Source organism: Lycorma delicatula, chromosome 2, assembly GCF_047948215.1.
Source record: "Lycorma delicatula isolate Av1 chromosome 2, ASM4794821v1, whole genome shotgun sequence".
NCBI classification, from domain to species: domain Eukaryota; kingdom Metazoa; phylum Arthropoda; class Insecta; order Hemiptera; family Fulgoridae; genus Lycorma; species Lycorma delicatula.
In genome coordinates this window covers 198883570-199027748 of record NC_134456.1, presented here as the reverse complement: position 1 = coordinate 199027748, position 144179 = coordinate 198883570, and the positions used below count along the sequence as shown (strand labels likewise).

General features: G+C 27.0%; 1 protein-coding gene across 1 annotated transcript; it reads left to right on the top strand.

Moving 5' to 3' along the window:
• Positions 1-82106: 82106 nt before the first annotated feature.
• Positions 82107-129626, top strand: LOC142320347 (irregular chiasm C-roughest protein-like). Its single transcript, XM_075358053.1, has 11 exons — positions 82107-82210; positions 98719-98993; positions 104016-104248; positions 110245-110463; positions 111140-111392; positions 112646-112773; positions 115097-115372; positions 118763-118904; positions 120704-120814; positions 123582-123865; positions 128673-129626. The coding sequence occupies exons 2-11, from the start codon at positions 98726-98728 to the stop codon at positions 129015-129017; spliced, it is 2259 nt and encodes a 752-aa protein (XP_075214168.1). The 5' UTR covers positions 82107-82210; positions 98719-98725; the 3' UTR covers positions 129018-129626.
• The last annotated feature ends 14553 nt before the right edge of the window (positions 129627-144179 follow it).

Here is a 144179-nt window from a genome sequence, read left to right as displayed (position 1 = left end):
AATCAGTTTTTAAATACAATAAAAAGTGCAGTTATCTATCTAAAACAACCGTAGTATCGAAATGATTTTTCTTACAACTGGTCAACGATTGCGAACGCATATGAAATGTAAGTTATAGTGATTTTTCTTTACAACAGTATACGATAAAATTATTTCTAAAAAAAAAAAATGGTGAATAATATTTTCCCTCATTTTCAACATTTTTTACTATGAGGTAACCAGTAAAAATGCAATGAAGATTATTCACAAAAGTCTTTAGTTAAGGGGGTCACTTTACTAGAAAGAGATTATAATATTTTGATATAAATAGTATTTAATAAATAATTTTTAATGTTAAAATTTTAGATTGTATTTTAAGCAACATGTTACAGCAATATATTTGGTTACAAACTCGCTAGTCATTAAATTATATAAATTAGACATCGTTGTTAATTATATCCTGTGAGAGACAGTTATTCTGCTCTTTAAATACCCCCTCGATATATTTCTTACTTATTATCTGATAATTAGTAAATCGGTTTAGTTTGCAGATATTATCCTCAACAGTCGACAGATCCATTTCCATTTTATCTGTGTATAGTCAAGTGTCTCTCCGCTCCCTTCTCGAGCTCTCTTCCTCTGGAATTAGCTCTCTCACTCGACTCTCTATCACTTCGTCCCATCCTGTACCCTATCTCTAATCCCTTTCTCTGTAACTTGATCATGTAAATAGTGCTTCTAAAGTTCTGTCTTTCTGTCTATTTGTCTGTTTGATAAATGGCTAGATTATGCGTCTGACTAGTAAAAGCAACAGTGTACCCGTTAACATTTTTGTTCTACTGTGCTATATTGTACGCGTTCATTTAGTGACCATTCTTTGTTTAAAGTATTGTGTTGTTTGGATTAATTGTCACTGATGCAATGTAAGTAGGTTTAATATAAAATTATTAAAAATAGTGAATTTTTTTTAATAATAATTTTTGGGGGATCAGGCTGTGCTCGCACAGCGTTTTAATTACGCTATAAGCTCATGTTCACAACGTGTGACCGGTGATTGGTATTCGCCAATATCAGGCCGATATTTCGGAAACAGTTCCAACGATTTAATTCCAGCGATCAATATAAAGCAAAAAAAAAAATATTGAAATGTAATCATAAATGTTATTAGATTTAAAACAAGTTTATTCTGCATTACAAAATAGTTCTCATAACACATCATCGGTGATTATGCTCAAGTTAACTGTTCACTTTTATAAATAAAGGTTTATTTGGATTTTTTAAAGCATAATGTTATAGGTGTTATGATTACATTATATTCGTGTAAATATTACTGATAGCTTTACGTGAATTTCTCATTAACTACAATGTTATATATTGTTTTAACTGACTGAAGAAGAGCATAATTAATATTCAAGATGCACACACTTCACTAAATGGACCAATTTGTTTTTTTTTCTCTGAAGGAAGTTCCTTTGTTGGTTCGGTTGTAAAAATTTTTTAAGTGTTTCCATACTAATTTAATAAAATATTCTTTAAATGAAAAATGACAATGCTTACATTAAAGATCTGTAGGTAATTTTAATTATTTTTGTCGTCATTGTTGTGCATTAATTATATATAATTTAATATCATTCTGATTTAAAATATTTTCGGTGAAAATTCAAGAAAATTATTTGAAAAGACTTAAAAAATTAATTTGTATTCTCTCATTCCGAAGAATCTTCATTCTGTAGCGAGTCTCATGTCCATCCCCTGCTTTCGTTTTATTATTTTTATAAAGACTAAGGTTTGCTTTTCCATTTCTTGCCGACAATTTTTTTATAAATACAAGCCAGGTAGTTAAATTTATTAGTTAAGGATTTTATATGACCAGTACATTACTGTTCATTATATAAACAGTACGTTTTTAACATTTAAAAACCAATAAACTGTAAAAAAAATAATATTTTATTCTTCTTTAAATTTCAACTTTTTGAAAGTCGAAGTCATGGTTTATAATTATTCAGAATGTTTTTATCTCCGTACTTTTCAGTTTTTTCCAGACTTAAAAACGTTTTTAGAATTTTTACTACTGGAGGTTCATAAAATAATATAATACCATAAAAATGTAATAAAAGTAATATGTAATAAAAATCTAATAAAAAATAAAATGTAAAATGTGATTACACAACGTGAATCAAATTGCAATTAATAGTAACTTATTCTTTTTCTTGGCTTTTATTAAGATAAATATTTTAAGTAAATAAATAAATCCGTCTTACGATTATTCCAGTTTATAATACATTATTGTTTGAATTACAAAATCAAATGAACAACGCATATGTAGGCAGCTAGTGGCACATATTTATAAAACAAAAGATATTTTAGATATTATAAGTAGGTCGGCCTCCGTTGCGCGAGTGGTAGCATCTCGGCTTTTCATCTGGAGGTCTCAGGTTCGAACCCCGGTTAGGCTTGGCATTTTCACACACGCTACAAATCATTCATCTCATCCTTTGAAGCAATGGCTAACGGTGGTCCCGGAGGTTAAACAAAAAAAAAAGAAAAGATATTACAAGTAGAATATTTAAACTTATTCACTGATTTACTGGGGTTTTTAGCACTTTTCTTTAGATATTTTTCATTAATATTTTTTAAAAAATTATGCATATATTTTTTCTCATAATTCTTACGCTTGATATTGTTCGAAACTCTGTAATATATATTGAAACCGCATTTCAAGCTCTTTTATACGTTCCCCAAATGTCACGTTACCTTTGGTTGAGTCTCAAGATTTTTATTTTTTGCTTTTGAAAAATTAATTTCCAAAGCAAATTAATACTAATGCTTGGGCAATGGGCATTTATTACTTGTTGCATAAAAATAACAGTACAGCAGTTCTGTAGTTGCGGGCGCATAGTTGCAGGGACACAAATAAATATACCAAACGTATTATTTTTCTACTGATATAGTCAATTAAAGACTTATTTTTCTGTAGTTTATGAATAATTACATAATATGTAAATACTTAATTAAATAATTACATAAAGTATGTATAACAAAAAAATTTAATTTTTTTTTTAAATTCAAAAAAAAGTAATTAGATTAAAAATCACGCTGAGAAAATGTAGTTTTTTATGTATGGTTGTGTAAAACTTTGCGTTATCCTGTTGATTATATAAATCAATAAACTTCTCATTCCGCAATTCTTGCATATAAGCAAAATTAGTCTTGCATATATTAGTTTGCTCTTTGCATGCATATGTATATGAAAGAAAGAGAGAGTGAGAAAAAAGAGAGCAATTTTTATAATATTATCGTGTCATATTTATATTCTACCTTTTCATTTTCTCTTCAGTAATCATCTGTGAAAATCGGTAATTAAAATATTTTGATTCGCGTTAGGTATTTCAAATTAGTATTTTTTCTCATTTTTTTATGTTAGTTTCTTTAATTGGTTTCTTTATATTTTTAAAAAGATTTTATGTTGTGTATATATACAAACTATACACACTATTACGTTCTAGTTAATTGTTCCTATTATCCGTCACATTTGCTTATAATTTTTTTTAAATTGATTTGTTTATATAATGTTACCGTTGAAAGTATTCAACGTAGCTGTTTCATGTGGTTTACAAATGTAAAATTTAATGAAATAACTTTAAAAGACATCTATTGAAAGTGCCAAGGAAAATACCGCATCAAAGCCTACATTGTGAAAGTTCCTTGAAGTTAACATCATCTCTACTCCCGAACTACAGCACTCTCCTTATAAATTTGTGCGTTGTATAAAATTATTTACATTAGCAATGGTAATTCTAAAGTTTCTCACAGCATACGATGTGAGAAACTTTAGAATTTTTCGAAAGAATTCTTTCGAAAAACTCTTAAAATTTCATATAATTTATAGAATCTATTTGCTAGTTTTATCTTTCTTACCTTTTGTAGCCCAGTTAATATATCCCAATCTCCGAACCGAAATTAAACAATTCTTTATTGATAATTTAATGAATTTAACAATTTATTATAAAGTTTTAAAGGACGCTGACCTCGTTCTATTTGACACTCGACCACTTGCCACATGTTGGGACACATGGCTTTGATATATGATCGGTCTGTTGATAAATCAGACCTTACTTTTTCAAAATTATTTTTATCACTTATGCATAATAATTATTATTAATTTATGATAATTCTGTAATTTTTAATAACATGCGTTATGATTAATTTTTTTATAGTACCTCGATGAGACTTATAATCCGCAAAGAAAGAGTTGAAAGAACTGATCGGTAACATGCATTTAAACAAACCTTAGCTACATATTAAAATTTCGTTTTCAAAGATTCCTATATTAAATGAACTCAATCATTTACTACATATGAATTAACATCTATTATCTCCTCGGTATGGGATTACTTTGTGTAGTACAAAAAAATATTTTACTGTACTATAAGAATGTTGTTCTTAATCTTTGTTATTATAGACGTTCATATTTATTTTTCAGCCTAAAATCTTAATGTACCAATTTATAAAGTTAATGTGGATAGTATTACATTACAAATCTCTGAATAGGACTAAATTGAATTCCCTTAGATGATTTCATGTTATCTGGGAAGTTTCAAGGCGAAACATTTAAAAATTATAAATGAAAAGTTAAAATTAAATTCGAAGTTGTTACTTTGGGAACTTTTTTACACACTTTTCGGTCGTTTCTTTAATTTCTGGAAATAATCAGTTTTTATTGTAGTATATATTTAAGCTGCTCATTGTTAAAAACTTCGATCAGTAATGTGCTGTTCCCATTTTCCCGGTAAAAATGCATCGAAAATAGTACAGAAAATTGGTGTCTTCTTCACGAAAGCGACCTTGAGCTTTACTCTGTATGGAGCTATTTGTCTCGCATTGCAATTCTTCCGAGAGCAGATCGTCCTTTTTCACCACCCTTTCCTTTTCCTTACCCAAAAATCTTATTCCCCATTTTCGGTTCTGTGGATGAAAGTCTGACCGAAATAGGTTCATCCGAAGTTGTGGGGAATTATAGAACTAGTTAATTTTTAGTGAGATCTGAAAGGGGACAGTCGTTGGACCGATCCGGGGACTTTGTTTCCTATCGAGGATTATTATATAGCACACAAGAATCATGATGGCTGAATTCCTTTTTGGGTAAAAAAACCAAAACTTTTAAAATTCAGATAAAGATTGAAATTTTATATTTATTTAGCCAGTTTACGTAGACCACCGAAGCTATCCGACATTGGGTACAGTTTTTCTGCCGTTTTCATTTATTAGTTGATGATTAAATTGAAAACAAAAAGAATGTAATAAGGAAAAAGCAATCCTTGCTGTGGATCGCCTATCTGAATAGTTGTAGATCGCAGACTACTTGTTCATTAATTTATCGATAGCGTGAAACTGGTATCTGGTTGTAAAAGATCGGTTTTCACTTTTTTTTTAATAAAAAAATCGAAGTATTTTTAAACTGTAATGTACGCAGTTACCGTAACAGTAATATTGTAATTGTATTTTTTTTTTTAATGTGCCCTTATTTTATTCTTTAATGCAGAAGAATGACTTTTTTCTTCTCATGAGACTTCTTGAATACCGACATTAATTTTGGTGTTTTATATTTGTGGGTGCATGAATACGTGTTTCGTGCAGTGCTTTTGGTCCCAGCCGTTATACGGGTTTCACTTTGTTCTGTCGTTCACCCCAGTACAAATGATTTCTCATGATACTGTTTTTCTCTCTGATATTCATTAATACAAGGCACTCTTTGTTACACCATGTTTTATATAAATTGAACTACTAGTTCTATTATATATAAACACTTCTACATGGGATTTCTTTTCTCTATCTTTCATTTATAAAAGTTATTTATGTACAAATAGAAATACTGTTGTTTTTTTTATTCTCATATTTTTCTGGTGGTAGTAACACCACGTTTTTTTATTTTTGCAAAAAAATATTGTATTGTTGCTGTTTCCATACATGCAACCGCAGTTTGGTTATTACTAATTTATTATTTTATTACACTTTTCATTCTAATATGAGTTTTCAGTGCTCAATTTTTGTAGTTTAGATTAAGATATTTTTTTTTTTTTGCAATGTAAGAAATACTGTCATAATTTTTCAGTTAAACTACTATCTATATTAATTGAATTTATGAATTCCAGGTGTATTATAACAAAGAAATAAGCCTAAAGAGAAAAAATTCAAATAACATTTGGCATTGTAGTTGACAGGGCGGTTGTAATAAATTACTTAATAACATTTCTTTTGAATAAGTAATATTTATTTCATAATATTCTACCAATTAGGAAATTCGAATCATTTTTTATTTATTATTTACATGGTTTCCTATTGCAATAGAAAAAGGATTTTTAATGGATTGTTTCATTATATAAAAGAGTTAACTCCTTTTACTATACTTTATAATATCTGTTCCCGTCTTTCTTGTAACTTTGACATATCTAAAGCACCTAATTTATAATCACTAGTTGTCATCAGATTTATTTTCTCTGAGAGTGATGATATTCACTCTAAAAACTAATCTCTTTAGTTAAAAAGACGAATGCGGTTGATTATCAACGCTTCGTATTGCCTGCTGATATGCAACAGTATATTCAGTTTACAAAAGAAAGAAACAAGAAATGATTTCATATAAGCCGGGAATGGGATGACTGATATTCTTAGGATTGGCATTTTTTGGTCATATCAAATCATCTGCTAGCTTTTTATAAAATATTTTTATTGTTGGATTTGTAATTTCATATAAGAATTTTTAATGATTTTAATTTTGTTAGAAATTTTTTTTCCTGTTTTATATCGTTAAAGAAACATATGTAGAATGTTCATTCGTGTGAATACTTTGATGTCAGTTTCATCGACACATATTGCTTCGTTCGTGTTTTTTATTTTTTAATATTTCTTTGTTTTGCTGTCAGTAACGTGAATGGAACACAATGACAGATAAGTTTTCTTGACAGTGGAAAAGTAAAGAATAAAGAAGTAATTTTACTATTAACAAATTTAGTTTATATCGGTCGATTAATTAATGTAAATCGAAACGCTACTGAAGTGTTAAATTGTAGAATTAAAATGCCTACCAGAATAAATAAATAAATAATAAAAGTCGGTTTTAATATAAAAATGGCTTTCATGCCAAAAAATAATAAAAATATATTACAGCAAAACAATTTAAATATAAGCTTTACATGTTACTCGGTTTTATTTCTTCAGTTCCCGAATCGTTTTTATGTCAACAATATCACTTCTTTTAACAGAAATATATGAAATGTCATCAACCGTTCACACTGCATGACATCACAGTGAACCTTCTGTATTCATTATTTCTATAATATTATTGTACATTTTTCTGGTTTTTACTCTTAATCTTATTCTGTGATATACCGACTTAACTGAAGAAAGTTAAACGACTCAAACCGTTTATTTTTCTCGCTTGCAATTTCCATCTCAATTTTTCAACTCTTAGCTTCTTTAATTTCCCTAGGGGGAATTATAAAGAATTTTTACTTTTTTCCGTCTCGTTATTCTAGTCTTTTCATAGTTGGTTTATTTTTTTAAATGTAAGTTGCAATTCTCATTTCAACGCCTAAGATGTGCTTTCCGTACAGTGTAAGTATTATGTGCTGTCATTTGGTAGCATGATGGTAACAACCATCTTGTCTCTCTGGGACAGCTAGCATGATTTTCACTTCAAAATGTAATACTACTCCTCTCCCAATTTAAATTAAAAAAAATATATATATATTATTAAAAAGTAAATTAAATTGTTATCTGTATATCTTTTTTCTTCTGAATCCCTTTATAATAACTGGAAATGTATAAAGAATATAGTATGGAAAAAACGAGCGAGTAAACTCATTGTATTGCCCGAATAGTCACTACCAGTAAAAAAAGAAATTAAAAGTCATATGAAATTCTGAATAATCGTTAATTTAAAAAAAAAACGTAAAGAAAAAACTGATTTTAAATTTCATACTTCGTACGGAAATTAGCAAATGGAGTTTTAAAGAATTGTTTTTTGAGTGATCTGTTATATTATAAATTTTAAAGGTTTAAGTGGTTCTAGAGGCTAACTTTCTAGTTAATAAATAAATACAGAATAATATCCGAATATATATTATTTTCTAATAATTAAATTTAATAAAATATTAACACTGTGGTTAATTTAATAAATATTACTTTTTCTTTTAGCTGTTAATTTCTGTATCGCATGAATAATTCATTACCGCTCAAACCTAACTCATACTGATTGAATAAAAGGAAATTTAAATGCATTAAACGTTTGAGACGATTCTTCAATAAAAATTAACCAGTCCCTCTAATTTAATCATTTATAATTTAATAAAGATTCGTTTACTAATGATGTAAATACTGTTATACGATTTTTAATAATTACCGTACTACATTGCTGAAGACGTTTTTATTAAAGAATAATTTTTAATTTAAAATTTCAGATAAAGATTCTTGTGCATTATAAATTAAAATTTAAATTAATATGTAACTGTAAATACGTAAGTTTATTGTTTATGGTATTAGATAGTTTTTCAACTTTATTCTTTAATCTTTTTAATTATTTCTATTTTGGAAACATTTATTGCTATCTAGGAGGTTTCTATATTAAAATCTTTTATATAGTTTTATATAGCATTTATTTATCTTTAATTCTTTTCGCCTTTATTATAGTTCTGTTTAGAAAACTTTTCATTTTTTCCATTACTGCAATTATTTATATCCATTACTCTTCTGAAAAATTAGGAATTCCTTTATATTGCAAAAGCAAGTATCAAAAAAAATGGCGTTCACAACAATTCTAGAGCCGGTGAACGTTTTCATTACTAACTTACATCAGCCTGAAAATTTGTTGAATGTTTAGATTAGTAAACGGCAGACAAAAAAGGTTGGTAGGAAAATGCTGTTTTGTGGTTGCTATTATTGATAATAAGATGGCATGTTTGAAACTTTTCATGTGACTTTTTATTCATTTTTAACAAGCTATTTTCTTTCTTTTTCTATACAGTTTATTGATCCATAACTAACACAAGAACCAATCACCAGATATCAGTCACCAATCAGTAGAACCAATCACGGACAAATATCCTAATCCTGTAAATTTTTGTTCGCTTTTATACTTATAGCAAGCTTATACTTTTTTGTCTCTTAATTCGCTTTATTCAACAGGCATTTCTTCCATATTATTCAGTCATCGGAAACCGTCACTGAACCTTAGGAATTCAGTGAAATCAGATCCCATCAAGGATGCGCAGGTTTCAAAACCTCCGATATCCTCAGTAAGAACCTAACGGAGAACCGATATACACTTACAGAAACCAGATGTATCGGACCGGTTACGTTTAATGTTAACGGCTTCATATGGTCTTCCTACCACCATTCTGTTGCTGGATTTTAATTAATGACGTTTCCTATTTTGGAGATCTAATGATTTAACAAACTACAGGTATACTCCATTATACGAACATCGGATAAGCTAGCTGTAGCCGCTAAATCATCAAACTTGAACTAGTTATGTGGAGACTTCCAATAATTCTCGAGAATCATCGATAATAGAACCCAAAGCGACGGTAGATGGGATACATTAGAGAAGTAGATACATGAAAGAGAGAGAGACAGATGTTGAAGATGAAAAATCTATCTATAAATATGCCGCGGCAAGAAACAAACAATTTCACCCAAATTTTGTATTTATGTATACTTTTAGATTTAAGGAACAGCAGACTCCTATTCCGTATTAGAATTTAAGTAGTTGAACTTCTTTTATCCATAACGTGACAAAATATTACTAATCAACCATTTTCTTGACCTATTCAAATATGGATTGCAAATATTTGACACTTACTTCGTTTTTACGTTCCCGTAATTTTATCATGTGAGGATATACAAAGTCGTTCAGCCAGACATTAGTTGAATAATACAAATTACTCAATGAAAATTTTAAAATGATCCTTTTTAACACGTCAGTGTTTTACGATTTTAGAAACTCGTAACTTTTGAAATAAAACTTGATTTTTTAATGAATGTCTTTCAATAAAATAAGTCGCATTCTTTGATGTTGTTGAATATTTTATGCATTTAATATTGAAATATTGATACAAAATAAAACAATACAATAGAAGGATTAGAAGTCACGGCGTGAAATAACTTTCAGGTAAGACCTCTTCTTCTGTTACTTCTTACTAACGTAACGTTTTGAGTAGTCTTGTAATACAATATAATGGTAATTCTTGTTCAGAACACTTAACCTCTTCTTGTCTTTTTGTTCATGAAAATCTTAACAACAACTAACAATGAATATAGTGGTACGAGTATGTAAATACATTGTAAAACAGGATACCTTCCTTCTTGGCGTTTGTTCGTAGTTAAGTCTCTTCAGACAAAGAGATGTTAATACCTACCACCATGTTCACCATTACATCACGCCTACGAACACCCTTACCGCTATTACCACATCCCTTTCTTACTCTCGTCAATAAGAGAACTTAACTGATTTCAAATTTCAAACGATACATCAACGTTTACACCATCTTAACGTTGTTTTCGACTTCTCTGGGTGTTAACAGCCCGCATGTCTGATTTCAGTTGTAATACGTAATTTTAGGTACACGTATAGTACATGCGATAAAGATCAAATTCTATTGTTGATAAGGTTGATTCGGCCTGACCTTACAAATAAATTTAATTAAATTTAACTGTTTTGTATATAATATACATGTATATAATATATAAAATTAATTAATTATGAATTTAATCTTAAATTTGTATTATTGTTATTATTAATTTTTGGTATGTTTTAATTGAACTTAAATGAAACGATAAATTTTATTTGTTATTTAACAGTACATCTAAAACTTATTTAATAAAATTATATAGTTTGATAAATTGTATATAAATTAGCGTAATTATACTTTATTATAACGATATTTTTGTGATTAAAATAAAAAGTAATCATATACTCTTTATGAAACAAATTTATTTGAAAAGAGAAAATTCCGGAAAGTGAATTTACTTGTTTTCTAGTGTTCATAACTGCTGTAAAAAAAAATGACCAATCACTAAACGTACGCACGAGGATGCCATTCTTATCTATTCCTATACATTATTACTGGTTACTTTTCCGTTCCAAAAACATATAATTCCACCTAATAATTGATTCATTACAATTGTGATACTTGATTAGTATCTTCATTAGAAATGAAATACTTCATTAGAAATATGGTATACTTGAGATATGGACTAATATAGTTTTACAAAATTCTGATTAACAAATACTACTTAAATAGATTCAGGCTCTGAAGACAGTCTACCGTATTAACTTTCATCTTCCTATCAACTCATTTAAAATAAAAGATGTTCTTTTATAGGAAAAATGGTACACTGTTGACGACTTCTTAAAAATCAGTAATTATTAGATTTACCTGATTTTTCTATTTTTTTTTCTAACATGTACTTAAATATATTTAGCAATTAATGTTTTTATATTTTAGCAATGTTTTATTGTTTTATTTTATATTTAGCAATTAATGATCGTTATTTTATTCTGTACCGTTTCATTAATTTGTTATCTTCGCATTGTGATAACAGGAATTTTCCTATAAAATTATTATTGTTATATATTAATAACGAATATATCAAATTTTCTTTTTATTTATCATTTTACTTGATAATACTGCTCTGATCAAGATTTTTTCATGATTCTTTTAATCATATTCTGGAGCATTTATTTGTGTTCCAAATAGATGTTAAAAAGTTATCTTCGTTTCCCCTGTTTGCGACTGAAAGGACATATATAGATTTTACAAAGAGTTAATTTTGAAAAATTAAGCCTTTGATAAAAATAACTCGTCACTGGCGAAAAAAAGAAGGTTTTTTTTTATAGGATTGAAACAAAGAAGTAATCAGAATCCTAGATTTTTTTTTAAATCGAATTTTATTTAATACCGAATGATTGAGCTATTGATTAATGGTATGTAACTCTTTAACGGTCACTATCATCCACTTTAATTTACGCTGATTATTCATATACAGTGTAATACCTTTGAAAAGCGTATGTTTTCAACCAATGTTATGGATGTGTTTGTGTGTAAGAGAGCGAGTGGAAACTCACTGTGCACGTCAGCTTTTATGTTAAATTGTCACACCATTTTTATTCTAATTTAATAATTTAAAAATCCACTTTAAAATTTAATTTAACACGAGTTTATTTCGTTTTTTATTTTTAAAGTATTTATCATTACTGCACGTATAAAACGTGTATGTCAGATATTTCATATTAAGACTTAAGCGTCATATGTCCTATGATTGCTGAGTGTTGTGCAACATTTTGATTTGTTACAGGAATGAGTGGGCTTGAGATATGATCGATTTAGATATATGCTTGCTGTTGCATACTTTCACTTTGTTATATACAGTACGCAGTTTTTACATTGTACGATTTAATTAATAACTTTAAGTTTTTTAACAGATTTAAAAATTTATTGAAAACATAATAATATAAAGTTGATAAATTATTTTTATCTGTCATGTAATCAAATGAAACATTATTGTATTTTATAACCGACTTCAAAAAAAAAATTAGGTTCTCAATTCAACTTGCTGTACTTCAACATTGAAGTTCCAAATATACTCTTCAACATGTAGAATGATTTCGATGATTATTAGTATTAATATTGATTATTTATACTTACTTTTTTGGTAAAACATTTTCTCTGCAGTCCCTTTGTCAGTTTTTCTAAATTTTCAAGTGAGAAATTTACTTTGTGTACGTGAATATATTTTTGATTTGATTATAACCTTCACTGCTTAATACTGGATTGTTATATAGGCTACCGCAATGAGTTCAATCTGTTATTAAAAGCATTTGTAATTCAATTTTTTTTAAACTGTTGGAACACTAAGGATAAAAAAAAATAATATTCCTGCATTCCAGAGAACCTTAGCTCCCACTCAGTACCGATTTCTTTAAATGGTTTATCAGCAGCTCTTTCTTTTCTTACTTTTTAACAGAATATATAATGAAGTTACTCTCCTTTACGTTTCTCTCTCGAACGGCTGTTATTTAATACGTGCAGTGTGGGTGATTTTTTTTTTTTTTTTATTAAAAATAGAAGAAATGATCTGATGTGGACACCACATGACTTCCTTGTATGCCTATTAAATTACACATACACATTTTTTTTTAAATGAAAAGTACATAAAATTTTATTTCATTAATAACTTCTGATTTTTTTTCATTTTTCTTTTTTTATTGTTACGATTGAATTTTATTTATTGTAAAAAAAAGTTTTACAATCAGAGGTTAATAATTATTAATAAATTAATATATTTAAATTTACATTAAAATAATTATTTTTAGAAGAAAAATTAAGTAAATAAATCAAAAGTCTTTGCTTTTAAAGTTGGCACTAAATTAAAGGCGTTATAAATTTTAGATAATTGTTTCTAATTTAGCTCTCAATTCTAAAAATAGAAAGAAGAATTTAAAAAGTTTGTTTTGGAATAAGTTGAATTTATTTATTTTTAAAAAAATTATATCGGTATATTTATAATTAAAATTTTGTAAAATTTATTTATGATAAACGTCTAATCTGAAATCTATGTTTGTGATAAAGCAAATAGTTATTTCTTTACAAAGAAAAAAGAAAGGAGAATGATTGGACAATCGATCCAATCGATATTCCACTTTTCAAATTAAAATCGATATTCCAATCGATCCAACTCAGATTTTCCTCAGCCACTGAATACTTGCGCATGTTTAATTGAAGTCATCAAACATTTTAATTCGATTTATAAACAATAGCTTCTTCTTCTTACGATTTTCAATCGGCTAAATTTATGTAGGATTTTATATTTTAAAAGAACGTGCCTTATTGCCACGCAATTTCTCTGGAATTAATCTAACCGTCGGTGAATTTTTTTTTAAATCAGAAAGATAAATTGACACCTGATAATGTTTTAAATATGAGTTATGCATTTGTAGTGCTATAAGTACACTAAGTATTCATACGTTTATGTATTATAAATCATTTTGAACTACAACTATAATTTAGTGACGATGTTACAAAGCAGTAGGCGTGTATTGTTTTGTTATTTTGAAATATTTTTTGAGTACTTTCTTCTATGAATTATGGATTGATTTAGTGATCTTCTTCTAAACTGTTAGATTTTATAGTATATATTTGACGGGTAAGAGAAATTTAAATCGATCTGATATAGCGAGAGGGTCAATACAGACATTTTGAAGTCTCTCGGGTGTGTTTACTCAGTGCGCCCTACGTCAACACTTTGAGATTGTTCGGGGAGGGTGTGAATTATGTATGTATTGAGAGCTGTAATGGAACTGCGATATCAGTTTTATGTCAGTTTCCACTCTTTATCACACTCTCTCCCTTTCTATTTTACCGCCTTTCTCGCTGTTTTTTATTCTTCCTCTCTTTTCTTTTAGTTTGTTCTCTTTTTAAACAATTATACATTAGGTACTGGTATACCACATTTTTCAATCAATATTTTAGAGACATCATTTACGTATTGTTTCGTAGCTAATATCAAATGGTTAATTCACAGTAATTATAGTCGTAACATGCAGGTCACATTTACGTTGATATAGAATAAAGTTAAACAGAAATTACTGTGATCTAATTTAAAGACATTTAGAATATTCTTGACGTGATATTAACTTAGTTGTTTATATAATCCGTTTCTACTCTTACATTATTATTTACAATCAGTTCTAGTATTTGTAACTAAATTGCTACTTAAAAAGACGATACTAATCCAATTCGATATCCCAACCCCGTAGGGGAAAGACACCACCTTGTGACGTTACCGGTCGCCACACCACCCCCTCCGTTACAATCCCGGAGGGGCTTTACCGGAAGTCGTCTTTAGACCCTCTAACTGATTACACCTTACAGTCATCAGCCAGGCCTCGTTCGGGATGCCACCGATGTAAACGCCTCGGCAGACATTTGCATCAGTAAAATACAAATCAAATTTCGCCTTCACGTAGGCCTCAAACGGACATCTTCACATTCAGTTCGACAGCTAGTTTTATGCAAACACAGTTTTTATGGTTTTCATAATTAATTTGAATTAGTAGGATAAAGAGATTAGTAGATTTAAATTATGGCGGAAGAGATTAGTAGGTCACTTGTTATCTGCTTCTTCAGATAACAACTACATACATAATCAAAATAACAATTGAAAGGAAGAAAATATTTATTAAAATTGTTTGCTAAAGTTATTTCTTTGATGTTTTTTAAAGGTAAAATAGACAACAAAGAAAAGTAAGGTAAAAAATGTGGCCAATTGAACTCGACTGACGATTGATTAGAATCGTTTATCTTAAACAGAAAAGCGATTGATAGGAATTCTTTTCAATATTATTCATTAACTGCATTTTTATTGATTTTATATATATATATTTTTACAAATTATATTCTGAACCTGATCTTTACTAATACAGAAAAATAATGATTATTTGAAATTGTAGATGCAACTAAGTGAAGATAAATAAAATTATTACAGAGTAAAATAAAAATATTGAATTTTTAACTGAAAATTATTTTTCTTCATGTTTAATTAAATGTGATAAAAAAAACCAGTATCTAAAAATTAAGATTATTGTTATTATTATTATTAAAAAATCATAAGTAGAGTGATATTTTTCTCTAAAAGGAAATATTTTAATGTAATTTTGAATTACATGATCGGATGATCTTTCCAGCGGTTAAGTAATTCATTAAAATCTGCATGGAAGTTATTCCTCGTTAATCGATTTATTTTGCATAACACGAAGATAATTTTTTTTTCTACAAAAAAAAATTGATAAACTACTTATTTGTAAGCAAAATATATATTCAGAAATTCTTTGAAAATTTATTATTTTCTGATTCATAATTAATCAACGCTAAACAGTACACCCATTTTTGTATCATGAAAATGCGTTTTTTATTTTTTCATTTTTTGAAAGTGACCCAAAATAAAGTAATTAAACAAAATTATAATATTTTATGATGTTAAAAAACTTTAGGTGCCATCTACAAACCGTTTTGTGAATTGTAAAATTGTACACTTTTACAATTTTTGAACTGTACAATTTTTACAAATTTTAAATCGTTCTATCTCGTCATAAACCGTGATGTTTTTCAGGACTTTTACCCCTAAAATTAAAAGTTTTTAATGAAAAAAGGACATCACAGTAAAAAAAAAAAATAAAATTTACAGGTTATTACAGTTACTACGATTACGATATACTACGGTTATGATTACAGATTACTATATAAAACAAAAATTAGAAATTATCAGTTTTCTCTTAAAACAAAAAAAATAAATAACCTTAGTATTTTGATAAAATTATTGTGTCTACAAGTATAGATTAATATTTGGTGAAGTGCACAAATAAATTTAGAAATAATTTATCATTATTTCCTAAAAGAAATAAAGCATACTTTATTTATAACTATTTTTCATTAAAAAAAAAATATATATATATATATATATTTCTATCTGTATCTATAACGCAACTTGTCCTGACTGAGTGACTGATTCATCAACGCCCAGCAAAAACTACTGAATATAAATGGATGAAAATTTGTGTACATGTTCTTACAATGTAAGCGTGCACTAAGAAAGGTTTTTTTTCAAATTCGAGTATTAAGGCTTAAAATGGAGTATCAATGAAATTTACTATTGTTTTTATTTCTCGTTACAAAATGAAGATATCGCCTTCATTTTTGGTGTGTGTAATTTCCATGTGAATATCTAAAAAATAATTTCTAGATTTTCTGAAATTGTGAGTTTAAAAAGATTAAATAATGGATTCTGAATGGTTTTTTAAACCCAGTTATTTTTTTTTTTTTTAATTTGTCCGTAACAACTGAAGATATAAACTTGATTTTTGAATGTGTCATTTTCATGTAAATATCTAAAAACCAATTTTCAGATTTTTTTTTAAATTCGATCTTGAAAGGGGTATAAAAAATTTGAACAATGATTGCAAATTTTTCCCATTTCCGACTATATTAAACGAGATATTCACTAGATTAGGGTTTACAAATATTCTTTGATAAATATTTTCGGTTTTTTTTCATTTCGAATTTTAAGGTGTGCGTCGGTGACTGCGCGGCGACTCAACTAACACAGTCACTACCATTGCTGCTGTATGTGCAACGCGACTGGCTACATCTGCCTCCGGTTACTTGTATAAAAAACATAAAATTAAAAAAAATTGACTGCAATGAAAAACGCAAATAACCATATAGTGCGAAGCCGCGACGGGGATGCTGGTATATATATATATATATATATATATATATATATATATATATATATCCATTTTCGAAATATATCGATTTATTTACATAACGGTTTAGTAATACGCTGTAATGTAAATTTATAACATAGAAGTATAGTAACATGGGGTTACATCTTTGTATACTATTCATAAATTCCCAAACGTTTTATCATAGATGCTTAAATATTAATATATTTATTTAATTTTTAATTAACTTATTGTATGTATCTACTGTTTAGAAATCGACATTACACGTAAATAAAATAATGCATAATTGTTTTGTGTAGATTGTAATTTTGTTTTAGTCGTTATGTAATGAGCTTTCCGAACCACTCCGTATCCATCGCGTGATATTTTGTCATACCCCATCCCCTACTCAACGCATCACGAAAATTATGCAAGGCACCTTAGCGTATAATTGAGACACTTCAAAACGAAATAATATCGTTCGATATTGTTGTAAACGAAATCAATTTTACAATTTACGTGAACTTAACTCTTAACAATAACCGTATAAACCATTTATATTTATTAAGTTCAAATCGATTATCTTATAAGACTACAACTGAAGGTATGTCGGTGAATGACAGATGTATGACGCATTTAAAATTTCTATTAATAAAAAATTGTTTATCTAGGAAAGGGTTAAATAAAATTTGTTAACTATAGCACAGATCCCCAGAAGAATCTCATTCTGGTTGATCTTTATGTGAAAATCGAAAACCTAATTTCTTACTTATAGAAGGCACAATTTTGCAGACCAGCGTAAAAAAACTACTTCACTAGTCAATTTTAAGAAAAAAAAAGTTTAATCTTTCTCCTCTTGTAGAAGTGGATGTAGTTATTTTTGCAATATCATGGGTGAATGAACCTGTGGGGATGTCGTATAAAAAAGACAGCTGACTTCATACGGTACCGTAGTAGTAATTCGTTTAAATATCTATCTTTTTTTTTATAAATGATTCTTTTTTTACAGCTAAAACTGGCATTTCATTGATAAAGAGCTTCATATGAAAGTTTTTTTTTAATAAATAATGAACTTACGATAAATTATAATACAGGTTTTCCACTACACACAAAACTGGCATTAAAGGTTTTTAAATTAATTTGTTGGCCTATTTTTATTCTTATTGCTTGACTACATCTAAAAACTTTTATTATTATAAAGCTTATTTAAAATCGTATGTTGTAAGTTTTGATATGTTTTAACCTCAGATTAATCATTTTAATAATAATTAAAAGGTGAATAAAAAAATGTTCTCCGTTTAATGACATAATTCTATATTAAAAAAAAAAAAGAAAAAAGTTGAGTTGAACAGTGAATTCTGTTCTTAAAACAAAAAAGGCACAAAACATGGTCTGTTAGTCTTTTATAAATATTAAGGAAGGTCTCACGGTCCACAACTGAGGTTATAAATCTTCAATCGGACAGGTTGCACAACCCTATTCCTAAAGAAGAGGGAAGCTTTTTCTTTCCTGTCTTATAACTTCTCTTTTCCTGTTTCGTTTTTTCTCTTCTTTTATTTGTTTATTTATTGAAAAACGTTTCTATGGTAAATCTGATGCGGTAAGAAAATTCATTTCAGTTTATATCGATGCCGTATTGTAAAGAAATATTAAACATTTTCTGTTTTTTTTATTCCAGTTTAGCTTCCTATCTTTTTTTTTATCTTACTAATGATTGTTTTCATTTCTCTGGCTAGGTTTTACATTAAATCTCCAAACAGTGGTTTCTTTCTTTGCGTATATACTATTGAAATTTATTGCGCAATGAAATAAAAACAAATTTTTCTATAAAAAAAAATGTTTTTATTTCAAAGAATATTTTTAAATAATTAAAAATAATGGTAATAATAATTTGTAAGATTTAACTTGTCTGATAATTGGTAAACAGGCTATAAATGCGTCCCTTTTATAGATAGTTTTTTCTAAATAGCAATTTCAGTAATTATTTAACATTATCCTGTTGGATGTTAGGTTCGTGTAACATATATCATACACCACTATGCTTTACTTAATAATCCTATTTTATCTATTCAACTACATTAATGTTACGTGCAACTAAATACAGTACTTCATGTTCGTTTTATGTTAAAGTGCATGGAACAAATTACATTATATGATTTATTTTATCTTCAATAAAAGATGTAACAGAAAAACATAACCGTTGTGTTTTAAAATAATATACCGTTAAAAGTTGTTTTTTTGGTCAAATTATTTTTTTCCTGAATTACCCGTAACGTGGTTGTTTCTTGAGAATTTTTTTTTCTAATACAGTAGTATCATCTGTAATGAGCTATAATATGTATGTATTATAATGAGCTATGTTCTTTACTTTGAGTTTTTGTTGAGTTAAAATAGAAACACATTTCTTATCTTTTCTTTTGCGTGAAAAAATAAGTGAAGCTCGTAAGAGCACTGCTTACTGCTGGATTACTGGATTAATCAAATTATACATTTTTATTAAGTTCACTTTAAGCATATATATATATATATATATAACCTAGAAGTTGTAGATGCCCATCTTAGGCAAAAGCTTCAGCCATTTTTATCGTATATAGCCTGCTGTCCATAAAGAATAAAGATATTCGTCCTTCATCTTTGGAACATCTTTTTCTCTTATAATATAATCTATGTAGGTCGAATACAGTTAGACTTTTTCGATCTGTAATTAGATCACATCTAAAATTTATTTCGAGAAGACAGAAAAGAAACGGAAGAGATCAATAATGTCACGGGATTTCCAGTCGCTAGGCTCCTTGTAACAGTAGTTTCAAAATTATAAACACATCTCTTTTTGATAAATTATAAGTTCCTTCTTTTTTCCAGGAGTTAAACAATTTATCTGATTGCAGACAAAAATAATCCTGCATTAAACATCGGTATGTTTTTATAATGCCCGCTGGCTAGAAGTATGAAATCACAATATACTTTGAATATTCCGACATACACACAGACATTTATATATATACAGGCAATATTTTAAGTAGTGATCTTACCAAAAAAATAACGATGCTGCTTTTTAACTGCTTCGACAAAAAATCCAGGACAGTACGTGCACTACATTTTTCTTTGCTCCGATTGAACGTTGCGATTGCATCAACTTCTGTAATATTACGTACTCGAACGAATTTGAAATGCGAGCAGTGAGCTGTACAACTTTATTTGATCTTTTCCTGTAGCCTCCGGGAATTACCGTTCAGATATTACTTTAGAGGATGAATGAGGATGATATGTATGATTGCAAATGAAGTTTAATCTTGTACAGTCTCAGTTCAACCATTCCTGAGATGTGTGGTAACCACCAAAGAACACCGGTATCCACGATCTAGTATTCAAATCTGTATAAAAGTAATTACTTTTATACGGATTTCCTCGTAAAAGCAAAATTCCTAGTAAAGTTGCCTTTACTAGGACTTGAACGCTAGAACTCTCGACTTCCAAATCGGCTGATGTGGGAAGACGCGTTCACCATTAGACCAACCCGATCTGGTTTGTACAACCAGATTTACTGTTCGAAGTAGCAACGCATAACACAAGTACAGCAAATTGACGCCTTAGAATTTAACATTAATCACGCGCCAGGCGCCATTTAAATCTTATATTGCTGAAAGCTACCTACGAATGAACGATAATTACAATGTTGATGTCTTTGTAAAATAAAGTAAATTCCTAATCGTTAATACTCGTTCCATTTTTTTTCATTTTTTTTTTCACCTGCGGCTGCAGTGCTAGTAGTACAGGAGGAGAATATTCAAATTTGTAAGGGAGCAGTATAAAATCACTACTGCTTTTCAATTTTTGTTCCAGGCAATACTGCTCACGAAATGAGCAACCGGCATACCACTAATTGTAATACACTAGATACATTTAAAATGGCCGTCATCTCTTCTATCGATCAGTTCAATAACTCTCTTACTCCCCTTAATTTTTTTTTTTATTAGTACTACGAAAATTAACTCTGTTCAGTTTTAATAACCTTATCCTATTATTTATATTTTACTTCTTACCTCTTTTGTTTATTTTTTATTTTAATCACTTCCACCTTTTGCTTCTTAGATGCCTTTAATTGTTGGTTATGCAATATTTGAAATAAAATATATGATTTTTCTATTCATTAAATTTATACTCAAGCGGGTAGTAATGTTGAAATCAAATTCTAAATTGTTATTTCTTTTAGATTATTTTATCCAATTTTTAAAATAACCTAATAAAGTAAAATAATTCAATTATTCTTTAGTGAAAAATAATCGCATATAATGATAACAGTGGTATTTTTTTCTTAATTTTATATATATATTTGTATGTATTTTGACAACGGAATAAAGATTATTATTGTTACTACTAATTACTCCACATTTATTTGTATATTATTGGTACAATCTATCTATATGACAACTTAGTTTTCGTTCTCTATTACACGTATATAAGCATCTTTTTTTTTAATAGACTTATTTCTTTCTTGTTATCTTTTCATTCAATTTATTTTATTTTTTGATGTTATAAAGTTTTATCTACATTTCGATAATTACGACTCGTTATCTCAGTATATTATTTTTTAAAGAATTTATATAGTGAAAACAGATATTTAACATTTTTAAAACTTGGTTCAGCAATTTATCAAATTTCATTACTAATTACTTAAAATAGTTCTATTATTCTTTATAAAATGAGAAGTCATACTGGAATTTTTGTACGCTTCCATATTGTGTACAACTTGTTAGCTCCTGTTTTTTATCTGAGTTAAACCGACTGGTTGACGTCCCTTTTTCTTTCCCCTCATAACGTTCTAACGTCACATTATGATTGAGCACCGCGTTATAATTTAGTACTTTTTACTTCATTAGCTGTATAAATTTATTTTATCCTCAATTTTTAGTATCAGTTTAAAACTTAGACGAGCGGTTATAACTTTTTAATTGCCTTATGAATGGTAAACATTACAAGATGAAAATAATATTTCAATTTAATTTAACGACTTGATTTAGTTGAAAAAGTTAATAAGTATTCACCCGTCCACTTGCCCTTATGCAATTCAGTTTTCAATAAACTGCTGTATATTATTAGTTTGAATTTTTTTTCATTATTTACAGGTTTTTTAAGCCCACCGGGCTGGTCTAGTGGTTCTTTCTCGTCCTCGTAAATCAATCGTTTAACAGCTGATTTTCGAAGGTTCTGAGGTTCAAAGTGTAGTAAAAACTAATTGATTTTATACGTATTTGAATACTAGACAGTGGATACCCGTGTACTTTGGTGATTGAGATTCAATTAAACACATGTCTCACGAATAGTCGGCCTGAATCTTTACAGGACTATACCATATCTACAAGTCATATATATCATCCTCATCTCAGTTTGGTCGTGGGAGGGGGTGCTTATTGTCACTAGTTGAACAGATTGCAACTTACACATTAGGAAAATTAATGATAATAATTTACAGGTTGGTGTAAAAAAAGAAGAAATTGTTAAATTGTTAAAAGGACATAGTTTTAAGAATATAAAAACATATTTCTGTAATTAATATTAAATTATAATATAAGCGGTACTAACGTTTAAATTAACTTAAAATATACTTAACTTAAAAATAACATTAAGTTTTTAAATAAAAAGAAAAAACAATTCGTATTTATTAATTAGTTGGCCGTTCGATCTGATATCAACATTTCAATTCTGTTTTTATAGTCGCTAGCATTTCAGTTTGGTTCATTTATACCGTTGTAACTTTAGTAAATGTAATCAATACAAATGACATTTGAAAGAGGATGTTCAATCAATGTTGGAAAACTACATGTTTATGATTGCCTTTATAGTAACGGTCTAAATTAGCATTTCCGAGGACGGAGAGACCATAACATTAATTTGAAGTTATACCTTTAAAACGTTCTTTTTTAAATTTGTTTCATGTGTGTGTGTGTGTGTGTGTGTGTGTGTGTGTGTGAGAGAGAGAGAGAGAGAGAAAAAAAAAATACACGCATTTTTTTAAGTAAACTGACATGAACCAAGTCACACCCAGAAATCACATCTATGATAATGAGTTTCTCAAGCCTTACTAACAACAAAGAGGAGCGAAGTGGTTACACATTTGGCTTCTGCATTGACCAAAATGTATGTTTTCATATCAGTATGCCAAGCCCATCAAACTGCAGGTGTATTCAGCCTTAAAAGTGACATTTTATTTCCTTTTTTTGTACTGGCTGTATAATGAACAGTGTATTTTTATCTCGGGTGCTTTACGTACGACAAATTGTGTACACTAATTCCTTCTCGGTAACTACTGACGATGATTATACGAGGGTAAGTCTATTATTATCCGCAATATAGTTGCAAAATTTTATTGCAATACAAATAGAAAACTTACATGTACATTATTTTTCAACATAGTCCTCTTGAATTTCAACGCACTTGGTCCATCGTTGCACAAGCTTCCTGATGCCCTCATAAAAGAAGGTTTTCGGTTGAGCTGCGAGCCAGGAATGCACCGCTTCTTTCACCGTTTCGTGAGAGGTATATCGACGAACCCTTAATGCCTCTTTGAGTGGACCAAAAAAGTGGTAGCCAGAAGGGGGCAAGATCAGGACTATACGGAGGATGAGCCGGTACTTCAAAGTTGAGTTTCTGGAGCGTTTCAGCAGTGTGGGCAGCAGTAGGTGGATGGACATTATCGTGCAACAATACAACACCTTTCGACAGTAGTCCTTCGCGTTTGCTTCGAATTACAGGCTTCAGCTTGGCAGTAAGCATCTCACTATAACGCGCACTGTTTATTGCCGTCCCCCTTTCCTCATAATGTTCCAGTATTGGGCCTTGTGAGTCCGAAAAACCCGTAAGCATCAGTTTTCCTGCGGACGGTTGGGTCTTGAATTTTTTTTTTGCAGGGCGAATTTGGATGTTTCCATTCCATACTCTGCCGTTTACTCTCTGGCTCGTAATGATGGATTCATGTTTCGTCACCAGTGATGATTCTGTCTAAGGTGTCTCGTCCGTTACCATAGCGATCCAAATGTTTTTGGTAGATGTCCAAGCGCGTTTGTTTATGCAACTGTGTGAGTTGTTTTGGGGCCTATCTTGCACAGACTTTATGAAACCCAAGTCTGTTATGGATGATTTCGTAGGCAGAACCGTGACTAATTTGCAGACGATGTGCCACTTCATCGATAGTTAATCGTCTGTCTAAGAAAACCATGTCACGTTCAAGCTCAATGTTTTCGTCATTTGTGGCGGTAAACGGTCGTCCAGCTCCTTCGTCGTGCGTAACACTTGTGCGACCGTTTTTGAATTTTTCAATCCATTAGTAGACACTCCGTTGCGGCAACATACTGTTCCCGTACTGTACCGAAAGTCTTCCATGAATTTTGGTCCCTGATACATCTTCCGACCACAAAGTACGGATCACTGACCGTTACTCTTGTTTGGTGCAAACAGAAAGCGAAGCAGCCATGGTTAACGGCAGGGCAGCGATAATGGAACTAACCTAGCAGCATCAAACCTGCACAGACATAACAAAAATTAAACCACGCATGCGTCATCTACGCAACACGACAGTACTACCAACATAAACAAAAATATGACTAAATTGCGGTTAATAATTGACTTACCCTCGTATAACAATCAATATTAGTCGTAGATTTTAGCATATTCTGAGCGTGACATTTTCATTTTGTTCTGTACTGGCTGTATAATGAACATCATTATTCTCAAAGAAATAAAACATAACAAGTGTCCTTTTATCTCAGGTGCTTTACATACGACAAATTATGTACACTAATTCCTCCTCGGTAAGTACCGATGATGATTATATTGAAATCGAAATTAGTTGTAGAGATTTTAACATTTTACCATTTTCTGAGCTTTTTCTAATTTTCGATTGTATTTATAAAATTAAAATAACAAATAAAAAATAATGTTATCTGGTGATGTGCAATCCAATTTGAAAGAAGAACCAAATTATTTGCCTTCTGTTTACTCACGACTGTTTAATAAAAGAAAGAAATAAACATAGTTTATATTATCAATTTATCACTGTTAGAAAAAGACTTCTCCTACACAGCAATATGTATTTGAGTACATTCTCTATATATCCAACTGCAAGGGAGCGCGTTTGTATGAATATATATGTTATGTTTTGTATTTGTTTCATATTCTGTGTAATTTTAGAAATTCAGTGTAGTCGACATATATAATCATTGGTATATTATCATGCTGATCGCTATCAAAAACATATGGTTGTAACTATGAGTATATTTATTAAATATTAATTAATCTGGGTTAGTAAAGGAAAACAATACCGTACTCATACTTTACAAATTTATTTTGGTAATTTAAACTCTATTATTTTAATATTATATATATAATCATATATACATGTTATATATATATATATATATAAGTTTGGGTACATTTATGAATTATTCACATGTTGTAAAAAAATAGAATTTTCTATTAAGTCAGTATATTTAAGTCCAGTTTTAAAAAGTAATATATTGATTAATTTATGATTCTTTTTTTATCTTTATTAAATCCACTTAATGAAATATGTACATTATTTAATAGTAAAAGAAAAGATGAAACTTTGTATATGCTACTCGAAAAAGTATAAATGCATAATAAAATAACATACGCTACTTAACACTGAGTTTCACGATCGTGTTTTTAAAAATAATTTTATTTTTAATTTCTTTGATATACAGGAAAATACTAATTATATAATATAGATGATTACAACATATTCATTGTAATAATTAATGTAAGTTTTGCGTACATGCCAGCTTGAACAGGAGATATAAATCGAACGAATACTGTACAGAATAACATATAGATAAGTATATATGTTAACAAATTGAGTTCCTAACAGAGACTAAAGAAATAAATTATTAATTAAAAAGACAAAGGCTGCAACTGCAATACATTCCTAATTGTAATGATTTCCTGGAATAAACTGATATCCAGGCGCTTGTGGCAATTATCTACGATTATTCACTATTTACTATATTATAACTTGTATAAATGCAGAATACAATATTTTTATTTTATAAATGCTTATTAGACTATTCTAAAACTATTTTATTTGATTGACTATGAACCACTAGTAAAAGAAAAACCATCGAAAAAAGAAAAATCATTTTTAAGGAAAGATTACTATCCTAAATTAGTCTTAAATTAAGCATTAAAATAATTTCTCATTGTGGTCTTTAGTTATATAACGAGATCTAAAAGTAAAATAGAACAAATATTCTTCGGAAAATGATAAAAGATGCAAGGACAACTCAAAATGACTTGATTTGAGATTGGTTTGATAAAAATGTCTGAAGTATTCTTGGGCAGATACATTATAAAAGTACAGAGGAAATGTAAAAATGAGTATAGAATAAGGATACAAAATGCGAGTTAGATGAATTCCTACTAAAGATGGAAACAAAACAAACGGTCATGGAAAAATATTTTTTAGAGCCAGTAAATTTTAACGTATCATTCGTCCAAGTTTAAACTAAGTATATATCTGATATTTCTTGGTAATAATGGTATTATAAACTTACTGTAGTAGCTGATTAAACTGATTAACCACTAAAAAAAGGTTCTACTAAATGTTTTTACTTTCATTCACATTTTTCTATACCTAGATTCTTTTATGCTGTCCTGATTTTACAAAAACTATTCCACGGGACTTACATTATAAATATTCCTTTAGTGTGATTTCTCGTTTCACGAGATAAAACAAAACTATTTTATTCAAGCAGTACATCTAAGTAAATAAATAAGAAGCAATTTCCCACTTCAAAACTACCTACCTAGATGGTAATTAAAAAAAAAAATAATAATTTTATCGGAGAATTTTAATTAATTAAAAATTATTAAAATTACATTTTTTCTTATGCATGTTAATAATTAAAGATTTCTTCTTTTTTCTTATTTCATTAAAATACATGATATATATATATATATATATATATATATATATATATAATTTTTATGTTACTCCCATACAGCTTGTTTTATTATTAAAGCTATTTCTATAGCAAACACACACTTTTTAAATATTTTTAATTGAAACTGTTATAAAAAGGGATACGTTCCAGCATCTATGAAACTTTTTTCAGCCTTTAAAATGTCTAATAAAATTTATTTTTTATATTTTAGTACGGTACTTTTTATTTTTATGTCATGGAATAAATATATTTTGACATTGACATTTACAAAAGACCTACCATGTAGAAAAAAAATAAATCTGGACTATTTTAGAGATTGTTGGTTTTAAGAATTTTATATGATATTTTTATTCCTTTTTTGACAGTTTATTTATTTTTTAATGTTTTTCTTTATAATTTTTTCTATTAGTTTAGCTATTAATGTTTTCTACTGGTGATGTTTCGCACCCCTTATATAAGCTATCAATCAACTTGTATAGTTAACTCCTCGTCTAAGCTTACTTTGTAACAGTTAGTCTAGTAAACTTTTTCATCGTATAGTTATCACATCAAATATGACTGACATTTTTATTTCTTTGACTCAACAACTTAAAAAGTATTAAAAAGTCTTGTTTTTTACACTCTGTTTATAATATTGTTTATTTTTTCTTCTTTAAATAAGAAAACATTGGAATAATACGAAAGATACAACTCAAATATTGAAGATTTAGAATGTTAATATTATAAATAAATAAATATATATATATATATATATATATATATATATATATATATATATATATATATAAATATATATATATATATGTATATAAATTTGTCGTTACAAGATCCATAAATGTCTGTGTTTAACATATTAGATTTTTTATATTTTATGTTCAATTTTTTGTTTCAGGTAAGATCAAACGTCATGCTTTAACAAAAATTGCAGCAGTTCTACACTAGAAGAGAATATACGTTCATGAGTGAGTGATTGACATAAAAAGTATTAAATAATTTATATTTGCTTTGTGGTTTTTATTATTGATAGACTTATATATACTATACAAGTTATTATATATATATATATATATATACTATATATGTATATAATAGTGTATATAACAGTATAATATACTCTATATGTATTTAAAGATTAAATTACCATTAGTTTTTATTGTACTTGGAACGTATAAAAACTTGTTTAATCTTTATAAAGTACATTAATTCTATTCTTTTTACTTAAATGTCACATTAATGGAGTTTGTTTTAGTAGATATTTTAATGTTTCTCTACGTTTTATGTTTATTAAATTAAGAAATGTATAACATACTTTCTTATATTTTGCTTGTGCTTGATTAGGTTTATCAACATTATACGTCTATTTATGACGTACTTTTAATATTTATATTTAACGAAACATTTCATTTCTTACTTTTATGGTTTCATGATTATTTTTGTTAAGTTTTCGTAATATTCACCAGACTTCTAATTAAGATGGTTGAAATAATTACCGAATGAGCTACTTTGTTAGGATATACTCTGAAGGTTTTGAATAATTGGTATAATAATAATAACATTTTTTTAACTTGTTGCTATGGAAACCAATCAAGAACAAACTTTATGCACTAAGACATTCCAGCAAGGTATAAAAACACTATTCTACTAATTTTAAATTAAATTCTGGAATCTACGAGAGAAAATATAAATCTCTGATCACTATTCAAGTAAATTTAGTCATTTCTTTTGTAGGAAGCTATTATTCATTATCATAATTAATAAGTTACTGTATTGGGCCTTCCAAAAGGAAGATTAAACACAAAATAGAAGATACAAGGAAAGCTTCCGATAAAATTACACTGACGAATATATTAACAACAGAAATATTACGAAAAAATTAATGATCACACTCTTTTCTTGTTCCGTTACGAGTAGTTTTAAAAGTAATTCCTTACACGTCATCATTGTACAAAAAATATATTTGCACCAATAGGCCTAAATTATATTAAGACACTCAATTTTGTTTCAACGAATATTATAATTATAGTTGTATTTTTTTTTTTTTTTAAATAGAAAGAAGGGACTTCCATATTGTTGACAATTAATTTTAATTGACAAGGTTCATTTTTTACATTACCTTAACATTGATATAAAATTTATTAATTTTATAAAAACATTATCATTTCCTATAAGGAATATTACAATGTTGTAAATAAATGCACAATATTGCCCGTTTTTTTATATAGTAAATTTTTAACATAATTATTATTATTTTTTTTTTCAGAAAATCTTATTACCGAAATTACTACTGAACCAGCCAAAAGAAATTGCTGGTATTTTTTATCCACAAGTATAATACATTTTTTTATATCTTTGATGTAATAAAGGCATATTTTACCAATATTCTGATTAACATACAGGCTAAAATGAAAAAGCAATTAGAATTTGAAATTGATGATCCAGATACAGATGACAAAATTGCAAATATCTGTACTGAAAAATTCATAATAATTTTGTTGTCTTGATTTTGTATTTTGAAATTAGTAGTTTAATTATGTTTTTCACGCATTATTTTAAATCAGAAAAATATCCCATACGACATTGAACCCTTTAAGAGAAGAGATGCTAAAATTATAATGTTCTTTTTTATGCAACGAAAAAATTCTGATGTGGGCACAACATAACTTCCTTGTACACCTATTAAATTACATATACACATTTTTTTTTAATGAAAAGTACATAAAACTTTATTTCATTAATAACTTCTGATTTTTCTTATTGTTATTGAATTTTTTATTGTTATTTATCGTAAAAATTGTTTTACAATCAGAGGTTAATAATTATTAATAGATCAATATATTTAAACAAAAAAAAGTTAAAAAGAAAGAAAGAAAATGAAGTCAAATTCGAACCGATCAGCCTTCACCTTATAAGATGCAAATATTAAATTAATTAAAATTCCATTTGGCTACAGCTCTGAAACCAGTGAAAATAAGTGCCACTTATGATATATTGTTGAAACGCTCTCAATTAGATCTTATTACTGAGTTAAGATAAAGTCCAAAATCCAAATTGTTTGAATTTTTGGCTTTTTTGGACACTTTTGGTCCAGTCGATTGCAATCAAAAAGGAAGGTGCACAACTAGATATTACAACAGTCCTAAATCCAAAATTTCAACATCCTACGACTAATAGTTTTTGAATTATGCGAGACGTACGCCGAAACTAGTCAAAATGGATTCAGGGATGGTCAGAATGGATAATTCTGTTGAAATCTGAAAACCGAAATTTTTCGCGATTACAATACTTCCTTTACTTCGTACAAAGAAGTAATAAGGAACTTCGCGAATGACTTGCCTTTTCTTGGGAGAAATGTTAGATTCTTTAATCTTAGCAATTTTCCCGAATCTCATTTTCTTCTACTTTTTTTTTAATAGATATACAAATAATTATGTCGTGAATTTTTAAGAAATTAAAAAATAATATGTGTTAGTGATCTAGGCGTGATTTTAGAGGTGTCGTTCCTCGAAATTCCTTTTTCCACAGACAAGCAATACTTACTACTCACACCTTTCCTACTTCTGCTATGGCTATTGCTGAATTTGAACGTTTGATACCAGCCTCTCAACCTCGTCATTCCTTTATCGTTTCTCTTACATGCAAACGATAAACTATTTTACTTCTCTTTCCTACTTATTTAAGAAAATTAAACTTTTATTTAATTAATTCTTCATGTTGATAACATTGTGTTAACTTATTATTATTTAATTACATTGCTTAAAGAATTGTGAAATTAATCAGGCAAAAACAAAAATCTTACCTTTAAAAGTTAGTTTAAGCTTAATTTATTTGCTTTTTATTATATCGTGGAAATAATGCTTATTTGACAATTTTGAATTCACCGTAATAATTTTCCGTATACTGCTCGGTTCTGTATTTCTCGCCTAGAATCATTCTATCTTACGGGTTCACATTTTGATTTTTTTTTAATATTTCACTTAAACTGGATAATAATTGTTTTACTAGTTGTTTAAAATATATATATATATATATATTTTACTACGACACTTTCTCTTATGAATAAGGGCTCTTAAAATATTTTTTTTTATTACATGTTCCAACTGCAAGTTCACATTAAAAGTCGTCCATTGCTTTTTTGTACTCCGCATTTCAAAGTAAAATTCGAACATGTTAGTGACTTGTATGATATAAATTAAAAGAGTTTGTCGTTTAAAATGACAAATTTGATGCTTATTCGTCACACAAGTCAAAGGATAGGTATGATAAAGGGGGTAGGTACGGTTGACGGGATGAAAGGGTGGGGTTTAACCAATTTGTCACGTCAAAAGAGTCGAAAGAAATCCATAAAAGGGGTGTGTCAGGTTTTCCGTAAACAATATTAGAGCTCATTGTACTCGGCCTCAGGGCCGGTTAGGGGTGGATGTAGAAACCGACTCTGATTTATCCACATGTCACCCCAGCCGAACAGAGCGTCGACATATACTCCTAACTCTTCCCCACCCGACCAGTGACACCTCTACGAACCCCACTTCAAACTTATTGTGTACTCTCTACATCATCTTTATACTCTTTTCTATACCTAAACCTCTAATAAAAAAAAAATTATTCAGCACTTTTCATAAATTCACCTGTCTTCTTGTAGATTATACCCTACGTACTTTAATATAAACACCTTTTATCTACTGTATCCACACATTTATCAAACATATTTTACTTTGATTTATTTTTTAAAAAGTACTTTAATGTTTTATTTAATCTGCTTTACAATTTTATGGCTTTCATAAAAATGCGATACGTATAAATTCATAATGCTGTGAACACTGAATTATGTCCTGCACTTACCTTATTTTTTATTGATAATATTAGTTTTTTCTTGGAAATGTCGGAGAAAATTAACGTTTGCTTACGTAAGTATAAAGACTACGAGAAACATTATATACTGCATTTTTATTAGTGTTAAGTAAGCTCTCAACCTAGTTACAGGTAACTAAAAAGAAGAAATTAATGTAATTTAAATAGTAATATTTAACAACAAAATTCTTTAACTCAGTTTACATCAATTATTTTAAAACGACTGTTTTTTGTTTTACTCTGATTTTTCACTAACTCTGGATTCATCTAGCTCTTTATCATCAGAACTTTAAATAAATTAACATAGTTAGGATCTTCTTTTATTTTTAAAACTTATTTTTGCCACTTTCTTTGACCATATTGCTTACTCGGTTAAAATAACTTAATTTTCTGAACTTAAAAAAAGTTATGATTTTGTACAAAAGACGACAAAACATGTCCTTGCAATAACAATTATGTAAAATTATTAAAAAGAATATATTTTCACAATAAATATTTGAAAAACCTGGTAAGTAATTATTGTTAGTCTTACCAGAAAAATAATTTGCGAGGAATACGCTGTTTATTTGTCATTATGAAATTTACGTCGACTGCCAAGCCCATATGCGTATGAGATGATAATTGTAGTCACATCCGTTACGTGATTAGTTGTTTTTATTTCCACTCATCGGAAGTCACATCACTGTAATGACTTCTTCATTTATAATCATTATCATCTGATCTTTTTTATAACATCATTTCTGTATAAACATTATAAATATGACGTTAAATAATTCTCTTCCAATTCTTTAAATAATATTTTTCAACGATTATTTTCCTAAAAATTCAAGCTCATACGCGAATAAATACTTCTCTCTCTCTCTCTCTCTCTTTCTCTCTCTCTCTCTCTCTCTCTCTCTCTCTCTATCTATCTATCTCTCTCTCTCTCTCTTTCTCATATATATATATATAAACTCTCGCTTAAACATTGTTTATTATCTATTATTGTATAACTATTGTCTATTACATATATTTAACATGAATTTTTTTGTAAATAAAATATATATATATATATATATATATATATATATATTTTAATTTTAATTTTTTTTTTTTTAATTTTTTTTTTTTTTATATATATATCAAAAAAAATTAAAATGAAATTGTAAACCGTACGGTAACAGTCTCGCAGATGATCATTTTTTTCCGCTCAAAAAATAAAAATTTCTGTAATATAAATAAAACTGTTTTTAACAAAACTATACTTATATCAAAAAAGGTAAGACACTACGTTCCTATTATCAAAATCTGCTATTAATTTAGAATTATTTTTTTTAAAAATGCATGTAATAGATAATAACAAACAATGTTTAAGCGTTCCATGTAATAAAAAAAATAAAAGTTTTTTACAAAACTCTTACCGGTCCGATTTCATTTATTAAACAACGAATAATCATAAGAATTGTATTATTTCCGTAAATGTAATATGTATTATATAAATTAAATTGAGCCAGTAAGAGTTTTATAACAAATTTTTATTTTTTCTTTGCTTATTATATGGAACGCTTAAACATTGTTTATTATCTATTATTGTATAACTATTGTCTATTACATATATTTAACATGAATTTTTTTGTAAATAAAATTCTAAATTAATAATAGATTTTGATAATAGAAATCGGTATGGTTTTTTTTAAGAACAGTTTTATTTATATTAAAAAAATGTTGTTTTTTTTTTTTAGCAGAAGAAATGATATCTGAGAGACTATTACCGTACGGTTTACAATTTCATTGTAATTTTTTTGAATATCAGTACGTTTTGTTAGATTATTCTTGTATTTATTTTGTTTATTTTTTTTATGAATTATTGGTTGTTTTCTTATAGATTTATTATTAAAATTTATTGCCTTTGTAGAACAAGCCAATTGAATTTCACGGCCAAATTTTTATTGATAGTCATATCATTCACTTCATGCCATATTTTTCCTTTTTTAATAAAACTAGTATAATCTCTTGTAAACTAATACTTTTATTTTTTTTAAAGAAGAGATGGGAATTAAAAAAATTGTTTCATCTTCAGTACTTTCATTTACATATCAGCATTTACTATTAAAACAAATAGTATATTTTCTTTTAAATTTTATTATTTCAAGTACATTATCAAGGTTTTGTACGCTATTTAGTACTATCAAGTACTGCTACCTAGCGGAGCGATTCGTAAAGTCACCGTAAAAAATGAGTAAAATGAAATATTCGAGTCCCGCGGTTCATCAGATAGAGAAAAAAAAACATTGGCTAACAAAATTCGAAGTATTTTTTGAAAGTATTCTTTATTACTAATCCAATGTTTTCACGCTTAATTTTCATTTCACTGTTAGTTTAGGTCATGTTTAGAACTGTAAACGTAGTTCGTTGACCGACGAAGTTCTAACGAACTCCGTGATATAATATATATATATATATATATATATATATATATATATATATATATATATATATATATATATATATATATATATATATATATATCTTTATTCCACAAAATATAAACAGATTACAAGTGAAAATAAAATGATTTACCACTATAAATTCTTAAAACATATGCTTAATAGACATATAACCAAACAAAATAGAAATAGAAATAAAATAATAAAAGTAAGTATTTATTAATCTTGTGGAGCTAGGTACCCCCTAAAGTAATAACTGTATTGGAGGTTACCATCCATTACTTTTTGGTGAGTAAAATAATCAACTAATCATTTATTGAAAAATGGTCAAGTATGGATTCCGTTATCTTTCATTTTCCTCATTATTTCTTTTATTTCCACTTCATCCATTTAATTTTCTCCAGTCTCCTTCATGCTCATTTCAAATGACTTCAGCCTTTTTCTTAGAATTCGTTTAGCAGTTATCTTCAAACATTACGTTTTCTAAGACACTTCTTCAACTTTATCTTATTACATAATAACGTTTTTCTTTCTATTTAATAGATATCCTTAGCCTTAACACGGTACTTAAACATCTGTACTGTTTTACTCGTCCAAAACATTCATATTTTCTGAAGACATTCATCAGCTTATATACATTTATTTATTATATGTATACATAATATTAATTTATATTGTAAATAATTTTGACTTTTTGTTATTATTAAATATTAATTATATTGAAACAAAAACTAAAATTACGGAAAATTAACATAAAAAGATGTAGTACATTATTTTTTGAAAATTTTTCTGTTCGGGTGAGTAATAAAATATTATTTGACAATTTATTTGAATATATGACAGAAGCAGGTTGCAAATATGCAGGCAAACACCTTGAAATATAACATTTATTACTCACAATTTAAACCCTAACATAATGCACTGCATCAGTTAGAAATTATATGCATTTATCAAAAGATTATTGTATAAATGCCGAGTCTACGTATTTCTTTATTTTTGATACCTTGTACTCAATATACTTATTTACTTTTCCTTTACAAAGAAATATTATAAACTAAATATATGATAGTACTTTAAGTTTGTCAGAACAGCTTGCCCGTTCGAAAAGTCTTGAATTAGGTCAAATATCACTGCAAGGAATATTTCAAGATTATTTTCGTTTTTCATGTAAGGTAAAAACTTTTTTTACTTCTGTTACCTCAACAATAACATCTGCTGAGATCATTTTCTTCGTAAACCCAGGCCTTGTTAGAATAATGCGCTTATTTATAATATTTGTTACATTTTATAGCCTTAACGACTGTACCGATTTTTATTGATTAAGGGACAAAGTTTCATCACCATCATCACATCTGCTCACACGAACATTAACTTAAATACCACTCTTGTACACTTAGGCACAAACACTTCTTTTTTTCTTTTTTTTGTAAAAACACAGAACGGGTGATTAATTATCATCGCGCTAAAATTTACAGTTATAGAGTTATTGACTTGGATATTCGATACGGGTGGCCGACGAGGAAGCTCATTAGTTGATAATTTATTTTATACCTCTTTATTACCACCTCTAATCTTTTTCTGTACGCGATGAAACAGTTAAGTATAAAAGTTGTCTTAGATTAGTATTATTTTCTGTAATTTGGTTTTATTTTTATAGTAAATATTTAACAATCGGCTCTAAATATTTAAATAGTTAATAATCGGCTCTTTTTTCTTATTCTGGTTAGACATAGCTGATGATATCCATGATAATCTTTAATTTATCATTCAGTTCAACGTTAAATATCATTCATAGTTTAATAATATTACGCCCAGAAAATTAAAACTGGTTCGTAACTCTTTACCACACAGTAAAAGCTTTTTAAAATTGTTTTAACTTAGGCTATAAAGAGAGCTGTAATGGTTTCAAATTTTGGACTGCTGTATCATATATACCAACTGCAAATAGTGAGCTATTAACATATTGCGAGTTAATATTAACATATTAAATAGTGAGCAATATAACATATTGTTATATTGCGTGCACATAGTAAATATTTTGTATGGAAAATACAATCATAAAACAAATTAATGTGTTACTTTTGCTTTATATTTTGAACTACTCCAAAATATTTTGGTACGGTCGTTCGTAAACAAAATATTTATTTTGAGCTAGTAAACGTTCTAATGGTTTTTTAAATACTCGAAATATTAGGGAAAGCAATTATAAAATTTTCCTTAGATGTAAGTTTTTTGTTTAATATTTTACAGATTAATTTTTACGAATTATGTCCTATAAATTAAAATAATAAATGATTCAATAAAAAAAAATATATATATACATATATATATTTATAATTTGAAGGTGTATTTGTAACAAAAGCAGCGTGCAGATTTAGCCAGGACGTATGTTTATTAAACAGTAAACAGTAAAACAGACGTTATATTAAAAAAAAAGTTTTTTGTTATACCTTACAGAATAAATGATTTTGTTTTGGTAGAAAAATAAGCCTTCCTTTCCTTTGCTACGATTTTCAAACCATCCTTTTTACGAAAAAAGTATTCAGCTTTAATATATGTTAATTTTGTTCTCATTTACCTAATTACATATCTAATTTTATAAAGAATTTAAAGTATTTTCGTTCCAGTAAAAATCAGTTTACCTTATTAAGTAGATATTACATCATTTATTAGTTTAAAGAATCTGACCAAATTATTTTTAACCCTAAAAATACCCAGATACTATGATAAATGTCCGAAAAAAGAAAAATGTATTTTCTTTAAAGTTTTTTCTCGAGATTTATAAAATAATTGCGTAATATTTTATTGAAACTCATTTTAAGTTTGAAAATTATCGTCAAGCAAGCAGATTCTGACATACGAAAAACCGAATTAACATTTTAAACAGACATAGACACTTTATTACGTCAAATCTTTGTATACGTTGTACGTATGCAAAGTCGAGTACTCAAATTATTTTAGGAATATTTTGTGTTATAGCTCAAATTGTTGTTTGTAACATATAAAAATTGATTTTTCTTTGGAATTCCTAATAACATACATTTATTTTTATTCTTTAATTGTTTGTTGAACATTTAGTTACATAAAAATGATCAACCAGATTTATTTCATTGTGTCATATATTTTTTTAAAGAAATGTATCACTTAATGGTAGTAAGATACAGACAACACGAAACCTTGAAGATCATTCATTAAATAATAATATCTAATAAAGTCAGCTGTTTAATGAAAGATTTAAAGTAGGGTTACTGAAATATAAAACGGAAGAAGTTTTAAGACGAATTACAGGAGATAAAATTTCGTTCTAGAATCTTATTAAAAAAATGGAAAAAACAACTTAAATTAATGATTTTCGTTGGAAAGAAGTTAAAAGTTAAAAAAAGCAGTAGAAGAATACAAGATTAAGAAATATGGAAGAGTAATTGTTGATGTTGGATGCGACATGAATTTTGAACGTAGGAGACTGGTGTAAAATAGAAAGGACTGAAATCAATCGAATCAGTTAAATAAATTGCATTCCTTTGTATTAATTAATTTTTCTCATGATTTAGTATCTTACATTATACATATATGTATACATATTATATATATGTATATTACATATATATATATATTACACACGCATAGGATTGACCAAGCATTGGTGAATCATGAAAATTTGTGACATTATTAGACGAATGTCTAATGTTACAAACTTTCAGCAATTTCAATTATTTTCGTATATCTAGTTAATATCTTCCACATTTTGAGATTTGTTTTTAATTAACTTCAAAACTCTTACGTTTTTATTTAATTTTTCTGTATTTTATTCATGCCAAATTTCTCAGAATTAAATTCTCTACAATTTTTGCTTATAGTTTTTATGCATTTATTGTCCATTTAACAAAGTTATTTTACGCCAAACATAAAATAGTTTGTTAATCTTAATTTTTTTCTTTTAACTCAAATTCTAGAACACTACTAAGAATACAATATGGGACCTATTTTTTTTTTCAAATTTTATGTAAAACCACTAAATTTGCCACTAAATATCTTAATATTGCTCTTAAAAATTGCAGCTTGAGTTTATTTTTTGGCAGAAATCAGAGCAAAGTCTTGCACCAACCGAATCTCGCTAAAGAAGCCTTTCAGAACCTACATTTACATGAACAATAAGAAGCGTACTAAACAATGCTATCTGAGAAAAGTCGTTTTTCCCTGTTTTCTTATGAGCCAAATATTCTGAGCATATTAGCATGTCAAGACTGTCGAAATACAGTCCATATTCAAACCTCCATGTTAGATATTTTGTTTGTTCACTAAAGGGCTGGATGAATAGTGAAAGTCATTAATCTTAGATGAAGACTAAATTCTTAGAAAAGCCTAAATGATGATTATTGTACTTCAGCTGCTTTATGTGTGCCACAATCATAATAAATTCGGATCCAGATAATATAAAACAAATTAAAGGATCCTTTCTGTTATGGAACAATGCAAATACTATGCGCCTCAACTGGGTACATGAAAGTAAATATATTATCTTTTTTTAACGACTTTTCGAAGAAAAATACGATGAGATTTGGGAGGTGAAATTGAATTTTCTTTACGTTCTGAAGTATGAGGAGTATGAAAATACCATTCATTTAAAATGTAATTTCCTTATATATGCATATATATATATATATATATATATATATATATATATATATATATATATATATATATAGTGTTCTGACTATAATGCAGTGTCAAAGACTATATATATATATATATATATGTCGTTGTATAAAGTTTTTGGCTTGAAAATCTCCAAAACTATTAGATTAATTGCATTTAAGTTTAGATATGCTGTATCTAAATATACGCTGTATATATATTATAACCTGTGGTAGTGTATCTAAGTGGTGCTTGTTAAAATTTGATGAATATTGGTAGAGTAGTTCTTGAGTTACGCTCAATTTAAGGTCAACAACAGATAACATAACTTCAACTTGAGGTTACATTGATTTTGTGATGATATATTTTTTATTCGCGCTTATTCTACTGTATAAGCATGCAAATTTACTGTGCGTAAATCACTGACAGTGATAAGTGAATATAACTTGATGCTTTCTTGTAGAGTCTACTCGTTAATCGAACGTATGTAGTGCGTTGTACTCTGAAAATCAGTGAGTTTCTGATTGTGAAATAGTTAGGGCGTCGGGAACAAAAATTCGGTAATCTTGCGCAGAAATATTCGCAACAGATTTTTTTTATCGTAAATAAATTTATTAAATGTATTTATTAAATTTTTTTTAATAAAATTTATTTTACTTTCTTGTACAAAGTATAGTGATCGTGAAAATGTCAACGGAAATATCCATTTTGACCATCCCTGAATCTATTTTGACTAGTTTCAGCGTGACGTCTGTACGTACCTAAAATCGTGCTTTTCAACGAAATATCATAAGTGGTACTTATTTTCACTGGTTCCAGAGTTATAGCCAAATGAAATTTTAATTAATAAAATATTTGGATCTACAAAGAGAAGGCATATCGGTTCGAATCAGACTTCTATCCTTTTTTCTAATTTCTAACTTTTTTTTTTTTTTTTTTAAGTTAAATATATTGATTTATTAATCCATGATTGTAAAAAAAAATTACAATAAATAATTAATCAATAATAACAATTAAAAAAAAAAATATGAAAAAATATCAGAAGTTATTAGTGAAATAAAATGTTACGTACTTTTAAAAATGTGTATGTGTAATTTAAAAGGCATTACATATGTGTATACGTAATAGATTTTGTGAAACATCTGATTATTTAGTATTATTTGAAAATTATAATTTAGAATCGTATTATTTCTGTATTTTCTAATTTAATTTCTGTTTAATTTTATTTAATTATTCTGAAATTTTTGTTTAATTTTTTCTACATTAAGGTTAACTACAGAGTGACTGAAAAATATACCCTCACAAGAACAACATATACAGTGAGGCATACATGCCCGATCTTTAATAAATTGGCAAAAATTCTATCTTTTAGTTTATTACGCCTCTGATATTGTCGGACAATATTCTTCGTAAGTCGGAGTTGATCATTTTGTTTATTTGTTTTTTGTTGCCAATCACTTAATCGCTCTTTGGTTTGACATAATTCTTCTGATCTTAATTTGTGTACTCGTTCTCTAGTTTTCAGGTTTTCTTCCTCTTTATATTCATCATCTTCTCTTAATCTTTATATTCTTTCTTTTGTTTGCAATAGTTTTTTCCTCCTTACTTTTTTTGGTTTGCAACATTTTCTTCGTTTTTTTCATTTTTTTGTAATTTTTTTTAAATTTAAATATGTAGATTTATTAATATTTATTAACATCTAATTGTAAAAAAAATTACAATAAATAATAATTCAATGATAACATTTAAAAAAAATTAAAAAAATCATAACTTATTAGTGAAATAACATTTTATGTACATTTTAATATGTGTATATGCAATTTAATAAGCGTACAAGGGTGACCACGTAAGATTTTTTTTTTAATTAATAAAGAAGAAAGACTGAGTGCAAAGAAATAAATGGAATATATTTAAAATAAATTGTTTTGAAGCACTTGAGTGCACTGTAATAAATGGGGAACATAAAATAGAATGGGAAAAAGGCGGGACTAAATTATTTAAATCACAATAGTTATAGCTATAAAACAACACAAATATTTCCCTGTAGAGCAATATAGATTGCGTATAAAATAATCTAATTTTTATCGGTTTGTTTTTTAATAGTGGTTAGGATACATATATGCAATATAAATATAAAGTGCACTTACTTCTTATTGCTAATTTCCAACATTTTAATCGTTCCTTATTACCTTATTGCAATACAATCGCGTTTTATAAGAGTAGTTATTGGCAAGTATAAAATATAAAAAATAAACTTAACTTAAAAGAGATATTTTCATTTTATTTAAATTTTAAAGTTTTCTTTTATTGTGGAAAATTACTAGTTTCAAGTAATTTTTATTTGTACCTAAAAAAAAATTAATGACAATTTTAATTTCTTGTTTTATTTTATTAAATGCTGGATTTTCGAAAGTGAATAAAAGAAATTTTAATTAATTTTTTTTTAATGAAGGAAAACTGCTTCATTAGTTTTTCTTAATGTTACTTTTATTTTTATATTGTATTATTAAGTTACATATTTACATGTTACAAATCGCCCCTACCAAATAGACTGTCCATTTTTTCACATCAGGAATTAGTATATTTTTACATTACCTGTTATATGTAATAGCAAGTACATTTTACTTTATTTGTTATTTAGCAACATTTTTACTGTATTTTGGAACCATTATTATAATTGTTATACATATACGACTTATGAGATGCAATTGGATTTATTTTAGTTACTTTGTCTGAAAGTAATGATGATAATTATAATGTATGTATTGAACAGAACGAAGATGTGATTGTATTGGATATTGTCTCCATTTCGGAGGTATTAACAAGTCGATATGCAATAGTTTATTCAGCTCAATTATGAAGTCAAAGGGAAACTACTTCACTTTCTTACTTTTTCTAGTAGGCTTTGCATCGTCTGTTTATTCTTGATAAATGCTGTGCACAGTTTGTGAATAACTTTTATGTATTATGTTCACCTATAACCATTAGATTACATATATATATATATATATATATATTGTAATCTATTTCGTACGAATAGTGATTTATTCTGAAAAAATAAATAATCTAATAAAAGAAAGAGTTTGTAGAAAGAACAGTAAGCATCATAAGATTTTCCTATGTATTACTAGAATGTTTTATCTCTTACCGGGATAATTATGTCTCAGCTCTTAATTCATTTTAACGTATTTTTTTATACTTTTTTATAATTATAAATTATAATAATATAATGTTCATTTGCCAGAAAAGCCATTATAAAATTACTTATTATGATTGTATTAATGTGTTCTTTCATCCGTGTAACCTGATTTGTGACCATTGATTTTCTCTACAAGTACAGTCAGATGTTTCACTAACCGTAGGTAGAACTAGATAGATAATCTCGACAAAATTTATAGAATAAACGGACAGAAACTTTCCACTTCAAAAGAACATATAAAAATTATCTATTAATTCGCATGATCACACTTCTTTTCAGTTATACTCTTAGCTGTTGTATAAAAAAGAAAACTCAGAAGAATACCATCAGCCAATATTAATTTGGTAGCCGGTTCCTTTCCCATTTGAAAACATTTATTAGTGACCGGTTTACTAGTCTCCACCAAGTTAAGACTACTATACGCTACACACCATTGCATATTATAAACAATTAAATCTTTCCATAAAACCAACTACTGCATGTATTATAGGCATTTAATTTTTAACATTATTATCCAAATAAATCGAATAAATTACTTATGTATTTTAATGAGGAAGATGAGATGGGTAATTCCCATATATACTAATATAAGAGTATATCTTTGTTTGTATATTATATGTTTAAAATTTTTTTATTTGTATATATTTTTTTACTTTTCTTTATTTAAAACTATTTTCTATATTACTTGTTTGCATTAATACAAATACCAAAAAAATTCGTTAATGAAATTTTGTTTAATTGCCATTGTTGTGTTTACATGTTTTCTACATTTCTGATAAGATGTTGCTTCATTTAAATGAGTTACAGGCCAAATTGAATCCAGTGATTGATTTCGGGTAACATGTGGTCATTTCATTTATGATCCATAACTAACACTGACGCGCATGTAAGTGTATTTTAAAGTGTAATTGTGTGTGTATATGTGATAGGAATGTGGCGATTGTGGTTCACGCTCTAATCAAGTGGTAAATATTTAACAAGTAGGCTACTGTATTGGGCTGTACTGTTTCTCTGTTCCGTAGCGAGCGGTTAGGTGGTCAGTGGTCTCGCATATAGTCCATCATAAATAGTGAGGTTGTTTCCACGTAGAGCCTTATACCATACCTGTGGTATAACAGAATTACCACACCTACGCGAAAACATGAACCCATTAATATCAAGTACTGTATGGTGAATTCTTAGAATTTTTTATTCTAATAATTTTTTACTAACAAATAAAATGTAAAATGTTTCTGTTATATTAAAAGGACAACGGTGACAGAAACTACGAGTATATATGTATTAATTTTTCGTGTATTTTGGATAAAAAATTAAACAATCCATTTTTAAATAGGTGTATATTTCTGTGCTGGGTAAATTAATTCTGAATAATTTAAAAGATGTAACCATTGACTACCATTTTGAAATATAAATTTAAAATTCTATCTTGTTTACGCATACGCGTATAGAGAGAGCAGAGTTTTTTCTCAAAAAACTTTTAATCCAGTTACAAAGAAAAATGGTGAACATATCTGCTGCAGATTCTTCCTGTGTTCACGTGGTTAAATTACTGATATGACAATTCTAAATTAATCCTGTCTGGCTTTCCCTGTTTGTCCAGACAAATCCCGGAATAGTGTTAGTTGGCTACATCTGTTTCCATCCATCAACGAAGGAACATCAGCTGGTGTACCCTTTTAAAATTAGCGTCATAAATTAACCTTGTGTACGCACCGTTTTTTTATGTTTTAATGTATTCGTATTTGTTATAGATTTAACAGTAAAATTAATTAATTAATCGTTCTTTGCAGTAAACATTATGAAAGTTTTATCTTTTTATTTTGTTGTAAATGAATTGATCACTGGATCTTTGTATCAGCGTTAAGAGTATTTTCTTTTTTTTACTATCTGTAGAATTGGTCATTGTTTTTTCACGACGGAAACTATTTTATTAACGGATTAAGATCGATTAATTCACATTTTCATACATGCATACTGTACTGGTATACTTCTGTTACAAAAACACGAATGTGCCCAACACATAAATTTGATCGTTAGGTTTTTACTTTTCTTTTAGTTCGTTAAAAATATGTTATTTATTTAACAAACGATTCTTATAAAAATATGTTATTTATTTAACAAATGATTCTTATAAAAATATGTTATTTATTTAACAAATGATTCTTATTAATTAATTTCTTTTCCTTTTTTTATTTAAATTTTTCTGATAAATTACTAAATTCAAATCGTATAGTAACATGTATTTGTTGTTATACTCCACATGAGTGTCTAAACGATAATGTTTAGGAAAAAGAAGACTTTCATTTTAATAAATATAAATGGGTGTATTTTAAAATTAAAATAAAAAAAAGTTTATATATATATATATATATATATATATATATATATATATATATATGAATATCCAACGCAAGGATATTGATAAGCCGTAAATTAAGCAAATAACCTTATTATTTTTAGCGTATCTTGAAGGTGTTCTGAACAAATTATTGCTCATATAATACATTTAATATAATGTTTTATTTTATAAGAAACATTTTTAAGTAGGGTTTTAGATGATGTTGCGTCATTAAGCGTTTAAAATTTATTTTCAGTGGATGTAATGTAGTAAAATCATAATTTAAATCGTATTATTATTAATACACAATGAAAAAATTTGTATTCCTCCGATTTTTAATTTTGTTCACAAATATTTTAATCACAAATTTCTTTTGTCATTTTAAGTTCGCAAATTTTACTATGAAAATTTTTAGGTTTATGAATGTTTTACATTCAGGTTTATTTGTGTTGATTAATGTTTATACTCGAATCAATTTATTAATGGATAGGTATAAAAGGGTGAATAAATGAGAATGGGAGAGGTAAGACCCAGTCTTACCTTATAAAAAGAGATTGATAGGATAGCTTGTTAAAACCTGTAAGTAGCTCCATCCATCAATAGGTTCATATTAAAAGTTCTCTCTCTTTCTCACTCTGACTAAAATTTTTTAACTGGCTTATTTTGTACAGGCCGACTGGAATTCATTCAGATTTATTTGTAAAATTTCATTACATTTTCTCAAGTAATTAAAATAAATTTTCAACAGCATTAATTCTACATTAATGTAATTTATATTATAGTAGTGTCATTTTGCTATACTATTTGTAATTTCAATGAATTTATTTCATAAAAGAATACTGAAAAATTACATTTTACCGTTGTAAAATTTACTTACGTTTATTTTTAAGTATTTCCCGAAACTAATTTTGAATTAATTTTTTGAAAAAAATTCGTGGTTTACGTAAAAACTAAACCACGAATAGTAGTCTATATTAAATAAGATATATTTACTTTTATATAACGTTTAAACCATTTCTTATAGTACAATTTTTGTTTAAAAGAGGATGTTTAGTTTAATATTTGAGCTACCTTTTACTATAAAATAAACTGGAAAAAAATAGGAATTATTATTATTATGAAATTTCTCGGTTGTATTTAATCTGCCTATGCGGTAAGGGGAAACGAACTTATCCTTTGTCCGATTTTCATAAAAATTTAATTGCATTAATTTCCTATTTACACGGGTCACCGTACACGATTTTACGTTTAAACCAGTCCAAAGATATTGCGCAAATTAAAACATACTCGTACATACAGAATTCGTATTATTTTTACATTTTTAAATTCATAAGACCCTAAAATGTTAAGTATAGAAAAGCGGGTTACAAACATTTTAACTTTCTACAATACTTTGCCTTATGTTACTGTACTCAGTCATACCCGGGAGAATAAAAATGTTTTACGGTAAAAATTACAATCGATTCCTTTGCTGTTTTCCGGTAGGACGGTCATATCCGTAGATCAGTTTTCTCCCCCAACTAAGTTACTTCCTTTTAAGATTCATGGAACAGTCTTTCAAAGTTCCGCATGGATTCGTTTCCCCCATCCGATGGTTATCGTTTAATAAGAGTAGACACATACAAAAACCGAGATAGCTAAGTTTCAAAATCGTTCTTCTTTATATGAAAAAGATTAATTAATCGTCTTGCTATTATTTTATTTTTACATTTTTTAATTTTGTTATAGACCTTGTTTCTTATGTTAAAATAATTTTGTATGAGTATCATTTACTTTTAGTTTTACTTGTTATCGTTAATATTTGCGCTCATATTTTGGTCAGTTTATTAATGAATAGTTATAACAGACTGAATTAATTAAAAATGTGGCTATTTTTATTTATTAAACCCAATAATAGATTAATTTATGGACAGCTTTACTTAATATATATTAAATATATAACAACATATAAATTGTAATATTTAAACAATTAAGTTTACAATTATAATATTTTACAACGATTGATTTACACCGGTTAGTAAATTTGTTATATCCTTTTTAAGCGATGAAAAAAGGATAAATATTTTGCATAAAATACTAAATTATTTCATAATCCAAAAATTCATGAGGCCAAACAAATTTTTTTTCAAAAAGTATTAAAAAAGTGATTATTCCAAAACGTCTTGTGCACAGGAACAAAAAAAATACCATATTAAAGGAATTTTTATTAAATTTAAAAAAAATGTTCTTAAAGTTTTAAATAGAATGAGATTTTTAATTATTTCTTTCTTCTCCATCTTGTAAAAATACTGAATTTAACGAACTTTTTCAAAAATCTTGCAGTGGACTCAGTGATTCCTGAAAATCTTTGTTAAAATGAACATCTATCCCAATATTTTTCGTTTACTCCTTTTATTAGATCTTTATTAAAAAACACAGAGTCTATTTTTACTTGACAATAAAGTCGAGTGCTTCGGTTAGTGACTGCGGTAATAAACTTCGTTTTGTTTAAATAACAAAATGGTAATTCTATAGAAAATTTGTGGTTAACAATATATCGAGTTTTGGAAGAACCATTGCGTAAAATCATTTTATTTTTTTCTTTATGTATCAAATGAGGAAAGATTATTAAATCCGTTTTATTTGTTAACAATTAATAAAATATTAAATTAAATTGGTTAAAAATATGTCCAAGAATTTTTTTCACGATCAATAAAATTATGACTCGTTCATTAGTGGAAATTCAGTCTATTATTTAGTTTATAAAGGTGTTTAAAACAAATTAATTGTTTATGAAGTTGCTTAATTTTTATTTTTTATTTTTTCTAGTTATTTTCCTGAATAAAATTAACTTTTTTAATCTGAGAGTTTTAGGCTAAGCAGTTTTTTTTCAGAAAAATAAGCTTAGCGGTTATGATGAAGTAGTTGGTTGGTAGAAGGAATTCAGTTCTTCGGTCGGTCGCCCCTAAAACCTTAATTAGATTATTTTTCCTATTATTTAATTTTCGCTTGTGTAAGCAGCTGTATTCGTAGTGTTCAAGAACGCAAAATAAAAATTAGAGTTCGTTTAGGTCGAAAAGAGAAGTAAAGCGAAACATTTGAATTTCAAATTTGTGTCGTAAATAGGGATAAGTTTGCAAGTCAAAGGAAAGGTCCATTGTCGTCGAGCGCGTACAAGCGCAAATATATATATATTTGTGTGTGTGTGTGTGTGTGTGTGTGTGTGTGTGTGTGAGCGCAGTTGTGTGTGGTTAGGTCTCTTCTTCTTTGTCAATCCATCTCTTTTCTTGTTATTTCTTTTTATTTCTCTCCTTTCTCTTTTTCTTTCCCAGAAGGAAATTAATTTAAATGCAATTTCCGAGTTAAATATTATACTGTGCTAAGTAATTGTAAGCAAAGTTTTCGTTCGTCATTTTCCCATAGAGAGTGGCCTCGTCAGAATATTCAGTACTTCAATACTGCTAGCTACCACCACAAGAGAAATTGTTAATTTTATATTATTCAGTTTTCTTCCGTCTCTGAAAGACTGAGTCGACTATTTTAATATATATATATATATATATATATATATATATATATATATATATATATATATAATTGTAGTCCGTCTCATTCGGTCGGTTTCTTGCTCCAAATTGAAAGTTGAATGCACGTCAACACTCACTCAAACTCTTTAAGACAAGGAAACGAGATGAGAAGCATTTTGATACATATGCGTAACAGGCGAAGGCCTAACTTTCTCCGTTTTTCCGACCGTACCCGTTCTGTCAGTTCGTTCTTAATACTATTCGTTCTAAAATATTCCCTCCTTTTCATCTAATTCTCTTTCTGCACGTTTATCTCTCTCTTTCTTGCCTCACTTCCATTCTAACTAACCTTCCATTTTCAGCTTCTTTGTCTACCAATCTGTTCCTGTAATACTTCTTAAGTCGATAACCATCTTCATATTCATTCATTTATTCACAACCCATTCATCTTACTTCACCGTCCAACTGGTCCCACCGTTCTCTAAGAATAAATCATAAGTTAAACCAAAGTTATTCTAAATTTTCCTGTTCTACCGCGAACAACTTTTACTTTAGTATAATGAGCGTGGTACGAAATTTTATAAAAATATAAAAATTTTTGATTTCAATTATAATAATGTTATTCTTTAATTAATATTTTATAATAATTACATTCATTACATAAAAAATTAATTTCAGGTTTTTAAACTTTAAATTACAGATTTTTGCTGACTTTTATTGCATTCTAGTAAATCCATATTACATATAATATATACATTTTTTATTTTTTTATTTTTATAATCAAAAACCAACTTGAACAATCCGAGTACAGAATTACAAAGTAAATGAAATGACACTAACCTTTTTTTGTTATTCCAAAAGCACTTTCGCGGGATCCCGCGTCATCAGTTGTAAATAAGATATATTTATATAAAATTACATATCAATCAAAAGAGTAATATAACACTGGCTGGCCAGGTTACGTAGTGTAAATTTTCTATTTATTTTAAATTTAATTTTAATTTTTTAAATTATGAAACATCATATTTATATAATATAAGTAGTTATTTTATTTAACTTACTACATATGTTTTTGTATATATGATTGTAATTCTAATACTTTAATCTTTTAATTTTCATTAACAAAAAAAATTTGTTTGATATGTAATTTTATACAAATATATGATGTAATATAATATAAATATATTATGTACGTAAAATAACGTGTGTGTATATATATATAAATATAATAATTTCATATATATAAAAAATCTCTAAATTGTAAAGTAGTAGTCTAAAAATTGCTGAAAATAGTAGTATCTTATCGAGTGGATCAAAAAGTAAAAATTGTTTATAATATAGAATTGTAAAAATAAATATCTTGCATAATTAAATGAACAAATTAAAGTCACGAAGTATATATAAACAGTAAAAAAATCGTAATAATAAGAAAATATCTCTATTGTGACTATGTAGCTAACACTATCGATTTTTATAGTCCTGAAATTATAAAAAAATATTTAAGATTTTTATTTTGGGAAAAAAAAATATTATGTACGAATGAAAAACATAGTAGCTGTCATAAAAGGATAAAGAAAAGAATGTTAATATGGAGAAGATTGGGGAAAGTTAAATGGAATAGCAGGGAGAAAAAGAAGGAATAGTGAGAATAACGGATGAGAATAGAAGATTAATTTTAATTTAAAATAGGAAAGCCAGTAGACTTCAACATATGATGAGAGGAAAATGATAAATGAAAGACAGAAAGAAGAAAACCCAGAAAAAGGACAGAAAAGAGTAAATGTTATTGATGTATTTTTTAAAAAAAATAGAAGCTAGAGTAACTCAAAAGTTTATCGAGAAATAGAAGACAATAGAAATAAAAATTCTTCAAAGGACCTGGCTGAGGGTAGATCACCATATATACTCGTATCATATAATCAAAAAAATTATTTATAATAGTGTAAAATAATATGCGGAGGTAGATTAATGTTATACATACCATTAATTCTTACTTTTGTTACACAGCAATAAAATTACAAAATATGTACGCTGTAAGTAGACATTAAAAGAAGATTAGCAAAAAGAAGATTTACACAAAAACGAAATTTATTAGAATCAATTTTAATATTAGGAATTATAGAAAATGGTTAATATATTTATTTAGAATTAAGCGATAAATAGCACCGAAGTATGGACAACAGGAAAACTAGAAATGTAAATAACAACAGCTTTTGAAATGTGATTAAAAAATGCAGAAAAGAAATTCAACTCGGAAATTCAACATTCTCAGACGATCAGTTCATCTTTTATTGCTCCCAATCTTTCGTAATAATTATTAATCTTACACAGCTTTTTGTATTTATGGTAATGAATTTTTTTTTATTAAGTTCTAATGGTAATTGACTATACGTTTTATATTTTAAATAGATTCTTTCAAACTCGGGAATGGGCAAGGCTGTTTCTTTAGGATCTCTATAGCTGTTCTCTGATGGCTCTTTAATTTCAACAGTAAAAGCAATTCAGATTGAGAAATACTTACTTTCTACTTCCATCCATTTAAAAATTTCCCGTTCTCGCAAAGGATTGTGGGTGGGATGGGCAACTGCTTTCTTGAGAAGCCTTGCATTTTCCTCCGGGTGTCTATATTACGGTTCCGCTGATGTTAGATTGTCTTTTCTAACCGACCGAGACCCCTTAACTCTTATTCTTGGTTCATTTTCTCCACTTTGGGTTCTGTGGAGTGCAGGTCCGTGCTTAGTAAACTAGAACCTGTTAACATCACTGATCAAGAATCCTTAATCACTTGTAGACGAGGTCACATCTCCGCCGATCAGTCTAAAGGGTTGAAGTTACTGACAACCTGCGAAACAAAATAATAATATTTTAGATATAAAACGAGTAGATCGTTCGCAAAACAATCAATAGCTTTTGTTACTTTGTATTCATGACAGAAGGATTATATTTATGGGATTTTTTGCTGCTGTAATATGCTGAAATTTATTTTTATTCTTTTAGAATAAAAGAAGTTTATTTTAAATTTAAATTTTTAAATATCACCTTTACAAAGTGTAGAGTAATTTTTTTACTTATATGAACTTTATCATTATAATGTAATATTATCGAACAGGATTTTGCTCACTAATTTTTTCTGATACATTTTTGTCTCTTTTAACTTTAATTACGTGTACGAAAATTCAAATAAATTGCTATAAAGTATAGTTATTAAATTTAATTGAATTTATTTGTTAAATTTAATTGAATTTTGAGGTATTATAATTGACGTACATCTGTAAGAATATTTCCGATCAAATTAAAAATGAATTATCAATATTTCAGATGTACCCTTATTGTTTGCTAGTTGACCAGCGTGAGATATTATATGTTCTCAATTATTACAACGGTTAATAGACTTGATGTTGAACAACATATTGTGGCATTATCTCAGACATGTCTGTCACAAACAACACTGCAGTATAGTAGAGCGTGCTGCTTGTTTAATGGATAATCTCATGCCACCTAACCAGCTCATACTAATGTATGGTGTCTCAAATACTGAGTGTAACCTCAATCTGATTATAATTTAACAACAGAGAGCTTAATTTATAGACAGAGGGAGACACTCAGTCTCCCTCTGAGGAAGGACGGAGAGGAAGAAAAAGAAATAGAAATGAAGAATCATGATTAATTTTATTATGGCTTCAGTTATTTTTATTTTACTAAAACGTCCTATTAACTTAGCTTTCATTTATAAAAGAGACTAATGTTAGTATGAAGTATAACATGTATTTGCAACGGTTTCATAATTGTAATATCTATATACATATGCATGCGTATTCGTATGTTTATATATTTTGTATTTACTTATTTTAAAAAGAATTTTTTTAAATTTAATTTTAAAAAAAAGGTTATTATTTTTTTCTTTTGCAAAGGTTTTTATCGGTAGGTATAAAAAATTTTGATATTTTACGTTTCGATTTTTTTTCATAATGTTATTTTGAAGATTTTCCCAAAATTTAACATTATTTTGACTGAATTGATTCTTATATTTTATCTTCAGACAAGGCCAATTATTATTCTTGCAAACTATTGCAAGAGTATTTTCAATTAAGAATAAATTGTATTAAAATTACACAATAAATACTGTGTAATTAGTTATTATTTGTAATACAATTAGAATAAAATACAAGCAATAATTATTTTTACTTCTAAGATTTATTTTTAACGAATTTATTTATTGCTATCAATAAAAAAAATATCTCATCTTCCCAAATTTGTAAATTTGTTGAAATCCCCAAACAAAAAAATACTAAAATCTAGGTTACAAAATTTCTCTCTCTCTCTCTCTCTCTCTCTCTCTCTCTCTCTCTCTCTCTCTCTCTCTCTCTCTCTCTCTCTCTCTCTGTGTGTGTGTGTGTGTGTGTGTATGTGTGTGTGTGTGTGTGTGTGTGTGTGTGTGTGTGTGTGTGTGTGTGTGTGTGTGTGTGTGTGTGTGTGTCTGTCTTATTGTTCTAGGTTTTGGTCTACATTTATTTATTTTGTCTAGAACAGTTTAGCACACAAAAATGTGGTATAATTGCTTGTGAATTAGGAATATTTATTTCATTAAACTTTAAAAAATATTGGACAAGGGTTCGTGAGGTTTGAGGGAATGTTTTATTTTAAAAGGGTTTGGGCTTTATGAAAAGTTTTTTTTATTTTATTATAGACAATATCATCAGAAGTACCGTTTGAAATAATATTATCGGACACATATTTTTGAAAGAAAACTCGTACAACTACCATTTAAAACTTCTGAAATCATTTCGCTTCTTACTTTAACTTGTAAGAAAGTTATTTTTAGGAATCGTTGTCGTCTTCAAGAGTGATTTGTGACATGTTCAGTCACTTACAACCAGTCATGATTATGGGCTTATCATCAATTAACTTCTTTCAGCTCCGACTTAGGAAGAATACTCTCCAACAATATCAGAGGAATATTTAACTAAAGATAAGATTTTTTTGCAATTTATTAAAGATCGGGCATGTATGCCTCAGTGTATATTTTGTTCTTGTGAGGGTTTATTTTTCAGTCACTCTGTAGTTAACTTTAATGTCGATAAGATTAAACAGAAATTCCAGAATAATTAAATAAAATTAAACCAGAAAATCCAAAAATAATACGATTTTAAATTATATTTTCAATTAATATTAAATAATCAGATGTTTCACCAGCTCTATTACGTATACACATATGTAATAACGCCTATTAAATTGCATACATACATTTTTAAAAGAATGTAAAATTTAATTTCGCTAATAACTTCTGATTTTTTTCTTTTTTTTCTTGTTATTATTGAATAATTATTTATTGTAAGTTTTTACAATCAAGGGTTATTAATTATTAATAAATCAATATATTTAACTTAAAAAAATGTAAAAAATAAATTTAAAAAAAGTTAAAAACATAAAAAAGGATATGAAGTCTGATTCGGACCGATATGCCTTCCCTTTTTAGATCCAAATATTTTATTAATTAATATTTCATTTGCTATAACTCTGAAAACAATGAAAATAAATAAGACTTACGATATTTCGTTGAAAAGCTCTCAATGAGGCTTGTTACTGCAATTAAGAAAAAGTCAAAAATCCAATTTTTTTTTATGTTGAGCTTTTATGGACACTTTTGGTTAAGTCGATTTGCAGGAGAGGTGCACCACTGGATGTTACAACAGTTCTAAATCCAACATTTTAACATACTACGGCTAATCGTTTTTGAGTTATGCGAGATAAGTACGTAAATACATACATACGTATGTACGTACAGACGTCACACTGAAACTAGTCAAAATGGATTCAGGGATGGTCAAAATGGATACTTCCGTTGAAATCTGAAAACCAAAATTTTTCGCGATCACCATAGTTCCTTTACTTCGTACAAGGAAGTAAAAATTAGATGAATTTTAAATAATTTAAAAATGTTCTCCCGAACTGAGAATCGAATCCGAAACATTCAGTGTGTATTTTTAACCAGAGATTCACTACCAATTAGCCCTTTCCATATATGCTTGTGCTATTATTTTTAATTTTTAGTTAATAAATTACATTTATCGTATACTACGTATTAATAAATTATAGAAATATTTGTCGATTTTTATTTAGTAGATAGTATACTAATTACGAATTTATTCATTGATAAATCGAATAGATAACAATAATAATTAATTTTGTAAAGAATGTACACGTATAAACTGTTTATTTAGAAAGAGAGTGGTAGTGGAAAATACTACGTACTCTTCTATAAACTTACATTATATCTACTATTGATAATAAGTATTATTAATTGCAAGAAAGGCAATCATGAGTGTAATTTTGCGGTTGTAAATTTGATTAACATTCGTTTTTAATATATTTAAACTAACATTTAAGATATTGGCGATTATTTATTTAATTATTATTGAAGTGATAATTTATTCTACTCCCTGAATCTACATTGAGTTAGGTGCGTTCAGTACGTTATCAGTATGTTAGTGAATTTACATTTTGGGCTAATATTTATTTAAACTGAAATGTGATAAATGTTAAACATAAAATGGCTGTTCAAATATTGTTAAATTCTGAATTTCAGTTATATGAATGTTGAATAAAAAATCGTGATCTCATAATTTTTCATTTTTGAAATGCATCAATGTAGTTATTTTGATGGTAAATCATTTTAGCTCGTAAGTATAAGACATTTATTTATGTGAATATTATTTAATTTATACTTTAACTGAATCATATAACTCAGTAGTAAAATGCGTAATAGTAGTCTGGAGTTTACGGGTTACGTTCTAGGCTGGAATAGTTTGAAATTGGTTTTCCTGGTTTGTTGACTTTAATGCTGGAATAGTATTCCCAAGACAGATTCAATTGTTTCCATGTATTTCTCTTAGGATGTTCCTATACGTATACATCTCGCCATTCAAAGCAAATCCCATGTTACTGTTCGTAAGTCCAGTTCTGGATTTAAAAAATATATTTTTTTTTTTCCTAAGTATTCTTTACATAAAAAATAAATTTATGTTTACTTCTTACCGAAGTTTTCGTTTGTGTTGCATTATTGTATGCTTTAGTTATTTTATTTCCTTTTTTTATCAGAAATCCAAATTTTGGGTTTTTTCAGTATTTTTAAAAAATAAAATTCCATTTGAAATTATCTAACTTTTCTAATTTATTTGATAGCGTCATGTTTATTCTTTTGCGTTTGTCTTCTGTTTACTTCCTTGTACGAAGTAAAGGAAAAATTTCGGTTTCCAAATTTCAACGGAAATATCCATTTTGACCATCCTTGAATCCATTTTGACTAGTTTCAGCGTGACACCTGTACGTACGTACTTATGTGCGAACGTATGTATCTCGCATAATTCAAAAACGATTAGTCGTAGGATGTTGAAATTTTGGATGTAGGTCTGTTGTAACATCTAGTTGTGCGCCTCCCCTTTTGATTGCAATCGACTGGACCAAAAGTGTCCGAAAAAGCCCAAAATAAAAAAAAATTGAATTTTGGACATTTTTTCAACTGCAGTAATAAGTTCTCATTGAGAGCTTTTCAACGATATATCATAAGTGGTACTTATTTTCATTGTTTTCAGAGTTATAGTCAAATAAGATTTTAATTAATGAAATATTTGAATCTTAGAAGGGGAAGGCACATCGATTCGAATCCGACTTCATCTCCTTTTTTTAATTTTTTTTTAATTTAAATATATTGATTTATTAATAATTATTAACCTCTGATTGTAAAAAATGTTTTACAATAAATAATAATTCAATAATAACAATAAAAAAATGAAAAAATCAGAAGTTATTAATGAAATAAATTTTTATGTACTTTCATTTTTAGAAAATGTATGTGTAATTTAATAGGCGTACAAGGAAATCATGTAGTGTCCACATCAGATGTTTTATAAATATATATATATAAAACATCTGATGTATATATATATATTTTAAGTAATTTTTAGAAGAAAAAAAAATCTAGAAACTTTGGTAGTCCTCATTTCATTTCCGTTGTTAGTTAACAACAAATAAACAATAACTTGTTTATTCCCAAAGATCACTTTGTAAATAAATTTTTGATAGCAAAAAGCTACTTTATGTCTGAAATTCGTAAGCCTATTTTTCATTAATTACATTGGATATATAAAATAGCTATTTAGAAACCAGAAAATAAATTATAAAACTGTTTATTTATACGGTGCATGGTTTAAAGCAAAATCATTTAAAATTAAGCTGAGACAAGATCGTATAATTCTGTTGTGTTTTTGAAGTTATAAAATGTTAATTAATTATGTTAACAAAGATACGGATGAGTTTAAAAATCGGCTTTTCTTTATAATAGAGGATTATAAAAAAATTAATACCCTTTTCTTAAAAAAAAGCGTAATTTAATTAAGAATTTCATTTTAAAAAAATACTTTGAGTAATTTGTCGACCTACTTAAATAAGGGATGTTTTTTTGTTTGTTTTTTCTTTTATATTTATATATTACTCGCAGTCCCTTTGTCCTACGTCTTTTATTCCCTTTCCACACCAAAAAGACCAACCCTTTTTGTTTTTATAGAAAGTGTGTATGGTACACATTTCTGTGACCTCAAATTGGTACAGATAAAATAATTTAAAAAAATAATCTTCAAAGTCTTTCGGTATTTTTCAGTAGATGACCCAATAAAAGGGTTTCCAAAATTCTAAATTCTAAAAATCGATCTTATTCGTGTTCAGATTCTGTTTATCAATACAGAACCAATTTTGTTTTTAATGATGTTATGTGTCGAATTAAGCGAGTGATAATTAAGAAAAAATGAAAAATAGTTGACTTTTCCACATCTTATTTATTTTTTTGTTAATTTAATTTTAAAAAGAGATATTCTGTCTTAGAATGCTAAGTTTCGGTGTCTCGTTTCAAAACTTTCTTTTATTGTATTTTTTACTGTTTATAGGTAAAAACGTCTGTTTCAATCTTTCTTATGGCTGTGACTCACGTAAAGAATTTGAAGTATAAGTAATTACTGTTTTTTTTCTTAGAGTAATGATGTCTACTGAACTGCTAGTCTTTGTATAAACAAAATAAAAATACATCCCTACTACTCTAGGGATGAATATCACTTGCTTTTCAGTGGACTTGGAATATCATTCTGATATGTCAACCATATGTTCAACTCAGTAAAGGAAGCAATAGAGATTACTGAAGTGGTCGTCTATTTATGAGCTATTTTTTTTCTAACCTTAGCTTCTTGAGGTAAAACTCTTCTTTACGAGATTGACTTATACTTCAAGTATGAAATCACCTGTAATCATTTGATTATGGTGCACGGCACCAACATAAGGATTTAGAGATACAATTCATCCATTATGATTTAATTTTTTTTTAAATATTCAAAAGACATATTCTTTTCGACATCAATAATATGAAAATAAATTTAAAAAACCTTTTATTTATAGCAATATTTATTTCTTATTAATCTTTTTATTACTTCATAGTTGGGAAAACTGACAATTCCGTTTTATCTTAGTTATTTTACCCACTATTTTTTTAACACAGAAAACTAATTAAAAAAATAAATGCTAATTGTTATTTTGCCGGTAAATTGATATAGAAGTCTGTGATATATTACCGTTAACGACAAAAGAATGAAAAAAAAAACGTAAAATTAAAATATATTTATTTGTACTACGTGTACCTTTTTCACTCATTTACATTTATCTAACGGCGAAATACTTTTTAAATAAATAAAAAAAGTTGCACAAGTTCTAAACACAGTATTCCTGATGTGATATTCATAATACGTTACCGACTTTACGTACTGTTTTTCAAACACGGTAAATATCCCTCTGTTCATTTCTGTTTAATATTTCACCCTTTATTCTATATGCTTGTGCGTGCATAGTGTGTGCATCTATCTGTTATATATAGTCCCGAACTTTTCACTCGCGAGTACTGTTTTTGTTTGTCCCCTTCATGTTCTGGATTTTCATTGCAGATAAGTACTGTTAGTTAAAATTTCGTTTTGTAACGTTACAGCGCAGTTTAGGTTTATTTATAATCGCGTGCACAACTCCAGACGAAGCTTTGATTAATTAAAAATTTGTCCATTCGTCTCTAACCTCATCCTATATAGCTTTTATATAGTATATATATATATATATATATATATATAAGCGCTACACTTACTGTATACTCTCTGAGATTTTTTATGCTTCAACATATTTTACCTTTTGATTTATGAGCTCAGAACACGTAATGTTTTTAATTGTGTATCATTTATCCAGTCAGAAATTTATGTTTCCTTTGTCACAGTAATTGTCGCAGCTAGGTTTTAGTTGCTATTACCAATTTTTTTTTTCTTACAAGATATTTTCTCTTCATATAGTTTATATTTCACGGAATTTCTATAAAATTCCTTTGTTATTTAGTTAATCTGGTTGCATTTTAAAATCTTTCACTTTAAATACGGTTCTTGCAGCTTGGATTTAAGAAATGCGTTTATCGATGCATAATAACTACTAAATAATAAAAAAAAATTTTTTATCATTGTAAAGGTTATTATTATTTTGATTTTTCGGGCGTCAGAAGTCAATTGCAAAAACTAGCATAAATAAATCTCGAGAATGTGTAGCATCCCATTTATACTGTACATCTGCACATCAGCATGTCAAGCGCATTGAAATGTAGGTGAAGAGTAACATATGTGACGCCATCGTTCTGTTCACCATAGGGATATATAATGAATATCATTATTCAACAAGAGAGCAACTCTGGCCGGTGCCTGTTGTATCTCAGGTGCTTTAAATGTGTTACAACCACAAGAAACACTGGGACAGATGGTGTAAAGCAACAAATTAATTATCCTTTTCTGATATGAAACAATGCATCACATTCTCTCAACTGAGTTGCGTAAAAATTATGTAATGTAAATAGAGTACTAATAGAAAAGAATATAAATATAATATTTACTCATACTTTGCGGGATGTTGTAATATCTTAAAACAAATAGAGATATTCATTACTGTATGTATCTGATTCTCAAATGCGATAAGAGACTATTACTCTTTAGTAAAAAAATTAAAAAGATAGATACGATAAATTAATCACGAATACAAATCGTAATCTAACTAAAATTTAAATATATATTTATCTATTTGATATCTGTGTATCTCAAAAATGGAGTCATCTCAAAAAATGGAATGGATGTTGTTTGAGTAATGCTATATTTTACAAAAAATATTATAATTCATTGAGCTTATTATGTGCTGTAAGCTTTTTGAATTTTGTCAAAATCAGTGCCCGGATTTTATAAACATTTGGGATTCTGTTATTTTTCCATTTCTAATCAAATTTTTTAATTTTATCCCACGCAGAATTAGAGATTGGTTTAATCGCTAATTCAGAAAAAATATATTTTTGAACTAATTTTTAATAGCAAGTATTTACCGAAGATAGCGACTAAAATTGCCGATAAACTTAATCTTTTCTAAGTGTTCGTATTTTAAAATCCATTTTTAAGTTTAATTCCGATGAAAAGTCAAAGAGCAGTGATACTCCTGACAGACTTTTTACGAATACTTTTTACTTAAAAATTTTCGTAATTTTCTTTTCGTAATTATGAATTAATTTCTTTGATTTTAAAGGTGCACATAATAGTATTAGTTAATTATAATTACAATACTACAAATTTATATTTGCATTATGCTTACAGGAATTTAAAAAAAATTAACGTTTTAAAATGTACAACGAATATCTATTTAAATGTATTAAAATATTACAGATCAATCAACAAAATAAACAGTTCTTCATTGATGTAGGCTATCCGTATTTATAAACAATATGAATAGTCTAAGCTCTCATAATGTTCAATAAGTAGGCTACGTTTACAAATAGAGATAGAAAAATAGACTGTGAATAAGAAGGGTGTGAATATATGTATGTGTGTATGTGTGCGTGCACGCACGTAGTCGGATTCTAACACATCGCTAACTGGCCCCACAATAGCACTCTTCATAGCCCATAGCATGCTAAAAATATCTTTCCTTTAATAGGTCTAGAACCTACTCCACTGAAAGTAAAAGGATATTAACTATCAAGTATAATAAATACCATTAATTCAGCTGCCAGAATTCCTGAAGATTAAAAAAGGTTTTGATTAACAGGACGTAATTGTTAATATAAAAATTATATTATTCCTATGGTCTCAATAAAACTTAACACCGAACAGAATACGACAATAACTGTATTAATAAAATAATTTCCGATAGATTTTAATTAAACCATTTTGAGAAGCACGTAACCAAGGGATAGATGAATCTATCCCTTGGTTACGTGCTTTAGCAGGTCCTATTCCCTGAAGGGAATAGGACCTGCTAAAGTATTGCAAAAAATAAAAAACGTTGAGTGTGAACTTTTTTCAATATTTACTTAATTTATTTTTCCCTTGAGCAGTAATATGAGGAAAGACAAACATCTTTTCAGATTATGCCAACAAACTTTAAACAATATCAGGAAGTAGTATATCATAATATTTTTAATATATCGTAATTCAATTTTTTTTAATATTATTACGCATTTTTTAACTGGAAATTGGTAATTGTATTCTTTTGTAAGAAAAACCTATTTCCAAGTTAACTTATAAAAGGATTTGCAAGCCAAAGAGAACGGATTATTTTTAAGAAATATTTTATTTTTTATATCCAGTGAATTGTGGACATCTTTCTTAAAAAACATTTCCTTTATTTATAAAAGCCAGTTCCTTTATTTATTTATTATAAAGCACAATTAATAAATAGAGTTTATCTTCGGTAATTTTTATTAACAAATTCTGTTTTAGGCTGATGTTTCTTGTTCGATATTTATGAATTTATTTTTAGTTGTTAGAGTTTAAGATAAATATTTAAGTTTTCAATTGTTTATCACCACATTTTTAACTTAAACCTTTGAAACTAATTTATTTGGAGTACTCACTTAAAATTACTATTATTTTTTTTAAATATAGTTCAATGTAATGTAATTATTACTTTCCTCAGACATCTTTTATAATTGTTATTTTATTTATTTTTATGAAATGAAATGAATTTTAGTAATAATAAATTGAATATTCCAAAATCTGGTTTCCAATAAAATTTAAATTACATTTTCATGTGCATTCTGATAGTGTATCAATACACCAGGTACCATTAAAATACATCGAGCATAATCTTTTAATTGATGGGTAATCGTATATTTCCATCTTGTGTTGCTGGAATTTTACAATAGGATGGTATCAAGAAAGTTATCCTGTCAAATCCCGGGCATCTAAACCTGAAAAAAATTTGTAAAATTGGACTTGAAGAATATAAGAAAGCTAACTTATGTTAGTCTATCTATATTTTCTGTTCGCTTAACATATTACATTCACTAAAAAAGAACACTGTTTAAAATAAATCTAACTCTTTGATATTTATTTATTTTCTTGTTAAAAATAAATTTCAAGCTTTAATGGTGTAATTGTTAGAAATAACGTACATTTATAATATTACCTAATCCTAAATATTCATCTCTTTTTTTCCTTGCATAATTATGCTAAATTAATGTCCTAGTTAAGTAGAATAAAAGATAGTTCAGTTTTCAAATGACGATATCATTGCCGTGATCGTAACCATCACGGTGCCATTTCACTGATAGCAGTCATTTCAAAAGCCTTAAACGTTTCAATCTATGAGGCAATATCACACCAGAGCAGGCAGGCTGCAGTAGTATCTTCTCTACAATATCCTTTACTGCCTGCATCCGAATTTTCTTATTATCGCTACAATTTAAAGAACATTGTCTTCCGTTAAATTCTACGCGGATGTTTCTAGTTTCAGAGCAAGCAGTTTTATTGGGTATTTTATAAAATGCGGGCGTTTCAGTTTTTATATGTTATATAAGAACTAAATGTAAATCGACAGTTTAAACACAGATGTACGGTATATTCAGATGATATAATTTTTTTTCAAATATATAAATGTAATAAATTTTCATTCCCTATTATTGTGCTTTTATTTTGTATAAATTATTACAAAATTTTGAATGAAAAGTATTTTTGAATGAATTTTTACCGATATAAAATATACAGGGTCATTATGTGCGGTTAGAAAAAAAATAAATAAATTTTGCATCTTTTTATGCAAATTGTTTCAATTTTTTGTATAACAAAATTACATCGACGACATAATATCTAGAGTACATACATTTTTTAAATCGATTTGTGTTTTACGATTCTAGTTAGTTTGATTTATTTTGTTATGTTTTATAGAATTAAATATCCTTACTAGGTTTTATAGTTAAGAAATTTAAATGAAAAAAAAATAATTAAAAAGAACAATATTTAACTATATAATATGATTGGTTTATCCAACCACTACCTATTAAAAAAACTTAATTTTTTTCATTCTCAAGAAAGAGATAAAGAAAATATTCTGGACAAAAAATTTAATTTCCTTTTGCTTTTTTTTTAGTTTTTTTGCAAATGGTATATCTTCTTTTTAGCAGATTTTGAAATAGGTTCAATCCGATATTGGTTCAATCTATACACAATTACGATTACGAACCAGTTTAACAAAAAAAAAAAAAAAAAAAAAAAAAAAAAAAAGCAAAAAATGTAGAATATACCATTGGTTTTTGAAAATAGTAAATTATTAAAAATAAATCAGGAAAGTGTTGCTTAACTTTTTCGGCATTTTCGAAAAAGCTTAATATTTAACCCTTAAGATAGCGTTATCTTTTAATACTGTTACGACCATACATTTCTTATAAATTAATTTTAATAATTTAATTTTTCTATTACAGTTTGTTAAACCGATAAAAAAGTTTTCTTATTTTTTTATATACAAATTATTATAAGTTTGACCTAAAAGCAATCTTGCTATTAATTGAGTCGGTTTTGTTTTTAGAAAATGTACGATATTGTATCAAAATATGTAGTTAACACCTCAGGTAAAAATATTTTTTGCTACGTGAATAAAAAATTAGTTTAAGAAGAATAACGTTTTCCTCTTGTTAAAAAAGTTGAATAGAAAAAAAATAATATTAGTCTTTCACAAAATTTATTTGAAAAAATCACAGTAGCTGTTTCGATACTCAGCGCCTTCCTCAAGTGTTAAGAACAGAATACAAAAACTGAAAATACATTACAACAAAACAATAAATAAATACAAAAACCAAAAGAGATAAAATACATAAGACATAAAGAGCATAAAAGAGAGAGTCTACACATTATCATTAATATATAATTAACAGTAATTACTATTGGTCAGCTCAGAAAAAGGGGCGGTACCTACAAAAAGATAAGAAGCCCTCTCTTATCCATAAGTTCAACATCGCCGAACTATTCAAGTCTATTTAGAAGTAAATTAGAATTTTTAAGTTTATTAATTTCCAACGGCTCTAAAAGGTTCAGTTTCAGACCTTTCTTGTCAATATAAAGTACTTTGAAATAACCATTAAAAAGGTGATTTTCATCAATTAAATGACAAGCATAATTAGAAACCTTCTTATTATTAGAAAAACAAGATTTGTAGTTCCTTTCAGGTTTTTCAAAAGATCTAACAGTCTGTCCAATATAAAGTTATTTATTTATTTTATTTTATTTTATTGGTTAGTTATTTTTTAAAACAATTTTTGTGAAAATTTAATAACATTTTTTATTTATTTTCTTTTGTTATGATGGATTTTCATCAAGTAACGGCTTCATCCATCGATTACAAAAGTTAAAAACTATTTCCTTGAAAATGTCACAATAAAATATTAAAAGGCAATTTTAAGTTAATAGGTTAAGAGTAAGAAAAATTTGTAAAAACAAAAATTTTAGGGGCGGGTAGTCATTATACAAATTTATCTTATTTCCGATAATATTTTTTTTTAACTAAAATCCACCCTCAATAAGATATTAATAGCTAACCAACTTTCAGCGAAGTGACTTCTTAAATCCCAACCCGTCACCCGTGTTTTCTTTTCTTTTACAAGTTATACATTTTTTTTAATTTTAAACAGAATGTACACACAGACTTGAAAATCTAAAAAAATACAAAAATGTTGGTGATCGTCATATTTTCACAATCAGCAATACTTTCCATCGTTATATACTTTACAGTAGGGAAAGTAAAAATGTTTTGGACAGTTCTGCGCAAGAAGACCGACTTTCATTAATTTAATTTGGTTTTAATGTTTTAATATTTTTTTAATTTAGTTTAATATTGCTAACAATAGATACCGCAGATAAAAAACCGTCAACGTTCCAACTTGGAGCATAACAAACGACGCTTCTAATCTACCCCGCCCGAATTTTTTTTGACCATAAATTGAGTGTAACTCAAGAACGACTCGACCAATCCTCATCTCCCGGGGGAGCAGAAGAAAGAAAAGAAAAGAAAGCCAATATTCATCAAATTTTCACACGCACAACTTCAAATACACTTTTACAGCATATCCAGATTTCAGTGAAATTGATCAAATAGTTTTGAAGACTTTCGAACCACAAAATGCTATACGTAGGAAACCCCAATTTAAGTGAATGGTATTTTTGTACTCCTCATGCCTCAAAACGTAAAGAAAATTCATTTTCACTTCTTACTCCCAACATGCGACCGAAAGTAATTGCAAATTTTTCTTCGAACAGTCATTAAAAAACAACAGAAAAATAAGATTTTGTTTTAAAAAAATCAACATACTTCTTTAAAAATTTAATCTTTTTTCTTTCTTTTTTTTCAAACCGCTTTTTCACGATATATATATATATATATATATATATGTGTGTGTGTGTGTGTGTGTGTGTGTGTGTGTGTGTGTGTGTGTATTAATTATTTTAAAAAGATAAATTATGTTCGCTTAATAGAAATTTAACCTTTTGAAACTCTGCCGGCCTCTGTGGTGCGAGTGGTAGCGTCTCGCCTTATTATCCGGAGGTCCCGGGTTCGAATCCCGATCAGGCATTTTCACACACGCTACAAATCATTTATTTCATCCTCTGAAGCAATACCTAACGGTGGTCCCGGTGGTTAAAAACCTTCTGAAACACAAAAAATAAAACACTATTCAGAGAGTTTGAAATTTTTTAAACTATAATTTTTGACTTCTTATTAAAAAATTTTGGATAATTTTTTATTTACCCGTTTCGTTAATGGGCAATTTATCTTTTGAATTCCAGTTTTAAATTAATAATTACTTTTTTTGACGAGGGTCAAGGACAGAATAACTGATAATTATTTCCGTAAACTTAGTACGTAGAATACATGCTCGATTCTACAGAAATAAATTCTTTGTTGTTCATTTTGAAATCAGCATTTCTTAATTTTATTCCTTTACTGTGAAGATTAAACTGTAGTTGTCGGATGAATGGTGGTTGTCAAAGTATCTATAGTCGGGTTACCGAGCGACTAATTAAAGCGATTTTAAGTAGAAGTTATAATTGAGTTGAAAAGTAAGTCGGAGTTGAAGAAAATGAAGTAAAAGAAAAAAGTTTTAGACTGAGAAGGAGATATGATAAATGTATTTCAAACGCGGGTCGCTTACTTTAAAGTCTTATCAGTTAAATGGAAAAAGATGAAGAAATCTTTTCATATTTTTATCGAGAACGTCGGAATCAATTTTAAATAGAATTCGAGTTCATTTCGGCCATTCTAATCATACGTTACGTTTAGTTCAGCAGAAGAGATAAAAACCTATCGATCAGCCAAAAGCAGTACCCTACTCGTTCCTGTTGAACAGAACGCCTCGTTTTTATTGGCTTAACTATATCCCTTCCGGTTAGTCCCGGTACACGATAAAGTTGGGTACAAAGTTACTTATTTCAGTCAGGAGTGGTTCCCTTATAACATCATCCCATCATTAATTCAAGAATAAGGTTTCCTCCTCTCTCTTTATCTATTTCCCCACCGCTAACCCTTTTTGCTATCTCTTTTCATTGAAATACATTGCAACATTAACAGTTTAAAATATTTAAACGTACATTTATTTTTATTTTTGTCCACTTTTGTTATGAATACAATGGAAAGTACAGTAAAATGATTTTTTTTATTTTGTAATAATTTAATTTTAATAATAATAGTAATAGTAAATTGTTAAAATTAATAGTTTGGTTAATAACTATAATAGTATTGGAGATGGTGTAGTTAATTTTTTTTTCATTTTGATTAATATCTAATTTCTTTTTATTATAAAAGGAAGAATTTCTTGTACAGATATTTATTAAAATTAAAAAGGTTTCTAACTAATACTTACTAACGTAGTCATATAAAAATCTCGAGCACTTTCGGTACTTAATACATCATCAGAATGTAAGGTATTTAATAAGTTGATTGCCTTGCTAAAATATTTGACATCCAAGTATCCATCCTACATTTGTATAAAGGAAGATGCTAATTTTTTTTCGTTTTAGTAAACTTTTATACCTCTATTCCCTATCACTCATTTTTTTAATGTGAATGGAAAGCAATTTTTGAAAAATCTATGTTCCAACTAGACGATATAAGACATACCTCGAAAAAGTTAAAGCGTGCTATATATCAAAACAAATAAAGTTAAAAAATGTATAAAATAACGTAACAATAATCGCATCAACAATAATAATAATGAAATGATTTTAATTATCATTTGTACATATTAAAGGGAAGAAGAAATAGAAAATATTATTGATCGTACAGATAAATAAAATCACTTAATATCTCAGTTTTAATGTAAATCATTTTGACTAAAAAAATTTAACTTTTTTTTCACATAAGCTTAAGCGTGTGCGACGGATATGAAAATTCAATTTTATAACATATGAAAACTGCGATGCCTGGCCGGAATTCAAACGTACCACTCTACCATGGCGATTGGCAAAAAATATATTTATATATCGCATATATTAATACAATAGTGACAGCTCTTAAAAATATTGCTCTACATCGAGACACAAAATCATATTTCAAAAGCAACATGAAAATTTTAAGCGAGTCTCAAAACTTATTTCTCATAGCACTTTTAAAAATCTGAGTAAGACATAATTATGTGTCTCATGGCCGTAACTTGTTAAAATTATTAAAAAGATAATATTTTATAATAAAAGTTTGTGTCCTTTATTGTCTGAATATTTAAAACAAGTGAGGAATTATAATTGACGTAAACAATGTTACCTCCAAAATTTTATAAATACCCCTTACAGTAAATAAATTTTTTTTATTAAAAGTGAATTTTTAATGATGTAGGTTTAAATTAAAGTCTGGAATTCAGTATAAATTTGAAATCATACATAAACTTTCGAGAGATTAGTTTTTTCTTTTTTTAAATGACTTCTTGAAACTATTGTAATTCACATATTTATTGTGAATAAATCATCCGGGTTTATTTTATATTATTTAAGTTAGTGAATTTTCTTAAATCTACTTAATTATTAATTTAGCAAAATATTTTAAAATAACAGTAAATTATTTCAGCCATAACTGATCGATCGTATTAATGTACAAAACAAACATTGTAATAAAGTTTTCATATAGCTTTTTAAGAGCGATAAAAATAATGTATCAGAATTAAAGTTACCTGTATTTAAATAAAAGTTTAAAACTTAATAAAAAATATAAATAAAATAGTAGGCTCATTTTTATTGAATCGATCGATGTACATTGAATTTATGTTTCGTTTAATCAAGTAAATTGTTGATTTCTTTAATACGTTAATACTCTCGAAAGAACATCCTTATAAGCTAATATGTACCCATGAATATTCTTCGTACATCGATTTACATAAATTTCTTTTACTTTGTTTTTATTTTGTTAAACCAATTTTTTTAACCGTTTGTACTTCTATATTCAGCATAAATTTGAACTCAAGTATAAAAACTTTTGAGAGATCAGTTTTTTTTTAAATGACTTCTTGAAACTGCTGTAAGTACTATTTGCAAAGCTCTTCAGAATATTCTACTTAAATCGATGTAGTTTTCTGTTTTATCCGTTTTATTTCAATGAAAAAGAATTTTTTTTTAGTTTTTCTTCCTTTTTTTTAAATAGGTTTTTTTTGTTATTTTCTTATTATCGTAATAAATTCTACACATAAAGTTGTAGAGGTTTAAATAAATAAAAATATTTTTATTATAACGTTAAATTTAGAATAAATTATTATTATCATTACAGATATAATAATAATTATTATTTTTATGAGTATCCCATAAGCTTTGAGAATTAAAAAAAAATTTCCAAGTAGAATGATAAATTTTTTAACCTAAAGATAGCTTTTTTCTCACGTCAAAATAGTTTCCTTTTAATTACGGGTAGACTTCATTAGTGACTAGCGACGTTGTTCTTTAATTCCAATAACGGATGCTGTACATCCTACAAGTTTTTCAAATTAGAAATAATTTATATATTTAAAATGTGAAAGAGAAGTGATTGGATTTGAATTATTTTTATTATTCGTTTATTATTCATCTTTTTTTCGTACTTATCGAATATTTTGAAATATTATTATTTTTATATGATAAAATTGGTTGTTTAATACTGATAAGATAATAGCACTGGTTTTGTTCACGCTGATCTAAAAAGAGAGAGAGAATGAATGTATAAGAATGATACGATAGCTTTTATTTCGTGTTTATGTTAAACTGTCTCGTTTTTTGGCATAATTCATAGGTTAACATGAATTTGTTTAAATAAAATCAGTATTTTTCTATTTAAAATACAATTCTAACGATTTTTTTACAGCTGATAATATTAAATTTTAATTTATGCGAACTCAAGAAAAATAAAAAAATATAGTCGTTTCAGAATAAAATAGTAGCATTATATATTTTTTTTATATAATAAATTTTTAATTAAATACAATAATTAAGTTTCTACTCTAAAAATAGAGTAAATAAAATTATGTGTAATGTTATCAAACAGTTTTGTTTCATAAAAATAATAATAATAATTAATATCTCATAATAAATAATTAGATTACAAATAAGTTGAACAATATTGAAAGATATCATTTACTGTACTTTAGATTCTGCATTAAGCTATTTATCAGAAGATATTGTACTGCTGACATAAGATTCACGTAAGCAGCTTTAGTTCTCCAGGGAAACGTTTTGCTTTGCACGTAACATGGATATACATCGGATTTATAGTAATTATCACTGTTATAGTTGCATTCCATTTTAATAAGTGGTTGGAGAAAAAGATTGTACGTTGTCTTGGCGGTTTAATTCGAATATAATTTGGACTATTTTCTTAATAACGAAGTTCATGCAACCATTTTTCTTTTTTAGTTTTTAAATCGTTTATGACATCAGTTCGTTACACGATAAAATGAAACCGTTTTTATTCTAGCACTCAAAAAAACTTTCCTTTAAACTTCTTTTTTAGTTAGATTAACTTTTTATAATTTCTCTTTATATTACAATAACATGTGATAAAACGTAGCTTTTGGTGACTTACGTTAATGTAATACGAAGAATCGTAACGGAATAAACATAATTCAACAGGGATTATCAAATTTAGGTCGTCTAACTGATTTACAAAGATGATTTTTATTAGTTAATTACATTCCTTGTAAATCTCACTAATTATAAAATAATTTTGTTATTATTATTTTTATCTATAGTCGCATCAACAATTAAAGTCATTAGCGACTCATGAAAATATTTATGAATGTGCCGGTAAACGTGTAGACTTGAACAGACTCAGGCCGACCATTCCTGAGACGTGTAGTTAATTGAAACCCAACCATCAAAGAAGTGTTTTGCTTTTCCACGTAATATAGATGATATATGTCGGATTTTTAGTAATAATGACTAGTTGCATTCAGTAGTTGGAGAAAATATCTTGTATCCAAATGAATGTAAATGAAGTGTAGTCTTCTACTGTCTCAGGTTGACCATTCCTGAGATATGTGGTTAATTAAGATCCAACCACCAAAGAACCTATGAACTTCAGAATTCTCAAATCCTAGTAAAGGTCTTTTATACGGATTTGAATACTAGATCGTGGATACCGGTGTTCTTTGGTGGTTGGTTTTCAATTAACCAAACACCTCAGAAATGGTCGACCTGAGACTGTACAAGACTGCATTTAATTTATATTCATTACACACCATCCTCATGCATATCTAGGAGGCCAAACAGAAAAAAGAAAAAAGTATCCAAATCCGTATAAAAACAACTACTTCCTTTATTAGGATTTGTACCTTATAACTCTCGACTTCGAAGTCAGCTGATTTTCAACTACGATTTTACCATCAGACCAACCCGGTGGGGTAAAATAAATTTTATTCATTATTTTTAGTAAATAATAACTTGTTTTATTTTATTTTTGTTCTATGATTATTGTTTATACAAACTTCAAATCGTTATGTAACATTAAAGAATTTTATTCTAATAAATTTCTTTAGTAATCATTTCGAGTAAATCTTATTTCAATGGAAGATTTTTATTTGATTGAATTTTCTTTTATCGGAACAAGTAAAGAACGAAATAGAATTGAAGTTGTATGTTAACAGTTCGGCTAATCGATTTCAGTAAAGAAGAAACAAATAAAAACAACTTGAAATTTTGAACAAATGAATCTTATCTTCCTTTTTGAGTTGAAATGCAAGCAAGTCGTTGTCATTTTCTCAGTTTTCTAAAAGCAGTAAAGAAAAGAGTTTAGCTTAGCACTCTGTAGCGATGGTTGTACTTATAGAATTCAAAATTTTTCTTTCGCTACTTTAACCTTTCTACCCTCATACTTACAAGTGCCCCGTAAAGTTCTTTTCACCTACTTTTAACCCTTTCGAAAACAGTTAGAAACTGTCCTTTTGTGCAAATCTCCCTTAGTTTTGTTAATAATCAACCTTCTTTTTCTATTCTTTTTACAACTTTGATTATTTTTTCTTGCCTTTAATCGTTTTATATTTTCAGTTTTTTTATTGCTTAGTTTATTCGTAATTTTAAACAATTAACGTAATTTATTAATAATTTTTTCTTGTATATTATTCTTAATGATGATATTTCAATAGAATTAACGTAATAAAAATAAGCATGATCAGAATAATCAACAAATTTCATTAATATTCGTTTTTTAACATAAACTTTAAAAGAGGAGGAGGTTCTTAAATCAATCTATATATATTTATTTTTTTATATTTAAGCCTTACTTTTTTCCAGTCACATTTCAATGAATCTTCCATTATATTACAAAGGAAATTTCTCTGATAATTTCGTTATAGTTTTTCCCAGATAACAAAAATAAAGGTGTCTATGTATTGTCCTCATAGATTATGTAAAGATATTTTTGATTTATTCATTGTTTTTATTGTTGTGAATTATATAGCATAATATTATATATATAGTCCTGATTTTATTTTATATTCAAAGTATTTTATTAGCGCGGAATTCAAGAAAATTAAAACTATTAAAAATATAATATATATTTCCATACTACAGACAGGCTTAGCTCCTAGTCGGTACTAGAGTCTTTCTATCGTATCTGTACATTCCTTTTCATAGTTGCATCAAGTCGCAGGTTTTTCGCCTTCACATTTTTCTTACGACTAGCTATTTTTCATGCTGGAAATTAATTTTACCTATATTTTGTATAAGATGAAACTAAAATATTAAAATACTTACTAAAATTCATTACTAATCATTACTAAAATACTTAGTAATCATAATAAAACTGATATCAAACTCATTTAAAATTTTAAATTAATACTTTTTCTGCTCTTTTTTAAATTTCAAATTTTTGATATCAAATTAAGGGTTAATAATTTTTTACATACGTATTTATTAACGTAATACTTAAATTATTATATAATAAAATAAGTTATTTGATAGCCAACTTCCAAAAACATTTTAAAAGTAAAAATATTTTACTTTTAAAATGTATCACCCTTTTTAAAGCTTCCTAAATAATATGTTAACGGTTTTAGAACAAAGTCCTTCGGTTAATCATTTTAAAAGTATATTTTTTTAGGAATTAATTTCGGGTAGCTTTAAAAATAAATGTTCTATACTTAGATTCTATTTCAGATTAATTTGGCTTTCTTACGGTTGATTAATTTTCACATATATATACATATACACTAGTATATTAATTGCCTGAAATTAAAAAAAATAAATTATCGTACATCTTAACGTATATTACTGGCGTATTATTACTTATTTTTAATATTTCAGTTGTTTTTTTTTACAAGCTACTTGATTCGATAGGTACGGAATAAGCAATAGTTATTAATAGTTCTTTTAATTTTTAATCTGGAGCCGACTTTAAAAAGGTGAAAGTTATTGAATTTAAAAATTATTGTTTATTTGTAGTGCGTTTTTTTTTTCTCTTACTTGGTAAATTAATTCATGACAGAAGCTTACAGAGAGCCAGAGAAGCTTACGTGGGAGTATGGAAATGCAATTTTTGTAGTGTATGAAAATGTTACGCCTGACCGGAATTCGAATCTGGGATCCTCGGATGAAATGCTGAGACGCTACCACTCCGCTACGGAGATCATTTTTTTAAATAAATTTTTTATTACTACCTTTTTTTACATTGTGTGTGTGTGTGTGTGTGTGTGTGTGTGTGTGTGTGTGTGTGTGTGTGTGTGTGTGTGTGTGTGTGTGTGTGTGTGTGTGTGTGAATATTTGATTTATGAATTAAACACTTAAATGTATAAACATCGTCACATTAAAGGAGTACTAGACCAAAAAGTATAAAGTAATCAGGCATATTTTTCTTTTGGGGAGGGGGTTCCCTTAGAAAAACACATTTATTATACATTAATACTTGTATTTTTAATTATTAATTATTTTATTTTTTAACCAAGTAGAATATAATTATCTTTCCTATATTCAATTTAGTCATAGAATTAGCCAAACTTATCGAACGAAAATTAAAGATAACGAAATTAAAATAATAATTTATTTTTTTATTGATAAAAATACTTAAAATAACAAAACCATGAAGGACTTAAATTGTTTCAGTAAACATCATTTTAGTAACAAAATGGAAATTTTTTAAAAGTATAATTAATTAATTTTTTCTTTTGATGTTTTTTATTTATTACGTGGTTGCCCAAAAAGGAGTGTAATCTACCAGTATTTAGGGTGTATGTATGTATGTTTGTTCCACCGTAGCAGCTCAACGGCTGAACCGATTTAGATTATGACCCCCGCATTAGAATCCTTACGTTACTGGAAATGTCAGAATATATATATATAGTAGTGGAAATTTTCCGGTAGAAGCACAAAATTTAATGAATTGAATTAATGAACTGTGAACTGTGAGCCTCTATCACCGCGTGAGTTGGGTTTTAACTGAATAATTCGTATCAATCGAATCAATAATATTAAAGAAATAATAGAATTAAATTTAAGTTAAATAAAATAATATTAAATAAATTTTTGTCCTTCACCCAGAGGTCCCGGGTTCGAATCCCGGTTAGGCATGGCATTTTCACACACGTTACAAATCATTCATCTCATCCTCTGAAGTAATGCTTAACTGTGGACTCGGAGGTTAAATAAAAAAATAAATAAATAAATAAATTTAAAAAAAATATTTTTAATAACATTGGGCTTCCCGTGAGGACTGCTTGTAAGGCTAAAGTGGGGAGGTGATGCGAACACCTCGTACGAAGCTAGACCAATCACCATCAATTGGTAACAGACGGGATGCCCCTAGAGCGCTGTTTTGGGAACTATAATGGGATGCCCTTATAATATCTCTGCAAACAATCGTCCGATTTTCAAAATTCGAAAGGGATATTTGTTAGTAGGTTGAAGGCTAACTTTTCCATGCATCAGATACACTCTCCATCTAATAGATCACGATTATTCGGAAAATAATAAATAATTATTACAGTTTTAGTAAAATTAATTTAGATGAAATTTCTCTGCTATCATTATAGTATTCTAAATGTTTGTTAATTATTATTATTAGCGTTTATAAATCAAATAACTTTTCAAGTACATAAGGCATGATTTACATTATCAATTTTTTAAATTGTCACACCTTTTTCCTATGAGATGTTATTTATTAATATGATCTGCCTATTTTCATTTATGTTAATGACAGTAATAAAACTGCATTTGTTCTTGAAATATTTTTTGCCCAAAAAAGAATGTAATGCATTTAAGGTGTATGTATGTCTGTTCCATTGTAACATCTCAACGGCTGAACCAATTTAGATGTATCATCCCGCGTTGGAATCCTTACATTACCGGGAGTGTCATAGGCTATATAACATATATATATATATGTGTGTGTTTAAATAAATTTTAAAAAATTTTAAAAAAGTTATACTATATACAAACACCATGTACAAAATTGTCGCCCCTCACGCTCTTTAATTATCCTTTGTTAGAGAGCAGTGTTTTTTTTTTTGGGGCAGTCGTGTTTTTAATTTTTAATATTTATCTCTTGTTTTTCGTTCCATGTTATTTAGCTAAAACTGTGATAATACTGTTTATAAAGTGTTTCTTGCATTATTATAAATTAATATTTTATATTTAAAATATGGTATTTTTTAAATATTTTAATGTAATAAAATAATTCATTTTTAACATCGTTTGTAAAAAGGAACATTTATTTGTATTATTATGTAACTGTAAAATTTTATAATAATTAACAAATATATATATATATATATATAATATTCATTACTGATATAGTTTTCCTCTTCCTGCTTTAAACATTTATTCATTATTTAGTATAATGAGGTATCATTGTTTCGTGGAACAAAGGGTTGTAATACACAAAATACAAGCACACGCGCACATACAAGACAAGGAGGAAGACAGATGCTAGCTCTTTCCATGCACTCGTTCGCATATCCGGAACTTTTAAAATACTCTTCACCAAATCTAGCCTTCCCACTTGTATTAGAGCTAAATTTACTCTTATACATATAATTCTATTTATTTTACTTATATTCTTCAAAAATTTTATGAATATTTTATTAAAAAATATATTTAGCTTCGTAATTGTTGGTAATCGGTTATTGTTTATTTTTTTCTATTATATCAGTTATCTTCTTAGATTTTTTGATAAAAGCCTATTGATATAAAATATGAAATGTTCAAAAAAAATTATAGTATGCCTGTTAACTTTCATTTTTTATTAAAATTCTTTTAAAAATAGCTTAAAATACGTAGAACGATGATTCAACTTAAAATTCAATTCTAGTACATAGTCACTAAGTTACAAATAGAAACGTTTTACCTAAAAATGTTTGTTATTAAATTTTTAATTTCTTACTTTATCAGTTGGTACCCTAAGCCACTTCTACTCTCGTCTCATCTGTACAGTCATTGCATTAGTAAATTCTACGTATATAGAAATTATATTTTAAAAAAATAGATTGTACATAATGTGAAGTTACACCTAATAATTCAATTTATGAACAAGATTTAATTATTCAATTTAGAAGACAAACAATGGAAATTAATCAAGAATCATTTATCCGTTATAAAAATTTAAATCTAAATAATAATTTCAGCTGTTTAAACAATTGTATTTTTTTTATGTAAAGGAATTAATAAACTTATGAAAAATGTTCCCTCCCGACATTTAATTTTTTTGCCGACTTTTCGAATTAAAGTAGATAATATTCTCGGTTCCACGGTGTGAGTGGGGATGAAAATGAATTTCTTTACGTTTTGAGGTATGAAAAGTACGAGAATACCATTAAAATGGAGTTTCCTTTTTAACTTTTATATGCACACATATATATATATAGGCCTATGCATAACATGTTGTGGCTTAAGAATTCCTAAAAGTTCTTGATAAATTTCATTGAAATTTAGATACGATGTAGTAGTGAATCTCAGGTTATGCATGTGAAAATTTTATGAAGATTGTTTCAGTTGTTCTTGAGTTACGCTCAATTTAAGGTCGAAAAATTTGAGGTTATATTTACTGTGTAGTGGTGTATTTCACATACGCGCTATGCAATGAGTCAGTGGTGAGTGAGTTGAAACCTGATATTTGTGTGTAGGGTCACTGGTTAACCGAACGTATGTAGTACATTTTACACTGAAAATCAGTACGTTTATGACAGAAATAGTGAGGGCGTCGGTGAAGAAAAAGTTGGTCTTCTTGCGCAGAACTGCGCAAGTTTTTTTAAAAATTTACTTATAATTTTTTTTACGATCAAAGTACGTGTCTAGGTAAAACTGTTATAAATAGTAAACAATCCTTCACTCTTCAATATTTTTTTTTTTTTTTTTAATTATTATTATTGCTAATTCTTTGTAATTAGATTTGAAAATAAGTTTAGAATTTTTTAAATTTTACCTTTTTTATTTCTAATTGGAAATGTTTTTGTAATTGTTGTTAAGATAATAACTCATACTATCTTTTCTGCTAATATCACTATAGTTTCTATGTTTAGTACTGCTTCTCTTTCTTAGCTTCATTGTCAACATAGAGCTTATAGCTTCATAGTCAACAAGAGATAAAAATCTCTTGTTGACGCGTTTCGGAACAACTCCATTGTCAAAATTTATTGTACTGATACTTTAAATTTTTCTAAATCTTTATATACCGTTTAGTCAATGCCCCTCCCTAATGAAGTCAAACATAGAAAATTTTATATTCTGATTAATTTGGAAAATTGTGGTTTTTTCCTAATTTGTAAATTTATGAACCCTTAGCTAAATTTATTTATTCTTAAGAGTCGTCACGTTTACGATTAACGAAGTTTTTTGTAATTAATAATTTTATCTATAATCAAGAATCAAACCTTAAATTATAAATTTAAAAGTAAAACTGAAATATTAAATTTTATCATCTATATTTTTATTTATTTATTTGACGTAAATTTATTTATTTTGTTTTCGTAATTGACTTATAATAAGAAATATTAATTTAAAAAATATATATACATTATATTTCCTATAAATGTTTATTTTATCTTTTAAACAAATTTAATAACATATACACAGACACACAATAGAATATATATTTGCGAAGTTGATCAGAATGAATTCAAAAATATTAAAAATGTCTAGCGAAAGCATCTTTCTCTTTCATTTCAAAATTCTAGTTTTAAATCATATTCGAGGTAGTTATTTTTCATAAATTATAAAATTTTTATTCCATATTAAAATAGTAAAGGCACTTAAAAATAGTATCGTATTGTACAAGTTGATGTTTTTATGAAAAAAAAAGTTAATTTTATTTTTTCCATATAGAATCAAAACTATTTTCCATCAATGAACCCTGCTGCAGTTTTACACTTTGCAGTAATAGTAATTAATTGAAAAAAAAATTTACATGCTTGAACAAGTTTTTTTTTTAATATTTTCATCGTAAATTCAATGTGTTTAGTGTTAAATATAAAATTTTTATTTAGCATTACGAGTGTGCTGGAACGGAAAACATAAAGAAATATATTTTTGTACTATTATTTATAATTTCAGAATTTATTTTAAAAGAAACCATATTGGCATAATTTATTCCCCCCATGGTGATGTTTTACCCCCAGATTACTTTATATATATTAAAAACAAATATTTTCGTTTTTCTTTTGTTTTATAATTATGAATGTTGGTTAACTAGTATGTAAGAGTACATCTGGAAATTATTTTTAATAAAACTATTATTCTTATTTTCTATAAAAATACAAATAAAAAAGAATCTCAACATTACGTGCCGAGAATATTTATGAATTTGTCATTAATTATGAAATAAAATTAATCTATTTAAAAAAACAAAAATGTATTTTATGTGTATTTGTCAATATTTCGTTGAAGATTTTGCCAAAACAAATCGCTGGGGGTCAGGCCAACGTCCGTACATCCTTGAAAGCTAAACTCGTGCCAAAAAAATTCGCTTACGTCATTTATTCTTTATTTAATCTGTGTTTAAATTTAATCCATTGAATGGTTGGAATTTTTTATTTAAAAATTTATATTTAATCACAATTAAGTAAAAAGTTTTTATTGTTTTGTTTAATAAAATTAATTTTTTTTCTCTTTCTTTCTGCAGTACACATTTTTTCCCATTTATTGCATCGGTACCGTGTTTGTTGTAGTATACAATTGATTACTTAATTAAAATTCTAATTTTATTTGTACCGGTTAAAAGTTTTTTAACAATTCCCTATACAGAGTGTATGACGAAGTTCTCCCGGGACTTTCATAACCTATTCTATTCGTAAAAATAATTTAAAAAGTTCATATAAACATATGTCCTAAAATATTTCGTTTGCGAGTTACGACTAGTGAAAGATTTCGCATGGATTTCAGTTACCCCGGTGAAATGAGGTCGTACTGAAATTTTTAGGACGTTAATTAAAAGGCATAATTAATGATTTCTTATGGTATTTGATCTGAAAAATTGAATAAAATATATCTCATAACCGCATCTTGCAGTAGTTTTTGAGAAATCAGGGGTGAACACCAATAAATTGGAGTAAAACCCGTTTTTTTTTATGTTTGACGTATAATAATTTTGTTAAATGAGTAATAAATACACACAATTCTTATTTTATAGAATGATTTAAACGATAATACAGTATTTCGAATTATTGATCAGCTGTTATTTTATTGCCAACTTAGAAATAATCATTTTTCAGATAATTTATTGTACTTTTGTCATCAGTAAAAAAAAATATTATATAAGTAATTTTTATTTATTTATTTTTATTTTACAATTGTGTAATTTCTAGTTCTTTTTTTAATTTTTTAACAGTATATTTTGTTTTTACAAATTCTTTACATCACCAAAATAGAGTTTGGTTTTTATTTACATAAAATAAGTTCTTTTATGACAAACGCAGTAGTGTACCGTTTCTAAATGAAATTCGAATTTTTCTAACTTTTATTTGTTTTATTCAACTTACCTTACATCATTTTGTTCAAAATTAAATTCTCTACAAGGTTTTTAAAAATGTTGTGTATTTATTACCATTTAACAAAATTATTTCTCAGATTACTACATATACGTTTAACATAAAAAACATGGTTTTCACCCCAGATTTCTCAAAAACAAGTGCAGATACAGTTCTGGAACCGATTTTTCACATAAAATACTATAAGAAAGCACTAATTCTGCATCTTACTTAACGTCCTAAAAATTTCAGTACGACCCCATTTCACCTGGGTAGATGAAATCCAAGCGAAATCTTTCACTAGCCGTAACTCGCAAACGAAGCATTTTAGGACATGTGTTTATATGAACTTTTTCCATTACTTTTACGAGTAGAATAGGTTATGAAAGTCCCGGGTGAACGTCCCGAAGTTAACATAAGCATTATATATAAGTGTATATTCCATAAGCATTATATATATATTGATGCACGCTGTATATTCCATAAGGTTTATTTAAATCTTCAATTAGGTTTTACAGCACTCCTTCTCTCCTCATCACCCAAATAAAATTTTGCATCATTTTTAAGTGAATTAAATTACAGAAATGTTAAATCAAGCGAATTAAAATTATTTTAGGAATTATTTTCTGAAACTTATTCTTAAAATAAATGTTACGACTGGAAGTTAAATGCATTAAGATAACTTTTGGTTAGAATAACGAATAGGTGTGGTATTAAAATTCGAAATAAAAACTAAAAATAATTGTGGTTTATAACTACTATTCCTTTTAATTAGTTTCCTTATAGCATGTTTATATATTTTAACTAATTATTTTTATGACTACTGTTAAACACTCCTATTTCAAACAAACGTTTTTTATGTATTTATTTTTCTGCTTGTATTCTTCATATTTTGAAGAATATAAAAAGTAACCTTCTACAGAAAACGTCCCAACAGTCACCTTTTAAAGTTGTTCCTAGCTGATAAATATTATCGGTTAATGATTAATTAAATACATTAATTTTGTGACGTAGTACATTTTTTAAGTCAATCTTTGATTAATAATGACTATTTTTAAGAAAAACGTAAGTAGTCATTTAATCGAAACTGTTTGCTCAAGATCCACCAGTTGTTACCGAAATTTTGTACTAAGATTATGAATTTATTGTGGTGAAGTACTAACCTGCCACTACCTATCTGACAACTGCTACGTAGATATACTCATGAGGTACGTATCCATGTAAGAAACATGGTATAAAAGATGCACATGTTATAAAAGAAAACGCTACTGTAATCCTATAACTAAAAAATTAATAAAATTATTTATTTTCATTTAATTAGCCTTTTATATCTACATCAAACTTTTCCAATTCGATCAGCCTCAATCTAAGGTAATGTACTATTTAATAGAGTTATCTTTTTTTTGTTATTTACCGTTAGATTAGTTGGTTGCACTCATTCTCTTTTTATTTTTAATAATTTCCTGTACTCAAAATACCCCCTACATCTTCTCCATCAGTTTTGTTTTTTATTTTAATGTTTGATTTCATTAAAGATATGTTAAATGTTACCCATTTAACAAAGTCATTTATTATATGTCAAACATAAAAAACAGGGTTTTCACCCTAGATTTCTCAAAAAAATACTGCAGATACAGTTCTAGGACCGATTTTATTCGATTTTTCAAGTAAAACACCATTTTAACTTTATTATTTTATTCATTTTTTTACCTTTTAATTCTCTCTTTTGTAATTCTCTTAAATTTTTCATATCGTACAAAATATGTCAACGAAATATCAACGGAAGTAATTTTCAACAGTCTTCTGTGAGATTACATATCAAACGCCTCTCAGTTCTTTGTTTCTATAGCTTATTGTCTTCATTTCGCTGTGATATAGCGCTAAATTTCTCAATCTATATTTCTTTCTAGAAAAGTTTGTTTGATATCAATCGATTTCTTTTCTATATAAAAGCTATTATTCTGGTTTCTGCGATTCAGATTTTGATATCGTATTAACTTCAACCCTCATTTATAATTTTACCGCCCGTACAACAACAGAAAATCTTAACACTTTTTTGTTACGGGAATGTTAATACGGCTTCAGTTTTTCTTTTTAATTTCTTCTTTTATTATAAATTGAAAAGAATTTGAGAACGTCTTTTCTCGCTGCTTTCTACCTATGTTTTCCCTTTCCTTGTTTTCGACTTTATTACAGGGTGATTGTAATGAAAAATAGAGAATACCTCATTTTTAACGGAAAAAAAACGATAGGAATTTTATTAAGTGCTCATGTTCTCACGTCTCTTTATTTTTAAATACTGAAATATTGGAAGAAATATCATCGATACATAGTGAAATGATGTTCCTCACACCTTATCTGCTAGAATTACGGTGTCCTTATGTAATATTATTATCACTATTGTATTCATCGAGGTTAATTAGACATAATAAAAACGATGAAATATATTTGACATAAATATTACTTTTCTAGCTGTATCAATATATTAAATATGATACTGTTTTGTTTTTTGTTGGATCGTGTGTTAGCAATAAAATTATTTAACGACTTGTTTACAAAAAAATGTTTTAAAAATTTGTCCCCCGTTTTAAATTTTTTTTTTAATGTATATTTCTTTGTGTTTTATCGCTCTTTGAAATGGATAATTAAGTTTATTTCCGTTACATTAACAATAAAGTGTGGATAATAGTTTATCTATTGTATCGGCAGATATTTTTTTATTAATTTTTTTATAAAATTGTTTTAAAGATTGACAAGACAAAAACAGACTGATCCGATATGTCTGGGTTGTCTATAAGTCAAGAAAATAGGAGTAACCGACAATAAGAAGGATGTGGAATCCCCTTTGGCCAGGAGTCTGAGGAGACATAAGGCATACCGTTTAGTATATAGTCTAGTTGGGCTATTTTCAGTTCAGTATGTGTCTAGTGCCCGAACCGAACGAGTCGGAACAGTCTCCCTAAATTTAGTCTTACTCGACTTATGAAGTGTATGGTACGAGAGAGAAAGAGAGGGTTTTTCTTGACTGTTCACCCACTCGGGGGCTATATCTGGTACTCCGGTAGTCTACCCCCACTCTCTTACTCTTTCTTACTCTCTTTTAATTTGACAGCATTTTTTTTGCACATCCCTCGCTTTCAACCCTTAATAGTGAGTGACCTCGGGATATTAACACTTCACCCTTGTAAATAACCATAAAGAAGAAACGTGTGTCTTCTTGACCTGTGCCGGTTCTTTAAACTATCTGGCAACCGAACATGTGCAGCAACATTTTTCCAGGTAATTCCTTTCAGTACTGTTACGTTCTTACGAAGTACGGAAATTTTATTGTTGAATTTCTTTGTTAATTTTATTGATTATGTAAAGTTTAACTTATCGATAATATTTTATCTATTTTAAATTTGTTTAAATTTGATAAAGCATATGTAAATTAAAACCGTACGGTTTAGACTTAAGGATATTTTGAATGATCAATCTGTTTTATTTTCACTTATATTGTTGCTAAAAATCAAAATCCATTTTTCTTATATAAATTCCTATTTCGGTGCTTCATTATAAAAATGACTACGTTTCTTCGAATAAAAATCTTAAACTTCAGTTTAAATTTGTTTTTATGTTTGTAGTTTTTTAATAAATAATCGAACGAAGAGGTATTTTTATCAACAATTCAATTCAAACAGCTGGAATAATATACTACGTAAATTTCCAGGAAAGTTTCTTGAATCTCGGTTGTTAGTAATATTTTGAGAATGACATGATCGAATTGTGTAAGCTGTTTAGATCAATATTTTCTTCACTGCTTTCAGTTGTTTCTTTCAAAATTTCTTTTGTATTTTAATCAAAATGAAAGACTGTAAATTCTTAAACAAAATGATGATTTGAAATCACTTACAAATAAGATCAAATATTCTTCCGCTGAAACATTCTGACAAATTATGTAGCATAACAAAAAAAACTATTATGAATATTTTTATTCTTGTCGAACATTTATTCTATATTCTTCTACGTGATATTTTCTCTTTACAGATCGCTTTATAACATTATTTTCTTTGTGTGAATTATTATTTTGAATCTAATGTTATAAAAACTTTTAACCATAAATTTTCATAATATTTTATAATAGTTATATAGCCTGTATAGTAGCAATTACGTTGAATCTTCTGTTTTTTGTAATTGCATGTAATTGTGAAAGTTCTCTACCAACTTTTAAATAATTTTTTTTTAAAAATTAAATCTTTAATCAAATGCTTCGCATTTCGTAAACTCATAATTTATTTCTGCTTTTATATACACAAGCTAATAGTTATATTTCAATTTTTTCATTTGGGCTTTAATAAGATGTCGGAACGCGTACATTTTTGTTTAAAACTCACCCCAGTATACATTTACGCTCTATATTATTAATTTACACATCATTTATTTACACATCTCTCTCTTATATGTACACGCATTTCCTAGTTTTCATGTATAGCTATGTATATAAAAGAAACAATAATGTTGTGACATGTGGTACATAAAAGTAACGTTCTTTTTACTTTAAAACAAAAATAGATTTGTTCATCATAGTATATTAAATGTCAACAACCTATTCTTGAATCTATTACTTCGGAGTTACTAGGTAGATCTTTTCTTATATAGTAGACCTGTTATAGTCTTCGACTTCGGAATTTTTTTTACAGTCTTATATTGATTGAATTTTTTTGGACGTGAGTTACTTTTCCATAAAACTCGTAAAAATTTGTTATATCGCCACACTACATCATAAGTTTTATTTATTAAATACCAAAACTGTGGTTTAATTCGCTTATGTTTTTATTTTTTTCATTAGTTTTGTGTTCTTTAATTATTATGTAATTGTAATTACAATAAAATTATAATTTTGAGTTAGTGGAAAGAAATTTATCTCGAGTTTAAGAAATTCCAAATTACAATTAGATTTAATATTGTATATTATTAAATTATATTTTGAAATATTATGTTCGAGGACAAATTAGTTTATAAATAGGTTAAATACATAAAAAAAAAAAATTATTCAGATATCAGAACATAATTATACAGATTGTGTAAGATTGCTGTGTAATATTTTACAGCATTTTCCGGGAAGAATCGAAGAAAATTATACAATAGCCTGTATTAGAGGAACATTACTAAGTATAAAATTAACAAATAAATTAAAAAACATACTTTTGATTGTAGTCCTTATTAATGCATAAAAATAATAATATTATTACTATTATATGAAATAATAGTGATCCTATTACATGAAGTTATAAAAAAATAAAATTGTTCAGTAACAATAAAAATTTAGAAAAATATTTCACTATTAATTTCAGGGCATATATATATATATATATATATATATATATATATGAATATTTAGAATATTAATATTATGAATATTTAGAAAATTCTTTAACATCTTATCAACAAAGAATAACAGTTTTTTATCGAAAGGAATCTTTTAATTTAATTTTTAGAATTAAATATTTGTTTAAATATATAGTAATGTATTTTATCTTATTGTATTAAAACTATAACAGTTTTATTTTCTTAAATTTAAAAAATAATAATAATCATAAGTGTAAAAGGTGAACACATTGAAAAAATAGATTTAAGATCAAATTTAAGTTTAAATTAATTATTATTTTAGGTTGCCTTATGAAATTCCAAAATTCAGTTCTAAATGAATTTATAGAATATTGTAGCAAGTTTTGTTAATGTTAAATATACCATATTTTGTTATTCACCATGTCAGAGATAAAAAAAAAGTTTCTTGAATTCTTTTCCTATGATGATTCTGTTTTTAAAGCTAATTTTGTACAGTTGTTTATTAATTTCAGCTGTTCAGCAACAAGCATTCCTTTTTTTAAGATTTTAGTAATAAATGACATCATTGTATATTTATATTTTCTCATTCTACAACCATAAATTTATTTCATGTTTTATTTATTATTTATTTCTTATTTCAGTAAAGGTTATTTTAATATATTAATAACTAATTTCCTTAACAAATTAATGTTTAATGGCTAATTAGGTATTAGAAATTTGAAAATTTTTCATAAATAATAATTTTTTTCTTACTTGTGAAATTGAAATTAATATAATATATAATTTACATACAATATTGGTTGATGTTCTTTAAATTAACTATTTATTAAGAATTTAACTCCAGATAAATCCTCATATTATTTGAAACTGTAACTTCTAAGAAATCACCTGCTCACCATGTTAAACTGTTCCATATTAAAATGATCTGAACAAAAGTGTTACATTTTATAGCAAATGCTTCTTACAGAAATATTAATATTTATAACTATTTACAATATCGTTAATTAAAGCTTTTTTTCTGTTGCTGTTACTTATAATAAATCTATACGTTTATTATTAATTTTTCTATTCATCCTACTTGAAAACATCTAATCAATTAAAATTCAACTAATCAAAAGGTTTAATTAGAGTAATAAAAAATCTGCTGATGTCATAACCAAACAGGTTTAGGTAACTTGAGATTAAACACAAGTTTCTTTTCTTTCTTCTTCTTCTTCTTTAATCAATTACATATAAGGAACAGTGTCTGTTCCAGTTCTTTACATCATATTCTGGACATCCCAAGTTCTCCCTGTTCAATAAAAAAGGTATTTAAAATTGGATATTTCCACTTGGAATTTCCTCAAATGCTGTAATCATCTTTCTCTGTATTTTCTTGAGGAGAATTTTTCTTAAGCATAAGTTACAAGTATTCTGAACCATTTTCAGAATGGTTATCCATTCTATTCTCAGGAATAATAAAAACAGAAATCTATGAATGTCTTATTAGGAAAAGTGAGAAGAAACATGGTTTAATGTCTCTATCTTCAGTGAGCTTACCATATTGTTGCTTATCAGTATACCAAGCGGACCAATCTTCGTGTTAAGCAATAAAGTGTATTTCTTTCTGTTTACTAAAGGGACTGTCTGTATAGTGAATATGATCACTTCTGGAGAAAGTACTTTTAATAGAAAGAGAAAAACGTTTTTGGGCCCAAAAGGAGATTTAGGTAAATGGTTGGACATATGCATATGCTCCTAAATTCCAAGTTTGAGTGAAGTTCTTCTTTTAGAATCCAAAAGTTATTTTCACAAGGCTCTGTAACTTTTAGAGAAGAATGATGGTTTTGTTGAAACGTATATTTAATTAATTTGGTTAATGAACATTTTTCTAAAGGTCAAGGCATTCCCTAGGTAGTTGGAATCTATCCCATCCACAGATGGTATTGATTCCGAATACCTAGGGAATTTTCCTCTGTTAAGGACAATTTTTGTTATACTGTGTTTTGTCCATCAATAGATGAACTTTCTTACAATTCACCATTAAATCTCTTATCTACATTTTGAATTCTACGAGTTCAGGTTAAACTATATTTCAGCTCTTACTTTCAAGCATTATTTATTTTAAATGCTGGGCATCACTTTGAATAATCAAATATATTTAAAATGTCATTAATGTGTTAAAATGATATGAAACAAAGTTCAGCCACCTTTTGGCATTAAAAATGTGTTGGCATTAATACAAAATTAGAACAATTAAATGGTTTTATTGGTAACCATAAGAAATTATATTACTTGTTAACTTATAATTAGATCTATATGCTGTTTAAAATTTCACTATTATATAATATCTTTACACATTTGAAAATTAAATTATGTAATGATTGTTCTGAGACTGAAAATGTTATCTATTTAATTATCTTTTACTGCATTTGCAGTACTGTTTTATTAAATTTAATTTAAAATTTTTATTAGTAATTTTTTTTTCATTTTAGTGAATCTTTTTTTCTTTATTGTAAAAAAAAATTTTAAATATGATAGATGTACCAATTTGAATTGTTTTGCTTGTTTATGTGTTTGTTAGTCTGAATAAGCATGTAAAAGTTAGTTCATAAGTGGACTTCAAACTAATCTTTACTAATTTCATTTTCATCCTAAATATGATTTTTTGAAAAAAGAAATAAATAATCGTCGAGATATTAGATTGAATGGAAATTAACCTCGGTAAGCTATTGTGGAAATTTTTTTAATTTATTTTATTAAGTATGTGATGTCTACTTGTAAAGCCTGTTTCAAAGAATTATTTCAACTCTCACCTTATATTTTACATTTACTTACTAGTTGATGTCATTGAACTAATATGGTTGCTAATGTAGATGCTTTGTCACAGTAGTTTTCTTCAGCATTCTTTATAATCCATCATTTCTTTTGTGCTCTGAGATTTATTGCCACTGTCTTGCGATCTGTTTCTTGCCCTTCACCTGTAAATTTCTATACCATAGTCCTTAATTAAGTTAATAGTTTATGACAACAAAACAATTTATTGGTAATTCTGTGGCTACCCAGTCCTTAAATTACATATTTATAATTATTTCCATTTTTCAGAAATTTAACTATTAGATTAAAAAAAAATTCATTAAAGCATATTATTAAAGTTTATAATTCTTTACAAAGATTATTAATTGTGTTGTATTATTACATTATTATACCAATTAATGATTGATTAATTTATGAAACATTAATTAATCAATAGAAACATAATTAGAAAAAACAACAAAAAATACATAAAAAACAGTGATTTCTAATGGAAAATTGTTGAAAATCATTGTATTAACATTTTTTACTTAGAATAAAGAGTTTTAAAATACTTTTTTTTAACCCCCTAATGATAACAGTTCAAAAATAATGAGACAATTGGGTTCTGTATTTAAAATACCATGTAGCATTTTATAGTATATTATTACTGTACAGTTAAACTGAGAATGAACAGCTAATGTTCATTGTAACATAGTAAACTGATTCACAGCTTCTTTCATCTTCACTTCTTGGTTGTGATTACGCCATAATAATTAGTCATTAGATAGGTAATTTAAATTCTTTAAATATAACATTCCATAAAAAAATTATGTTGATTTCGGGCCATAGAATTAGAAAATTGTTTCAGTTGCATCAAGCTGCTGGTATCAGAAAGCCATTTAAACGTTTATTTAACTAACAAAAGCAAAGCAACTTCATTATACATTTTTTCAGCAGTTTAACTGGACTCTAGTAAAATTCCATTGATTTTTAAAAATATTTTTTGATAAATCTGTTAAAAAATAAAAAAATTTATGACAACATATAAAACAACCAAATTATGACAATGTTATTAATTGTAGAATTTTTTTTTTTAATTTTCCTTTTTAATCTCCTTAACAGATCTCATTAAGTATTATAAATCGAGTAACTGCCAAAATCAAAAAGAATATTATAATAATGAATAGAATATTATTTCAGAATGTAATAATTTATTTTGAGTAACAAATGTTCACGTAATACTATTGAAAATGGATTAATCGCATTCAGAATGGTTAAAATATTTTTTTTAGGTTGAAAGAACCATAAAGACAGAAATTTTTTCTTTCTAAAAACTACTTAAAGAGACTTAACTACTTAAAGATGAAAAAGTAATTTATTTTCATCTAAAATATGAGCTAAGAGTTAAAACGAAGAGCTGCTTTAAAATTTTGAAATCTTCTGTAATTTCTATAAATGGCTACCAAAACCAAGAGGCAGCAATATTAAAAAAAATCTTTACCTACATTAAGCATTTCTACTTTGAGTCGAGCTCAATAATTCTGCATAATTCAGTTTATTGAAATTTTAGAAATTTACTTAAGTTATTACAAAACAAACATGAACAGAGCCAAAATGAGTACAAACATTGATCTCTGTTCACTCAGTCAAAAGTATACATCACTGTTATTTCTCTTCTGTGCATTTATTTTTGAATCTAACAAGCCACTCTGCTCTAGAACTCTTGACCTATTACATCTCTGACCTCAACTTATATTTACTGGATTATTAATGCATATTTGCATTACTGATAGCTTACTTTGAGTATGTACTTATAGATCAATATTAATTTGCTAACCAACCAATCATCTTTAGAGAGTCCTCTAATTCTACTTATTGCTGGATGCTCACAATAATTAATTATTATTCTGCCCATGATGGTGTATTCATCTTGTAGTACACATTGTTTCTGTTTTAGGAATTTGTCATTATTATATGCATTCTTTATGAGAAAAGAAGTGATCACTATAATCCTGCATGTGTCTTGGAATTATTGTATTTTTTCATTGACAGTTTGACCTTTTAAACATTAAAGTTGAGATCTAAAATTTAAATCTCACATGGTACAAGTCTATCTATTTAAATCTATTTAATTTGTATACTCTAAGCATCTGCTTAGAGAACAACTTATCTGTTAAAGAATAAGAATGTTTTGAATGTAATTCTTTGTTCTATTTTTAATATTTATTGATGGTTAACAGATTACTTAAAAATATATTCCAGTTGATTTAATTTTCGATTTTAAAATAATCCTTTACTCTTCTGCAGTGGTAATAATTTATGTATCTAATTATAAACTTTACGATTTACGTGTTTTAAATAAAGTTGCAGTTTTAATGACGGTTTTACAAGTGAAATTTTTTTTTTATTATCTTGATTTTTTATATGCTGCTTTATAAAATAAAAGTAATAATAATAATAAATTAAGAAAATAACTCAATGCTCTAACCATTTGAGTTAAATTGAATGAATGAAATATTCATTTTAATTTGCATTTATTACTTAAGAAATAAAAATATTATTGCTCGCTGTGAATTTTTAATAGCTTTATCAATATTGATACTGTTAATCCAAGCAAACTCTCTCGAATTTATTCCTAAGCCTTCTTTTTATTTTTTCTTACACTAATCAACATTTTTGAATTCAATTAACTTCATTATTATTTTTTATAATTCTCAGAGCTTAGCAACTTTATTTTTATATTTACTTTAATTAAATAAAAAATAATTAGCATATTAAAGTAGTAATGAGGAAAAACGTTAATGTATTATTTAATAATGAAGTAAGAGTATGCACGCACACATACTCACAAATACATCTACATGTGCTAAAGAAAGAAATGCCACAGAATTTGTGTTTACAAAGTTCCATACTGAGAGTGCTTTGTGTTTTATTAGTAAAGAGCTAAATTAGATTGTTTAAATTCAAGCTTCTGATTTGTACTGTGGTATGTTGTATAAATTTTCTTTACCAATTCAGGCTTAAAATTTATTTTCTTTCTTAAAAAAAAAACAAATGAATAACAAAAAGCAACACGAATATATTTAACCAAAAAAGTGTTCTTCTTTTAATTTTAGGTTCTGCATTCATAAGGATTATATACTCTGATATTAAAAATGTCAGTCTGAGATAAGGTCAGATCCATAATCTACGATTATCATAGATAAAGATCATAGTTTTTCATAGATAAACTATACTGAAAATGTTTTTCAGTATGATAAAACATGATAATTTTTTTATTAAAAATATTTAATCTTTTAAATAGGTGGAAATCTTTAAGAATGTGGAAATTTTGCTTACAGAAGACACATCATTAATTTTGCAACTCCTTTATCAATTGAGTAACTAGCACGGTTTTTAATGCTTTACCCACAAATAAGTTGTTCAAATAATACACAGTATTTAATCTGTGTTGTGTTTGTTCATTTAATATTTAGTTTTAGTACAATTTACTGGTAGAATGTTTGTAAATGTTCGTATTCTTCAGTCAAGATAAAATCTTGGTTTTTATTTTTTAAGAATCTGTCTCTACAAGTCACCTCATCAAAGCATGACAAAATTTGACAAAACAAACTCAAAGATAATAAGCCTCTGGTAAAAGTTCTAATGAAGGAACTGCATAATTAGTTCTGAAAAGATCTGAAATACAATTTTCACGTAGTTTGAATGCAAGCTGTTGTTAAGTAATGTTAACTTTTTTTAATTGATTAATGAGTCTCATTTAAAAATATAAAACATTAAATAGAATTTTTTATATATAAAAATTTTCATTTACAACCCAAAACTATGATGTAAAATCACAAAATGTTGCCAGGAACAAAAATTATAAAAAATATATTTATAACAAAAGTTATAAATAGTATATTTTCCATATTATTTAACTTTCAGATTCATACCTCTTTCTCACTTAAACATCTGAATGATTTATTTTTAAACAAAATATATAAAATAAAGTTCAAACTAGGTTTCCCAGAATAATTTTTTTTACATATTTATTTATTTACCTGATAGCTAAATAAATAATTTCAAGAACAAAGAATGTTGAGAAAAATTACTAAATAATTCTGATTTGCTCTCCATCATAACAATTAACTGCTTTAAGTAAACCTTTTGACACATGTTAATAATGAATATTGCATAATGAATAATGATTTTTATAAATTTCAATCTATTTTTTAGAGCCAAGAGCAAGTAATATATATTTTTTTTTTTTTGCTGCCTATTAATTTTAATTACATTATGTTGAACAGTAGTGAAGAGTATCTTTGTCTAGAAAATAAAAATATCCTCTCTTAATCTAAACTAGAAACTTGGAAGGATACCTTCTCTAGTAATCCACTCCAGACAGCATTAAATTATTTTAGATCTTCACATTTGCTTTAATGGAACATTTATTAAGTAGATCGTTAAAAAAAAAATATCAAAGTATTATTTTGTATGAGATTTTATAAAATGTAAATTAATTAATTTTTATTTTATTAGTAAAAATATAAATGTAAATTGTTTACTAATATAGATAAATATAAATTATAGCTTACTGAAAAATATATATTTAAAAATATATTTATATGTATTCATACAGTTTTTCTTTTCAGAAGAAATTTATTATAAATTTTTTTTTACCCAATTTTGCTTTCTTAATTTATGCTTAAATATTAGAATTCATTTAACTATCTTGCACTTAAGACCTATTTCTACTACTTTCAATACATTTGAATTCTACAATTAAGATGTATCTACATCAATTTAAAGAAAAGTTAAATAAATCGTAATTTATAATTGCGAACTATTTTAACATATTGTCACATGTTCACGGTTACAAGAGTATTGAGAGAACAACAAACGTAAAAATTTCTTATAAATTCAAATTATTTCTCTAAAAATATGTAAAATAATAATAACAATAAAAATAAATATATGGTATACAAAATAGTAATTCTAATAAAAAGACAAAATTGATTAAATGACAAATCATAAATACCACAACACAGTCCCATTTATTAAACACTTTACAACAACTGATAGGAACTAATATTACATTAACAACAAGATAACAACAGAAAAGTCTAAAGATCATGCAGTCCAATTTCTGCAAGTATCATTACTTTTACTGTTTACATGAGACCTACCCTGCATTTTATTACTGTTTACTAATAACTCACTGAACAACTTCTTTTATTCAAAATATTGTCCCCACTGGAATACTCATGATGTACTCTCTTCACTCGCTGTTACCAGACACTTACCGATATCACTTTTATCACGACTGTGCTGAACAGAGCCTCTCAAAGCTACTGACTACATCCACTAGTCCCTGGCAGTATTTATACCTCCTGGCCTTCAGAACCAGTACCCAACTCATTCTTTTAATTGAAGTGTAATAATTTTCATTATCTGCACCCTTATATTTTTCTATAACTTTTTTAACTTTTTTCCAGTCCAGTAACCCTTCTGGTCAGATAAGGGCTTTTGGAGGTGCCATTGTCTGTATTACAAAGAACAAATTGTTAAATTGACCCGTTATTCTAAGAATATAATCTCTTTTAGTTCCTTCTGAATTCTTCTTTATTTACTTTTTCTTTCTTCTTGATTGGAAGAAACCTGTTACCCTAATCCATTATACTTGTCCTGTTACAATATTCTTGTATTAATGTAATTGTGTGACATATTAATTATCAAACAATAATTAATTCATTATCTTTATAACATTTGCTATGTTCTCATCCATGACTGCTGACAATATTATTAATTTAATATTTATTTTTTTGTCAGTAAACCAATCAGATTGTATAATAGAATGTTTTAAAACTTATTTAAAACATTTTCAGTCATCTTTTCAACCACCCTCAATAAAAGGTGCTGCTGTTATCGCAAAACCTCATTCTTAACTGCATTCAACCACATTCTTAATATGTCAGTCTAATTTAAAAAAAACCCACCTACAGAAACATCAGCTAAAGCCAGTATGAAAATAACATAGTCAAAAGCTGGAGGATGGACACAAGACGACTGAAAACATTTTGATGGAAGTTTTTAAAAAATGTATGATCCAATTTAGTTTACTTTGTAATTACAATTTAAAATTTTTTAATTCATTATAAATATTGTAATATTTGTAATTTAAAAACTCATAATAAAAAATGTATACCGGGATATCTAAGTGTAAACCACAAAGCACATTTACAACCCGATAGAGTTTCACAATACTCGTCTCAGAATGAACAAAATCTCTGGAATTACACTTATGGAAATTGAAAACTGAAGTTTTATTTTGAATCGTCAAAGGTTATTTGTTTGTATTAAAAAAAGTATTTTTTTGTGATGTATTTTTTTACTTGCACAAGTATTTCAGCTAAACTGATCAATAAATAAAATCGTAACATCCAGTTAAATGATGTAAACCTCTTCAAGGTTAAATCTAACTAAATAAAATAGATTTTAAATCTCAATTTAAATGATTACCGAAAAAATATGTTCTTACAAATATTATATGAAGGTTCTTGATAGAGGACAGTTGTCATTATTCTAAGTTTGTTATTGAACTAAAAATATATTTATAGCTATTGATCTAACACCCTATAAAACTATGATGTACTCAAGAAATGAATAAAATTTAAATTTTAGAATTTAAAAATTTTAACTGATTTATATTTTTGCTATATTTACTGTTTTTTTTTTTTTTGCATGGGTTTTTTGTTATATATACAAAATACCAGTTTATATATATAAATTGGTGCTTACACATTTCTGAAATTATTTTTTTTTAGATGATTAACTCACTTTGTAAGTTTATAGCATATAGAAATTTTGTTGCATATGAAAAAGGTCATTCTCTTTTATATGCCAACACACATTTAACATTTAATTTTATGATTTAACGCGTAGACATTTGGGTTACATTTGTTTATCAAGTTTCATTTAATGTTTTAAATATTTAACTTCAATTATGTAGTGACCAGTACTAAAGAATAATGAGAAATACAAAGTTATCAGGAATTAGATTGCTGATATTATCAGCAGGTCACAATAATATTGTGGTATTATCATTTGATTGGTACTTTTGTAGGTGGTTGGCAAGGTTTATAAAGGTAAAGAGTGTGCGGTAAAGGTAGGGGATAGTGCGGTACAGTTAGGGATAGAACTAGCTAACCTTTGTGTTGGCCATTTCGGTTGTTCAGACCATTAGACATGATTGCTTGCCACTAAACTCATTGCTTCCTCTAAGATCAGAAAACATTATTAGAGTTTATAGTCCATTACTAGCACATCCCCGTACCTCATTCCCTCACTCAAGACTAACTGTTTCTGGCTCGCATGACAGTATGCATACTTGTATATTGTAATAAAACTGTGGGATTAGAATCTTTATTACTGTGTTTTTATCAGATAAGATTTAAAACTTATGTTGATGCTTATTCTTTTATTTTTATCGCTCATTAATATTTTTAAACTTTTATCATATAGTATTTCTTTCAGTTATATTTTGTGTTTATTGGGAACACAAAATATTTAATTTAATATGTAGTTAATGAAAAGTTATACCATATAATACCAAAAAGCACTCAGGAAATAAATGGTAATATAATAATATTTTAATGCAATTAGTATGGCAGGCCAGCAGAAGTAGTATGTTTGATCTAGAGGGCATCCTTCCCTAAAATATATTTGCAAAAATGTCATTCATCCATGCTATAAGATATAATTTGAGTGCATAAATATACTTCATATATTTATTTATGTCTTATGTACTTAAATTTGTTTTCCTTCCTTTAATATATATATATATATATATATATATATATATATATATATATAATGATAGTAACTAAAACCTACTAATATATGCATAGATTGTATATGTTGTATATATTGTACAGCATATGCATAGATTGTATGCATACTTAAAGAATTTAATTCAATTTTTTAATACTCAAGATGAAAAAATTATGATACAATTGAGAATTTTTTTATAAATTAAAGCTAAATATTTTCTGTGTATTTTATTTCCAACAGTTTTCAGGTCATAGTAATTTATTTATTTATTTCAACTATTGATTTATACATATATAAAACTGCACAGTAGTTCATAATAGTTAAAATAGCCATTATTTTCTCCTTACCAATTTATTAAATTTCATCCAGTAATTATATTTTATCATGTACATTATTATTTCCTAATTAAAATGTGAAAAAAAAATTTATAAATTATATCATGAAGTTGTTATTATTAAAATAGGAATGAAGTAATATATCTTGTCATTTTTAAGGAATTAAATGATTTGTACGTGTTTTATTTCCAATTGAAAAGCCAATTAATATGTGTCATATCATTCAGTGTTAGATTTTATTAAATAACAACAGATAAATGCATCTATTCAATCAAGTTATATATAACTAATTTGATGTAAATGTTTTGAATTTTCAAAGATATTCAGATATAACGATTTAATTTACATCAGGAATTTTTGTTTAATTGAAAGTATACTCCTGCATATTATCAAAAAGTTATTAATTTTTCTTTTCATTTGATAATTTTTGTCGGATCAATAAAATTGAAATCAATTAGGCCTAATCCTATCAGTTTTTAATTAATACAGTTTGAGTACATTTCTTTTGTTAGGCATTAAAACATTACTTGTTAATTGATAATACCGTTACAAAATATTTTTTATTTACATAATTAACTTTAAAATGTACATTGGTATATATATATTTATACCGGGTTGTCTGTTTAAATTGAGAAACATCTATATCTCAAAAACTACACATTTTAGAGAAAAAGGTTTTCTATTACAGTTTTTCCATTTCAAGGAGGAATACGTTCACAACCTATGTTGTCCTTGATAAGGTCAAGTAAAGGTTATTTCAAGGTCAACTTAAATTTTTAAATAGGAACCTATATTTTTTATTGCAGAATCGAATTCTTTGCAATAAAATTAAAATCTCATTTCAGACTGTTTCTAAAATTCATAGTTTTTTAATTATTCATCTTCAAAAATGTTCTGTAGGCCTATAAATTTGTGTTTTTAGTTTCATTAGGGTTGACCCAACTCACGAGTTACATCCATCTGCTGTTAAATTTTAAATAAATGAAAATTTAAATAATAAAAAACAGTCAATGCTATCAATAAGGAAGCTAACAATAATGAAGAAAAAGAAAACGAAGTTGAACATGTAAACATCAGCGAACTTTTTAAAATAGTCTATAAGTGAAGTTCAAGTTGCAAATGACATTTGTCTAAGGAACGTACAATCAGTGTCATCATTTAATTTTTTTATTATTTTGTTACTCGCTAACTATTAAATTAATTTATTGGAAATTATGGAACAATTTACAATTATAGAAAACACTGAGGTAATTTTGCTTTAGCTCTGAGGAGAGTAGCTCTGTATGCTCTACGATTTCCCGGTAGAAATACTCCAAGTCGTCCTTCTGAGTATAGAACGCATAGGACCGCATTTTTTCGATGGAAATTTTAACGGAGAGAAATCGCAGATTTTCTAGAAAATCAGTAGCCTTTACAGCTCGATGAACTACCCTTGGAGAAGAGAAGAACGATGCGGTTTCATCATAATGGCTGTCCTGCACATTATTCAGTTATCACCAGAGTAATTTTGGACCGCGAATACAATGATCGTTGAATTGGTCGTGCTGGTCCAATTCATTGGTCTGCTCGTTCCCCAGACATTACTCCAGTAGACTTTTTTTTATGGGGTTACCTTAAAGAAAAGAATTGCCTAGAAGTACTAACTACTCTTGAAAACAAGAAAGAGCGTATAAAAAGCGTCTGTAGAGATTTCAAAAGAGAAACTCTATTAACTGTTAATAGGTTCTTTTTTTAAAACGTATCGAAAAATGCTTAGAAGTAGAAGAACATTTTTTGCTGTAATTTATGTACAACAAGTTTTTGTAATTATTTTAAATAAAGAGCATTAAAAAAAAAATTAAAGTATCAAATTCATTAAACCAAATATTTTCATAGAGTCGACAAAATTTAACTGATCAAAGCGTGCAACACGTTTAGACTATGTACCTTACCGGTATATACTATTTCATTAAAAACATTCATTGAAACGTAAATGGATTTTATTTAGGTTAATCCTTTAATTGATTCTTTTTTATTTAAAATATAATTTTCTTTTATTTAAAATTTAACATCAGCTGGATGTAACTCGTCAGCTGGCCCAGACCTAATGAAACTAAAAAATTATACGTCTACTGCATTTTTGAAGATGACTAAAAAACTATCAATTTTAGAAAAAAAGTTTGAAATGAAATTTTAATTTTTTTACAAAGAATTTGATTCTGAAATAAAAAATATAGGTTCCTATTTAAAAAAATTAAGTTGACCTTGAAATGAACTTTATTTGACCTTATCAAGGACAACATAGGTTGTGAACGTATTTTCCCCTTAAAATGAAAAAACTTTAATAGGAAACATTTTTTTCCTAAAATTTGTAGTTTTTGATATATAGATATATCAAAATGTAAATGGAACCCGGTATATATAATATATATATATATATATATATATGTATTTAACACACATGTTTTCTAATGCAGATGTTACAGCTAATTTGTTAAACATCATTTATACATTCAAAAATCACTCAAATATTCAACATTCAAATTTTTTGTGAAACAAATTTTGCTTTTTTTATAATAATATTCATATTATTAAAAAAAAAACATTTTAGTTATTCAGGAAACTAAAAGAATATTTTGTTATAAAGTAATAAATAATCTAGCTATTAATTTTAAAGCATTTTATTAATGTCATGAGAAAAATTTGATTAATTTTCTTAGCAGAATTTAAAAAGGGGATTATTTTCCAATTATGATTTAGAATTCAAGCGAGGAAAAAGATTGCGATTAATTTAGATGTTAAACTTATCTTCCTTTTTTACTGAAATTTAATAAATCCCATTTAAATTTGTTTGCATTATAGTTACTATAATTTAAATCTTTCATAAGCTTTTTTATATTATTTTATGATTTTTTTATTTATTCATTGCTTTTATCTTTTCTAATTCTACTTTACGGATTTCAGTCTTGACACTAAAAATTATATTTTTTGCACTTCATCTGACGTGCAGCATTTTGCTGGTCATGAGTTAGAGGTGATAAAAATTTACCAAGTTTTTTATCTTTTCAAAAAAATAAGTAAATAAAACTATCTACCCTCTTTCACATCTAGTTTATTCTGAATTTGAATGAGAACCATCAGCATCTGTCTTCATCTATTCCTTCATAATTCCCAATCAGAAATCTTTCCATCATAACTTTACTTATAACATTTTCCAACAGCCATCTACTTTTTACTTCTTTGCTTATTTTTTGTATCTCAATTTGAAAACAGCTTTTTCTCATATTCTTTTCTGTTTTGTCTAACCTTTCCTTGGGTTTCCAAATTCCAAATCTCTCCCTCACTTCTTCATATTTCTCACTCTAACCTTTCTTATTATTCATTATAATCTTTGATTGATTTTGAATTGGTCAATGATCTCTTATTGAACTTGACACTGTGAAGATTGATTTGTTTTAAAAATACAATATACTGTTTTCTTTTTTTTCATATAATACAATAAAAATGAACTATACTTTATATATTTTTTTAAAATAAGTAATATTTTATTTGTTACAGTTGCAGAATGACTGGTATTTGGTGGCCCGGTCTGGTGCATTTGCTGTTTCTCAGCTGGCACATATGTAGTATATGCAGTGGGTACCTTCTTGAACAAAAATTTGCGATAGAACCACAAGATCAGACTGCAATAGTTGGTAGCAGAGTGACTCTTCCATGCAGAGTTGTTAACAAAGTGGGTGATTTACAATGGACAAAAGATGATTTTGGTCTTGGAACACACAGAAATCTGACCGGCTTTGAAAGATATTCAATGGTTGGGAGTGATGAAGAAGGTAACTTTTGAATTATTTTTTGAACTTTTTTCATATGTAAAGTACTCTTAAATTAAAATAAAATTAAAAAAAATAAAATTCTCTTGATTTATTACTGTAAAGAAATTATTTTATCACTGATTAAAGCAGTACAAAATTTGTATGTTTATTGTCTTTTTAATTTCAGTTAATTAATTATACAAGCTATCATTTTTTCTGTGAGTAACTTTTCTGATGTCTATCTTTCCAATAAATTTTGTTTAGTGTTTGTGATATTCTTATGTGAATGTAAATTTAAGTTCCAGACTTCCATTTATTTGGAGATTCTGACTAATATTAAAGAAAACTGTAAATAAAAGTGGAAACTTAGTATTATTTGTTCATAATAATTCAGTTCTGTATTAAAAACAGGTAAATATTTTGCATAAATTAATTCTTTTATTTACAACCTAAATTTAAAATCAAGGACAAAAAGTAACTAGAATTAATGTAAAAAAATAAACTATTTTACAGGCCCCTCATCAATAAAATAAAAAATTAAGAAACAAAGAAAAGACTGTTTATTCACTAAAGGAACTAATTTTTTTCAGATTTAATACAGTTTCTTCCTTTAATTTTTTTTTTACAAAATATTTATTTTTAAAATAAATGACATTTTCTTCTATGTAAGAAGGAAGTTCTCAATTTGAAATATCTATTTATACATATAGTCATATATAGTGCAGTGAATAGTATATAAGCCTGATGTCAGTTCTGATATTTATCCCATTCTATGCAAAAATTCAAAAGAATTAATTGGAAAATTTAAGGCAAAACAATCCCAGTTGCTCATGCTCTGTAGCAGTGAGAAAATAGTTCCCCTGCATTCCTTTTATTACTTTTATCAAAATACAGGATTCTCATTTTGCATTTACAAAAATCACTTTTTTCATTCAGATTTAGCATTTTCATATACATTAAAGTAAAAGTAAAAAGTATAATTCAAAAATGTTATTAAAAAATAATGTAACTTTGGTTCTTTAAATTTTGATTTCTTGAAATTGGTGTCAATAAAACAGAGCGTAATTTTTAATCCATTTTAAAGTTTGTTTTATACTTTCTCAGTCTATTTTTTTATCAGACGTCAACAGTTATTTGATTTATGAGCAGAATTTGAACTTACTGAAGTAGCCGATTTTAAAGATATATTTTTAATTTTGAAAATCTTACAGTTGGGTTTACATTAAAAAAAATTCAAGACTTGTATTTGTATCAGCAACTAAATTACTGCCAAAATTTAACATTCTATGATAAAGGAGAGCAGAAGTACTAAAATTATTATACATACATACTAGTAACTTTTACTTTATATTATTGTAATTCAAGTTTTTATATTTTCATTATACTGAATTTATATTATGACTTGACTTTGTTATAAAAATACATTTAAATGTAAATATACTTGCATTTTTTTATTTATATAAATTTATTTGGTCTATTCCTTTCGTTATGAATTTACATAAAACAACTAGATCCTATCAGTATACAAAGGGGAGTGTATTACAATCCCAATTTGAATGTAACCATCCCATCTCTTCCTGTCACCTTAGTAAGCTGTGAAGCAAACGAATAACATTTTAATCTGCTGCCACTGTTAAATTCATAAGTGCAGCTAGTAGAAATTAGCATCCTACATATAAATAAGAGAATTGGAAAGCTGGAAGTCACCAGTCCCATTATAGCTCAATTTTTTTGCAAGAACAAAGCTCTTAACCTTTGCACTTTTTTCCTTTTTAATTAAAGATTCATAATTTTTATAAATATAGAATTGTAAATTGATCTATTAGTGGATCTTATTCTGCGATTAATTAATAATATAGGTTAGTGTTACTGACTATTCTTTAAACATTCCTAACAAATTATCATATCAGGTAAGATAGATTTATGAATGTAACAGCACTCATAAATTTATGATCCCACAAATGAATATGTATGATGTTAATTTTTATTTTATTTATATAATAAAGAAAAGAAAAAGTTGTGACTATCAAAAAAGCATTAGCAGTAAGAGGCAAATAATGTTGTATTTTTAACATATTAATAAAATTTTAATTTTATTTTTTACTATCATAAAAAGATAGATTGATTTTTTTCCTTAGTCCAGTTTCACATTTTTTCATTTTAGATCATCATATTTGTATTTTCTTTCAATTCACTGAGATAGGATGAATATCGATTCTCCATTGAGAATATAAAAAGAGAAGTAGAGGTAAGGTTGGGTTAGACAAGAGACCAAGTACCCCATTCAGTTGCTGCTGCTTCAAGAGTCTTATGAGATATTCTTAGGTGATCTTGATAAGCACAGTCTCATTTTACTCATTGCAGATTCTCAGTTCAGTATGAATAGAGATATGGTCATTGCTGTTTACTTCTATAGAATTTAACATCGGTACTTGGTATGATATTACAGTTTACTTTTAACTTTTATATTATAGAATCTTAATCCCTTCTTTTCATATTCTTCTGTTGTAAGTTCAATAAAAAGAACTAGATTACTAAGTGTAAGAAATACAAGTACTGTGGTCTACATTGTTGAATATAAAATGCATTGAAGAATTAATAAATGATTTCATACAGCATTATTGGTTTATTTAAACCTATACAATTTTTAATTTTTAATCGGTATAAATCTTTTCATTAATATCAGTAATTTAGACTATTTGATCCCTTAATTGTATTACTACCTAATAACTTTTAATTTAAAAACTTAAATTATAAATTCTAGTTTTAATAGATAAATGGTAATTGAGTGATGGCATTGGTGTTTTGATTAATAAAGGACTCAAAGATGGAAGATGGAAGATGAAAGGACTGTTAGGATACTTGAATACTATATCAGAAAATAGAAAATATTTGTGTTAACTTTAAAAGAATCTAATATGCTGTTCATGTCTATGTAGAAAATGTTAAAGCAAACTAACTGTTGTACCAGAATTTTTTTTATAATTAAAATATTACTGATATAATTATGAACAAATAACCAGTGAATAGAGGAATTTTGCTCTGGTGTTGTGAATTTTAAAATTTTTACTCCAAAACTAATTCTGTTCTTACAGTTGTAGTTGTTCAAAAGATGAAGAAATATAATTTTTTTTTTTTTTAAAGTAGATGAAAAATTACTTATTAAACATTTAAAAATATATTATTAAAAAGTCTTTTCAGAGAGATTGTTTAGCTCATTCATCATTGGAAGCGATCATTGAAATAGATACTTCCATGCATTTAAGAAGTGAGAGAGTTTTTTTTTAGTTTGATTATTTTTAAGACAAATTGGCAAATTTTAGATAAAAAGTTTTGTTTTTATTCTCATCAAAATATTTTCAACGAATTTCAAATAACTTCTGTCTGTTACTTTAGCTGTCATTTTTTCATTATAATCCAGTGGAAGTCATAATTTTTTTTTTTAATTTTTAAGCTATATCTTGAATGTAAATTTTAAAATTTTTATTATAGATTACAATTACTCTAAGTGTAATATAATTCAGTTTTTTTAGGATGATTTTTTTAATGATTTTTGTTTAAGCAAACATATGACAAGTTTTGGTACATCATTAACTCTCATACAGATTTACTATCAAACACATCAATGTATAGTGCCCGCAGTACTTTATGTTAATAAAATATTGTACTGCAAATAGAAATTTATCTTTTTTTAGAAATTTTGAAAAAAAATCTTTTTATGAATGCTTTTTACTTAATATTATAGGTATATATTCATTAATGAATAGAACTAACTATATTTGTTTTGTTGCTTTTTTGCTCGTGAATTTAAAGCTTATAACTTGCTTAACAAGAAAGATTTTTTAAGAAAATTTAATTTTTATTAACATTTTTCTTATAGGAAAAATTGTTTTTCCTTTCTGGTTGGCTAAATGAATACAAAATGAAAATAAAAAACAAAGATTATTATGTCTTGTATAACATATACTCATATTATGATATTTTTAAAAATAAATAAAATTTTTAAATATCATTTCATTTCCTATGTATAACAGTTATTCTTTATTACTATTGCTTATTCTTAATATAAAAACAAACATGTTAGTTATATTTATTTTTTAAAAATATTCATTGCTGTTTAAAATAATTATTTGGAAAATTATATATAATGAGGAGAACTCTTGGTGCAAAAATGCATAACTTGAATGGCAAGAAAAAAATAGATATCATCAATTCATTAGGCACATTATTAGGACTCTTTTATAAGTTTCAGATGAAGATAAAATCAAGTTTAGTTTTAAAAAAATCAAGACGAATAATTTTTTTTTGTTACATCAATTCTATGAAGATAAATTTCAGTAATAAAATGAAATTACATATAATAGCAGATAAATGGTTGGAGAATAAAATAAAATTATCCTCAATTTTGGACTCTTATTATGAAGCAATTTATTTATTATTGTAAGCTTTAAACTAATCAGAAAGGGTATAAGGCAATTAGTATAAATTGATGAGGATGTAATTCATATCTATAAAATCACTCTATTAACACCCACCAAGTGTTTGAGTTCTTAGATACAATAGAATAAATTAAACTGGGTCTAATTTATGTAAATCTTAAAAATTAGAATAACCTCTATATTAATATTATTAACTAATTACTTATTATCAAATAATTGTTTAATAATAGAATATATATTACTCTTTATTATTGATGAAAGAACAATGCACAGTCCCTGGAAGAGAGGAAGGTAAAAAGGCAAGAAATGATGATTAAACCTGAAAATTAGAGAAATTATTGTTGATTAATTTTATTAATATGACTTATTCTTCTTATGTGTTATGTTTTTATTGTGTAATAGGTAGATTCATTAAATATATTTTAAGTTGTACAGAATTAAAAAAAATTTTTTTAAATTCAACATATATATTCGTAATTTTTTAATTTATTTTATTATGTTTGATATAGTTTTTTTGATATAGTTTTTTTTATTTTATATGTAAAATAAAAAAAACTATGCAAATTATTACAATAATTAATAAATTTTTGTATTATTTTTTTAGGTGATTATTCACTTGATATTTATCCTGTAATGCTAGAGGATGATGCTAAATATCAGTGTCAAGTTAGTTCAGGACCACAAGGTCAGGAGCCTGTAAGATCACGATATGCCACGCTTACAGTACTTACACCTCCTGAGCCACCAAGAATTGTGCAAGGAGATCACCTTTTAACGACTGAAGACAGGGAGATTGAGTTAGAATGCATTTCACTAGCAGGAAAACCTGCTGCTGAGGTAATGCTCCATTTCCATTTTACTTTTAAGTGGTCTTTGTTCTTTTACAATTTTTTTTTAACATTCACTACTTTGCATATTTAATATTTTTTTCATATTCAAAATGAAAGTGATTATATTTAAAGTAAAGGTAGTCAGTAAAATTAATTTGAGGTGGTGTTTAAAATTATGGAAAACAGCATTTTGATACTATTTAATATTATATAAAATATTTTATTTATTAATAAATTACAGAAAAATTCATTTCTTTTTTAAATACTTGTACTACAAATTCTTCTATTCTTAATCTCATAGTAATTTGAGACAATTTCTTAAGAAAAAATAATTTATAAAGTTGAAGTTAGTTGTAATTACAGTAAAATAACAACATATACATAAACATGTATTCACTTGTATTTACAGTTGTCATACATATACATGAACGAGAACATTTATTGTAATTATAAATCAAGTTTTACTCTAGGAAAAGCTTTTTTTACAAAAATGAAATCAAAAAATATGACAGCTATTTAAAATTAATGGCATCATTCGTTTGATTAAAATAAAACTTTGAGTTAAACCTTTACCTCGAATCATAATCAGTAACAGGTCTCTTTTGTTTTTATACTATCATGGATATTTTGAAGTTTATATTGATATTTAGAAATTTCTCTGAATTTATATAGGTGTAGAGGTATGATTGTTGAATAATTTGGAATGAATATAATTTATTAAGCATTGTAATTTTCATTCACTTTTACTTAAACTGCATTCTGCCCTGGTTCAGGTTCTACACTCAGTTTTTTATCCACTTCTTATTATTAGTTATTAAATAAGTACCAACCTCTGTAGCAGAGGGATGCTTTTCATCCAGAAGAAATAGGTTAGAATCCCAGTTAGGATTAGCATTTTTTATAGCTATTGTTGCATGTTCATGGCTCGATGAGGATGTTGAGAGATGAATAATTGAAAATGTTATATAATTACAATTTATTAGTTTAAAAACATAAGTAAAAAAAAAGACAAATCATTAATAATAATGACAGCAGTAATAACAAAAATAGTAATCACAACCACAATAATAATTAGAGTAATAATGACAACAGCAAACAACAATAATAATAAACAGTGATTACATACAAAAAAAAATTTAAATAATCGTCAGGATTTATTCACAGGTAGATAAATAATGAGAAGCAGAATTCAGTCCCATTGACAAAATACTTTAGCACAACCGGTAGTCTTAACACTTTTAACCACTAGTCTTGTATTAACAACAATAGTACAGTACACAAGACAAGCATAAAGTTCTTTTACTGCAAATACCTTTGCTGCTCACAAATAAAACTACCCTAACAATTGATGAATGAAATATAGTACATTATCTCTTTCGCTTAGTCTTACAGTAACTCACCGAACCATTTCTTGTTTTCGTGTACTGGAATTACTCATGACATTACCTTAATTGCGCCAAATCTGCACACTAGAAATTTGCTTTTTCACTGTCCTCTCATGGAATATTCTATTGCAGAATCTCCTCGCAGAACTCAAATTTTGCAGACTGACATCATAACACCTCGCTTAGACTGACTCTCGCACAACTGATTTCAACTGAACTTTCCCGGAGTATTTATACTCCTATCCTTTTTATCTGCTGGACCAGACCCCAGTTGAGCGTGAGAATGATCGACAGAGCCCTTTCATTCCCATGCATTCCTACCCTGGTCCAGTAATTCTTTCCACGGGACAACATCTATTTAGATGTATCAGTGGGCAGTATTACAAAAGATAATTGTTAAACAGACCTGTTACCTTTACTAAAAGGGTTTCTTTTAGCCCCTTTCTGAATTCCTCCCATTATTATATTTTCTAGTACTTTCTTCTTAATTGGTAGGAATCCATTACTCAGTTCCCTTATACCAGTCTTTTTACACTATTAAATTTGTCTTTCTTATGTAACTATAATTCTGTGGTACTTAGGTAGTTAGCCTGTAGTTACTAAAATAATAAAAAATTTTAAAATATAAAGTTTTTGATGATTATTTTTCATATATTTTATTTGTGGTGACAGTGTGATAATCATCCTTACTGGCATTACTTAATTAATTAGTTATTTATTAATTACTTATTTATTATTAATTATGAAAAAAATAATTTATTTACTAAAATGGAAGATTGATATTAAAGGATCAGCTAACATAATAGCACAATATTTTATAAAGCTAAAAACATATGAAATAAAATTTGTTTAAAAAGACAGAATTTTAAAGAACATTTTTTTAAATTGCATTAAAATGTCAAAATTAATTTCTTTCAGATATAAGAATAAAGTTTGTCTTTGTGACAAAAAATAAAATTATAGGCACTCATTGTTACAAATGAACTAATAACAGTTCAGTAATCATGCAGTACACAATATATAAATGGATCAGTCATTTGAGAAAAACCTGATCTCCTTTTTTTCAAAATTAAGTTTTTCATCAGTTCACTGGTTAGGCCAAGTCACATCTCTTCCACATAAACACCACATTTTTAAGTACACAGATGTTAAAAGTTTAATTCATTTGAGAAAATTTTCAGTTTTGCAAAATTTGTAGTTTGGTTTTAGTCTATAGATGGGGGCACTGTTTCTGTGTAGGATGCAGCCAAAGGAGTTCATGTTTATGAGCTTCTAAATCATAAAAGGAGAGCCAAAAAATATTTTTAAAACTGTTGAAAGAATCAGGAACAAAGGTTTAGCAGATAACAAAGTAGCAGGAATATGTATGGACTATATGCAAAATCTGCAACTTCCACAAATGGCCGTCCAAGAGATATTCTATGTGTATCAGTTGACAGTGAATGTTTTTAACCTTCACAACATAAAGCAACAGTCAAATTTTATTTATATTAAGAGAATTTGGCAAAGTAAGGCCAGAATGAAGTATGTTTATTTTTGGTTGATTTTTTTATCCAGTACTGGAATGCATCATTCCATTACATTTTGGAATGATGCATTCCAGTACTGGACAGCAAAATTTGTGTTATATACCTCCTAAAGATAGAACTAAAAATTTGTAATGAGTTATAAATGAAAAATGCGATATAATAATGAATTATTTTATTTACTCACTTGATACATAGTATTAATTTTAATGGTCTAGTAAGTCTGTGTGTTCACCCTCATGTTTTACACACAATTCTATACGTCGCCACGTGACATGCAACGGCGCATTTTTGGTGTTACATTATGGAAAGCGTTCCTCTCAGCGTCACGCAATTCTTCATTTGTATTGTAGCGACGTGCAGATACGCGTGTCTTGATAATTCCCCATATTGAATTGTCTGGTGTGGTGAGATCAGGACTTCGTGGTAGCCATGAACGGAACTGGTGACGCTCGAGTACCGCTGCCAATCCAACATCCTGGAAATTTTTCATTCAGAAACGCGTGGATTGATAGAGCAAAATATGCAGGTACTCCATCCTGCTGCAACCACACTCGTTCCATGAGATCTCCTCTTGAAACTGTGGTATTAACCTTGCCTCCAACATCTCTAAATAAGTTTGTGCAATCGCTGGCCCGTCAAAAAAATAAGGACCAAACAAATGACGAGCTGAAATTCCAGCCCATATCATGACGTATGGTGGATTTCTTTTCTATTCTGTCGCATAATAAGGATTTTCTTTGGCCCAAAATAACACATTTCTGGTACGCGAACTGCGATAGATTGCACATTCATCAGTAAAAAAACACCTTTCCACGACGCACTGCAGCAGGGAAGTTTTCTAATAAAGCCCGACAGAATGAAGCGCGACGTTTCTTTTCTGCATCTGACAGTTCACTGATGAACAACAGACGAAATGGCCCAACTTTCAAATCCTTTTTCATATAGTCTTGCATTTCGTTCACGGTCTACGAAGTTCAGCTGACCGTTTACGAGTTGATTTCACTGGGGATTGTTCAATGGAAACTGTAATAGCAGCACATGTTTCTAACCGCGTTAACTTTCGTCCACTCCGCGGCCTATCCACTGCCTAATTCAAACACATGTTTTTCCCAATCCAATATTGTTGCTTTTCGTGGTAGTGGCTCATTAAAGCGTAGCCGAAACATATCACTATTTAGCTTCATTTTTTGATTCGTATATTGTCGTTCATGAACCCATACACTTAACACTAACCGCTCCTCGACGCTGTAACTATTCGTATCAGCCATTTTAGCACAACTGTCTTTTATTCAGAGTGTGACGTAAAAAACTTTGGCCGACCAACCCCAACAAAAATACAGTATGTTCTAAACACATATCCTAACTTATATGTTTTGTTAACCATACGGATACGGCGACTTCCTGGTCACTCTGTATACATTCATAATACTTTAAAATTTCAAAAAAAAACTTAAAATTTCAAAAATAAAATTAAAATAACTAATTTTTTAAAAGAAGAATATTATAATGTAATTATAGAATTAATGCCAACTGAAGATGCGGTATGATGCAAAAATTGATTCTTAGGAATTAATATGGTTAGTTTAACTTATCTAATCAGTAAGTTTTGGTGATTTATATCTCTTATATTAAATTTTATTAACACAGTGGTCACTATGATAAAGAAACATTTGAATTTTCAAAAAAATGTATATATATATATATATAAATATGATGTTTCTATTACTTTTTCTGGTGGTATTATTTCATTTAAAATTACTTTCTCTGTATACAGTCTAAAATATTACAAATTAAATATATAAATTTCAACACAAAATTTCCATAGTCTCTATGTGAAAATTATAATTGAAAATACCTCTAGGATATTTTAACTGAATTAAAAAAAAGTTCATGTAACAAACAATATGACTCATTTTTATCCAGTATCCCGGTGGTATAACACCTTTGGCATAACACCTGAATTATATTTACATTGGATAAAAATACATGTAAAATAATTTTCACATTAAAATTACATGTAATAATGGAAAAGTTATATTGAATAGGTTAAATTTCAAGAACATTTTCAACCCACATTTCATAGTTCACGTTAAATATTACATCATTTTTCAATTTTTGGCAGTAACTGTTTTGTAATTAGAAAAAGGTACTACTCATCCATTTTTTACAGTATGTAATTTATAACTTCTTTCTTGGACCTCAGAAATACCTTGAACTGATAGTTAAATTGCTATTTGCAAAACTATAGAATGATGATTATATTATAATTGTAGGATGGATGGCAGAGACTGATAGAAAATTGGAAATCTGACCAAGTATTTCAATCTTTATTTTGATTATTAGTTTTTACATGTATTAATTTATATGTTGGCAACAGATCATCATCATCATCTTTGAAACAAAGAAAATTGTCTTTTAAATGGAAATATATTTATTAGTTTAAATAAATATTTAATAAAGATTACTCAACAATGGAAAATCTTCTCATGAATAGCAATGCAAAGTCTTCCCTAGAAGAATGCAAAGGGATGTGATCTTTATTTAAAATTATTTACTACCCATCCAGTGAATGATTTTTTTTTAAAAGTCCAAATTTTATATTTGACTGATCTTGTTAATTACTTATGTTTGAATCATACTTCAGTGGAATCATCTGTAATGAGCGTAAAAATGAATGGTCTGAAATTCTGGACTATGAATTGTATTAAGATAATATTAATTAAAATTTCTACACTCTTATATTTAACAGTTAACAGTATTGCTAATTGTATTTAGTAATAAAGAAAATATTTACTTAACAATAAATTTCAATTTTTTTTTTGCATTTTATAATAATATTTTTTTTTTTATATTAACTAATGAAATATTTTTATGCTGAAGTTTTTTAATGATTACTAAATTATCCAATTTATTTATTTTTTTATTTTTCTTTAAAGGTTCATTATTTTTCAATTGTTTTAATATTGTATTTTTTTTTCTCACTGCTAATTATCATGTTTGTCTTTTATCTTCTTATTTCATTAATTATCTAATGTTGTGCATTTTACTGTAATTTTTTATGGAATATTTCAACTTTTTTGTTTTAATAGATAACATGGATAGATGGATTTGGTAATGTATTACGTGATGGTATAGAATACTTACTAGATCCACTGCCAGATGGAAGAAGATTTACAGCAAAGTCTATATTAAAACTAACACCTAAAAAGGAACACCATAATACAACTTTCACATGTCAAGCACAAAACACTGCTGATAGAACATATAGAAGTGCAAAATTGCGTCTACAAGTAAAATATGCTCCAAAGGTAAATATAATACCCACAATGAATAATAATAATAGGTTATGTTTTCTAAGTGTTAAGTAACAGTTACCTTCATGGATCAGTTTGTGAATATTTGTATTGTTAAAGAAGATAAAAATTTTGTAGAACACCACTTTTCTAATTCAGCTCATTTTTTTTATCGAGTCAGAAACAGTAATTTATCCCATTCCTACTATGCAAGTGATTCTTTTGCACTTTCTACTGTTCATTATCCAACATTTTAATACTTTAAACATTTCTTTTGTAATAATAACTTTCTTCTGTTTTTTTTTTTTTTAATGTCAGACATTCTTCTAATCAGTATTTACCAGTAAATAATAAATTATTCTTAACACTTAAATTACCAATACAAAAAAAAAACAATACTTTCTATCAGTAACTCATCCAATCTCAAATGAAGTGGATTAAGAAATGTAATAAAATAATTGTCACTGCCCTCTTTTGAAAGAGATGATTCTGTTTATCTCTGTATAACACTCTAAAGCATACCTAAATTTATCCATGACTTCAATCTACCACACAAAAATGGACAATTTGTTTTTCTAGATCAATCTGAATAAAGTGAAATTCAGATATCAGGGTTCTACTACAGTTATTTTTCTTAAATATTTTTATTTATATAATATATATATTATGTAATGTATATCTCATTTTACAGGTTACAGTGAAAGTTGTTGGTGGTAGTTCAAGACTAGTAGAAGGAGCTGATGTCAGACTGTTATGCTCAGCTGATGCAAATCCTCCTGATGTTACTTATAGATGGTTCATTAATGATCAACTTGTAGCAGGTGATCCAACGACTGAATTGATATTAACTAATATATCAAGAAAACAACACGATTCGATTATAAAATGCGAAGTTCATAATGCTGTTGGTAAAAGTGAAGAATCTGAGACGTTGGATATAAGTTGTGAGTTAATTTACTGTTGTTGATGGTTTATTTGTTTGTTTTAATATCCTTAATTTTTTTCAATAACTAAAACATTATTTCCCTATCTGCATTGATGTAAAGTTTTTCAGTCAGTTGTTTTTAATTTTAGTTTTTCCTTCAAACATTTTTCATTTATCATATTTCATATGACTTATAAGCTGTTCTTTACTTTCTAATGGCATTTTATTTAATACTTAGATTGTTACACTTTTTGTACATCCTCGTTTTTATTATTTTGATGGATTTATAATAATTGAACATTGTAAAGTAATATTAAAACACTATGAAAGTATTGTTTTAACAATGAATTTTATATTTATAATAAAATGTAATGTATACACACAAATTTTAATCATTTTTATAACAATATACATTATTATATTATAATTTATATTTATAATATCAGATATTATATTTTTAATATAATATAATATAATATATATATATACTTTTCTTCTTTGTACTTTTTTAATAGAATTAAAATTTGTTTATTTATTTTAAAATGCTTAAATTTTTACCAGTAGAAAATATTGAGTGTACCAAGAAAAAGGTGATTGATATTAGTTATTTTTTTAACTCATATTGTAAAGGAAAATACACATCAACTGTTGCAGTTTATGTATAAGGGTTCTGTCGTTTTCAGGGTTCTTAGCATTTAAGAAATCTGAAACATTTTAAAAAGTTAAAAAATTATTAAAATAAAATGTATATGCTTTTATAGTTCACATATTGAATGAATGTTGGATGGACTTCTGTAGTTCATGGTTATTTGTTAGTTATTTAGATTTATGTTTCAGTTCAGTGATAATATAAATAAGGTTGTTTAGAATTAACAAAAAACATTTCTTTGATGATAGAAACTAGCAAATATAACCATAAATGAGTTTCCTGTTAGTATTTAATCAAAATTTATAAAATCTTCAATTTAATAATTGTTTAATTTGGTACTATAAGTATTATGCTAAAATTATAATATTAACACTTTATTTTATTTATTATTATTATTCTTATTTACTTAGTACATCTTATTAATCTTTAGATCTGTTTTATTTATTAAGATAAGTTTAACTTTTAAACTCATTTTAAATAAATCAGTGTTGTCATATATCTAGATAAAAAGGGTTGATAAAGTTTCAGATTCAATTCTTTGAAATTTTTAATTCCTTTAGTGTCTGAATCATACAATTATTGTTATAACAGTAATTGTTAACAAATTTAATTAATGTTTTCAGATGGTCCAAGGTTCAGAATGAAACCGAGAAGCGTGCAGGCCGATTTTGGTACAACTTTCACATTAACATGTGATGTTGATGGCAATCCTCCACCTGAAATAATGTGGATACATGAAGAGAGTAAGAAGGTACATACATATATTGACATATATTATTTTGATTTCTTCTTTAATTTTAATCAAATTATTCTCTTTCAAATAATATTGTTATTATTTTAAAATACATGTGACACATAATTACTTTCTTTTACAATTTAGGATAAACCTTATACTTCATAATTATTTGTTAAAAGTAATGTTTACTTACAAAATTGTATGTTAAGAACAAATAAATATTTTACTCAGTTTGATACAATTTTAAACACGTCACATCATTGGCTTAAATATAAATTGTTGTATTACATTATATCAAGAACAGGAAATTGAACTACTCCAAGGGTGACAAATGTCCAGAATTCTCCGAGTAGTCTCAAAAGATTATGGGAAAACCTTATAGTAGTGTCAAAAAATAAAATTAATAAAAAAAAGGCAAGTTTGTAAATCATATTTATGCATAGAAATAGTAATTAAGTTGAATAGTAAAGTAAATATCAAGATATTAAATAAAAAAGTCATGCTTAAACACTTATTATTATTAAAATACCCATCAAAGAGTCGGTTATTCCAGATCACCAGTTCAGTTTCCATAGTGGGCTTTCCATTATTGAGCAAACACACAGACTTGTTAATGTCATCAGCAAGAGCTTAGAGAAGAGATACTGTTTGGCAACCTTCTTAGATGTCTAGCAGGCTTTAGACAAAGTCTGGCTGTCCGGGTTTGTATACAAGTTGAAAAAGAACCTTCCCCAAACTTATTACATTGTTCTTCATAGCTAGGCTGGATGGGCAATTCTCCCAGGTAAAATATTCAAATATTAAAATTACATTCAACATTAAGTCAACATTAAGTCAAGAGTTCTGCAGACTCAGTTTTGGGACCTGTTTTTTACTGTATCTTCATTGCTCACCTTCTGGTACAGAATGGAATCACTGTCACTTTTTTTGCCGATGACATAGCCATTCTGGCTGTTGATAATAACCCAACTGTAGTCTCAACTAATATATTTAATCCAAATTAAATCTAATGAGCAGGTGGCTGGATACATGGAAGATAAGGGTTAATCAAGCTGTCGAGCTATGTGTCATTTGCAATGAGAAAAGGAGACTGCCCACGGGTCCACATTGATGACATTTTGATGTTGCATACTGAAAGTGTTACGTACCTGGATCATCATTTGACATGAAAGGTTCATGTGAGAGTGAAGAAAATCTAAAGTTCAAGGAAATGTACTGATTGCTGGAGAGAAAGTCTGAGTTATCTTTTTCTAATAAGCTACTTTTATACTTAGGAATTTTGAAACCAGTATGGACATATAGCATCCAACTATGGGATACGGCAAGCAAATAATAAAATTTAATTATACATAAATTACATTCTATTATTTGCCTTAAAGTTAAAATCATACAGCAATTTCAGAGCAAACTAGCAAGATGCATATCTAAGGTGCTGTGATTTGCTAAAAACAGTGAAATCCATGAATAATTGAGTCTGCAGTATATCAAGGAAAATATACAACATTTCAGTTTGAAATATGAACTTCAGCTAAATCACCATGTTAACTACTTGGCCGTAAACATTCTGGACAACATTGAGGATGTTAGAAGACTGAAGCAGCTACATGTTCTGGATCTTAGTAACTCTATGGTGCAATTACATCCAGTGAGTGGTGTACATTAATTAATCAATCCTTCATTGCCTTCCTCTCTGTCTGTTTTCACATTCATTTTTAATTTTTGTCTTGTTTGGTTTATTTTTTCTATGATTCTTGTTGTTGTTATTTGTTTTCTATTATACTTTTATCGTGTGTACTTTCTACCCTCAGAAGTTCTTTATAGCACTAGTGTGTAATTTTTTAAGAATCTCAATTGGGATTCCTTTTTAATGTTAATTTAAGTGGTATAATTTACTAAAGGTTCCAAAAAAAAAATGTAATCAATTGTAAATAGAATTTGACAGATATTTCTATTAATTAAACATTAAATTGCAAACAATTTTTAAAAAAAGAAGAAAAAACTAATACTGTTTTTATAAAAAAATCTTTTCTTTTAATTAAAAATAATTTGTTGAGAACATCTTTTAACATTGCATTTCTGTATTTCTCTCAGCTGACTATTTTCTCTTAACTTGAAATATAACTTAATCATGTTAAATAAATAATATATTATTAATCATATAATAAATGATACATCATGAAATTCTCAAAGCTTTTTTCTAAACTTTAATATTTTATCAGAATTAATACTGGAAAATACACCATTTATAAAAACTTATTTTTTATTACCTACATTTTTTATTACATTTTTTTTATCTGTGATTACATTTTTAGTGTTTTATATACATTTATTTTGACAGATGGTTAGTACATCAACAAATTTAACTTTAACGGCAAGTCAAGAAACTGGTGGGCGATACTACTGCAGGGCAAGTGTTCATGGATTTCCAATAATAGAAGCAGAAGCAACTGTTTATTTAAAGGGACCTCCAACCATTATATCACATCGTACACAATTTGGTATTCCTGGTGATAATGTAAGATTAGAATGTTCAGCGTTTTCAATTCCAACTCCACAGAAGGTTGTATGGACATTCAAAGGTGAAGATGTAGGAGATAACCATCAAGATTATTCGGTAAATATTTTAACAATTAACTAATCGATTACTATAAATCATTACATTTTTGTCATAAAAAAACAGCATAGCTTGCAAACTAAATAAAAGCATAATAATATACTTCAATAATAAGAAAAATACAAATAAATTTAACTTAAGCAAACTACAGTAAAAGAAAACAAGAAGTTACTTAGTTCTCTGAAGAGTCTTAACCTGAATAAGTATTTCTTGTAATTCCATGTGGAGGGCAGTCAGTATTCAAGTACTGCCCTAACCATTCCCTTTCACAGATTTAGGATTCATCACAATGACGGAGCTGATTTCGAATAAAAAAAATTTCAGGTAATTTAGTCTACTAAGAGAATGAATACAAAAAATTAATAATACAGTTCCAGTAATTGCAGTGTTACATCTAATTAAAAGAATAGCATAATACAAAGTAAAAGAAGTATAAAAAGTAAAATAAGATTACATTATCAAAATAAAATAAAAATAAGTTAAGCAATTAAAAATAAGTTATTAAATAACAATAAAATGAAACAAAAATTATTCTATCTATTATTTTTCTAAGAAAAAACCTTTTTAAATTTTTACTGGGTCTTTTGTTTTTACAAGATTTTCTTGCACCAATATCTTGCCATCTTTTTATCAGAAGGATATCTACTGAGGAAGATTCTTCACATAGTAGTAGTTCCACAAAATACGAGGTGATCTGAAACTGATAATAACTACTGTAAAAGATAAAAAGTTATTATTCAAAATCCAAATTTTCAATCCAGTTAATTATGCTGAAATACAAGCAAAAATCTTTTACCTCTAGACAATGACATTTCAGTTGTGACACAACTGTCATTTTCAGTGTTGTCCTCCTAATCGGAATTTTTGGTACTCATTTCTTCAAATACATTACTTTGTCAAGTTTGCCCTGGTCTATGTAAACTAATTTATGGTTGTCTTTGTTTAGCCATTCACATTTTTCATTATATCTCCACATTTTGGGGCATTTTTCATAAATCTTCACAGTTTCATCATACTCTCTGTTTCATTACTGCATCCATTCTGTAAATTTTCTTCCAGTATTTTGTAGACATTGAAGATTTCACTCTCTGCTAAGACTCAGTACACCAATAAATGACATCTTTCTTTACTGTCTTTACAATGTCCTGAAATTCTTTAAATCCTGCTCAGTATAGGAAAGGAAACAATGACTTTTTAAATAGTGTACAACCCTTTGATCTAATAGTCACTAAACTTGTAAAATCAGAGAAGTGAAATTTTACCATTTTCCAGATTTCCAAACTATTTTACAAATAAATATGATGACACCCAAGCACTTTTAATATTCCTATAGTATATTGATAAGGCAAGAGGTGAAATATTTTTTATGATCTAGGTTTTTCAGATTCTCTGATGCACATCTGCAGTTAGTGATGTATATCTGAAATATTATTGTATAATAATGCTTCATAAAACAGTGTTATTGAAGCACCTTCTGGATCAGTTAATATCTTCTCCCTACATTCATGTAATTGACAGATTCCTTATCCATTTTTCCACTTCTCAAACAAGCCAGCCAGCACTAAAATTGATATCTATGCCCCTCATCTAGTTTTTCTAAAAGTACTTCAATGTTTTTTGAAGTAAAACAGAATCAGAATTTGTTTTTCATTTTTATTCAGTCTGATCCTCTAGATTTCCCTTCACCAAAATCTGCTGTAAAAATTCACAAACCTTCTCCAGTTTGTACTTTTCTTATAGCCTCAATTCTTTGATGATTGTTATTATAACCTATTTACTGCTTGCTGACAGTCTATATTGAACTACATAGGTTATGAATAAAACAAAAATATGTGCAGTCATTAAAAAATACAACAGCATTCAACAAATACTTTTCTAAAATAATACACTAATGTGTAAGTCTCAGTTATTTATCTTTCACATAAAGAAAGTGTATCGAAGGTACAATCTGTAATTAAAATGAATCACTGCAAAGAATAAAAAGTGGGGCAAGGTTTGCAATCATTAAAAATTTTGAAGCATTAGTAAATTTTATCTTTCATACTAAGTTATTTTAATTGTGTTATTTTGTTTGTAAAAGGTAACATAATATAATTTATTAAACTAAATTAATAGTACTCATATTTTAAATTCACTCTAGTTTTAGGTTGAGAAAACTGAAAAAAAATCAAGAAGTCAATTTAGTTAAAAGGGTTTTGATTAACAGTGGTCAAGCTGTATTTTTTTAATATAATTAATGCGTAAATAATGAATGTAAAAACCAGTTTAAAAGAAAGCAAGACCCATGTTATGACATTTTACAGAACATGTTATGTACTGTAAAAATTAAAAAATACCTTAATTAGAGAGCTTTGTTTATTTCTATATTTTGGTTTGTATTGATAATGATTATGATAATAAACTACCATAATAAAACCTAGATATTGCAGTGAATTATTTCTCAGTTACATTGAATAAAAAGATAAAAAATTTCTCGAATATGTAGTAGCAGAAAATGGAAAATAAATATATTACTGCGCAAATGAAGATAAGCATTAATCAGTAAAATGGTAACTTACCATCTTCTTCAAAAAGGTTCAGAATAACAATATAAATGAGAAAACTATGTCAACTGTTCTTTGAGACAGGAAGAATACTTTTGTAATCCCAAGGAAGCATACTATAAGTCATTAGATATATGATGGAATTGATTAAGAAAATACAGTAAAACGTATAGTTTTACTGTATTATCTTATTATTACATTAGGAATCTGCATATTGTGTGATAATTTGAGACCTCATACAGCTTATTTCACTCAGGTATTTTTAAAAACCCACCGAGTTGGTCTAGTGGTGAAGGCATCTTTGCAAATCAGCTGATTTCAAATCGAAAGTTCCTACGTATATACAAGACTGTACTTCACTTACACTCATACATACCATTCTCATCTATCCTCTGAAGTAATACCTGATGGTGATTCCTGGAAGCTAAACAGAAAAGAAGAAAAGAAAAGGTACTTTTTCCAACCTTTCAAGTTGGAAATTATGGATTCCTTCCACTCCCTGATATCACACTGAATGATTGTTACTTGCTTTGGAAGTTAAGGTGCACAACCCAAGAAAGAAGTTTAATACTGACAATGAACCCAAACATGAAGAGCTGAATTGATAAACTTTATTTATACATGCTTAATAATACCTGATAACTGATTTAGCAATTACATTGGAACATATGATTAAGTGATTTAAGTTGAAAGATAGGTGATATTGTATTTAAATATTATAAGCCACTATCAGACAAACTACTTAATTTTTTTGCTTTATATATATTTTTTAATTTCTATCTTCAAAATATGAAGATAAAATTTTTTAGAACTATTTCTTATTTTGTTTTGATTTCTGTTTAATTAGGTTTTAGAGGATCGATTGAGTGAAGGTGTCAAAAGCACATTAATCATACGGGAATCAAAACAAGAACACTTTGGTGTATACAATTGTACTGTCTACAATCAATATGGTACTGATCATGCTACAATTGTTCTTAAAGCACAAAGTAAGTTTTTGTATCGTGACTTTTATATTAACATTCATTGGAGTGATGCCATATGTATTGTACATGATAGTACTGTGTTTGTGCACGTTTTAATGTTAAGAAAGTATTAACTGGTTGTTATCCAATGAATCTATTATATATTTCATTAATTTAATTTAGTCCTCCTTATTATATTTATCCTATTATAAGTACAATTTTAGTTTCATATGAATTGAGACAGGACTTATCCAGTTTTGCCATATATGCTGCAAGAAATTCTCTCAACTGAACTTTATCTCATCACATCTGAACCTAAAGAGCTGATTCAGAACATCTGAACTAATAGTATATTAGTGCTTCAAAACCATAAAAACTAAATTAGGTTTTTATAAAGTAATTAAAAACACAATTCTTCTTCTAAATAAATGTTAACTTGCTTCTGTAAAATCTTTTCACGATTATAATCCAGTTTCTTTTTCAATGGTATTGCAGACAGCACCATTTTTAAAAACCAGTCAGAAGAAATTTCACTGTAAAAATACTGAATCAGTCTCAAAAAGATCTGATTGAATCATTATTTCAATTCATTTAACAAGTCAGTTATAATTTTTTTTTTTTTTTTTTTAATAAAATTGTTACTGCCATTTCATATGTTACCTATAAAAATAAATTAATGAATTAATTCATGTTTGTAAGGAGACATTTTTCAATGTTAATAACTTTTATACATCTAGTATATTCTTATACAATTTTTATTTAAACTTTATCATCCTGAAAGCTTGTAATAACATCAATAATGTCATCATGAGCACTCACTTATAACCTTAGTAGCATTGGTAAGTTGTGCTTTCCTGTACAGAAATATATAGAACTGACAATGATTTATACATTTGTCTATAAAAATTAAACTACGAAATAAACATATTCAGTTTAGAATAATTATTATGGTTTATATAAAAAATTATTAAAAATATTTTAATATTTTATTTTTATACATTTTTTTATACATTTTGAATGATAGACATAATTCTGAACTGAGGCTATTCTTCATTTATGGATATAGTTCTGAAACTATCCCATTTTTTTATTACAGTTTTGTTAAAAATAATTTCTTCATATCACTATTTACTTATAGAAGAACATTGTACTTCTGTAGTACAAGACTATATCTTTTATTGTATGAAGACTATTTGTAAGTTTGCAATATTGTGTAAACAAATAGTACAGTACGAAGGTAAAATGTAATATTTACATTATAGAAGTTAGGAAAAAACAGGGTTTATTATAGAGTTGTGAAACTACATCCTTGAGTTTCAGAATTGTACCTGCTCTGAATGTCAGTCACCATCAAATTATCTTATCTATGGAGAAATTTATATATCTCTAACACTTACTAACAAAGGATCTGTGAACATTTTAAGAATAAGTATCTGTAAACCTTCTTTACACAACTTCTTATTGTTATTATAACTTTGGTGTTATGGTTTATAACTAGAAATTTTATCTTTTATAGAAGGATTATTTATTGTTATCATGATTCCATATAATTAAGTTGTTAATTATTCAACAACAAAAATCTATTACCTAAAGTGAATACTTTTTATTAGTGCAGAAACGTCGGTTGTGTTTGAAGTGGTTTTGTGATTTTCAGGAAAATTTTTGTAGTATATCTAATGCTTTACTCTTCAATAATATAAAATGTGTTCATTATTTTTTTTTATGAAGTGTATTATATATCAAACTTTAATATTTATCTTAATTAATAAATCCTACTTTATTAGTATGTATTATTTACATGTTTCGTTTTATTTTTCTTTCAGAGAGTTTTCCATTAGTTTTAATTCTTACAGCAGTATTGGGAGGTGTTATTGTGATAGTCGCAATTACAATGGTTGTTATACTTTGCCAACGGAAAGTAAATAAGCCACCAGGTATAGAAATTAATTTTCTATTTAATTGATTCAAATATAGAATTTAATTATAAATGATAATCTATTATAAAATATTTGTGTAATTAAATATTAACAGGATTTTTTTTATTATTTTATATAAATTAAAGTTTCCACTTACCAACAATTTTCAATATATATGTCCTAGTACTTTCAGAGTCACTGTTCCATCATCAGGGCCTGTATAGAAGATTTAATTTGAAACTCATACATTGAGCAATTTCTCCATGTATAATTATATTTAAAATTAAAATTAAAAATATTTTACATATAAATTATTTTTAATTTTTTGACGATCGATTAATGTGAACGTAACAATTTTAATTTAAAATATAATTATACAAGGAGAAGTTACATGTATGAGTTTTGAATTACATCTTCTATGAAGTCCCTGATGATGGAGTGGTAACTTCAAAAGTACTAGGACATATATATTGAAAATTGTTGGTAAGTAGAAACTTTAATTTATTCAAATTATATTAATACCAACAGTGCCAAATGCTTAGGAAATTAAATTTATTTATTAGCTGATTAAATCTAAGAGTTTTAATTATCATTTAAAAGAACAAGTTTTTTAATATAATATTTGTCGGTTAATATTTTTAAAAGTGATTTTTCATTATGATTACTGCCTGAAACTGACCTGATTCAATTAGAATGGATGGATATATAGTATGTTCACTGGAAGCATGGTTTCTAATTAATAAAAATAGCCATTAGATACTGTTTGATGACTGAAAGTATTTTGAGTTTATTTGAACTCATTTTTCAGCTTTTACCTCATCATTTTATAAGTAAATATTTATTTACAAATCTATACTCATTAAATACCTGTTTCACAAATATTTACACTAAGAAAGTGTAATTATACCTTAATTACACTAAGAAAGTGTAACTATAACAGTAATTATACCTTTTCAGCTTTTACTCTTATTGATTCAAAATTTGATTTCATTATAAATTACTTGTTAATTGCAAGACTTATTTTTAATTGATACTTATAGATTACTAAAATTCAATTTAAAGAATAATTTATAACATTTTTATTTTCATTATTATGACATGTTTAGTTTATAAGAAATTATTTCTTTAGTTATATTACGTACGAGGTCTATTCAAAAAATACGTAGACTGTTTGAATTGCGCGGGTCCAGCTGGTTCCAGTAAAATCCCCTTGGTGTCGCCGTGTTCGTACAGATCAGGAAATTAAAACGCAGTTTTTTTTTTATTGCAAATGTCATTATTGGTTGCTTAGCTACGCGGTTGTTTGTGAAGTGTGTTTTTTCGTTTGGCGGATTTTAGAATGAGTGATTTGAACGAGCAAAGAGTTGCTGTGAAATTTTGTGTTAAACTCAGATTATCTGCGAGTGAAACTTTTGATATGCTCAAGACGGCTTATGGCGATGTTGCTATGAAGCGTGCGACATGTTTTTAAGTGGCATGGATGTTTTAAAGATGGTCGTTAGTCGATTGAAGATGATGAGCGTCCTGGACGTCCTTCCACGTCAACTGACGACTCACACGTAGACAAAATCAACACCCTGGTTCGGGCAAATCGACGTCTGACCATCAGAGAAGTTCATTGAAGTTCTCAAATGTCTGAAGGATGCTAGCCAGCGGAAAAGGCCAGAAATGTGGAAGAGTGGTGACTGGTTTTTTCATCACAACAATGCTCCAGCCCATTCAGCCCTCAGAACTTGTGAGTTTTTGGCCAAACACTCGATCACTGTTCTTCCCCAACCACCCTACTCACCTGTCCTCACTCCTCACTCCTTCTTCTTTTTCCCCAAACTCAAAAAACCTTTGAAAGGAAGAAGATTTGAGACGATTCCCGAGATTGAGGCAAATGCGACGAAGGAACTGAAGAACATCACATAAGAAGAGTTCCAGGACTGTTTCCAAAAGTGGAAACACTGTTGGGATAAGTGTGTGCAATGAGGAGGAGAATACTTTGAAGGACACCCAGACAAGTAACTTCTAAATAAAGTACATTTTGTCTTATGATGTTAGTCAACGTATTTTTTTGACAGACCTCGTACTCTATGTAAATCTAATAATAGGTTGCACATCCTTGATAATTATAAACAATATGGTATGAGTAAAATATTATTCCTTCAAACAGCCCAGTCATTCTGAAGAACACCATGCCAGATTTACTAGGAAAAGTGAGAAATGAATTGAAGTCCCATAGTTTCTTCATAAAATATAGTGTTGTGCATCGGCATTCTAAGGTCACCAAAATGGTGCAGGTGATGTTCAACCCACATCTTCACTCTGTTTACCATAGAAAATTTTATACCTGAAGAATATAATTATCATCAAATTCACCATATTCATCAAAGCTACAAAAAAAAGTGGGACAGATATTTTAAAACATCAAATCAGTATATCCATTTCTATTGTGAAATAATGCATTATGTACACTCTTTCAACCCATTAAGAAAAAATTAAAAATATCATTCACAGTTTATTACCATACATGAAGTTAGTCATATACATGAAGTCAGTTCATATACATGAAGTTAGTCATTTTATTGAATAGGGTCAACATCTTGGGATGTATCACAAGGATTATGTGCTTTCAAATAATGATACTGGTCACTATAGACTAAAGTATATTTTCTCATTACAGAGAACTGTGAAATCTTATGTTTTTATAGATTTTGTTATTGACGACTTTTTCTGTAATAATTATTAAATATTCTACTTTTATTTCAGTTTATTAACTGTTTTTTCTTTTCATTTAAAGATGTTGTTGCAGTTGAAAATATTGATGCTGAGAAACAATGCAAAGAAAGTGATCGTTCTTCTAATATATCTGATATGAAATTGGAATTAAGAACAGGCTCTTCTGTGAGTAATGTACATTGTGAACTTGATTATGGAGGTGGTCATGAATCTGAGACAGGTAGTGAAAGTGTTGGAACAAGATTAGGACTTCCATTAGCTGGACCAGTTCCAATTGATCATCGATATTCAAATAATCGGTTCTCAGCAGGGGATTACCCAGATCCCATCTTTCCTCCAAAAACTGTAAGTTACATTTATATTCATTTATTCAGTTTAAAGTAGCTTAACTTAAAATAATATTGTAAAGACTGATCATAACACAAAAAGAAAAATTCATACAGTTTTGTGATAATGATCACTATAAAAATATTTTTGTTTATTTAATCTTCATTAATTTTGTTAAAACAGAATCACCAGACAGATCTACTTGTTCATTTTCAATATTATATCATATTAAATATACTTTTATTTAATTAATTTAATTTTAAAAAAAAGAAACAGCAAACACCGCTCAAATGAGTATTTAAATGCTACAAAACTAAACTTAATTGTTGATCAGCTGTTATTGCCAACCTATGAAAAAAATCAAAATTTTTAATATGTTTTAGAAAGATATCTTTCAAAATTTTTATAATTTTTAGTACTTGTACGTTTGTTGTCCTATTTAAAATAGTACCACTTTTCCGATCCAGTTTGTGTGTTTTGTTTCTAATTAAAGCTGAACTTCCCAAATTTGTGTTTAATTTTAATAAACTTATTTACATAAATTTTCTCAGAATTAAATTCTCTACAAAGGTAACTAGAAATTTTTATTTATAAATTTACAAATTACAATATAAATTATTAATTATAATAAATTATAAAAATTTATTAAATATTATTATTAATTTACAATATTGTAAAATTTTATTGGTAAATTAACAAAGTTATTTTATTCCAAATCTCAAAAACTATATTTTCCGACAAAACTTTTGTGCTTTAGCCCGTTTTTGTTAAAACCTAAGAGAAATAGAGGTCTGGGACCACTTTTATTCACTCTCCTAGATCAAAACCATAAGGAAGCAGCAAACAAGGCTAGATATTTCGCTAGTCAAAACTCACTAATGAACAGTTTTCTGACCTACTTTTATATGAAATTTTTTTCTTATTTTTGGCTATAAAATCATCCCCCAAGAGATTGCTGTGCAGTTTGGAATCACTCTGTATTTTTATATTTATATATTTAGCATTCTTTGGGAAATGAGAACTCAACTCTGAAGTTTTTTCAGTTTTAGTTTTGGCACAAAATCAAATCAAATCAGGATCAAAAATTACCATCATTTACAACTGGTTCCTCTTCAGTAATATCTCCATAATCTTCACTTCCTTGAATTGCCAGTCCTTGCCTTCCTTCCATTTTATAATTTTGTTTCTTCTATTGGTCGTAATTTCTTCCTATTACCTTCAATTATGGTAATAAGTGAATTGTATTGTGGTGTAATTGAGTGGCATCGAAGTGTATCCATCAGTTCAATTGGATTACCATTGATGTGCTTACACCCTTTTTTATTTTTTCTACAAAATTTGGAATCAGTCTGTATAAATTGCATGCTGCTCATGTGCATGTTCAAAACAAATATAAAATGCAATATGTATCCATTGTGTGTCACACTGCTTAAACTTGGCAGTTTCAAATGCTTGTGAAATTGCACACATTTAAAATGATCTAGGAATGATTGAAACTGTTGTGTCTTATGTGTAATACCCCAAAATAACAGTAGTAATACTGAAAAAAATAGAATTTGAAGATGTGGCTGAAGCTGAGAAGAGGCCAGAGCTGATGACATGGTTGAACCCGGAGAAGTGGCTAAAGCTGAAGAAATAAGCAAGCCACATAATTCCAGGCATAAAATGTTGAAGAAATTTTGTCCAACATACGGGTCTACCATCATGTGGCTGTTGAAACATATATCAAGTTACAGCCATATTTTTAAAGCACTTCAAAAATGTTGACAGCTTGGACTGATTCTAAGGTAGCAAGTGTGGCTTGCAGAATTTTGAATACCTTAAAAAGTGCCAAATTTCAAATTTCTTGCTGAGTGATGCAGTCTGTATATTGTATTACTCTATCATTGAGTACACAGCTTCGAACAGAAAATATGGACCAGATGCAGACTGTTAAGTTAGCTAACGTGTTTAACAGTGCAATAAAGTACATTCATGTAGATATAAATTTTGATTTCAAGAAAATATTTGATACTATGAAGCAGGATTGTCAGAAAGTAAGTTACTGAGATGAAGATGCCACAAATAACGCAACAAACTAAATAATGTGGCTGCAAAGGATCCAGAGAGTATTACAGGCTTTCAGTTTTTAATCCTTTTCTTGGAGAACTTAAGCGCTTGATGGACGGATTTTCTAAGCATAAAAATATTTGCAAAATTTCAATATTTTAACAACTGTTTATTGAATGAGTTACCAAAGAACTCGAGGAGATTCATTTTTTGAAATTGTTGAATTTTGTACTTCGTTAATATCAAAGTTAGTCGTTAGTTTAATTTTTTAAAGTATAGTATAATTTGTTGTTTGTTTTTAAATTTTGACTTTCAGACTTTCGTAATGTGAATTGTACAAAAGTGAAAATTTTAAAAACTATTTAAAATTTACATTACTTCATATTATTTATTTGTTAATTTTCATGAATAAAGTTTCAAGAAGCAAGTTTTTGTAGAAATGTGAGAAAAGACTAGGGAAGGGAGCAAAAATATTTTCCATGCTACTGTGTGGAAATGTTGAAACTTCAGTCTAGACACCCCACTTTGGAAATTCCTGCTATCAGCCATGCTCATTTTCACCACTCCCTTTATCCAGCTGCTTTTGGGCCAGAGTGCAGATCATGGAACTCCACTTAGTTATCCTAAGACCTTCACCATTACCATTTTCTTTTCCAGACTTTCCTTTGTACAGTCTAAGTTAACCATAATTTTCTTGGTCTTCCAGTAGTTTTCTTCCTTAAATGTGCACGCAATTAATGTGTGCTTAAAGAAAATACAAACTATCTGAGTTTTCCCATATTGTACCATTTCTTACACAACTTTTCTGACCTCTCCTGAGATAGAATATGCTGAGTATCATGATGTTATAAACTAATAAATGGGATTTCAAGATAAAAGTCATGCCAGAAAATTAATATTGCTTTGATAATTAGTAATACTGATGAAAAATTGTCCTTTGTTTATTCTAGATTTAATTAATTTAATTTACTGATTAACATTATTTTTTAATTTAAATTCTATAAAATATTCACTATTAAAACATCAATAAATAATGCTAAAATGAAATTAATGTAATTTGTAATGAAGAAATTTAGTTATTAATTTTTTAATTTCTTCAAAATATAGTTTAGAACATGTAAAATATTGTTCTGCTAGGTATAGAAATGATATTTACAGTTCAAAGCAGTACTATCAGTACTGAAACCATAAACTGGTCACTTTTATTAATTGACAAGTCCTAAAAGTGATTAATTGATCAGTGAAAATGGTTGGAAAAACACCCAGTAATATCTCAATAATGAAAATTATTTAATCGTATAATAATAAATGTTATTTTATTTAATACTTCATAAATGCATTATCATAATTAGGAAAGGAACTTCATTATTGTTCTGAAAAAAATTTTCTGAAAGCATGATCCAGATATTTAGAAAATGTTGTATTGATTTATTATAAATGTTTTTTAACTTTGTTTCATCAAGATCATCTACAAGATTTATGATTAAATTATTAAAAAAATAAAAGTTTTTGGATTGTTAACAAAATATTTTGAATGTGAATTTGATTTTGTTTAATTATAGGAAAGATGTTACTTACAAGAACATCAAATTTAAAGCAGCCTGATCTTAATTTGAACGGCATAATTTTAAAATTGTTTTAAAATAGTTAGTTTTACTTTTTTCTTATTATTTGATTGTACATACGAGGGTTATTTTTTTTCAAGGTCCGATCGGTCACGAAATTAAAACCACAGTAAAAATAAAAAAATTTGTATTTGTAACAAGTACTTACATAATTACGCTATTTCTCTACATAGTCGCCACTCCGATTTAGACATTTGTCGTAGCGCAGTACCAACTTTCCAATACCCTCGTCATAGAACGGAGCCGCCTGTGATTTCAGCCATGTTTCTACGCACACAGTGTGCGATACTGAAGTCTCTCACTCATAATGGTGTAGAGAACTGACCTTGAAATTTCAGGAAACGAATCACTCAATACAGAAATTGTGAACCGCGATTTTCTCGAATTGCCTCATCCACTCGCTCAACGAGATCATCGGTTGACACTCGCTTCCTTCCCTGACCGCCTGCATCATGAACATCTGCACGCTTTAAAGTTCCTGCACCATTGTCGCACTTTGCTGTCACTCATTAAAGTTTCACCGTACACATTACTTATTCATCGATGAATTTCAGCTGCATTACACCCCTGAGCATGAAGAAATCGAATTACCGCACGAACTTCACACTTGGTGGGAGATGCTATTGTTGTAGACATGTTTACGTGCTAGCTGCGTGTTCAGAATTAAATGAAGTGACGCGGCGTGATCGAAGGCCATACTAGAGACGCTGCACAACACATATGCGCAAAGGTTCATCCGATTTTTGCGCGGGTTTTTATTTCGCGACCGATCGGACCTTGAAAAAAAAATAACCCTCGTAACATTTACTATAGCTACAGGACACTTTGTAACAGTTTCCTTTTGCTACCCAAAAGGAAACTAACATTCACTACTCTTTTAGCATCAGTGTTCTATAATAATTGGACTGTTTAATTAAATGGATTTACTGCCTAACTATTGTCCTTTTAAAATCTAAACTATTGTCCTTTTAATTTACATAACTTTATTTTCCATGATACCAGGAACCTGTGAGATGTTTCAGTTATGGTGGAACCAGTTGTAAGGTATTCAGTTATTATCTGATAAATTTAGTGAGTTGTCATTTATTTAAATGATGTATAAGTATTAATAATTAATAGTAATAATGACTAAAGAATTTTTTTTTTCACAGGATGGCCAAAACAACAATGGGTATGTCCCTTATGTAGATTATTCAAGGGATTACAATCCTCCACCTCCTCCACCAGCACCTACATCTACAACAACAGTAGATCCAAGGTACTCAGCAGCATATGGTAATCCATATCTTCGGAACGTTGGTAGTCCGCAATTGCCTCCACCAACAGGGCCTCCTTTAGCGCCACCACCACCACCATATTCTGCTGTGCGGAATGGTAATGCGAATACGAACAATTCTTCTCGTTTACCCCTTCCATCATCCCCCACATCACAACCACAATATATAACGACGCAACAAGCGACGATAAAACGTGGTACACTCGCCACTCATGTATAATACTCGCTCAAAACGCTGAACATTCCTAGTTGATGTGACGCGATTGACTTTTATTTTCACGTGTTTGTTTGTAAAACGTATCAACGAATTTTGTGTTTGTTTGCACTGGCTCAAAATGAATGTGTATATGATTCATTTAATCAAACATTGTTTGTTCAGTACTGTTGTCCCTTTTTCCTCCCTGGTCTAGTGACAATATGTCGAATATTATTCTGTATAATAAAATCAGTATTAAAAGACTTCCAGTGTGCTGGTTTAATACAATATTAGTATTAAAAATGGCATATTAAACTATAAATACGTGTTCAGTAAACATAAGAATAAGCATAGGGACTGACAATTATTTTAGTAACAAACAATGTTTGTAAAATGGAACGTGTTTTAGAAAATAATTAAAATATTTTTTACTGTTACATTGTGTTAAGACTGTTTAGTGTGCAATGGAGTCAGAATCAATATGAAAAAGACATTTAGGACATTTCAATAAATAATTTATTTCAACAGAAACTGTTTGTGTATTTAATTTTAAATATAAATCTGTTGAAAGTTTTCCTTGCATTTTATTATCATTATTATTTTGTTGTAATATTTCTTTACCATATGCTCACAATTTACTTATAGACTGATTCTTATTCATCGTATGTAAATTATTTTTTTAATGTTTTAGTAAATCCAGATTGAGTCAGTAAAAATCAGAATATCTAATGCGATGTGAATTATGTACATTGATGAAGTATTAATGATAATACAAAGAATGTAAAGCCTGTAAATTTTTTTATAATATCTAATTCACTTTGCCTTAAATAGAGTGTTATTTAATTTAAGTTGCGCCAATGATAATCATTTAATGAAAATGATATTAATATCGCTGCTGCTTTGTCAATATATTGTGTTCTTTTTCTTTCTTTCAAATATATGTTTAGATCTAAAATGCTATATTTATTTGTTGTATAATTTACTAGTATTTGGATTTCACCTTATGAGACGGGTAGTTATACGGCCTACTTCAGGGATAATAAGAGCTATTGCTAGTTGAACATATGTGAATCATGTAAAAATAAAGTAGGCATACTATTAACTGTTTATTAAATACACAACATTTTATACTTCAGTCTGAAAATTTCAGCAGATAATATATCATGAATTTATAAAATTTAATGACTTATTTATCTGTAGTTGTAAAATGCAATGCTCTTATAATTTAAATTGCTATCAGCATGGTTAACTAAAATGAAATAAGTGCTTTAATTCAGCAAAATGTACAATTTGTATTAACAACAATGAATAAATTTTAGAAGATATCAAATTTATAAAATATATTTATAAAGTTTTAATTAATTTTTTAATTACTTTTTATGAAATTTAAGAAATAATTCATAGTAATCCCTAGAAAGCACTTTTTTGGCAACTTGTGTTCTTTACAAGCAGAATCTAAAACATCATCCCCCAAGAATACTTTTTTATATCAAACTGTAAAGTGAGAGTTGCAATATAGCACTCAAGATTTTGTTGAAAAACTTTGTTTACAGATGGTAAAGTTGATGTGTTTTTCTTTTATTTTTAAGTTATTAATCCTGCTGTTTCCTAATTAAATTTCTTTAATGGTTAATTCAATTTTATTCAAGGATTGACAGTTAATGAAAATGATAAAGATTGTTTGCCTAAATAATTTTGTCTGAAGATAAATTATTTACATTTGGAATTTACATGTAAAAAAATTACTGATTTTGAAACCTGTGCCCTACTCTTTTGTGATAGAAAAAACTCATATTTTTCTCAATAAAACTCATATTTTATTGAGAAAACTAAATAAAATATGATTTTTCTTGGAGAAAAATATAAAAAGAATTTTTTTTTTACATATTACACTTTAATAAAAAAGTTATTTTAACATTTTTTAGTTCTTTTTGGGAGGACAACTAGATTTTTAGTATAGATCAACTATAATTTTGATTGTTATCAAAACTGTAAAAATGTTTTACATGATTAGTTAATAGATTTAATATTTAAGTATTTTCTGTTTAATTGTATAATTATGGTTAATTTATAATATTTTTTTTAACTTTGTTTCATCAAGATCATCTACAAGATTTATGATTAAATTATTAAAAAAATAAAAGTTTTTGGATTGTTAACAAAATATTTTGAATGTGAATTTGATTTTGTTTAATTATAGGAAAGATGTTACTTACAAGAACATCAAATTTAAAGCAGCCTGATCTTAATTTGAACGGCATAATTTTAAAATTGTTTTAAAATAGTTAGTTTTACTTTTTTCTTATTATTTGATTGTACATACGAGGGTTATTTTTTTTCAAGGTCCGATCGGTCACGAAATTAAAACCACAGTAAAAATAAAAAAATTTGTATTTGTAACAAGTACTTACATAATTACGCTATTTCTCTACATAGTCGCCACTCCGATTTAGACATTTGTCGTAGCGCAGTACCAACTTTCCAATACCCTCGTCATAGAACGGAGCCGCCTGTGATTTCAGCCATGTTTCTACGCACACAGTGTGCGATACTGAAGTCTCTCACTCATAATGGTGTAGAGAACTGACCTTGAAATTTCAGGAAACGAATCACTCAATACAGAAATTGTGAACCGCGATTTTCTCGAATTGCCTCATCCACTCGCTCAACGAGATCATCGGTTGACACTCGCTTCCTTCCCTGACCGCCTGCATCATGAACATCTGCACGCTTTAAAGTTCCTGCACCATTGTCGCACTTTGCTGTCACTCATTAAAGTTTCACCGTACACATTACTTATTCATCGATGAATTTCAGCTGCATTACACCCCTGAGCATGAAGAAATCGAATTACCGCACGAACTTCACACTTGGTGGGAGATGCTATTGTTGTAGACATGTTTACGTGCTAGCTGCGTGTTCAGAATTAAATGAAGTGACGCGGCGTGATCGAAGGCCATACTAGAGACGCTGCACAACACATATGCGCAAAGGTTCATCCTTTATTATGGTTAATTTATAATATTTTTTTTTTTTAATATAATAAAAAATTACAAAACAGCTCTTTTTTCTTAAGCAAAAAACTTCCAAAATCTAAAAACATTAGTACAGAATAACTGGGTCATTAAAAAAAGTATATTTATGAATAGATTTAATATGGCAACAGAGTGGAAGTTTTTCTAATAGACCACTGAAAACTATGTTGGATATCCACCAGTTTCTAAGAACATTAATATTATTAAACTATACAGATTTATCTATTTGTTCTTCAAACTTTAATCCACTTAAACCTCTTTCATAAGAGGTTTAAATTGCACTATTGAAAAGATCTGTTTTGCTGTTTTATTTCATAATATTACATTCTATTCTGATATTTATGTTTATTTTAATTATGAGTAAATCAATTATCAGATTATAAAAAAATACTTAAGTCTATAATACTACATAATGTGTATTAGTTATGCTGAAATAATTGGTGCATTGTATTTTACCAACAGGCTTTGTTTAAACATAATGTTACGGATGTACTACTAACCAGAGATCAAATTTACATTCAGTTCTGGCAGGAGGCATTCCTCTTAATAAATTCATATATTTTTCTATTTAGTGTATTTAATAATATTATTATTACTATTTTGTTTGTTATTTCGTATTTCATTAGTCGTCTTTGTAATAGAGTATATGTACGCCTGTATTATGATTTTCTCTATATCTATTTTATTATCATGATGTATGTTGTTAAGTTCTTTATAGATATCAGACTGTAAAAATGTTTTTTTTTTAATTTTATTAATTTATCATAAAATTATTAATTTTATTAATTTATCATAAAATTATTAATTTGAATGCTTACATAACCTATGCATGTTATGAATAATATCATAATTTTATTACTCTTTATTCTTAAAAGGAAAATAATAATAGCCTAAACTTGGATTCATTGTATAGATTCAGTGTTTATATTATTAATGTAAGTTCATTGCGATCAACAAAAATTATATGGCAAGATGATCATTAACTTTTTAATTTTTTTTCTAAAATTATCCTTCTAAAAATGTTTATTATTCAGTAAAATATATTAAAAACACAAACAAATGAATATTATAAATTAAATATTTATGAAAATATTTTGTTTTAAATTAAAAATTAAAAAAGAAAGTGAGTGTCTTAACCTGTGTATAATTTTCAATCATGATTAATGAAATGAGTTTAATTGTAAAATAGATATTTAAAAATTTAATTTCTAACAAATTTAAAAATGAGTTTTAATTTTAAAATATGAATATTGCCATATTTTCTCATTTTGTCAGATATTTTAGGAAATTATTAATTTTTTTACATCGTTTACTATAATATGACATTTATTTTTGTTCTACTCACTTAAATTTAAAGTTATCTTTGATATGTACTTTTATGTAAGGAGATCATAATTCCTGAACAGTGCTGTTAGACGGAATTCACAACCAAAGAACTGTTAATCAGTTCTAATGCTTACAAGTAACTTTCTGATTATTTAAATGATTATTACATAATTTTTAAGACATTTCATTCCATAATAATGATAGGATTTATCAATAAATATAGTATTTATTTTTAATTCATTTATGCTAAAAAAAAAATATTTTCAAAAGTTGTAAACTGTTCTCTAAAATGGATAAATCTAAGACCAGTATGGTATAGTGATTCTAAATGAATAGCTAATGTTTGTTCTATAATGTATATTATTGCATAGTGTTTTATGAAATATTTTTAAGTATGGTGTGAATATGATTGAAAAATTTATTCATTAGTTTACAAATACTGATTATTTTTGCATATGAGTATAAATCATCAATGCCAATTTAATAGCATAACAGAATGTTAAGAGAGCACAAAAATACAGTTATTAATCTAATTATAAAAATTGTAAACTTCTTGGATATAGCAAACCGTGCATTAGAAATTAAAATTTCTAATTTCACCAGCTAGCTAATAACCTCAAAATAAGTTAACTTCAAACTAACTTCAACATAATTATAATATATTATTTATATTGAAATAATTACTTTCAATGACTAACAGCTTTTATTAGTTTTTAACAACTTTAATTTCATTAAATCATAACCAACTGTTTCAGTAAAAACAAATTTTTGTCATCATGTATTTTGTGTTTTGAATACTCATACATGAAAATATAATGACTTAATCACTGAAGCATTTCCTAAAACCAGTCGTTTTTTTTTTTGCTCACTGTTGTTTTTTTCCTCTATTTTGTTCTCATAACTGAGACATAAAATGTATTATTAAAGCCAGTAATATTTATGTACATGTAATTATGTTGTTGTGTTATACTATATAACACTTTTTTTTTTTTTAACCATATAGATCAATCGATAACGTTTTCCAGTTACAGAAACCCAAACATTATAACAGTTTTTCCTTCTTATTGGCTGGTGGTAAATCAGTACTTGTAGCTTATACAAATAAATAAACATTTATAGAATAGTAATTAGGTGCAGTATACAATGGCAAAAAGGATAGTTTTTTTTTGTATTTCTTATGTATAATTATGAATATAAGTTAGACCTAACTGTATGATAGAAAATTATGTTATTTCTCAGAAAGTTTGTGTTATAAATAAAGGAAACATAAATTGTGCCACTCAAGCTTATTTAAATTGAATAATGATAAAAACTATAAATTTGTTTTAACTAAATATCAAACATAACAGTGATGTATATTTCTTTACAATTAATAATACTGATAAGTAGCAGTAATCGAACAAATCTTATGCAATATTGCAATATCTTGAAATGTCTGATGAATCTAAGTTAGGGATAAAAATGTTGAAATTTATAATTTATTACTTTTAATATTAATTGTTCACTGTTTTATATGAAAATGTGTAATTCCAGGCTTTTCCTGCCCAAGTAATGTGATAATATTTATGAGTAATTATTATGTCTTAAAAAAATATTTACAGTATTTTCAAGTTTAATTAATTTGTAGATTTTTACAGTTTCTTTTAAAAATCATCTATTTTTTGCTTTACCATAATATTTATAGAAAATTACTGTAACTGAATAAAAACTGAAAAGAAAAAAAATATTAAGAATGTATCAGAATAGGCTAAACGATTTCTAATTGAAATATGGCATTTTATAGATTGATCTCAATGATCAAACCAAAGATTCACTATATGTAATTGTTAATAATTATAATTATATTCTATAACTAACAGTGTAAAAATAACTTAAGAAATCTTCTTTTTTATATATAAATTTCCTCTATACTTGTAATTGATACAGATTTTTCTTATATATTTTAATGGTGAAACTGAAGAATTATTTTCAAAATTAATGAGGTGTACCTATTAAAATATTTCTTATAGTGTACAAAAGTACTGTTCCTTTTGGTTATTAGTTTATTTCTTTATTATGTATTGCATGCTGCAGTAAATCTAATGCATTTATACAATTAATTACACATAAAAGCCTATCATAAAATGTTAAGTAAACATATTTAATATTTATCAGCTGCATAGCAATCAGAAGATTCTAAGATATTATCTCCAGAATTTATTGGTAATTTTAATTTATATCACTGTACAAAAAGCAATGTACTAGGATTGATCCATTAGAAAAAACTGTATCTCACATATTGTAAATTGTACTGTATAATAATATATTTTATATAATTAGAACAAAAAAAAAATCAAATCAAAAAAAAATTCTTGGAAGAATTAAATTAATCTAATTATTTTTTAAAATTAAATTTCTATTTACTGAAGTTTTCTCTTTATTTTTTTTTTAAAAACTTAGGTGCATACCTTACTTCTGCTGACAATTTACATTTCCTTTAATTTTCATGGGAGTGATAGGACCTGTTTTTTTATCCAGAACATTCTGGATTTAAATCCAGGCATGACATTTTCATATGTTGCAAAATATATGCTTTTAATATTTAAGGTTGTCCCCAATTAAATACGATTATTACATCAAAATAGTCATCGTGTTTTGTTTTTTAAATCACAATCCACATTGTCACTAGAAAAAACATAGCAATGTTTTATATTAAAAAACAATTACAAAGTTTGTGGATCATTTTAATGGTAAAATTAAAAATGTTACTCTCCAGTCTTTTTCATGCAATCCTAGTTGTTTTGTTGTGCTGTACTTGGTATGTTATTAATTAGTAAAATATATTACAGATATCTGCAGTTAATTTTCTTTGTGATAGGCTATTATGACAGTAAATTTAATTTATTAATTTTATAATATTCCTTTTTTTTCTTATATTTGGTTAAAAAAAATTTTAGATATCATTAAAAAATAATTCTTTTATAATTTAATCATAACTTTTGCATTATTATTTGATGAATAAAAGTTGATAATGTAAAAAGAAAGGACATTTGTGATTTGATTCCTGCCTCTCTGGTACCTCCCTTGATGCATAAAAAAAAAACTGTGATTTTTTACTGTTAATAAATTTTTTGTAAAGCTATTAGATATAACTACTAATTTAAACTTATTAATTAATTAATATGCGATTATTATGTTAATATGTACAGATATTTGGTACTCTATTATAGATGTATATAATATATATGTAAATAATGATGAAGTAATTTGTTTCTTTATCAATTTTTACCTTCCATTTAAGATTTAGGCTAGTCTTTTAGATGGTAAAAATTATTAATTATAAGTTGAATAAGTGAGTGAACAATTATTGAATAATAATGGTATCATACTGAATAAATTTAAAGAAAATGTTTTCCAGTGTATTTTTTTAATAAATATTGCCAGGCCTAAGGATGAATGTGTGAATTATAATGTTAGTTAATTAATATCTGGATGAGCAAATAGGATAATGTTTAATATTATTTATAAGTCAATTAAAATAAATAATATATTTAAGAAAAATCACTATTAATATACATAGATTTCTTCTTTCTTTTATCATTAAATAGGTGTGCCATATTGTATAATTTAATAACAGTTAAAAATATTTTTTAAAAACCTAGGATTCATAAGTATTAACATAATAAGATAAATTATAATTAATGTAAAAATGATGATAAAAAAGCAATTTAGGTTTAGAATTTTATTCTGTTTTCCTAATTAAATTTTTTTGTTTATTTTTAAGTTTATAATTATCTATTACAATGTGATTATAGTAAAATGTTGTTGCTCAATAAAATAATAATTGTAATTATTAATAAAAAGCAATACACTAAACAAACCTTTGAGTAGTTAAATGAAAAAAATATATTTAAAAGAACATATACATTTTTAAATTAATTGTTCATTTATAATAAATGTGAAATTGAAATTAATTTAATTAAATCTGATTATATTTGGAAATATAATATTTTTGAATATCTGCTTGTGTAAAGAAATGAATTTGAGATCTTTAACTGATATGAAGTAATAAACGCTAAAAAAAAAATTAGGACTGAATGTTTTATCCATCTTAATTACCATCTTATTTATTTGAGATTACTTAATAGAGAGTACCGATAAAAATATTGGTAAATGTTTACACCGAATGTTTACGCCCATTATCAAATTTCCCCTTTGTTAAAAAAAAATTGGTATTCTCAGTCATTGATTTCAGAGATTGATTAATATTCAATTTAAAATTATTTTTGATTTGATTTATATTTAAAAATTGTTTAATATTTAATTTTTATTTCTTTAACTTTCTGTTAATTGCTATAAATAAAGTCAATTACATTTTCAAAGTAATAATAATATTATTATAAAACAATTAGGAAAATTCAGTACTCAAATAATTAGTCTAAGCTATTATAATGAAAAGTTATAATAAACTGAATATAATAAAAATTTGCATGAATATAATAAAAAGTTATTGAAAAAATAATCTTATAGAACAATACACATTCATTGATATAATACGCAGTTATATTTAAAATAGTTATTTTTTTTTTAAATGAATGACAATAAAAAATACTTAGGGTTAATTTACTGTAAGCTTTTTATATTCACTTGACTTACAGAATTTATTTTATTTCTCTTAGGTAGATTTCATAAGAAAGCTACCTATTGTAACGGGTACCATGATTCGACTTCCGGAACATTTTGACATATCTTCACATTTCACATCCCCCAGACTCCAAAACCACTGTCATTTCAAAAGTTTATATATACATTTATTTATATATATATATATATATATATATTTAACTTTCTTGTGGACAAGGTAACTGCTGTAATTTTGTGCCAATAACTTCAAATTGATACATAAAATATAATGACCAAAAATCTCAGTCAAGTTCGTTAATGGGCAAAATCGAACCATGGGATCTAATTAAAGACCCCTTGACTTACGGCAAGGGATGACAAAAATGTTGCTGTAATTGTAAGAAGATGGGGCTGTCATATGGTTGCATGTGAAACTGTTTTTCACATGCAACCATTGTCGTATTGAGTAAATTTAAAGTTTTTCTTAATTTTAAGGTGTAAATCTTTTTTATCCCTTAATTAGCACTGTTGAAATCTACCTGTGCCTTCTGGCATGCCGAAAGGGATTTTTTTTTAATGTGTCAAATCATTATAAATAGAACCATGGTCTTTGAAAATTATTCTGTTTTGCAGTAGAACCCTAATAATTTTAATGTGGATATTTTGCTGTACGGATAAAAATGTGTTTGTATCATAAAATTTTTTTTATAAATATCAAACTTGTTAAATTGATAAATATTAAATTATATTAATATGATTAAATATAGGGGAGGCTGAGTGAAATTGCTTAAGGTAACATCTAAATTCTATTTAAAATATTTCTTTACTAAAAGTATTTAGACATTCTTTTATTATATATATTTTTTTTAATTTATGATTTTTTTTAATATGTGATTTAACAAATCACATATTACAACACACAACTATTTATGTTATCTTATACAATTTAACCTACATATTTAAAGCCATTGTTTCTTGCTGGTTTGAGATAGTACAAACAGACAAACCTCTGTTTTGAAGCTATCAGCTGTATGTCATATTTCAATAATAGTTTTTCAGTGGAATTCTAACTTGTTCACTGTAAGTGACAGTCGTGACTTACCCGTAGGTTAATCTAACCCACTATCCACAAAGTTTCACACTCCTTATGTTAAAACTTGGTTTAACATTTTTCTATCAGTGATGTACACATGACAATCACGTACATATTTCCTATGTATTGTTAATTTAATCCTTTCATAATTTTACAAAATATTCATCCAAAATACTAATTTTTATTAAAACATAATTAAAGTCAAATAGTTTCAGTATTTATTAGATTTAGTATTTATCAGGATGCCACTTGGTTTTTCTTCACACATATTGTATTTTAGTTTAATATTATATTAATTTAACATTCATATTTAATTGATATCTATTTGTCTCAAGTCCAATATGATAAAAGTATAAGTGAATATTTATGGGGTTGCTGATCTCTCACGGTCCGTAGAAAATGTTAAGAGATTGTGTAGAGTTTGAATGCATTAATCTGAAGATAACATAAATGAAAAAATACCTGTAGTAATATTAGATGATTGAAATACTGTCTCAAACAATAGTAAGCAGTACTTATACATCTGTTAACTTGGACTTTATAAACATTGATAATGTGTCCACATTATACATAATGTAATGTAATGTGTAAACAATTTCACTCTTCTAAATACAATAACAGTTCATCTCATAATTCATATTTATAAGTAACAATTCATATAATTTTGTTTAAGAAGTTGCTTACGATAATTTTTCTTCTATTAATTTCTTTTACTTTCAAACTGAGAGGAAAGGTTTGCTATTTTCATTCATTTATAAAAATAAAAATAATCAAGAGTCTATTACTGGGGTTCTTGTACAATACATTCTTTAGAGTAAAAGTTAAGACTTCCTATATAATGTTAATTTAATCGTTTTATAAGTTTACGTAATATTCATCCAGAATACTAATTACTATTAAAACATTATTAAAGTCTAATAGTTTCAATATTTATTAGATTTAGTATTTATCAGGGGGCCACTTGTTTATTTTTCTTCACACACTAATGCATTTTAGTTTAATATTATATTAATTTATCATTTATAATAAATCAATATCTATTTGTCTTAAGCCCAATATGTTAAAACTATAAGTGAATTTTTACTTACTGCTTATATATAACAATTTGATTTTTGCACTTTAATGTTCTGAATACTCATTATTGTGGGTTCAGAGTTGGTCATAGTTTTGATGAGTTTCAATCCAATGCATTAGTGGTACTTATTGCATAAAGAAGTGTTTTCAATACACTAAGATTAAAATAAATAAATACAGAATTAATATAACCCTAGTTGATGCTGACTAGTTCATAGCTATTGAGTGAAATACAAATAGTATGTTATGTTTTAATACACACAATTTTTTTGTCATTTCATCACTTATATATATAGCTTCAATCTTTTCAATTCTGTACTTATCTTTTAACCTCAATGTACCTCCAACATTCTTAGATATCTGTTTTATATATTTAATTTTTTGTCTTCCTTTATAAATTTTTCTCTCTGCACTTCTTACAACTTAGTGAACCTACATTAAGCAGTAAATGTACGAAAAATGGAGTTACCTTTATCATTAGTTTTTTTTGTTGTTTTTTTTAAATTATGAATTGTAAATATTAAAAAAATAAATTTTGATGAATAATAATCGGTATAATTTTGTTAAAATATTTAATATAATAAAATTATTTTTATTAATATTTAAAATAAACACCTGCAGCAAGTTCAATAAACTTCATTACTATCTCTTTATTATTAATTTGAAAAAAAATATTCCACTTGAAATTACCAGGGAAGAATATGAAATAAACTGCAAAATTGCATTGGCTGTAAATCCTTGTTATTAATACTGATAAATATAATACAATTTTACAGATGTTGACAAAATTACTAACTTCTTTATTTATTAACTTCAACTTTTTTCTTTTTTTATTTAATATTTATTTATCACATCTATTTTTTTTTTAAATTCAGTTGTATTTAAAAAAATATGTGATGTGAAGATATCTACAAAGGTATATTACTGAAGAATAGAGTGCATTAAAACACACACATTTATTTATATACTGCTTAGGATTGATTCAGTGATTTGATTTTTATAAATAATCTATATATAGTATACATAACAATGCTAAAACAATAATCCACAAACATATATATACATTTCCATTTTTCTTCTTTTTATTCTTCCATAAATTTCTGTCTTCTCTAATTCATCCTAAAACCTCTATTTATTATTTTACCAATACATCTTATTTTAAAATTTTCCTTCAGTAACTAATTTAAAAAATATCAATTTTTTGCCTTTCTTATGTGTTCATTTTTAACACCTTTTTTTAGTAGTATTTAACATTTTTTACTTGCTTTTTTTTAACTCACAACATTTTTTTCATGTTCGTTCTCAAATCTTGCATCCTTAATTTAACGTACTTCCTGACATTGCTGATTGATGAAATTTTGCACAGTTACTAAGGTCAGGTGATGATACAATATCCCACCATTACTTTTGCAAACATCCCCCTGTACAGGGATAAATTAAGGGTGGAAAATAACATCAATATATGATGTTATCTTTTGAAATCCAAATTAACCTACTAATTAAACTGTACGATAATAATTTGATTAAAATCTGACTGAACAGTATAAAGCAAGTTTTTACAAATTTTGAAAATTTTTTGTAATACTATTGTAATTTATGTTTAATAATAGATTTCTTTCCTTTATGAAAGCTCTTCTTGCATATTTTTATGTTTACTTTTGATACCCTTCCATATTTTTATCATCCTATGTAATTTTACAACGTACATTGAATATCAAAATTCAGCAAACTGCAATATATTATATTCTTTTATTGTAATTGCAACGTATTATATTTAACTCTTAATTTTACCTTGTGTAATTTTCCTTATAACAATAAATTTATATTATTAATTTTTTCTAATGCATTCCTTATTCCCAATGAACAGTTAGAATGTTCAAATGGGCTTAATATGTGTTATAATACATAATATTATTGAATGAAATCTCTAATATATATATATATCAAATAACCACCAAACACAGAAACAGAATATATATATTGTGAATTATATATATATATTTATATATATTATTTAGTTAATTTTCACCAAACACAGAAACAGAATATATATATTCTGATATATATATATATATAATATTTAGTTAATTTCATATCATATCCATTAATTTCCATTCATATATTTATGAATGGAAATGATTTATGTCCATCAATTTCTTTTCATATTAATAAATATTTTTATCTATTTAAATAAAACTATATTATATATGGTTAAAATTATTTGTGGTTATAAAGTCTAGTTTTCCATTTTATTTATGTTATTAAGTATTAAATAAAGAACTATGCCTATTTGCTCATCTTAGTTTTTCTAGTTTTAATTCTTTTTGTGTGAATATTGTATGCTAGGTCTGTTAGTAGGATAATAGTTGAGCTAATACCTGCCTGTGCTTTATTGGATACAATAAGCATCAGTCTGCATTAAACATTAAAGCTGTGGCAGTGTGTGTAAATTATAAATCAGTTCTTTCAACGGATGTGTTGGCACATCTACGTTTGAAAAAATTAAGAAGTGTTTAATTAAATTTTATTTTATAAAAAATTACACATTATTAGTATTATTTTGTAAATTTGTTATGTTGTAAAAAATTGTGTTACATGAGTCAAATAAATTTTTTTTTTAAATAATTTGATTGTAATTTATGACTTTTGCTTTATTCTTTTAAAAAATGTATAATATATACATAAAAGTATTTTATTAGTAGTTTCATTAGTACCAATAAAATTAGTGTTCATTATAATTTAATGTGGAAAAAAGAACAGTTTTTTTAAGGTATACATAATATTATCTATGTATTATTATGTATAAAGAAAATTATTTGTGCAACTTAAGTATTAGGGTTTAAAAAAACATTTTATGGATTCTCTGTATATAAAACTTTTTTATGACATTCACATTTTTTATAAAAATATAACACTAATGTTTACATAGATTATCATGCTGATTTATCATATATTCTATTATTTCTTAACGCATATGCGTGCTGAACATATACACACACACACACACACACACCCACACACGTACATTTATAATGATTTTATTAAGTTAAACATTAGATCTTTCATTTGAAAAAGTGACTTAAAATTCTTATGGTTCAGTTTTAATAAATATTTTTATGATCTTAACATTCTGCAGTTTTAATTGCTGTATGATTACAAAACCCCTTTATATCTCTTACAGAACAGATAAGCTAATTCTTTTTCTTATGGTACAATATGAAGAAATAAATATGTAAAAATGTGCGCATACAGTAAAATGAACACTATATCCTACGTACAAGTAGGTTTGAGCAAGCAATTTTGATTAAATTAATTTCAAAACAAGTTAAATTTCAAGCTAATTTTCTTTTATTTAGTCAAAACTTTTATTAAATGTTATGAATTATTTTATTACAGCTTGAAACTTGAAAAATTTATTGTAACATATAAAGCATTAAATGAGTTTTATTTTTAAAGAAAAGATAAAGATATGATCCGTTGACAGAAATCATCTTCAAATCATACTGGATTTGACTCAGATGAATAAAAATAATTTTGTACTATATTGTTTGTGAAAAAAATAAGTTTGTTGAATATGTTGTTAAAATATGTATTGTGTAATATAATTATATATAATATATATAAATATATGTTAATTTCATTTTGTATTTATTTTTTTAGCGTTGTAAAGTAAATGAAAAAAATAATTCTGTATGCAAAAGCCTACCATTTGAAAATGCCAGATTTGTTTATAAAGTAGGCCTAACCTTGTGCAGTTGTAAAATGAATTGTAATTGTATAAAAAAAGTCTTTTTATTTATTTATCTGTTCCTGTACCATTTTTCAGTTAATTCTAAAAAGATATGTATTTGATAATTTTTGGCATGTCAAAAAATGATTGTAATAATTCACAAATGTTTTTGAGAGAAGAGTTGATTGGTTTGCATTTATTTACTGCAAAGCTGAAAATATAAAAACGTAGTTCGTATTAAATTTAAGGCATCTTAGCTTTACTAACAATAGTTATATATCATTAAGTTTTTTATTGAAGCTACAGAGTGTTTAGAAAGTTGCTGT

Bases quoted from the DNA above. Each gene is read 5' to 3' on its own strand.
- LOC142320347 (XM_075358053.1), top strand. From the start codon at position 98,726: ATGACTGGTATTTGGTGGCCCGGTCTGGTGCATTTGCTGTTTCTCAGC. The intron at 110,464-111,139 runs GTAAATATAATA...CTCATTTTACAG, and splicing joins AAGTAAAATATGCTCCAAAG to GTTACAGTGAAAGTTGTTGG. The intron at 123,866-128,672 runs GTAAGTTACATT...TTTTTTTCACAG, and splicing joins CCATCTTTCCTCCAAAAACT to GATGGCCAAAACAACAATGG.